The sequence below is a fragment of the Taurulus bubalis genome (genome assembly GCF_910589615.1).
Source record: "Taurulus bubalis genome assembly, chromosome: 5".
In the NCBI taxonomy this organism is placed as follows: Eukaryota; Metazoa; Chordata; class Actinopteri; order Perciformes; family Cottidae; genus Taurulus; species Taurulus bubalis.
This window is the reverse complement of record NC_136593.1, coordinates 9,753,668-9,897,846: the sequence shown is the minus strand read 5'-3', so window position 1 is coordinate 9,897,846 and position 144,179 is coordinate 9,753,668. Positions and strand designations below refer to the sequence as shown.

The 144,179-nt window shown below is 40.9% G+C and overlaps 10 protein-coding genes across 10 annotated transcripts; 7 read left to right on the top strand and 3 right to left on the bottom strand.

Moving 5' to 3' along the window:
• Nucleotides 1–14,063: 14,063 nt before the first annotated feature.
• On the top strand, nt 14,064–16,699 carry slc32a1 (solute carrier family 32 member 1; the record flags this gene model as incomplete). The annotated part of the gene is made up of 2 exons (XM_079219017.1): nt 14,064–14,456; nt 15,512–16,699. The coding sequence occupies 2 exons, from the start codon at nt 14,064–14,066 to the stop codon at nt 16,697–16,699; spliced, it is 1,581 nt and encodes a 526-aa protein (XP_079075143.1).
• A 2,698-nt stretch (nt 16,700–19,397) lies between these two features.
• aurka (aurora kinase A) lies at nt 19,398–23,736 on the bottom strand (the record flags this gene model as incomplete). The annotated part of the gene is given in 8 exon segments (XM_079218104.1): nt 19,398–20,033; nt 20,181–20,355; nt 20,611–20,759; nt 20,978–21,116; nt 22,643–22,868; nt 22,871–22,882; nt 23,039–23,375; nt 23,674–23,736. Coding segments are annotated over 8 exon segments (1,284 nt in total). The 3' UTR covers nt 19,398–19,850.
• Nucleotides 23,737–25,424: 1,688 nt separating this feature from the next.
• prelid3b (PRELI domain containing 3) lies at nt 25,425–31,228 on the bottom strand. Its single transcript, XM_079217647.1, has 6 exons — nt 31,175–31,228; nt 29,624–29,792; nt 28,066–28,155; nt 27,608–27,678; nt 27,412–27,514; nt 25,425–26,844 (listed from the first exon to the last, which is right to left on the bottom strand). Exons 1-6 carry the CDS (start codon nt 31,204–31,206, stop codon nt 26,728–26,730), a joined length of 582 nt encoding a protein of 193 aa, XP_079073773.1. The 5' UTR covers nt 31,207–31,228; the 3' UTR covers nt 25,425–26,727.
• Nucleotides 31,229–32,692: 1,464 nt separating this feature from the next.
• Nucleotides 32,693–35,853, bottom strand: tubb1 (tubulin, beta 1 class VI). Its single transcript, XM_079217923.1, has 4 exons — nt 35,764–35,853; nt 34,951–35,059; nt 34,689–34,799; nt 32,693–34,234 (listed from the first exon to the last, which is right to left on the bottom strand). Exons 1-4 carry the CDS (start codon nt 35,818–35,820, stop codon nt 33,090–33,092), a joined length of 1,422 nt encoding a protein of 473 aa, XP_079074049.1. The 5' UTR covers nt 35,821–35,853; the 3' UTR covers nt 32,693–33,089.
• A 5,220-nt stretch (nt 35,854–41,073) lies between these two features.
• Nucleotides 41,074–65,648, top strand: LOC306736885 (guanine nucleotide-binding protein G(s) subunit alpha-like; the record flags this gene model as incomplete). Its single annotated transcript, XM_079218570.1, has 12 exons — nt 41,074–41,212; nt 42,608–42,680; nt 46,537–46,591; nt 46,868–46,987; nt 50,624–50,721; nt 61,335–61,389; nt 62,077–62,150; nt 62,366–62,424; nt 62,658–62,778; nt 63,539–63,669; nt 63,983–64,050; nt 64,728–65,648. The coding sequence occupies 12 exons, from the start codon at nt 41,074–41,076 to the stop codon at nt 64,872–64,874; spliced, it is 1,140 nt and encodes a 379-aa protein (XP_079074696.1). The 3' UTR covers nt 64,875–65,648.
• Nucleotides 65,649–70,031: 4,383 nt separating this feature from the next.
• On the top strand, nt 70,032–83,245 carry ipo9 (importin 9; the record flags this gene model as incomplete). The annotated part of the gene is given in 24 exon segments (XM_079218684.1): nt 70,032–70,191; nt 72,405–72,466; nt 72,598–72,684; nt 72,841–73,042; nt 73,480–73,568; nt 73,820–73,906; nt 74,039–74,158; nt 74,304–74,435; nt 75,256–75,298; nt 75,397–75,548; nt 75,659–75,757; nt 76,258–76,364; nt 76,499–76,638; nt 76,867–77,029; nt 77,836–78,062; nt 78,368–78,516; nt 78,692–78,820; nt 79,108–79,383; nt 79,483–79,649; nt 80,440–80,573; nt 80,726–80,845; nt 81,229–81,351; nt 81,456–81,535; nt 82,440–83,245. Coding segments are annotated over 24 exon segments (3,159 nt in total). The 3' UTR covers nt 82,551–83,245.
• Nucleotides 83,246–86,518: 3,273 nt separating this feature from the next.
• Nucleotides 86,519–92,291, top strand: shisa4 (shisa family member 4; the record flags this gene model as incomplete). Its single annotated transcript, XM_079217926.1, has 5 exons — nt 86,519–86,597; nt 88,382–88,559; nt 90,996–91,132; nt 91,221–91,412; nt 92,251–92,291. The coding sequence occupies 5 exons, from the start codon at nt 86,519–86,521 to the stop codon at nt 92,289–92,291; spliced, it is 627 nt and encodes a 208-aa protein (XP_079074052.1).
• Nucleotides 92,292–95,788: 3,497 nt separating this feature from the next.
• On the top strand, nt 95,789–98,991 carry lmod1b (leiomodin 1b (smooth muscle); the record flags this gene model as incomplete). The annotated part of the gene is made up of 3 exons (XM_079217806.1): nt 95,789–96,076; nt 97,097–98,827; nt 98,908–98,991. 3 exons carry the CDS (start codon nt 95,789–95,791, stop codon nt 98,932–98,934), a joined length of 2,046 nt encoding a protein of 681 aa, XP_079073932.1. The 3' UTR covers nt 98,935–98,991.
• A 3,520-nt stretch (nt 98,992–102,511) lies between these two features.
• On the top strand, nt 102,512–107,426 carry timm17a (translocase of inner mitochondrial membrane 17 homolog A (yeast)). The gene is made up of 6 exons (XM_079219010.1): nt 102,512–102,558; nt 103,780–103,879; nt 104,330–104,393; nt 104,593–104,721; nt 105,649–105,759; nt 106,529–107,426. Exons 1-6 carry the CDS (start codon nt 102,533–102,535, stop codon nt 106,603–106,605), a joined length of 507 nt encoding a protein of 168 aa, XP_079075136.1. The 5' UTR covers nt 102,512–102,532; the 3' UTR covers nt 106,606–107,426.
• Nucleotides 107,427–108,974: 1,548 nt separating this feature from the next.
• Nucleotides 108,975–129,012, top strand: LOC306736730 (ras-related protein Rap-1A-like). The gene is made up of 8 exons (XM_079218392.1): nt 108,975–109,002; nt 115,401–115,489; nt 116,214–116,282; nt 116,592–116,648; nt 117,335–117,475; nt 121,771–121,914; nt 122,285–122,418; nt 128,053–129,012. The coding sequence occupies exons 2-7, from the start codon at nt 115,433–115,435 to the stop codon at nt 122,372–122,374; spliced, it is 558 nt and encodes a 185-aa protein (XP_079074518.1). The 5' UTR covers nt 108,975–109,002; nt 115,401–115,432; the 3' UTR covers nt 122,375–122,418; nt 128,053–129,012.
• The last annotated feature ends 15,167 nt before the right edge of the window (nt 129,013–144,179 follow it).

The following is a 144,179-nucleotide window of genomic DNA, read 5'->3' as shown; positions in this document are numbered from 1 at the left end:
AATGCTTGAATTGAAAATGTTATAATGCTGTAAGTGCTAATTCAGAGAGCGTATGTGTGATCCTGTGTTATTTCAAAGCATTCCCACAAATTCAAGCCAGAGCAAAACCTTAAACCTTCAATGAATTTTAAAATAATTTGATTTGAATCAGTGTTTTTTCCTTGATGTTTGCAGCAAAGGACAGGCAGTCGGTACAGATTACAGCCTGGATCATTTTTGTCCCCCTTTCTTGTCTGGGCCAAAGCAAAGTGTTTTTGTTCATCCTCCCAGTGTGCCATTTTACACAAACCACTGCTCCCCTGCGACATTTATATCAAGCTGAGCTGCACTGCCTCAGGGTCAAAATTGTCCTTTTTGTAATTGCAAGAGCAAACGGTTGTTTTTAAGCGCCACGCTTCTCTCAGCATCCCCTAAAACCGCCTCTGAATACACAGCCGTTCAAAACCGTCTCAAAGTAGTTTTGCATGGTGAACATTTTTTGTCAGAAGCTCATTTGAAGACCAAATAAATGTGTGAAAAACCAAACAATCCAAAAAAATGGACACTTTTTGAGCCAGTGTGCAACTTAATCTGTGACATGATCATCTTCTCCTCCAAAAACTGCCTATTATTTACAGCTGCTGTTCAGCAAATTCAAAATGAGGCATTCAAATGGATCTGGGCCTTTTCACTGTTCAGAAAGCACCAGCTGTAGGAGACAGCATTGACAGAGAGTGGAGGAAAGGGAAAAAAGAAGAGAAGGAGAGAGAGAGAGAGAGAGAGAGAGAGAGAGAGAGAGAGAGAGAGAGAGAGAGAGAGAGAGAGAGAGAGGGTAGGGGGGGGGGCTATTAATCTCTCCTTCATTCACCACTCCACAATGAATTGCAGCTGTGGCTGCAGATAAATACTGAGCTTTTTTCCCCTTCTTTCTTCTCGGGTGATTATCTGCAGTCAGGTGCCTGGGTGGAGGTATGATCACAACAGAGCAGAGAGAGAGAGGACACAGCCAGGGAGGGGAAGAAGAAGAGGACGAAGACAGGAAGAGGAGAGGAGAGGGCAAGCGGGGATCAAAGAAAGGATGAAGTTTAAACAAGAGAATGATGGAAGAAGAAAGGATGGAGGAGAGGACAGAGGAGATGTGAAGGAGACAGAGTTAGAAGAGACAGACACAAAAGGCAGAATTGTTAATGACTTTAGATGGTCGCGAGGATACCTGAAAGAGAAACATGATGAAAAATGAAAAAGTGAAGGGATCCACCAAGTTACTACAATTCATTGGGCAGGAGCCCAAGACAAATTTCCCTGCGGGACAATAAAGTATATCTTATCTTATCTTATCACATTTCTCTAAAGACACACATATCAACCTCATGGTGGCGCGAGAGGAAAAGTCAGAGGGTCATGAAAGTCATTTCATCCTCTGGGGACTGTGAATGTCTGGAGAAAATGTCACAGTGACCCGTCCATCAGTGAGATATTTCAGGCTGGACGCATCAACCCCATGTAGATGATACTCTTAGCATGGCTAAAAACAAGGAGCAAGAAAATAGAAACAAAAACTGTCTGGAAATACAAACCGCATTGCCGCTGGGAGATACCACTGCACTCAGGGGGGAGGGGGAGCACATTACAGGAGAATACAGAGATCAGTGAGATCGAAATGCAATAAGGCAGCAGAGAGAGTGAGAACTGGATTGTGCGAGAAGAGAAGAGGTGCAGATATGGAGGTGTTTAATATTGTTTGCTGTTTATCTCAACCAAACACAACCGCACAATAGAGATGTTATCTCGCCCACCAAAAGGGGGAGAAACATTTCAGATCACGGTGGAAAGTGATAAGGTACATTCAAGATTGAATTAGGGAGAGGTGTGATCTAATAGCTTGACTTCTGTTGCAGCAGATATGACCAGAAGGATAATTTACTTATTTTTAAAAACAGGCTGAACTGACTGGATGCTAGAGGAATATTCTGAAGAGTGAATAAAGAGGATTATAAAGAGGAATGCTGTTTTGGAGGCAGCAGAGTATCTATACAACTTGGGTACATTTTGTATTAAAAGTAACCATTTTCTCAAGTGGGTCTGTCCTTCCAAGAAGAAATTACATCCGTCGCTTCAGCAAATCCCCCAAAATTACTTATGTTCACGTGATGAAGCCCTCTAGCGGATGTAAGAATCATGATTGTAGTCTGTTGGAAGCAAAGGAAGTTGTGTGATGTTGGTATACAACCACAAAGTCTACAGAGAGAGGAAGTCTAGATGGATGAATGTGTCAACGTAACATTGACCTTTAACACAGAATCAATTACCTTTGGTGTCATTAAACAATTGCTGCCTTCAAACAGGTTTTGTGTTTACCATGTTAATGAAAGGAGTCCGCGCGAGCGTCCGCCTCTTGTGGTATTCATAACTTCACAAGTGCATAATCTCAGCATTGTAACTCAGGCAAGAAACATTGTAACTCAGGCAAAAAGGCCAACATCCTCTCTTTCTCTGGTAAAAAAAAAAAAAAGTCCCTTCCTGGCCTGACATTGACACACCTTCTACCTTTATTCCTTCACCTAAACATCTATTTTCAAAATACAGAGATGCCTTCCTTCTCTGCAAATTGGTTTTCATATCATGCTGGTATTAACTAAAACAAATGGCTTCTTGGAAGTTAGGAAATGATTGCTTGTTGAAGGTAGCTGGTCGTAATGTAGTAAAGGTATGCACATTTTAGTTAATGGGCTAAAATGTGCAAACCCACTATGGTCCTTCAGGTTTTATTGAATTCAGCCCTCCACACTCTTGTGATAATTAAACATAATCCTGTTTCCAGCATTAACACATTCAAGTGGACATGTGGGTGCATGCAGTGCTTTACCTGCTCAGCTTTGGGAACACAGTGTCCACTGGAGACCAAAACAAGAGGCTGTGGTCAGACAGCAGAGATGCTGCTGATTTGTGTTTCTGTCAAACGCCCAAAGATAGAGGGAGGGAAGAAAAATGAGCGTGGAAATGGAGCCGTCCTGCTTTGCATATCAGAGGTTGCAGTTCATTTGAGCCAGCCTCTTTCTCCACATATCTATCATTTACCCACGGTCATTTCATAGTGGCAGCAGAATAACATGTTTACAGTCAATGGTAAGTATGGACAATGTTGGTATAATAATCTGGGGAACATAAGGCCTTTATTTTACAAGGTAAAGCCAGTAAATCAAGACAATTTAAGTCACTATATAACAAATAATGCAAGATTCTTTTTCTCAAGTTAAATGTAGCATCAGTTATGGCTATTTCCTCTAGAGATATATACACAAATACACCAACTAAAAATGTAAAGAAGAATTGGGCTGCCATTACTTCTGTCTAACAAAAGGGGCAATGTGCCAACATGTTTACTCAAACAAAACTTAATGTAATGTAACTAACATTATCAATAAATGATGAAGAAGTTATTTTCTAAGACAGTTGTCTGAGATGTTTTATGTTGCTGAGAAATCTACTGAAACGAGCTAGAAGAGACGAAGGTTTTCTCGTTTGAACTTTGAATGAATGTGAAATTAAAATGACATAATGTATTAGCTTTTGGTTGCTGGTGTAGAAAAGATTGAATTGTATAAAATAGGTTTACATTTATTCTCATTAACTGTTCAGTTAATAGTGCAATAAACCCAATACAGAGCGACGCCACAGATGAAGATTAGGAGATAGCAGTTTGGTCAAACTTTGCTCATTCATGCCCTTGTGTTAGTTTTTAAATATATATAAACAAAACTCATGACTGTAAATCGTATTTTTAATGGACCCAGTGGTAAAGGCAAACTGTTTCCCCCTATGGTTCGGAGCATGTGCATAGACATTACGCATTTAAGAGACTCTTCTGAGATGTAGAAAACCCTGAATATCCGTGTGCTTCCTGTCTGGCAGCGCACCCTCTGCAGCCATGCATGTGTTCCTCAATGTACTTCTTAAACAGTACAAGAGGGAGATCAGAAAGCAATCAGTGTTGAGTTGTAGACACCCAGGGAGAGAGCCCGAGGGCCGGTGTTGAGAGGAGTGAGAGAAGTTGAGTTTATTGACTGGTTTGTATGAGATGTGTGACTGGAGTTGCCCTCGGGGAAGCAGCTCGCTAACACAACAGGCTCGATGACCTCCAGTCGGTCAATGGAAGTGAATGAACGTTGCATTTGAGAGAATGCCAGAAACATGTGAGAGATATATTGCACATTATTCTGTAATGTTTTGATAATATTAATAAAGGCCCTAAACACTTATTTTCTGAATTAGCATAATTAATACGTGTAATGGTTTCCTTTTCACTGAGCAATAGATGTAATTTCAACATTGCCTCTATGCTTTAGCTCTGATAAAGACCAGGATTTATTGGCAATGTATAACTTGATTTTAGACCATTTTTAGATGATTTAAAAACATCATTAAATATATTTTAAAAATGAAATCCTGTAAATATTTAACATAAGCACTTCACCTGCTACTTTAATGTTTTTATCATAAAAAACAGATTGAGATGTAAAAACAGTTTTTCATGGCCTTATAATTGTGTAAAATAATATACGTTTGGTTCCATCAAAAGAACAAAAAAAATATTGTTTGTGCAAAAATGTACAGATGTTTTCTAAACCTTTAGATGCATTTAAGGAAGCTGGCAAAAGTTTAAGCCATGAAATAATGGCAGATGAAAACACAAGGTGTATACAATAAATTATATTAAATGACTGAAAATCAAAGAATAGAATAAGTAGAATATAAGTAGAAGTAGAATATTTACATTTGGTGGAAATTGTGCAGAATTAATATTTCACCGGTTGCAATCGTACAGCTTCAATAAACACACTGTAGAATATGTATATGTGATACTGTCAGCGAGAGCGGAATACGATTTTTTTAATCTATAGACACTGTTTGGAATATACTTTTATTTTCTAAAACAATACACATTTGGTGTGTTAATGAGTATTTATAGCACCAAGAGGTGTGTGGGATGAACTTAAAATAAACTAGTGCACATGTTGTTTGCAGTGAAGGTAAAGTATCACCCAGTGCAACACTGTGGGTCATTGATGTGTTTGTACGCGTTTTTTTGGACAACAATGGAGGTCTATCTCACAGAGTAACAAGACTTGATCCCACTTGTTAGACGGATCAATTATTTTTGGTTTTGGTCTTTACATGGGATTTGTTGAAGATAAGAAGAAGAAGAAAAGACTATGAGAGATTGATTGAGAACACAGTCGTTCATGTCAATTTACTGGGTTCATCCTTCTATTTTCAAAGTCAGAAGGGAGTTGGGTCTAGAAGAAGTCTTGCAGGTACGAGTGGCTCATGTCAAACTAAAGATTGGAGCAATAGAGCATGAATGTCTGTTCCACAGCTGCATTGACCAGCTGTCTAAATATAGAGCCGATCACTGGCCTGGTGTTGCAGAACGATTATAGCTCTTGAAAGACAAAAACACCTTTTGTAGTCAGGCTTCTGTATTTGTGCAGCGTCTGGCACATCAGCCCAGAAATCAATAGTAACATCTATTCTCCTGGTGTGTGTTGTACATTTTTGTGTTCCTGTGTGCGCGTGTATATGTGGGTCCTGTGGCTGAGCTCATGATAAGTGCTGGAGTATTTTTTTTCTAGCTGCTCTTGATTGTGCTGCTGACAATAGCAGTTAATGACAGCCCAGAGTGGCTGCGCTGCTCGACTGTTGGGGGATGGGAGGACGTGGAGGGAAAAACCCATTTTCAAAAGAATACATGGTTTTTATTCATAAACCTGTATGCAACATGGCCAACGATTGCCTTTATTAAGCTCCGAGCACTCTCCACGAGCGCTGTGAGTTTCAATTAAATCAAAGCTGTTTGAAGGCCTGCCGACATCACAGGGACGGAACAAAAAGCTTTCAGCAGGTTGTGAATGCAGTCAATTGCAAATAAGATGTGCATTTCAATGAATCATTCAGGCTGGAAGGGGAGAGGAAATAGATGGGTTATACTAATAAAAACACAGGGATGCGTTAGAATAAACAAAGCATCAGTGCTAATTTGAAAAAGGGGGTTCCCTGTTATCAGCTTTTGATCTAGGATCTAGTTCAAAGAAATAAAACAATTTATGCTCCTCGAAAGAAACACTTGTTAGGCAAGTGAAATGTTTTTTAGAAACATGAAGGGAACTGAATACAAGCAACTCAAGGAGATTACATATGGGCTTTTTAAGGAATGATATATCCTCAATTTGATTTGGCTGATATATTTCTAAACATGAGTAAAAGCTGTGAGATTTTTCCTGATATAAAGTTTTGTCTGGGTGATTTGAATGAGGTTTTATAATGATCTTTGTGTTAAGCTGTTCCTGTGTGACATGGAAGATGAATGTAGACTTCAGTGGCTACATGGGGTTTGATTTATCTATATTTTGTTAAAGAAACAGTTTGACATTTATAAATATGCATATTCACTTTGTTGGCAAGAGCTAGATGGATACCACTCTCTCATGTTTGTCTAGCTTAGCATCAAGACTGGAAACAGGAGGAACCAGGCAGCAGGTACTTCAGTTGTTGTTGTTAGTTTTTTAATGAGATGTAGTTACATTTGGACAGAAACAGTCTAGTTGGTTCCCCATTTCCAGTCTTTATGCTAAGCTAAGCTAACTGTCAGCTGGTTGTAGCTTCATATTCTTCGCACAGACATGAGAATGGTATCAATCTTCACACCTCACTCTCAATAATAAAGCAAATAAGAGGACTTCTCACTTAAGTAAAGGTAGAAATACCACACTGTGAACATACTCTCTCAGTTTGGCTCATTAAGTTCATGTACAGAAGTATTATTGTCAAAATGTATTTAAAGTATCAGAAGTAAAACAGTTAATTATTCAGAATGGCGTCTTTCAAGGAGGTATGTTATTAAAGAATATTATATTATTTTGCACCAACTATAACCAATTTTAAATATGTTGTATACTATGTAGTACTGCATCATGTTAGTGGACTAGTTATCTCTATTATTTATTTAGGAAAGCCTACTTGAGTAAATGTACTTATTTACTTTTGCTGCAAATATATCTATACCTGTTTTTCTTGCTTTGCTTAATATTTTCATGTGGGCTGGGAACCTTTGATACAAAGGTATTAACTCATTGAGATGTAAAGTTCATTCTGGTCCATAAAACAGAGATGACTAAAAGGTAATACTAGTTTGTTGATGCATGAAGTCTTAGAGTGAAATATAAAATATATGGATTGAAAACTCCACACGATGCTGCTACACTTCAACACAGGTAGCTCATCATCACCGTGTGTCATTGTGACGGTGTCAAGTGCTGCAGGATGAAGCTCTGTGAACCTCTCAGCTCTCTCTGTCAAAGTGCAGTCGGCTTCAAACGTGAGGGAATCCCTGTGAGAGCGGACAAGATGTCGCTGCTCTCATGACATAAAACTTTAATGAGAACAAAACTATTACACTTCAGTTAACAAGCCACTGAGGTCTGCTCCTTTATTGACTTGGCTCTGGGCGACAAGACCACACACACACAGTCACAACATAGGCACGCACTTAACAGATTTGGGCATATGCAGACACACACTATTGTACTTGGAGTGAGACTACCACACACACACACACACACACACACACACACACACACACACACACACACACACACACACACACACACACACACACACACACACACACACACACACACACACACACACACACACATCAATACTCCCAACGACAGGAGTTCTCACTATAGCAGTAGATTAGGTGCAATAGATATTGATGGTTTTCCAAAACTTTAAGTCCTGATCAATACAGAAGAGTCTTCCTTGCTCTACTACTCACTCTGACAAAATAATAACAACTGAAAATATGAACATTTTAAGTGATTTAAATAAGTAATTTAAAACCATAATTAGCTCTGTTATTCCACAGTTCATTATATTTGCCTTGAGGCAATTGTCAGATGTGCACAGCATGATAACCTACATCATGTGCAGAATTTAAACATGAATAATAATTTTTTTTTTTTAAAAACACGTATGTACAGGTCCATGTTTGCTGAAGGCTTGAGATTTATTTATTTATTTTACAGGCAGTGTGTGAAAAATCGATGGCATAGCTTTGTGCCAGCCTCTGGCGATGCAGGTCCCCGCGGACTAGCTCAGTTTATTGTGCTCAAAAAAAGGCAATTACAATGTTAATGTGTCGCAGCAGGAGAGTGAACCCGGGAAGCACGACGTCAAAAGGTTGATGGAGAGCGCGAAGTCACCGTGGGTTAACAGCAAAACGGTGTCTGGGGAGCGTTTGATATCAAAAACAGAGGAATAAACTCAACTATATACACTTTATTCTCTTTATTTGGTTAATGCAAATCACTTACCTGTTGTTCTTATCGTAATCTTGAATAAATAAATAGATAGATAGATAGATAGATAGATAGATAGATAGATAGATAGATAGATAGATAGATAGATAGATAGATAGATAGATAGATAGATAGATAGATAGATAGATAGATAGATAGATAGATAGATAGATGTATAAGAATGTATCATGCCATTTGTCACTATTGCTCTCAGACAGACGCCATCATGCAGGACTGATACAAACCCCTCTCTGGGAAAGTCTCTCGGGAGCCCATAATAAGCCATTAAACAGGCGCATTAGGAGTAATGAAAAGGCTCTTAGTGGTTTACCACTGCGGGCCACCTGGATGTTTCTCTCTGCGGAAGTGGGCGGCGGCTGTGATTGCCTGACGGCTCGGGTGCAGCTCCGCAGCGAGGGGAGGAAAAACATTGGAGATAAATAGGATGATGTTTTGATGTGTAATAAGATGTTTTCAGTTATAATTTCCATGCAGTCTGTCGTGGTCTTAGTATGTGTATACAACTGTCATGCAGATATATCTGAAAATAAGCGGTATGTAAACACCGTTTTATGCTGAAAATATACGATGTAAATCGGAAAACTGATGTGGACCTCCACCATGAAATGCCAGTACATTGTTGTGCATTTGACATTGACACTTTTCATTATAGAAATGTTATGTATTTGCACTTTATTAGTATTATCTGTATTAACTTTATATGGTGGACAGGAGAGAAAGGTTTTTTCAACTCCTCTGTTTGGTACATGTTGAGGAATTGACAGTAAAGCTGACTTTGACTTTCGTGTGTGTGTGTGTGTGTGTGTGTGTGTGTGTGTGTGTGTGTGTGTGTGTGTGTGTGTGTGTGTGTGTGTGTGTGTGTGTGTGTGTGTGTGATATGCGTGTTTGTCTGCTGTTTTGGTGTTTGTCTTATTTGTGTCAGATATCTCAAGATGAGCGGCAGAGACATAAATGGAGGTTTACTGCAGCATCATATGAATACGGACCGTATCCTTACACAATAAAAGCGAGACAAGGTGGGGTGTAGTTTCCAGAATCACAACTAGAAGCTCTACACACACTCACATTAAACCCACTTGAGTTTAGTAATTCATGAACACATATCTCAACATGTTGAAGCCATGAGGAGAGCCATCCTCTCCTCTGTTCTCTAAACATGTTTAATCTAATGGCATTACAAACTAAAGCCTGAGAGCCTCTTTGTGCTGAGACCAAACTGCTGTCTCCAAGGTCAAGAATGAACCTCAAAACCCAAATGTGGTTCAGGGTGGATTTCCCCTGTAAAAGCTGGACAGAAATAAACGCTGTCCGTGGTGCTGAAATCTGGACTCCATCATGAATAAGCTCCGACATGTTTTCCTCTTTCTCACTGCTTTCAAAACGATTTGCACAAAACTGTTCGCGCTGGCAACACACACTCTAGTCGATAACACAGACAGCGGGATACCTGCGATTGTGATGCAAATGTTAATGGACTCTGAGGTCCTCTGATTAGCCTGATGTGGGCTAATTCCCCTCCTCTACGGTCCCCAGAGAGCCAGAGTGCCTTTTCTCTGTCCCTTATTAATTGTGGAGTGTTGGGTGGTATTTTTCTGCCTCGCCGGTCTGGCAGACAGACGCAGCAGCCAGGCAATCATGGGTTCAATGACAGGTGATGTCGCACTATATAGGTGCACTCTTCAGTTTCCAGATTTTTTTGTATCTTTCATTATTTTTTCTATTCTTTTGACAAAAATCATTTTTGCAATATCACAGTATTCGCACCTCTTTCTCTCCCTCAAAGAGTCTCTTATCTTGGCGCAATCTGGGTCGTGCGTCAAACAATTCATGTAACACACACACACATAAACACACGCCCGCGCGCACACACACCCTCTCGCTCTCTCGTACACGACTCGTCATTACCTTGTCTCCCTGAAACATTTAATGGATGGGGTAATGATAGCCCTACGTAATTGCATTCAACACCATGGAAACATAAAACCCAGTGAGTTTACCCTGCGTTTTGCAGTGAAATATCCTAAATGTAATATGTTGCACCAGCTTAAAACAATATCAAAAGGTCAACAGTATGGATTAGTATATTTTCTGGAATATGTGTACGTTTATTATTTTAATTTGACTTGGTTTACTGAATGTTAATCCCTAAAACCAGGTGCTAGTCCTTCCAGGTCTTTATGCAATGCTCTTTCCAGGAGAAATTATCCCCCATAATAGCGAAAATTAGAATTTTATTTGTCTGTTTCGAGGGAAAGGTGGGGGGTTGGGTTGGTGCCGGCGGAGGGGGCTGCAGGGAGGGGTTACATGAAGGCGGAGAACCTTGTGCCAGCTCACCCATGTGTGTAATGTGAAAAAGGAGAGCCGGGGGGTGGAGATGAGGAGGAGGAGGAGGAGGAGGAGGAGGAGGGAAAGCGTGTGTGGGGGGTGGGTACACTGGAGGACACGTTGAGATCACAATGACATTTTGGATTTGACTTTCTATCACCAAGAAAGAAGAATGGGAAAAAAATGAAAAACAAGCAGCACCGGTGGATATCGAACATGCGGGTCAAACACAAAGCAGCGCAAACTCGGACAGCACAGATAAAGAGCTTTGATTAGTCCTATCAGTATCGACAGAGACGAGGACCCTCCTGGGACGTGGCACCCTGACCCTCTGATGACTCCCGGGATGGGTGATAAACTGAGAAAATCACTTTCCCTCTTCTAGACGGATCACCGCGCGGCGCAGAGATCAGAGACACACAACAGAGCTGCTTACAGGAAGTGACTGCGATCAAACGTGCGAGATCCTTTCGACCTAAACAAACTGAAAGTAGGGCTTATTGTCATATTTGTGTGTGTGAGGAAGTGCTGAAACCTCCAAACATGTCAAATCCACGAGACACTTTCCCTATAGTAAAATAGGGCGAAAGTTGCATTTTGCAGAGGCCTCAGATGAGCACTTGAAGAAGCTCGTTGTCGTCGTGCGAGAGTGCGCGCGCACGTGTGGGATTCCTCGTATCAGAATAAGCCTAAACCACATTGTAAACTGAATCTAAATACATTTATTCTAATAATTATCATTAGTATTATCCGTACAGCAGGTCGTGAGAGCTGTAACCTGCTGGCTGCTGGTGTCAGGCTGCTCTTTTCATCTGGCAGCACACTCCATCAGACAGCGCAGATCAGAGGAGGGCTGCAGCCCGCTGATAACAGCCTCTGTCATTAACTCTTTCATTCAGGGCTGAAGGAAAGCAGCCATTTTCGTTTCCACAACTGAAAACCACAACAACGAAACACACACACACATAACGCGCTCAGCAGGAGCGAGACAAGTGCGAGCGATTTATGTGTGTTTTAGGATTCAGACCCTGCATGTCGCTTAAATCAGGCTGGAGGTGTGAGAGAGATGCTCAGGCCTGATACGACTCGGCCTGCTCTCCCTCTTCTGAAGCTGCGAGTGAAATCATCGTGATGCAGGCTATATAGTTTCATACTGGATTTAGCTGTCCTCAAATTGGTGAGAAGGAAAACGAAGAATAAAACAAACAATTCTCCTTTTATCGCCTTTGTCTGTGCTTTCACTGAACAAATCTTAGTTTGCACCAAAGGGGTTAATTATTCTACTTTAAGAGGATTTGTATCATAATTAAAATAATATATTACATTCACAATCCAGACAGGCTTATCCCTATTTTGTCCTTTAAATCTCTGCATACATTCACAATAGGCCTTTTTATTTTTATACCTATGACAACAATAATAGCAGACTTTTGTTCCTGTTGTCACATGATGATCACCAATTGGAAATGTCAGTTTACTCTTCTATTATTCCGCTGCATCATGCTCTTATCAAGTTACAGCCTATTCAAGGAAACCAGATTCAGAGCTTTTAATATAGGTCATATTATTGTTTCTTTCTCGCATGCAAAGCAAATAACCTGAATATACACATAGCAACAGACCGGGTTACAGTATATTTGCTCCATGTTAGTTCAGACTGTCTGGAGCAAGGCCGCTGCTTTGTATCATGTGATGAACTCTGATACTGCAGCCTGAGGAGACCCTGAACATGAGATACAAAGTAATAGTGACAAGACTGTGTCAACAAACTGTTTGCAGCACTTTGGGCTCTGGTCTTTAAATCACGTATTAATGGGAACTCATTAAATCGTTGTATTGCTTGAATGTAGAATGTGTCCACAAGACAGTTACAATGAGAAAGCAAAAAAAAAAAAAAAAAAGATTAGAAGGGTATGACGAGTGTTTCTTGAATCTTTGAGATTATTCCTCAAAAACGCTAAATTTGTAAAAGCTGTGGAAATTAATTACTGTATTCGTTAGATTGCCAAACAGGCTGAACCCTCGACTTCCAAAGAAGATTAAATGTAGTTTCACAGCATTTCGCAATATCATTTTAATTAACAAATAGTGTTTACACAAACACACACACACACACACACACACACACACACACACACACTTTTTTTCTCAACGGCATGGCTCAGATCACATCATCACAGACATAAGTGAGTGAATGAATGAATGAAAGCGCGTGCTGGATACGTCAGCCTGAACATATAATCCATGGAATAACAGTCTGTCTTTACGTTTCAATTTATTAAATGCAAATAAATAGTAACAACGTTTAAAGGCTATATTTAAACATGTGCAGTCTCGGGTTTTATATCTTACCATCATTTAGCAAACACAAAATGCACAAAAATATATATTTTTTCCCCTCACGCAACACCGTTTTTAAACCCGATCCATGAAATCCAAGAAACCACATGGGTTACTATTGTGACGCTCCACGTCCTCCCCTCGTGAAAAAAAATAATGAATACAAAAGATTCCTTTTCAAATAAATAAAAAAAATCCTAAATATTTCTATGTTGTTTTTTGTTTTTATTAAATCATGTCCAAAGAGTTTGGGTTTTCGTCAAATTCCAGCCTCCTTTTATATGCGTAAAGTTATGCGGGATTTGAGGCCCCCGGAATGTCATTGGATGTCAGGATGAGGTATTATAGATTATGGGTTGGGGAAGGGGTGGTGGGGGTACTGCAAGCACCTCCCCTAGAAATGCAGCAAATCTCTCTCGTTTTCTCCTGGTGGGGCACTGGGAGGGCTGGAGACGTGCTTTGCATTGGCAGGCTGATGAGGACACGTGTCTCCTCCCTGCCTCCCCCCCCCCCCCCCCCCCCCCCCCCCCCGCCCCCCCGGGCTCCACGGTACCGCATTGGCATCAGTAAAGGCACCTGAAAACCGACAACCATCTCCTGGAAACGCTGCCTGCCGCCTTATAACCTATAAGAAAAGGATATCATAGGCCCTGCAGAAACCTGTGGCTCGCCTTTCTTCGTGCGTAAAGCTTTTGCGCACACCGCCGAACTGCCTCAGAGACTCGAAAGGTGCGCTACTCGTCGAGCATCAGAGCGCAGTGCCAGGATGCAGAAACGGAACAGCGACGTCTGAAGGTGACATGAACCTGGGGATAATTACGACCAGCAGGCGTACACTGAACAAGAAGTGGAGATAACAACTGAAAACCGTCGGTGTCTTAAAACTAAACTTGCGCTTTTTTTCCTCCTCGTGGCTTTATATCTAATGCAGAGAATCAAGAGCTGTCATCCAAAGTAGCCTCTCATTTTTACCGACTGGAGGAGAAAACACCCACCAATTAAGCTGCAGAAAGTTGCGATTCGGGAAAGGAGCAAAAAATGGCGACGTTAATCAGAAGCAAGCTTTCTAATAAACTGTCAAATGCAGCCACCACCGTCTCCAACAAATCCCAGGCGAAGGTGAGCGGGATGTTCGCCCGGATGGGGTTCCAGGCCGCCACCAACGAGGAGGCGGTGGGCTTCGTTGCCTGCGATGACCTGGACTACGACCACCGGCAAGGCATGCAGATGGACATTTTGACAACCGAGGAGATGGGAGGTGAGGGGAGCGGAGACGGAGGCGGACTGTCCGGGGACAGCCACTACCAGAGGGACGGCACCGGCGCGCCGCGCTCGGCCTCAAAAGACGGAGATCTGGCCAACGAGTTGACTGAAGTCAAACCAAAAATCACCGCGTGGGAGGCGGGCTGGAACGTCACGAATGCAATCCAGGTAAAGCCGCGCACTTCGCGGGGTTATAAACCGGCAGTCCCGGTGCTTGGTCCTAATTAGCCGAGTCTCATCCGGAGCTGCTGTGAAATTTGAGATAAACGCAAAAGGTTGATTACAATATTCATGTTGAAAACACCGGGTTATGTCCTTTTTAATTGAAGCAACTTCGCAAGTAGCTGTTTTTTTTTTTAATAATGCCTTAAAAAAATACTTTTCTCTTAACAATGACAGCCTGCTTTTGTATTGTGATATATGTTTCATTGGAGCAGAGCAGAGATTTCAGAAGAGCGAAGGTGTTACAATGCGCTGAAAAAAGGGAGGTAGTTGATGCCCTGTGCCCACCCTCCCCTTCATCCTCCTCCTCCTCCTCCCCCTCCCCTCAACACACACATTCTTTGTCTGTATAGTGATGCCCAGTCACCGATGCACGCCTCTGATAACCGCTTAACTAATCCTCCGCGCTGTCAATGAATACATGTATATGTAAAGAAACGCATAACGGGTGTAGACTTCGATATCTTAAGCCTATTTCCTCTCCATCTTTTTGGATTGTTTTGGGGCTTTTTAAAGGCACGTTATTAATTGGGTTCAGATGTCTGGACAGACATATGCCTAATTTTAAGCAATTCAATGTAATGAGCCCCATTTATTCCAAAGGTGTCTTGGCACAAAAAAAGCAGCAAAATAGAGATGTTTCTTTTTTTGCGGAACTATTATGTTAAAGTGCGAGGATTTACTCGAGAGTGCAGCACATGCGCGCTCTGCGACAAAAGTCTCTGGCCGCGATCCTTTTTCATGTCTGTGTGGTCACGGCGGTCACCCTGACGTCACAGCGTGTCTCCTCCAGTTGGTGGTGACGTCGGATGCGCTCAAAGCAAAGTGGAAAACCCTCCACATCTAAATGGGAGGGACATCATTGAGGAGTCAGACCAGAGACAAGGCCCGAGTCATGAGATTTGTCTAATTGAAATAAAATACGTTGTGTTCAGAAAAGTATAACTGATTCATATTTGAACCCTTCACAATGTGTGTGCCCTTCTGTTTCATGTTCATAGGGGATGTTCGTTCTTGGGTTGCCCTACGCCATCCTGCACGGAGGATACCTCGGACTTTTTCTCATTATCTTCGCCGCCGTGGTGTGCTGCTACACGGGGAAAATCCTCATTGCCTGTCTGTACGAGGAGAACGAAGACGGACAGCTCGTCCGTGTGCGGGAATCCTACGTGGACATTGCCAACGCCTGCTGCGCGCCCAGATTCCCGGCTTTAGGTGGCCACATCGTGAATGTAGCCCAAATCATCGAGCTCGTGATGACTTGCATCCTGTATGTGGTGGTCAGCGGTAACCTCATGTATAACAGCTTCCCCAACATGCCCATTTCCCAGAAGTCGTGGGCCATCATCGCCACCGCCGCTCTCCTCCCCTGCGCCTTCCTCAAGAACCTGAAAGCCGTCTCCAAGTTCAGCTTGCTGTGCACGATGGCCCACTTTGTCATCAACATCCTGGTCATCGCCTACTGCCTCTCCAGAGCCAGGGACTGGGCCTGGGACAAGGTCAAGTTCTACATCGATGTCAAGAAGTTCCCGATCTCCATTGGGATTATCGTGTTTAGCTACACCTCGCAGATCTTCCTGCCTTCTCTGGAGGGGAACATGTCGAAACCGAGCGAGTTCCACTGCATGATGAACTGGACTCACATCGCTGCCTGCATCCTCAAGGGCCTGTTCGCCCTCGTGGCCTACCTGACCTGGGCTGATACAACCAAGGAGGTCATCACAGACAACCTGCCGTCAACCATCAGAGCTGTCGTCAACCTCTTTCTTGTGGCCAAAGCCTTGCTGTCGTTTCCGCTGCCGTTTTTCGCTGCCGTCGAGGTATTTGAGAAATCCTTTTTCAATGAGGCAGAAGGTAAGGCGTTTCCAGACTGCTATGGAGGCGATGGACGCCTAAAATCCTGGGGACTCAGTCTCCGATGCCTCCTTGTTGTGTTCACCTTGCTCATGGCGATCTACGTGCCACATTTCGCCCTCCTCATGGGTCTCACTGGCAGCCTGACAGGCGCAGGCCTGTGCTTTCTGCTTCCCAGTCTCTTCCACCTCAGGCTTTTATGGAGAAAGCTGCTATGGCACCAGGTGTTCTTTGACGTCGCCATATTTGTAATAGGAGGTATATGCAGCATATCTGGGTTCATCCACTCTACTGAAGGTCTGATAGAGGCTTACCAAGAGAACATACAAGAGTAGATGCATTGCTGGAACTAGATGTAAATTGCTAATCGCCATTTAGTGAAGAAGAAAAAAAAAGAAGAAACACTCCTTCTCGATATAAGCGCAGCCCCTTTGCTTAATTCATGCGTAAAAAGCGCGCTCACAACACACGCGGACATTTCCGCGTTCATACAGTCTTGCATCAGTTCAGAAAAAAAAGCGCGCGCGCACCCACACCCACACAGAATTAGAGTCCGTGGCCGTGAGGGAATCCAATGCATCCACAACACACTATATGGACAAGTACATGTTGTATAAATATGAGAACAAACGTACATATACATATTTTCCAGTGGAGTGAACGTTTACAACATTGACCTTAATAAGCAAAATTGCATAAAGAGCAGTTTGTCTCCTCGTCGCTCGTGTGGTGATTCCCCCACACGAGACTTCACTTCATAACGCTAGAGTTTGTGATGGACGGACTTTCGACAGCATAATGTGATTTAAGTTTATTTAAAAAGAAGAAACACAAAAAAAACGTTAAGAAATGCCACTTTCTCGTATAGGTACATCTGCAATATGATTATGGGCAGTGAATGTGGTGTTAAATCAAGAAAAAGCCTGTGGACACGCGCAAGCCGGAAGAATAACACAATGGCAATAACCAGCAGTAAAACACTCGAATGAGTAAATGTGTTAAAGAATAGCGAAGCTTCGTTAGAAATGAGGAAATTGGACCTTCCCCCGAGCAGTTTAAAAATACTGGAAATGTAAAATATCAAAGTACAAAGCAGCTATACAAACTATGCATTGAATGTATGACATTTTAGACACACAAACATAATAATGAAACTGGGAAGTGGAAATGAAAAATCCTCCAAATTTCGATTATTCTGCGTGAAACTGTTAACAGTGTTGCTTTGATATTTTATTTCTCCAATATTTGACATTTATTTTGAGCTTTTCAAATCGGGAATAACGCAATTCACCAGACCTGAGATACACATTCAAGCGCCATACACCCTGGCCCAGATCTCAGCTAGATGGGGACCCCAAATGAAAAACCTGCACACTCAATTTACCATAATGTTTGTGTCATTGCATTTGAAAACACACGGCCTATCCGGAATTTATTTGGAAGAGTCCGGTCTCGAAAATTCGGTGTTTAAAAATGAAAAAGAAAAGAAAAAGAGACCAATAAAGAGGAAAATGTGCATACAGACATTTTTCATTCTGTGCAATCCAATAGGTCCTGTTGAAGTGTTATAAAACAGTATGTGTAGTGTGTTATTGTGGTTTCAAAAAGATGGAATGTATATCTCAAAGTCGTTATCATATATCGTGAAATTAATATTAAAGAATAAAGAAATAAGTGAAATTATATTGTAAAAATGTGTGTGGTTTTATGTAAAACGAAAAAACGTTCAGAACATGTATTTTTTTCTCTATAATAAAAGACAGAAAATGGAGAAAATAGTCGCATTCATATGTTTTTTTAATCGAAATTGAAGCTAATCGACACCGTGTGAGGCCTGCTGCTTAAAGGAAACATATTCACGTGTGTCTGTTTGTGAGAGAGTGGGCGGGGTCGATACAGGCATATTCCGTCTACACAAAATCCTCTACAAATCAAAAAGCATGCTTTTTTTTGTTCTTTTTTTACGTCGGGCCTTGCAGCCCTGCGTGCTCAAGTGAAACGAATCTCGACAGATTTTCTGCTGCAGGCATGCGTCATGCAGGCCTTATGCTCGACCTGTTCAACTCCACTGGGATTCTTCTGCGCAGACAACATCTGGACGAACCGCTTATTCACTGAGTGGGCTGATGTCCAGCTGTTGAAGCATCAAGCTACCTGGTGCACACGAATGCGCAGGATGGTGTGCGCGCACCGACACGAATGGCTTAAAAAGGGACAGTTCACATGCAACGAAGCTGCAGGGAGAGGAAGAAGTGAAGAAATATGTCTAATCCCTCAGATTAGCAGCTGGGGAGCACAAGCAGAAACCTCTGTAAACATCTCACGGAAAGTTGTTCATAATTTGGTCAACAAAAAAAAAAGCCTATCTGAAATATATCAGCCGTTTTCCTGAGGACATGCATTACCAGTTTTTTCTAGAACCAGACACAAAAAAAAATGTAACCGAATGAATTTAAAAGCACAACAATAAATAACTACGTAAAAGTAAAACTCAACTAAATTAAGTAACTCAAAGAATACTTCCAATAATACAAATTTCCTTTTGTAACTTCTCACTTTTATAAACATTGTTGTGCCTCGGGCGCCCCCTAGTGCTCAGACAGAACAATGACAGCAGCAGGGCCATCAGCCCCGTGAGAGCATATAGTCCTTTTAACTTTTATCCATCAAAAGAACATTACACAACGCCAATGGTCCATTTTGGGTAATAAGTTTACCTCATTATTTGATCGACTGATAATTATGCAAATCATAAGTGTACCATGAGGACCATGGTATAAATTTATACGTTGCGATTTAAAATCAATTTTCTTTTTGGTCATCTTTAGAACAATCTTCAGGTCTTTCAATTCATCCAATTATAAACAAAAGCCAAAATAATGTTGCAGTTAAATATTTTATTGTAGCAGATATTGAACCCAGAACAGGTTTATGAACAGTGTCAGTAGAATTAATACCCAAAATCTGTAACGATTTCCAATCCAAATCTAGTGGTATGCTGGCGCCCTCTGCTGGCCACGTGCGCCTGGAGGAGCTTAATTAAAGAAAAGAGGCTCTAGTGATGAATGATTGAACATCAGTGCAAAGTACTTAAGACAGCAAGAGCTTGAACTGCACAGAAAAGTTCAACGTTTCTAGGTTTCACTGAAAGACAGTTTAATTCCAAAGTGACATCTTTTATTTCAAGTAATAGCATTTTAGAAAAATTCCATGAAATTCATAATTACACAAACTGAAATATTTACAGGCAAGAGGATGCCATTGGCGAAACAAGGAAAAGGATAATAAGAAAAAAACACAAGTGGCTCAAGATGCCTGCAGGTAAAAACCGCCACACAAAGTTATGTCAGTCAATATAGGAGCACAAGCAGATTCTGATAGAGCTGCACACAGGTGTTCATGTTCCACACCGTTGTGCAGCCGTGGTGGGCTCTACTGCGCACTACTGCGCCCTCACGTGAACAGACCTCAGGTGTGCACAAAGTCTCACTGGTCGAGCTCTTCGTTGGTGAGGGTTAGGGGTTTCTTTGTGGCTGTCTCGACCACCCAGGGGTGGGACAGGACTCCCTGGATGGGCAGTCTGTGCATTGGGTTGTGCTTCAGCAGCTTCGCAACCAAGTCTTTGGCTCCAGCACTGATATTGGCCGGTGCGGGGAAAGTGTACTCCACCTAGATGACAAAGAGACAACCAGCACACAGATTTAAAAAAGATAAACCGTAGAGCAAGGCCTGCAAACTCGAGGGGGATGAGAAGGGTTCTGAAACTACGGCGCTAATATATGTTAATTGTTGGAGCGTCTAGCTGTCTGGCCTTACCCTCGATATCTTGCGATAGGTCTCCTCGTGACTTTTTGTTTCAAAGGGCGGTTTTCCAACCAGGAACTCGTAGCAAAGGACGCCCAGGCTCCACAGATCCACCTTTTCGTCGTGAGTCTTCCCCTCAATCATCTCGGGAGGCAAGTAGTCCAGCGTGCCACAGAGTGTGGATCTCCTGAATAGAGAGACATTTATGAAGTTAGTTTGAAAGCTAGTGATGTACAGGGGAAAAACAATTAGTTAACAAAGAAAGAAAACAAGCAATTCCTGACCTCAGACAGTGAAACCAAACAAGTGAATCACAAATGTAACTCAAAACATTATCCTTAGTCATAACTTAACACTCAGAATCCATTTATTTTCCATTGTATTTAACAGATTCACTAAAAACTCTACATCAAAAAATTTTAAAACAAAAGCGTGTGCATACCTGGAGGAGGGAGTGTGAACAGACCAGCCAAAGTCTGCGATCTTTAGCTCCCCGTTGGCCCCCAGTAACAGGTTCTCTGGTTTTATGTCCCTGTGGATCACCTTCTTGGAGTGGCAGTAGTTGAGTGCATCTGCCAGCTCCATGATGTACTACAACAGCACATAAAGCTTGTTAGTACAACATGCATCACATTTGTTTTTTGACAGTATCCTCTTAATTCTTAAACACTAAACAAACAGTTTTTTGGAGTTTGTATACACCTTATATAGACTTTAATAATGACTTACACTGAATACAAATCTACATGCGTATTCGCTGGTGATGTCTAAGTACACATTTTACAAAAAGGTCTTAAATGGCCACTTACTGTGGCACTTCTGGCCTCAGGGAAACACCCACAGCGCTGCAGCTCACTGTACAGTTCACCCTTGGGTGCAAACTCCAGGATGAGATAGACACGTGACGAATCATGGAAGTAACCGTAGAGGCGCAGGATATTCGGGTGCCTGCAGAACGGCAAAGCAGAGGAGCAGTCAGAGACATGTTGTTGAAAAGCCCAATAAAAAAAAATTAAAGTAAAATGACCAACACATCAGTTGCTGCTGCTTTAGAGAGGCGGTCTACAGGCAGACTTCACGGCAAGGTTTTTTTGTGTATTTTTCCCAAAATGCAACCCCTCTTGGCAAATCTTTCAAACAAAGACCGGCATGGGCATATCAGGTTTTAATAAAAAAATAAAAAGCGTGAACCTGCGTGTCTATGAATTACCCAGTTACAAAATACTTTAAACACTAAACACATTTCAGTGGGTTTTCCTGGCAAAGGCACACAAGGACGGCTTAACAGCACAAGATCGTGTTCTCACTTTGAAGTGCCAGTCTTTATAGAACACCTCCGTCATCCAGGGGGCTGGCAGAGACTTTTTTCTAGTGTATTGCATACACACCAAACACGCAATATATAAGTATATATAAATATATTTAAGTATAAGAAGGTATTCCAGTTTTGCTTAGTATGCTCTCTTCACTCTTTTTAAAAGATGAGTTAGAAGACCTACAGAATCAAGGTTCGTCTTGCCAGTGTTCTACTACTTTAACACTTTATAATAAATCACCTCTGGCCAGATCCTCCTTCAATTGAGTCAATATTAATAACCCTTGCACCGCTTTCGTCGTTTAGTTAGTCACTGCACATACTTTTATTTCACTGTATACACACACACACACTTCATATACTTAGCATTATCTTTATTCTTACATTTAATTTGCGCTGCCATTAGGGCTGTGCGGTATACCGGTTTCAGGTTTCCATACGTGGATGCATATCCGCAAGAACAGCAGGCAGCAACATTTATTTTTTTACAGTTTGATACCGGGTGCAGTGGAGCTACTTAGCTGTCAGGGTAACTTGGTTCACTCATGGTTCAAAATTACACGGCCAAATTGCATGCTGGGAAGTTGGGCGGCGAACAGCTGTTTGTGTGGCATATCTTCCGGTCTGTCTTTTCCTGTTTTTTGTGTGTGCGAACTCTACCCAGCATGCAATTCGGCTCTGTAATTTTATAACAAGTGTGAACCATGACTGAACCCAGTTACACTGACAGGTAAGTAGCTCCACTGCGCTCCCAGTATTAAACTGTAAAAAGTAAATGTTGCTGGCTGCTGTTGTGGCTATGGACGATATACCGTGAAACCGCCAGAATCTTACAAAATACCGTGATATGAATTTTTGGCCATAACGCCCAGCCCAAGCTGCTATATTATAGTATTGTATATATTGAGTATTTCATACTTAATATTGTTATGTCTCCTATGTAACTTTGCTTGCTGCTGCCACAAACAAATTTCCCTCTGGGAAATCAATCAAGTATATATCTAGCCAGCTATTCAGAAATCAGGTCGATAAAAAAAGAGAACCAGACCCCTCTGAAATGTAATAATTATGACCATTGTATCAAGTTGCCTTTGGTCATCGCCACTACAGTTAGGATTCATATTTGGCGCAATAGTGCATAATTTGAACCACACATTACCTGAGGTGAGACTGGATCTCCACTTCCCTCCTCAGCTGGTGCTCCACCCCGGCCTTCTCCAGCTGCTTCTTGAAGAGCACCTTCAGAGCCAAGATGAACTTACTTTGCCGCTCTCTGGCCAGGTAGACGTTGCCAAATTTACCCTTTCCTAAAGGACGGCCGATGTCAAAATTTTCCAGGCTCCACCGCTTGCTGTGTGAGCAGAAACATGCAGAGTTACTAACAGTAACAATGTGTCATCTATATGAAAAGAGCACAAAAGTACAATTAATCACACTTACTTTGATGCAGAGGGGGTTGACTCAATCTTTGGAGGTTTGTCTGTCAACAAAAAATATTTTAGCATAAATAAAAAAACTCCCAATGTATTAGTTTGTCTGTCTGTATTATGCTTACTCTGTGGCTTCTCCACGTTCGCAGGTTCTGAGGGTGGTTTGGCCGGCTCCAGGTTCACCTTGGGGACATTCGTCTTTGGTTGGATTTGTTGAGAAACACGTTTGGGCTGCGCCGCGCGGTTTCCATTCTGAGTCGCAGGGGTCACATTCTGACCAGTGGAGTACACGGACTTGATGGCAACCGAGACATGAGATGCTGACTTCTGGTGAGTCATAGGCCGCTGCACGCGCTGAGGTCCATTCGACACACCTAGAACCCGCTGGTGTGGAGTTGGTGTCACCACAGCCATACGAGACTGCTGAGACACAGGAATCCGCTTTGGGCCATCACCGCTTGACTGCAAGCAAAGAAAATCCCCAAATACTGAATAAACAGTTAAGCATCTTTTCTGGTTGTGCTCTTATATTGACTTGAATTCCTTTCAGCCATGTTTGGGATTCTGACTGTGTGTGCATGTCTGCTCAGAAGCTGTGTGTCTGGTGTTTACATCTTAAACTGGAATAGTGGGCACAGAATGTGTGAGGCCGCTGCAAAGCGAAAGTTGAACGCTCAACACAATGATGAAGGTCCGAAAAGTAAGCGCACAACCGGTGAGAGTGATTTTAGATTAGTTGTATGGCAACATTGTGCATTACCTTCACATCAGGCCTTTGAAGTTTCATGTCCTTTGTCAGCTTGAGTCTGGCAGAAGAGTCCATATTCTGAGAAAAGGTAAAGTGGAGCAATTTAAACGTGGTAGACATTCTAGGTCAATTTACTTGCATGTGGTTCATTCAGTTTTAGTCGTCGCGAGACGAACGTACATCACGTTACAGACGAGAACGTTAAGCTTGAGCTAACGGTAGCTTTTTGCTAACCACAGCACTCAACCCAACTCTACTGATACGCAATTTAAAGTGTTACTTACCTAAATGTCGTATTGCACAATGACTTGGAGCAACTGAGCGGTAATTAATCCAGACTTCAAACCCAGAGCAACGTTAGCTCTCGAGCACGGAGCAGTAACGTCGCCGCTAGCTAGCAGGGACGTCGGATCGACCACATTAATATTTAGCGCCACGCTACCGCAGTACAGCTCCTCTTAAAAGACAATTCGGTGTCGTAAGAATGTTAATGCTGATTCTTACGGATCACACCAAACTATAAACATTCGCGGATTCAACTTCAAAATGTTGCTCGCTCGCACGCTTCCCCAACACAGCGCTTCGCTCGTTTGACTTCAGTTTCAAACGTCCCTCTGTTCAAAACCTTTAAATGCAGCACAGCCACCGATTGGCGGAGAGAATGCCCGGTGCTCGCTCGTCATTGGCTGATTTTAAAGGATGTAGCATGACGTCAGAGGGAGTACTCCCAAACAGCAGAGGGCAGCAGCGGACAAATCAAACCTACATTAAACCAACTACTACACCCTTTATGAACGACAAACATCTATTCGGATCATAGATCCTTTACTTTAGTAGAAGTAGCAATACCCCAAAATACCAAACAGGGAATTTGTTTTTTACCACGATACAGACATATTTATTTAATGCCGAATGATAGGGAGGTTTAGCTATTTCGACATGTTATTTGTTCAATAGACAAAGTGTTATGGTCTTGAACCCAAATATGTTCTTATCAAGTTACTCGTCTTTTTGTCAGGGCAATATTGTGGGTTACAACATAATTGACAAAAGCAACAAAAAAAAATGCACTCAACAGCCCTTCCATCTCCGAAGACATACTTCTCTACATAAAGGAAAACATAGGACACAGATCATACAGTATATTACTTTATTTTCAATTACTAACTTTTCTCAGTCAGTAACTTTAAAAAGAAAAAACAACAGCATATATTTCACGTTGGCCCGAGCTTTTCTACAAGATGACATTACATAAAATCTTCTTCTTTTTTTACACTAATTTACGCTAATTCTCAATATGAAATCGGAAGTCTAGCATTTGGCCAAAGTGTGGCAGCATAACTCTTCTTTTTTTTTATTGTGAGTGAGTGACCAACGTTAGAAGAATGCCGTTGATCTGGTCCACACCTGCTGTAGGTGTTTCAGTGTGTAGCCTCTGATAATATAGAGAAGCAGAAGCACAAATATACCTTCACACCCGAAGGTAACAATTACTTTTGGAATGCAGTCATTGACTGAACCTCCCAAAGGCAATCTATTTTCACACAGACCCTTTTGCGACTTGAATATGTATATAAATGAGATAAATGTCCACTATGTTAGATATATGATAACTTATATTGAATTCTAACTCAAGAAGAGAGGATTTATCTTTCTGAACAAATTTGACTTGCATGTCAACACCATACAGGCCCTTTTATTTTAGGACCTAATTTTAGGAATTACTGGCAAAAATGTTTTCATGAAACATATATATGTATATTTGTTTACCATGTTTTATTTTATTATCACATTCTGCAGTTGGTGAGCCCGTTTCTTTTAACAGGAACCCAGACAAAATGAATAAATTGCAATTTCAAAATAAGCATGTGATATCACATTTCTCAATGTTCAACACAATTTGCAACTCACTACTTCTCTAAATAAATATTCCTGTTACAGGACAAACAAAGAAAGTGTTTATAATAGAGACAACATATTTCAGTATCATCACACTACTGTCTTTCATATAAAGAAAGACCATCTCAAATACAGTTTGTCTGTCAAACAAACATTCACAGATCGTCACATGTGTATAGCAGCTTTTCATTGTTAACATGTATTATTTCGTGAGTGCAAATACAAGTCAATGTAAATGTCTCAGCTCTCACACTGTTATAACAGAGGAACAGTATATTAATAACACTGTTTGAGTTCAGCAAACATATCCTAATGAAGCTAAAAAAACATTTTACTGTTGTGTTTAGTCCCCGGACATCTTTCTGATGTATATCAAATTTATACTATCACAGCATTTGAGAAGGTGTTCTACATTTCTTCAAAAACATAAATATGGCAAATACCATGATCCCTTCATTTTACTTAAATAACACATAATAACAAAATACAGTCTATAATCAGGTGTGCGGTGTGTCTTTTCATTACTGAGGTCCTGCATGAAAACATTGTTGTAGATGGCTCTCTTGACGGTGAAACATTTCATTGACATATCACAGTTTTAACCAAACAATTTACTCACATACACTCAAAACCTCTTCCACATACCCTTGACATGCATTGCACTTGACTCCTGCCTCAACAAGGCATTGTTTTCTGCCAGTGTGTCTCAGTGACAGGAGCTTTTTCCTCCCAGTCGGCTCATCATAACCGCTTTTCTTTTAACTCTCTCTGTAAAAAAGAGAGTTCATGCCAAAGGACACTTCTGAGGTAAAAGTGCTGGACACAAAGAGGTGCGTCTGCTTTGGCGCTTTCCGTGTTTTCGGCTCATCCAGTGCCTCGGATACCTCTTTAAACCCACAGATAACAGTGGTGTTTAGAGTCTCTTATCACTGCGGCCCTGCCAGGCAGCATCCCCTAAAGACGCTCCACTGAATCCCTTTTATGTTGCCGTCTGATGTTTACACATATATATCTAATGTAGATAGTAAAAGATTATGAGATGGATGAATTGTACCCTAAAATAATACAAAAACTCCAGAGCACCGAAACAGCACCATCGGATCATAAAGGGAGGCTCGGTGTACTGGTGTGCAGTTTCTCTCAGATTCTGCTGAAGAGAAGCAGGTGTCATTTCTCAGTGACCGCAGCAGCCATCGGGACTCGCATGGTCCCACGTGCTGTCGCCGCCAGCTCCTCGATCTCTGCGTTCAGCCGCCTGATTACCCACTCCATGGCTTCACGGCCCTGATGAGGAACAAGCAAATCAATACAAAATGACTCCATGATGAGGGGAAATTAAGAGAATTACATCAAGCTGAAGAGATGGAAAGGACAAGAATGACCTGTTGCCATGAAAATACATTTCAGGATAGATTATGTGAAAGCATGCTCCTTAATCCCTTAATTTGTATTTAAATACTCAATAATAATATTAGTCATTACAATGTTTTTCCTGACTTTTTTGTGTGTTATTTTTTCTTGTGAAATATTGAATATTTTACATGTTTCGGGGCTTGTAAACATTTGAAAAGGATCATAAATTACAACTTCTGTGCACACTAAAGGGCAACATAGACATTGCTTCATTTCAAGAGATCACAACCGAATAAAGGTTGGGAACTACTGAAAAAAAGGACAGTTTTGTTATTTTGTAAGTAGTAAAACAAATAGTGCACATCAGTGCAGGAACCCAAATACTATTCAATCTAGATGAGTACTTTAACATTTGTCATTTTGGGAACTATCAGAAAAGGGTTTCACATGTGTTTTGGGTCCCACTTTAAAAAAAAGAGCCTTCTCGGGATATCTAACCTTTCCAGCGTTAGCAGAGATGGAGCTGGCCAATACTCCCTCCAAGTAACTGCTCAGGCTGACTCCTTTCACAGAGATGATCGCCTCCTGCGTCAATATAGTTCTAGAAATCAAAGAGGTGGAAAGAAAGTTTTGAATGCTTCAGAAATTCATGATTCATCAACATCTGAATGTAAAAGAAGAAAAAAAAACCTACTTCTCTTGGTCCTCAGGGTGTGGTTTGTATGTTAACTTTTCATCCACAGAAACCAGGTTTGTGAAAGTGATCTGCAGAGGAATAATATCACAAAAGACAAATGAATGTGAAGATAATTGTCTTGTGCAGTATCACAGCCCACAGCGAGAGTTTCACAGCAGCGTAAACAAACTTGAATTGTTGAAAGCTTGACAGAACATTGATCAGGCTGTCAACCTGTGGAACAACCAAGACTTCATTCCAGAGATATTTAACGCAATGGGCTCAGTGTGTTCAGACAAATGGGCGGCACGAAAGGTGCATCTAGAAGGGTGTTTTTGGTCGACACATCTTCTAAAAGACCGTGTTTTGTGAACAGATGAACAGGTTGCATAAGCAACACGACCACACTGACGGTGAAATCTCAATGTTAACCCGAGGGTGCCAGCAGAGGAGGGTGTCAAGTCATAAGTACTCACATTTGAGGATTGAAGTTCGAAGATTTTCTCTTTGGGATCCACAACCGAGTGCTCCTGAACGTACGTGTATGTTAGTGCGTTACCGATGATCTGAGGGCAAAGATAGAAACACACTTTATTACAAACTGAAATAAAATGTTTAGACAAAGAGAAGTTTTCTTGCTGATGTTAACCTCTGCAACGTGGAGACTTTTGTTCTACTTTTTTTAAATGGTGCCTTTAATTACTTATTTATTTATTTTTCCACACAGAACTTCATGCACCATATTCATCCACAAATCCTCTGTTGACTTTCCGGCTTAATCTACTTTCAAATTGCAATGTCATTTAAAAGAAAAATCTAAATTCACTAAAAGTTGCTTCATCAGTGGAAACACACCAGTGCCAGCAGAGATTGCAGTTGAATAATATGCAGTCAGTCTGAACTTGTCCTGCTCACGCGGAACCACTCCCTGAATTGAACAAATTAATGAATTTATCCTCCTTGTGACTTTAGTCTAAAATTGCATTATTCATTTATCTCTATTTCATTTTGACTTCAGGCATCTTTTAGGTGCAGTTTCACCCCAAAAAAGTTTATGAGCGTTATAAAAATAAAAATAAAGACATGAATCTGATGTGTCCTTCTATAAGAGGAGTTATTCAACAAGCTTGAGCAGTAATGCAATACAAGAGTTTTCTGTCATTTATCAAAAGTTTATCGTAGTTTATTTGAAGATTTATGGTCATATTTGTCAAGTTGAATAAACCTTTTAATCACTTATTATATATGTTAGTCGACAGTACAGAGGTAAACCGATGTAAAAGGAAGACGTCCTCATGATGCATCCAGTTTACACGCACACACTGTGGCTCAGGTGGTGATTTGCTTTGAGACAATCTGATTACGAGTTGCGTTAATATGCTATTCATCACTGGGACAGTCTGTAAGTCCTTGGATTTAAAGGGGCTATTCATAGATGTTGTCTCTGACAACAACCCCATCCCTGAAAAAGGTCAAAGCTAAACAACAGCAGCGGATTAGCCAGTGTTTACAGAGGCTAAAACATTATATTATCTTTTACAGCCTTGTCAATAGTGAATTCAGAAAGACACTGTGGGAAGTTCAAACGGCATGTTATAGAAATCACGAGGCCTCCGTCACGGCCTGTTATTCTAGTCATGACCTCTAGTTTTAGCCGAGTAGACAGAGATGGAAAGTTACCTCACATGGTGTCAAGGGTTTCACCTCAGCTATGAAAGACATGACGCTACCGCGTCCTGTACAACACGAGCCGTGGCACTTAGCCATGAACTCGCCGCTTGCCTCCATTCAGCAAACCAGGTCTTCTGCTGCCCCTTGGACAGGAATAGCCTCGCGGGTTAATGTCGTGCTCACAGCATAGAAAGCATTAACCTGCACCATCTCGGGTACGTAACCGACTTGGCCTGTAACCACGAGGACATACTTGCAGGTCAGGTCATGTGTTTCTCCATTCAGAGTCCCGCGTGTGCATTTTAAGTTTTTACGAGGCTGCAGCAGCAAAATATTTCATCCACAGCAGTTTTGAAAACTCACAGATTTCACGATGGATGGAAGACCCCACTCTGTGCCGAGCAGTCTTTTACTGTGGAGGCGTCCCTGTTTGTCGATGCTTCGGTCCAAAACATCCACTCCGATTACACTGGGGTTCATGGGGTTGGGATATTTCTGCATAGCAGCCTTGGTCACTGTCTCCCAAGGATGGCTGTTGAAGGAAAGCCAAACAATACTATTGAAGCATTGCAATAACAAAAAAAAAGCAAATACACACACTGACTAAATGACGATCTGATCTGGTTACTCTACTTATAAACATGTCTTTAGGAATAAAAGAGAAAACAAAAAATGATATTCAACTGAACTTACTTTTGATATTTTCATGATAAAACAAACTCAATATCCTACATTTTCAGTTTTTAACAAACAAATGACTTAAGTGCAATGTGCAACATGTAACTAAGATCTCTACGCAAGCACAATTTGGAAGTACATTGCACTTCGGTCTTGTTATTTTATAGTACTTGGAGCTATCTTCTCCACTACATTTCAGATGGAAATGTTGGAGGCTTTTGCTCCTTTACATTTAACATATACGCTCAACTTAAAAAACATCACACATTGTTATAAATTAAACTATCCGACAGTATATCGTTTTTAAATTTGACCAACTACAGCAGTAAAATGCTAATTACACAATAAAGCGTCAGTGGGAATAACCCATTAATAAAAGCATTTACCTGCACTGATTAGTTTTTCATTGGATACTGGTACATTCAGCTAATAATTCAGGCTACTTTTACTCAGGTGACATTTTCAATGCAGGACTTTACCTTGTGATAGAGTAGGCTATCTTTCAGCGCAGTATTGCTACTTTTAAAAGGATCTGAACCCTTTCATCACTGCTCATGCAACAATATTCTCCAATGAACCATCTGCAGAAGGCTCAATACCAGGTCAATATCTTTTCTTGGGGGCACTTTAATTTAGCCTGGTCCCACGTCTCATTATGTTCAAGTAAAGTGAACGAGGTGAAACTCATTGTTTAAATAGCACTGTAAAGTAAAGATGAATCTCACGAACTAACGTGAGGGTGGATGGTTAATACCACTGAGACGAAGTAACCCAGTGACGCAATCATGTAGGGGAAAGGTCGCGCGGAGGGGCCGGTCCTGACCGTCAGATGACGCGATCTGACAGCTTCCCCCCTCATGTCATGTATTCCCCATAGATGCGGTTCTACGTTCATTTTGTGAATGTAACGCCAAGCAATTGGCGCGCGCGTGTATGTGTGTGCATGCCGGTCTCGTTTAAAGAAAAAGCCAACGACTGCAGTTACACAGGGGAACATGTCGCAATGTATATTACGTTCCTGTTGTTAGCTTTTACTCCGAGCATTCTAGCCAGTAATACTTAGGTTATTCTACACCGCTTTTTTAATTGGAGGTTTCTGTAATAAACCATGCGTTAACCGGATTAAACACGAAGCCGGCTGACGTTACTTAACTGCCTGATTATGAACCTCTGACAGCCGGACCATGAACACATCGCCGGAATATATATATATTTTAAAAAGAAGCAGCTACTTACTTGAATATGTGCTCTGATGCCCAGATCCTCATTGTTTCACGTGAACTAGACAGATGCTGATGCCGGGGTCGTGGCGTGGGTAAGCCGGTTGCACTGACTGAAATCAGTGGAACGCGTTCAAAGACATCTGCAAGTCTCCTCCCACTGGAGCACACGCTCTCACGTGGGCTGGACGAGCTACGCACTTGCACCATTCAACATGCCGCATGAGTCAAGTGACTCGAGGAACAGCTGAATGAAATGTGTTATATATGTGCAACTCGACAATGGATAAACCAAATAAATATATCGTGGTTGTCGCTCCTCTTCATCTACAGCATGCAATGTATTTATTAGTAAGCGGTGTAACCTGCAGTATATGGGTTTATCGGCCATTTAATCTCGGGATGTTACACAATTCAGCTCTCCAGTGAAGGTTGAAAGTTCTCTGCAACCTTGAATGAATAAAGGAAAGCAAGATCAACACATAGTGGTCACATCGTGACGCTCGATTAAGGACATGTCTTAGGCAGTGCTCTACGATTTGCCACAGTGTGCTTTTAAAGTTGCGATGTTTCAAAGGTCATTTGGTTTGACCCTTTGCAGCTTCTTAACACCTGTACGAAGAGATCATTGTCGTTTCTATGAGAAAAATTGCAGAAATTCACCTTGATGACTTTCAAACTGCAGGACAAGTCGTGAATGTGAAAGGTATTGAGATAATTGACAGGATAGCAAAAGCAGAAAAAACTGCTACAAGTATGTGTGTTTATGACTGTCTTGACTTTTTTCAGGACAATCAAAATACTTTGGATCTGTGATGAGTGGTTGCACATGCTTAATTTTATGGGGTGACTTGGTCATGAAGGCATGAGTGCTGGTTTTTCCAATTATGCTGTTAACTATGGCCAGCAACAAGTCATTTCTTTAATCTAGGAATTTTAACTCAAATTATGGCTATCCATTACACTTGATACATCATTATTAAGCTGCTTCTCAGGTTTAAATACGTTGGTAAAAAGTATTACCATTTTGGTCCCATTTTGCTGCATATTAACCTGAACTATGCAGTAGTAAATGTGAAGGCTTCTTTCCCTTTTTGACCTCATTGCCTCCTTGTAACTTTAAGCAGATTGGCCTCTATAAAGTGATCCTGCTTTTGAGATCTTAACCCATATTCACTTGTGGGTTACATGCAGCGTTATCTCCTTTATCCCCATGAGTCTATGGGACTTTAGGGCAGTAGTGCAGACATCTCCACGTCATGTGTGCTTATCTCAAAGTGCACACACTCTGGCCAAGTTATGTGTAATCTCGATGTCCCAGACTCGAAACAGTTGGCGGAAACTGTGTGACAGCCTTGAACGGTGACGGTGTCACTGTGTGGTCAGAGTGGTGTCCATCACTGCAGCCAAGTTTGGTGATCCAGTTGCAGTTCAAGTGATACAACGGAAGGAGAAGGAAATGTATTTCTGTATTTCTTAGTAATCTAATGAATGTACCCTTAAATAAGAAATCCACAATATTTGGTGTTGCTGTTTTTATTTCCATCATAACTCAATACAACATTTACTTATTGGACAAAAAAATATTGGACAGTGTTTTCTTTCTTCATTTGTATGGCTGTGGATTATATAGAGCTGGCATAACATACACTTTTCCATATACTGTATATACAAACATTTTCATGATTTTCTAATTTTTACTATAAAAGAAAGAACTTCTAAAAAAAAAAGCATATATGTACATATACATAATAGACAATAAGCACTATTTTTTTTAAATGTCACAAGATCTTTTCTCAAGTAAAGGCTATATAAATCAACCATCGCATAAGTCAAACTACAAAATACAAATTCCTTTTCAGACTAGCCATCCCACATATGTTTTACACATCCTCCCAACAAAGTGTCAAACTTACACACCACTGTATGACCTACTCAACCACAGTGTCTTTGCTCGTTTCAGTAACTGTTTCCAGTTTAACTTCAACCCGAGACTCAACCTTTGTTGTCGCTGGCGATGAGGGTCCCTCCTCTTCTTCATCCTCTGCTTCCGAATCTAGATCAGTGGTGGCGTCCTGGTACTGCTGGTACTCCGACACCAGGTCGTGGAGGTTGCTCTCTGCCTCAGTGAACTCCATTTCATCCATACCTTCTCCGGTATACCAGTGGAGAAAAGCCTTCCGTCTGAACATCAAGGAGAACTGCTCGCCCACGCGGCGGAATATCTCCTGAATGGCCGTGTTGTTGCCGATGAAGGTAGAGGCTATTTTGAGGCCTCGGGGTGGGATGTCACACACGGCAACCTTGAAGTTATGGGGGATCCAGTCCACGAAGTACTGGCTGTTTTTCTGATGGATCGCAAGCATCTGCTCGTCCACCTCTTTGGTGGACATCTGTCCACGGAAAATGCCAGCCACGGTGAGGTAGCGCCCCCTCCTCGGGTCGCACGCTGTCATCATGTTTCGGGCATCAAACATCTGCTGGGTGAGCTCAGGCACCGTGAGGGCGCTATACTGCTGGCTGCCACGAGCCGTCAGGGGGGCAAAGCTTGACATGAAGAAGTGGAGGCGAGGGAAAGGCACCATGTTGACGGCCAGCTTCCTCAGGTCCGCGTTGAGCTGTCCCGGGAATCTCAGAGAGGTCGTGACCCCGCTCATGGTCATGCAGACCAAGTGGTTGAGGTCCCCGTACGTCGGCGTGGTCAGTTTCAGCGTGCGGAAGCAGATGTCGTAGAGGGCCTCGTTGTCGATGCAGAAGGTCTCGTCTGTGTTCTCCAGGAGTTGGTGGACTGACAGAGTGGCGTTGTAGGGCTCCACCACCGTGTCGGAGACTTTAGGGGAGGGCATGATGCTGAAGCTGTTCATGATGCGGTCAGGGTACTCCTCTTTGATCTTGTTGATGACGAGGGTTCCCATGCCAGAGCCGGTGCCACCCCCCAGTGAGTGGACCAGCTGAAAGCCCTGCAGGCAATCACAGCTTTCACTCTCGTTCCTCACCCTGTCAATCACCTGCTCCACCAGCTCCGCTCCCTCCGTGTAGTGGCCCTTCGCCCAGTTATTCCCAGCTCCTGAGTTCCCTGTAACACCAAAATAAATACAATAATCTCTCTTGCCAATTGAATTAGTGGAGGGAAAACATACAACATACTTTGGAGTTATGAAGACATAACAAATAAAAACACAAAGCACACATTGTGCCATTTCGCTATATGGACTTTTCTTTGGTTAAATACTCAAATGTTGGAGTATGATCTTCAGTTTGACTTATTCCATGTTTTTTTATAGGTTGAAATTATCCTCCGCTCTCTCTAATGTGTGAAACATTTTCAATACTATCGAATAAAAAACTGGTTGAAAATGCAGAATTTATTCATACACTGGGAGGCATTTCTATCCAAAGCACCAGATACGACTGTACCACAAGTGCTTATTGTGTCTTTTCCTTTTCCACATAATAGTAAAAAATGCCTTTTTTTTATATCCAAATAAAAGCAAGACAGTCTTGCAGGTTCCCCAGTATATTTGTCTCACCATGGATGAAGTTGTCTGGCCTAAAAAGGGCTCCGATGCGGCTTCCTCTCACACTGTCCATCGTGCCGGGCTCCAGGTCCACAAGCAAGGCCCTGGGGACATATTTACCACCTGCAAACAGAATGGAAATTAATGACTAATATTGTTAGAATGGGCATCCAAAGAACAATTTGTAGCTGATTTGTAAGCAACCACGCTTGTGGAATAAACTGAATAAGTGTCTGCAATTAAATGCACATTGTAGCCTGTATAGAGTAATCACCTTGCGCCTCATTGAAGTAGACGTTGACCCTCTCCAGTTGGAGGTCACTGTCTCCCTCATAGATGCCTGTTGCATTGATCCCATGTTCTTCACTGATCACTTCCCAAAACTAGAAAGAGAACGACAAAGAGGGAGATAAGATAATCATGTTAACAGATTGTGACAGTGTTTAGTGAAAGACACGTTAGTTTTACACCTTTCACCTCTAAGACTTTATATTGTTGTATATGCATTTAGGCACAAGTATTGTTTGATCTGCATGTGTCTCTTCAGTATGTGTGACTGCAAAATGTTAAATTGCATCTCGTTATTAATCTGTGGCTACTCATGATCTCGTTCTAACCTGATTAAGAATCTCTGCTACACGTGCTAAAATTATGAAGATGCTTAACAAAATAATAACTGCTTGATTCTTACACACATTCTCCAGTGTCAAACAGCACAACGTGTCCCTTTAGCTGTGACAAAAAAAAAGAAGGTCCCACCCATACCAGCCTCGCTTTTGGCCTTATCTTTTCCCTGAATGCTTCACAGGGCACACCCTCTGTCACTCAAAACTGTTGATGGCACCATCCAAATTTGTTACATAATTTAAACAAATATATTTTTCATAACTTTACCGTGTACAGCAGAGATTTGAATATGGTCAAAACAATATCAAAGAAGAATATATTTGTTTATATATTTATTAAATGTAATTGATCATGTTGAAAAATGTACCTTTTTTTCTGAGATAGCATAACAAAAGACAGGTAATTTTCTTACAAACAGTGACTTCTATCATCTACATTATCACTTAAATAATTGTATTACCTTTGAGCCGATCTGGTTGCCACATTGTCCAATTTGCAAATGTACAATTTCACGCATGATGATCGGGCTGCAGTACACAGAGCAGCTGAGGTGTCAAATAGGCTTCAGTCCTCGAACTAGTCTTTTATACACCACCCGAAATGATGTCATTAGTGATGTCAGGGAGTCACCCCCTCCTATGAGAGGGTTTGCCATACTTTTATACTCGGTATAAGTAGTTTAGGTTATCCTTGTGTCTTCCAACATGTCGCCTTATGTTTTCTTGTATATCTGTCTCTGTCAGTTTGTTTGCACATTGTATTGCATGTAAATGACATAATAAATGACTGATAATGAAGTTATTCAATTGCATTAAAATGTCATTATAAATGATGGAAAAGGCATTTGGTAATTCTTATTGTGTGAAGTTGTGCAAACATGAGATAATTTCTTAACATCTGTTGTTGATACACAATAAATTAATAGATAATCAAATGTTGCAGAGAAAAACAGTTGGTGCAACAACTAAAACAACTACATTATTTTGTATCTTGTATTTTTATTTTAAAACACATCTGTGAGCTGTACCAGCGACCAAAAGCAGGAAGGAAGTGAAGAGAGGATGAATGGAAGTAGTTTGTTTCTCTGGCCAGTGTCAGATAACACCCTTTTGATGAACTACAACAATATGATCATGCTGTGTGTGTACACACACACACACACACACACACACACACACACACACACACACACACACAAAAATATACCAGCAATGTTGTTCCTATATCTGAAAGTAAGAAATAGTTTGAAATGCAGAGAGATTTGATAAAAGATTGTAATATGAACATTTGATGCCTTTTCACAGCAGAACTTTGATATTGCATATTCACATACTACATCTGCGTAGGTGTAATAATAATGGGGTTAAAATGGGCAGCAGTTGGGAGGTGTGAGATGCTACCATCTACAGGACGATTACCAGCATAGCATGATATCGTTGGAGCAGTTATCGTTTTATAGATTGGCAAATTGATTTAATTTGTAAATTTAAGCATTTTCTGTTCAGAATCCATCCCACTTTTTCTCTTTTTAATCTTTTAGATCTTATATGTGAATAAAGCGGCTGATTGTCAATGTAATGCTTCAGCATGTGGCTGAAATTGTTGTATTTTAAATGAATATAAATGAGTTACAGATATGACAATTAGGCCTAACTTTCAAGCAACAATGTTGTTCTTTTACAGATAGGCGTTCCTCAAAAAATATATTTTTGTTATGTTACATTATCCTGCTGATGTTTTCATGTTTTTCTCATACTTCTTTTACTCCTTCACAGCTGTCTGTTAGGATTCATTAATGTTATGTTAATGGTTATTAATGCTAGTTAGTTCTATAGGAAGCCCTTGCCATGTATGAATGGGTGAATTAAATGTGTTAAAGCAACAGAAATGCACCATACAAGTAGAAGTTCTTTTACCATTTAGGAAGCCACAGCATTTCATTGATGACCTTTGTGTGTTTTGCCCTGAGTTTCTCTCCCTTTCCTTTGGACGTAATTCCTGTCTGTGTGTGTGTGTGTGTGTGTGTGTGTGTGTGTGTGTGTGTGTGTGTGTGTGTGTGTGTGTGTGTGTGTGTGTGTGTGTGTGTTCCATGCAGTGTGGGTGTAGGATACAGGGAGCTGTTTAAAAATCCAGATCAGCATTAGGTTAAGTTAAATTAGTTAAGCTGACCGAAACATCTGTATTTCATTCTAAAAACTTTGCGTTGGTCAATTTAAATAATACTGGGACTGTTTTAAATAGTCTTGCCATTGATTTTCAAAGGAGTTCATATAAACTATCTATTGTATATAATGCCATAGATTAGCAGGAATGAGACATCAAGATTTATCATAACCAAAGATAAGCGGCTGATAATGGAAGATATTGTTGGCATGTCAAATCTGAGTTTGAGCTACTTTCAACTTTTGTTAAATGTTGGAAATAAAGTGTATTTAATAAAGGATTTAAAACCAGAGATAGCTTAATATACAAAGGTGCATCTAATACTTTCGCTTTTAAACGTTCTAAAACTTAATTTGAAAGAAACAAATAAGACAGTTAAAATGCTGTTTGCTTAGCTTTTCCTGATGGCCTTTGTTGTTTTTTATAAAACATGTATTCATCTTATTTTATAGTTTTTCATCGTCATTGATGAATGCCTTTTTGGTGTTGATTCTCACTTTGCTTCAAAGAGGGCGCCTCTCCCCTTCTGTACCTCTGCTTCATGACGCTCCGGGCAATCATGTGATCCGACCCTGCTCCATTCCAGATGCATCAAGTGGCAGCAAGGAGGAAACAGGAAGTACTTTATTTTAACTTCAAACTAAACGTACACCTTGTTTTTGCCTTGATGAGAAATGGTATGAGTGACGGTTTTTTTTGGGATTGTTTGTGGATTTTTATTTATTTATGCATGGAAGTATAACTGTCATTGATGTAAGTGTTTCACAGTGACTGAGACTAAGAAAAAAATTGTTCATATTAAACTACGACTCTATGACAAAATGCATAGTGCTACTTAGGAGGAAACACCTCACAAAACGTTAATCATATGAGTTTGATTATAGAGAAGATTTGTGAGCATTGTAATTTTGTCTTACATCTTTTTATTTATACTTTCAGTTATTTTATTGTATTTTTCGGTTACTGTAAAGTTGTTGTTAAATGACACGATTGTGATGCATTCAAATTAAACTTGAATGTTATTGCCTTAATAGTATCAGTAGAAATGCATATTTAAAGTAACATTTAAAATTGAAATACATTATTTTTAAAACAAATAAAGTTCCTGTATTGGGGAACGCTCCATTTTATTACTCTTCAGGAAGCAGATCCTTTGAAGAAATACTTTAATGAAACCCTCTGCAGATTTTTGAGGTGAAATGTCTTTTGGTGGAACCAACAACTCAGTCATCTGAAACATTGCAAAGGACCCCAAGTAGATACTGTTTTTAGTCCGATGTGATGATTAAAAGTTTGGAAACCACTGGCTTTATTTTAAACATTTCATAATCGTATAATTTGTTTAAATATGAAATTGAAAAATGAAAAGCAACTGATAAATTGCAGTGGAGTACCACTGCCACGAGGGCCATGAATAAATCCCACAATGTGTCTGGAAAACAATTTGATAGTATATCAATTATAAAACTTCTGTAGGCTTAAGTGTTAATTTTTTTTTTTTTTAAATCAAGCTTGATATTCCTTTTAGTATATAAGAGTCTGAATTTAGTATGTTTCATTCTAACATGAGACATTCTGTATTTTGTATACAGTATGTGTTGTGATACGTTGTGAAGTTGTAGAGCCTTGCTCTTGCAGACTGCAAGAGCTACTGCAGACATATACATCCGCAGTGGGTCTCTGAGGTTTTCTAAATTAGGATGTGTTAGTTGTTCTTTGCACCAGACTCAAGACAAAGGGAGACTGTGCTTTTGCAGTTACAGCTTCTCTCTCCTATTGGACTTAAGATAGAAACTGTGGAGACTTTTAAAAAGCAGCTCATGACTAATTTGCTTAAACTTTCCTTTAAAAACATCAGTTTGATGTCTGAATTTCTAGTTTGTTGTTATTTTGTCATTCTTTTTTTTACGGTATTATACATATACACATTCTTATTGGTAGTAGTAGTATTCGCATTAGTATTAGTATCATCGTGGGCATGACGCGTCCATGGGGTTTTATCTTGAAAGTTCCAACCGGAAATTGAAATTCTCGTCACGCGAAGCTTGACCACAGTTCTTCGTTCCCAGGGTTCCGTGAGAGCCGTTTGCCCCACCCCACCTCTCCAGCGCTATCTATCTCAATGTACAATTCTCAGAGAAAAAAGGGGGTAAAAATATTTCAGAGTAACACCGCAAAGAAACGACTCTCACTTCCCCGACCGGCCCACCGGAGCAGACGCGGCCTCCCGGCGGTACAAACAAAATGCATGTCTCGCCGTTGGACCACTGATTGAAAACACCGCGGTATGTTCACGTACCATGCACATGTAGCCGTAATCTGCCACTCGGATTCAAGGGGAATACAAAAAGCTGAGAGACTTGACAGCGGGCTGTACCTGCGCCAAACGGGGAAATAACGGAGGATTTTTTTCTACCAGTATCGCCTGGATACCGCGCTCTATTCAAGGACATCCAAAAAGCCACACAAAAAAAACTGCCGTTGCTCGCGCCGACAAGCTTTCCGATGTGAGGAGAAACACAAATTAACGTTACAGAGAGAAAACGGACGGAGAAAGGGGCCTTTTTTCTTTTGGGGTCTGGTCAAACCCTCCGGAGAAAAAAAAAGAAGCGAGCACCAGCATCTGTTGAAGGGGAGAGGAAATCATTTTTGACATCGGCTAAAGACAGGATATTATTGATAAGGTTGCTAACATCAACGACTACAACTCCCCTCTACCCCCCGCCCCCCAAGAAACACGGGGTATAATGTGACGGGTTTGAAAGACCGAGAAAGAAGCCCCGGTGAAGCCTGATGATTCACATGCCGTCATTTTAAGAGGACATATTTATCTTAATTTTTCTTTTTTGTTTGTTTTGTTCACACCCGCCCTGGGATGTGGTTTGGCTAGTTGGATTGCAAACACCCACCTAGAAATAATAACCTGAAATATATATTTAAAGAGGGGGGTAAAAAAAAAAAAAGGTCGAGGGAAATAGGGTTGTAAGTGGAAACGAATCGAATGGCAGTGTGAGATATCTGCCGAAGATGGGCTCCGGAGGAGACATTTGTTAAGGAAATTAAACATAACGTGAAAAAAAAATACATATGTTACACAACCCAGCGTTTAAAGTGAAAATACATTGAAAGAAACAGAGACACCGACGTTCATTCATGAACATTGCAAAGCTGGAAATTCCACGTCCACTCTCTCGTATCAATGTTGATGACTTCATTGCGGATTTACAGTGAAAAACACAAGAATCAAGCGTCTGAGAGGGCGGCATCGTTGCTCTGGTCATTTTTTTTGTTGAGTGATCTCTTGTTGATACATTGTCAGTAAATAGACACATTATCCATCCATCCAAATTGTGCCAAAGCCTGGTGGAGCCCACCGTCGACTACCTAGCAGGTTTACATTTGGTTTCCTCTGGCAACATAAATGTCACCCATTTTGAGCCAGGTGTTCCTCTGCTGAGCCAGTCGAGGAATTTAGGATTGATTGACTTTTCTTCAGATCAATCCCATACCTCCTTCCTCCTCGCACACCTACCTACCTACCTGCCTGCTTACCCACCTAACAACCCACCCTACCTCCCCCTGAACCTATCACTGGGTTTTTGGGAAGATGGGCTGTCTTGGCAATAGTAAGACTGAAGACCAACGAAATGAGGAGAAGGCACAGAGGGAAGCCAACAAAAAGATAGAGAAGCAGCTCCAAAAGGACAAACAGATTTACCGTGCGACTCACCGGCTACTACTATTAGGTAGGTTTCTGTACAATTCTGTGTGTGTGCGTGTGCGTGTGCGTGTGTGAGTGATTAGGGCCCATTTTGTGCTGAATAGTTGCACCCTGCCAATAAATTACCAGTGCTTTTTTCTTTTCTTTTTAAACCTGTGGATACAAATGTAATAGCTACTGTATCAGATTGTACCTATGTTAAGAAAAGAACAAACAGGCTATAACAGTAAGGGATCAATATATATCAATATCAATGTCAGGATGTCACTACACCACCAGGTTTGACAGTGTCTTGACACAGGACAGTTGAAAAGCAGGCCTGTCTGCTGCATTCACGAGTCATTAGGGAGCGTGATTACAGACAGAAGGACAGCATTTGTGTGAAGGCAGCATGCAGAGGCTGGGAGGCCACACCAACAGGCGTTTGGCAAAGTGTGTGTGTGTGTGTGTGTGTGTGTGTATTCACCTTGAGTCAGTTGGCCTATAGGCTCCATGTTTGATGCCATGTTTCAGATATCGAGCTCACCTTTGCGTAATTGTCTTCACACCAGCTACTCTGGAAATGTATTTTCGAATCGGTCATTGAAAAAAATAATCTTACTATTTATAATTTGATGGGGCTATTTCTGGCATTATCATCCAGGCCTCTATGTCATGATACAGTCTGAACCCCAAGGCTAGTATCCTGCCAAGCCTCTCGTAGTGCGGAGAGCAAATTGGGATTACTATTAGGATTACTAGCTTCCCTCGAAAGACTGTCCTGGTCATGCTGATCTGAAATCGATCCTAGATTTGTACACTTAAACTCAGGCTCTACATTGCAGGCCTGTGGCCTAGCTCCTTGTGTCCAGGTAAGGAGATGTCATGGCCTGGCTTCTGACGTTCTAATGTGTTTTATCATTCCAGATTCATGGATAATTACATTTTCTTCATCCTTTAAAAGTATTTATCAGGGCTCAATTACATCTCACTTCTGAAAAAAAGAAAGAAAAAAGTTTTATTTTAAATACTTTTTGGGGGACTTTTCTCTTGTCTTTGCTACTTTCTAAATGAATTGAAAAGACTTCCAACAGTCAGTTTAGAGGAGAAATCTGTTTTTGGTTGATCTGCATTATGACATTATGAAGCAAGGGGCCTCAACGACACACTGTTTATTTGTGGGGGTTAAACGCCATAAAGGTTTGGGACTAGTTGGTTTTATCTTTAGCAATGTGTTGTATTTATAATCTTATTTAAAATCATAATCTGGAGAGTAACTACTTGTATACTAAGGCACCAAAATGCCTAAATCCTCACAGATCCAGTATTGAATGAGACAAGCTTTGAACCATCACCCACTAGTTTCATGGATCCTATTTTCCTTTTTTAAAGGAGCTTTGTTCAACTCTTAATGAACACTGGTTTTTCTGTCTTCTTTCAGGCGCCGGTGAATCTGGAAAAAGCACGATAGTCAAACAGATGCGAATACTGCACGTTAATGGCTTCAACGCAGAGTAAGTGTTGGTTACCTCCCTGTTTTGTTCTGTATTTCTGTTGTTCATCACACATTTCATAACTGAACCACCACAGACCGTTCTGGTGGTTTTATTTTCAGAATATAGGTGATAAACTGAACTTTAGGAGTGATTGGGTGACACTTACAGGATCAGATATGAACATATTTGTTGACCAAATACCTTGATATTGTGGTTTTGTGATGTTTTTTGGAGGACAACTGGTGCTTTTACAATATATCACATGCAAGGACTGGCCTTTTGTAATATTAGCGGCATGCAGGTTCGCTTCAGTCTGCTAGAACTGTGAAATGAGTTGGTTAGTTTGGAACTTTATTGTCAACAAGGTGGTGATTGACAAACAACAGGACAAAGCATCAAGAAAGAGCATGGCTACTGTTATAAATTATTGGGTAAAAAAAAAGTATCTCCAACTGTTTTGATATTCAATTACTCGTTTGGGTTATTTATCACCGTATATTAAATGTCTCTGGGGTTTCGGATTGTTTGTCAAACGCAGAACTTTTTATAAAGTTGTGTTAAGCTTTTTTTTCCACTATTTTGTGAGATTTTTATCGACAAAATAATTAATTTATCAATCGAGAGAATAATCAGAGGATTGATGGAAATAACACTACAACAATGATCCCATCCTCAACAATATTGTATCCCAATCTTCATGATATCCTCAACACTTAACTTATCCTTAACAACAAATTCATACGGCCAGGTCTAATACTAACCATAGTACTAACAATAACCAAGTATAAAAAAATCTAATTATTTGTGGAGCTTAAAAATTATAATGTAACTTTCCTTTTCAATCTTTTCCCTCTTATTTCGTAACGTGGCATTGACATATAATTTTACTTATTATTGGAAAGAAAACTCAAAAGGATCTTAATAACCTGGCTGGTAAACGCATATTTCTTTTTCCTGCATTCGTATTGGCATGGAGGGATAGACTCTTGTCATAGTTTAAAAAAAGAATCCAGTCTGAAGTCAAATGTTTTGGGTGTTTTTTTTGTCTTGTTTTGGAGTAAATAAAAAGTTTGCGTGACACAAGAAGAATGCTTTATCTGTTTGGGGTTTTCCTGGAAACTTTGCCCTGGGTGTTTCAAAGCCACCCTGCCTTGTGAATTTCCTAAAACTAAGTCCCAAATTGACGCAATGGAAACGATAGTGACATTTCTCTATTCTTGATCATTTGTTTCCTAGAAAGGGGTTTTGGGTTATAGGAGCATCATCATGTGCTTATTTTTGGGTTATGCCGAACAGTTGCTCCACACAGACGCTCTGGTGTCCACAGTCAAATCCTCAGTCGGCTGTCAGTCACCAGTCCCGGGGGGATTGAGGCTCTCTTTGGGCCCGGAAGGTTTCACCTGGCTGGGTTTCTCCCTCGAGCGCGGGGCGGGGTCAGTCAGCGCCAGGTGCTGGGAGGATCAGGTGGATGAGGAGAGGAGGAGACGATAGGGATTAACACAGGAAGGATGAGGGTGAGAGGAGCAGTGGTTTCTTTTCTGTTTTATAATCTTGTTGAGGTCCTCGTGGAGGAATGTAGTCTCTTATTCGTGGATTTGAATGAAATAAAGGAACGAAGAGCAGAGGCAAGCTCCCTGAAGCCACTCTTCAAGTTCAAACGTCTCCTTCCCCCGAGGAAACACTCAGATTAATGATGTTTCTTTGCCATTTTGTGAAGTAATTGAAAATTTAAAGTGGGATCACTTGTTCCTTTGACTTTGAGAATGCTCAGAACTAAACAAACACAAAGACAACTTCATCCCAGTTGCTAGAAACCAGAGAATCAAGGCCTTTTGTAATCTAAGAGCATCTCTTGTTTATTTTTATATATATATATATATATATATATATATATAGTGTAAATCGGGCCACAGGTAATAATTATTTTCATTATTGATAAATCTGCTAATCATTTTCTCAATTAATCATTTGGTTACAATGTCAAAAAGTTGCACAGAACCCAAGGTGACATCCTCCGATGTCTTGTTTTATCCGACCAGCAGTCCAAATCCCAAATCTTTTTTTCAGTTTACGATCATAAAAAGTGAAAAGAATCCAAAGATATTCACATTTGAGAAGCTGGAATCAGTGAGGTTTTGGCGATTAAATCAATTATTCATCAAAATTGTTGCCATTTAATTTTCTATCAGTCTACTTATTGATTAATCAACAACAGTTTATACCTTAACACTGCAGCAGTTTTATCACTTCAACAAGTATTTCCTTTATCTTATTATCAATTTATTCTACTCACTTTTAATGTCTGTTTCCATGTTACGGAACTTCTCTCTTGTATCCGGTAATAACGGCTAAAGCAGAGTATTAATGAATGTCATGTGTCACAATCCCAAAGAATAATATCTGACTGGAGTGTGGCTTTATTCAAATTAAGCAATGGTTTGGTTTTAAGGGTGGTATTAGCTGTGATCCAATTGTCTGTCCTGATAATGGGACTGAATTGTTATTCAGTTTCACACTATCTTTATTTTTCTGTTTGGGAAGGAAGGTTGTTTTGTTTTGGCTGAACCAATCACAAGCCTGTGACTCATCTGTCCCACTGACAGCGTTTCAACATGAAAGCTGTGCTGCCGTTAACGTTTTTCACGTCAAGAGAATAAATAATTAAGTGTAGGAGTGGCTTTTTGTGTAAGTTGAGTCAGTGAAGTGAGTGAATATCTGTAACCTTTTGGTCATTGTGATTATTGATAGTTCCTCTAAATTTTAAAATATCTTCTGAGAGCACCAAACGTCATCCCACCAAGATTGATATTGAGGTATCACCCAGTGATAATAATAGACAATTCAAACTGCTCACTAACAAACAGAGAACTGTCCTGAGGAAATATGAATACCATCTCAGGCTGAAAGCTTGTTGTCTCCGAAAAAATCCTTCGCCAGGGTTCAGTTTCGATTAGATAGACAACACATTCATCCATGCTTTTAATTTGAAATCCTTCTGCTCAACCTGAGTAATGTAGGCTGCTGTAACATCGACAAAATATAATGCACAATGCATTTAAATGTAATATGCATTGGTTAAGCTCTGCTTGGTGTTGCTCTGGTATACTGGGATATTTAGCTGGGGATCATTCAGAAGAAATCCCAGCATGCAGGGACCTGATTGTGTTAGCAGCTCTAAGGTTGTTTCATTTGGGTGATTTTAGTCCCAAATCTCACTTTCAATTGTGAAGCTTGCCTTTTGGCTGGTTTCTGAAAAGACACGCGTGACGTGAGACCTTTACTTCTGATATCGCCGAAGCCCTCAGATTGCATAAACTTAAGTGCCATGCTGTGTGTGTGTTTGTCTTTACAGCATCATGGTGGGTTAGTTAATATTGGATTCAGGAAAACACCTTAAATGTGCAGTAAAAGTTACTCAGTTACTTACTTAGTTCTGCTGTTAGTGTCAGCAAGTACACAACAGTCAGGAGTTTCACTTGGTCAGCAGAATAAAAGCATCTGTGCAACTGGAGCAGCCAAAGTACTGATGTCTGATAGAATTCACCTCCAGGCTGACAAAGACAAGTTTATGTTACACAGAAAATCAAAAACCTATTGGGACGCCGACATAAGAAACAACGCATTATTGACCTTATTTTGGAATAATCAAGCCGTTTTATTTTTTTAATACAAATATTTGTTTTGCCATGTATTTTATCCATGTTTGGGTTTACAGCTGATCATTTTTACAGCTTGTTTAGGATTTTTATTTTGATTAATATTTAAGTGGTGGATTATATTCATCGTTTAACCTTCCGGACTCTCTGTGATAATTCTGTATCCCTGTAAATGATGCTTTTGTGTACAAAAAATAACCCTTATTTGTTCTTCACAGGGAGAAAAAACAGAAAATTCACGATATTAAAAACAACATTAAAGAAGCCATAGAGGTAAGAGATTGATCTTTTGACCCATTTTCAATGATTTGTAACACTTTTCCTAGATTTAAATTATTTTTTAAGGCTTGATAAGGAAGTGTTAAATAGATTAAAACCTGGCGTTCTCAAAGTCATGGTAGATTTTTTTTATTTAAACTTAACCGCATATCTAATTGTTTTGAAAATATTGAGTAATGAACTTCTGGCAAAGCGTAACCTGAAAAATTAACATGTTGCACATTGAAATTAAGCTCTTTATGTTTTATGAAATTTGTTCCCTCCAACCAGACAATTGTGGCTGCCATGAACACGCTCACACCGCCATGCCAGATAGCCTGTCCTGCAAACCAATGCCGCATCGACTATGTCCTCAACCAAGTGATCCAGAAGGATTTTGAGTTTCCTTCGGTAAGTTGCACTTTACCTCCTCGAGATCTATTGACTCTGTGATTTCTGCACTATGTTTAAAAATTGTATTTGTACTAATAACCTCCTTCTAACGTCATCTGGAGGTCGATGTTGTATCATCAAAGCAATATCAAAATATCAAAGCATCTCATTGCCAGAGGCAGTATTTGGAAACAATTATGTATGGAACCTCACATGGCAGCCGTTATACATCTTTAAAGGTCCACCTGGTGTGTTCGCGCAGTGATTCAGCAATTAGCAGGTGTGCTTCCGCTTGGGAGGCTGTCAATTGAATGAGCTTCTCACCTGAGAGATCCGCACAGCTTATTAACACTAATTGTGTGTAATAACCCTCAATGTGTGTAGAGGGACCTGTCCTCCAGAAACACAGAGGCTCAGAGGGATTCCCCCCCGAGCTACAGTCTGTCAAAAATGGATAAACCAATTTTGATGAAATGGTTTGATTGAGCTGAAACAATCTGTCAAATAGTTGATTAGTTGATTGATAGCAGGTGATTGATTATTACCATTTAAGTAATTTTCAAGCAGAATTCTCAAAAAAATATGAAGCTTTGTTGCTTTTCTTGGTTTTATACCAATGTTTATATTTTTGAGTTTTTGACTGCTGGTCAAACAAAACAAGACTTTTTGTAAATGTCATATTCTGCATTTGGAAATTGGGATAAATTGATAGTGGAAATGTATGTTTAGTTTAATGTTTTTGCTATATTTCAGTATTTAAATAAAATTACATAACTAGTAGTCCAAATCCAAATATATCAAACTAATTTTAAAATCTAAACAAGTTTAAATGTTTTAAAACAAATACCTTGTCTTATTTACTGGGAAATGTGTGTAACATGCAAAGTACATCTAGATTATTTAATTTTATATGATGGTACAAAGGAAGTGCATTTGCAGATTTTTCCCAAATTTCAAGAGTGATCTGTAGCTTTAAGTTATCAGTGGAACAAACATTTAAAAAACAGTTGGGAAGTTGTCAAACTACGTACAATTATTAATCCAACTTTGAAGCTATGCAACTAGTAATTAAATAGCTATTTGTTAAATTGCATTTGATCTGTCTTCTAATATGGAACAATTGCATACAAAAGCAGAAGAACGCCGTGTCCTCACTGTTTTTTCCGGCACGAGAGCCTCAGTGTTCAAACTGGCCGTTGTTTCTAGCAGCAGTGAGTGTATTTGTGTGTAAGCAAAAGGAAGACTCCTGTCATTGTCTCTGTTACTTCGTGGTAAATGTATTATGTGAGTCTATTTCACATCACTAGACTTCAACTGAAAAGGGAAAAACAAGCACTCATGCTTCGATCTGATACGGAGGTTTTCATGTGGGGGGTTAAAGCAACGTTACAGCTGTTATTTTAAATGTTGAACTCGGCACGTTGATAGCCTGTTTCCTAAGGTGACGTTTCAGGAAGCGTCAGTTCCCCGAAGCAAAAGGTTCGGCTTTCAGCCCGTTGAAGTGAATATGTGGTTGTTCAGGAAAGAGATTACATAGAAAACTATTTAATAGGCTCAGCCTCTCCTCCATCTCCTCTACCCTCCTTCTCAGCCCGCTCCAACTCACCTGGCCTGAGGGCCTACTGGAAACCAGTTGGACTGGTTGACTCTGCCTTCAGCAGAGGAGGAAGAGCGGGAGGGGAAATAAGCACACGGCCTGGATTAAATCTCCAACTTCTTGATTTGATTTTGAGCCTCGTTTGTAATCAGTGATCCTTTTAACTATTATTCATAAAAAATAAATGTCCTAAACAATTTTAAATAATGAAATGGATCACGCCTTAATAAAGAAATGGTACCGAGGTTATTTGCCACGACCGATTGCTGCAATGCCCATAACTCCGGAGCGTCCTTGCTCTTAGTACAGTCAAGTTATTCAATTTTATTTACTGTAAATACTTAAAAATCACAAATTTACATTTCAGGTTTTTACAGTTTTCACAAAATACAGCACCCTCTGTTCTTAAAAATCTTCAATTTGCAACCAACAAAGCATGTTGTTGCTCATTAAAAGCACTTTAGCCCGTTTTTTTTTTTCCAGGATAATTTATTTGAGTCTGTTACTTACTAGTTTTAACTAGAATCTGACTGAAAAAAGAGCAAAGGACAACAAAGGGAACACAAATACGATTTTTATTTTGTTTCTAACAGTTAAACTTAACTTTTATGCAAAGCAATCTGTCTGCAATTTAACTCTGTTTACCTCTTGTACATTTTAGCCCAAATTACCTTTGAGATGAAAATGAATCAGTACTTGCTCATGTTTGACAGTTTTGTATTGTGGTGAGAAAACAACACTGCTGGTTTGAAACGGATCTCGTCTTATCGACCTCAGCCATCACATCTATTTTTTCCCAAAACGTATTCGGCAGTAACATGTCGGCCACTGCAAAACCTGCCTGCTCTCAGTGACATCACATGTCTTTTAAGGCCATACAGTGTGACTCTATGGCTCATAAAGGCGTATTTGTGCTTGGCCGCGTCGTAAGTGACCCGCTGCAGATCGCAGTGAAGAGATAGGCCCCTGTGTAGTGACAGCCGAGCCTTGTCTCCGTACAAAGCTCTCTCCGTTTCTCCATGAACTCGCTAAACTGTTCTGCTTCCTGCCTCGCTCATCTGCTGCTCCTCTCCAAGCCGGCCTTTTATTACAAACTAAGCCAGCGAGTATCACTGCCTCCTTCCATCTGTCCTTCAACGTTTTCACCCACCAAGACTTCGACGGGAAATACGGCCTCAAGCCAGCAACATGGATGTCGTCCAAAGAGACCAACTTGTTCCTACATTAGCATCTACCAATGTGTGAAGTCAGTGTAGTTTAGGTCTGACTATGAACAATGAATGATTTCTCCCCTCTTTTCTTTTATCCTCTTTAAGGTTGCAACTAACAATTATTTTCCTCATCAAATTATCTGCTTTATTGTTTTCTTTATACAGATTTTTCTCCATGAAATATCAGAAAGGCAAATGCCTGTTATGAGCTCCAACAGCTCAAGGTCACACATTCAGATATGTTTTTATTATACCAAAAGTACAAAAGACAAAAATATTCCATTTACTGTCCTGTAAGACAAATAAAAGTCCCAAATATTGACATTTAAGCAGGAAATGTTTGGCTTTTTTCTTGGAAAAAAAAAAGACAGAAGATTATCTATTTCTCAAAATAGTTGCTGATTTAAGTTTAGGTTGATCGACGATTAAACCCACAAGAAGATTTTAATTCTTCTCGCTCGGGGCTGTAGGCGAGTTGCTTAGTTAATTCGCAAACATTGTGTAAATAAGCAAAAAAGCATTTTTCTTTTTTTTTCAAGCAATTTACGTGACATTGTGCCAAGTGTTTTATTAGTTTCTGTAATGTCTGAGGTCCGGAACAGGGGGTCGACTCTGAAACAGCTCTTCTTCTTTTCTCATCTCTTCTCTGTAAAAACGACGGAGAAACAAAATATGAATAGTAAGAATTGCTAAATAGGATTTCTTGTTTTTACTGATACACACATATCAGCTTTTTTTTTTTAATATCATGTCTGTATTCAAGGGATCTTAAAACGAGAATCCGACTCGCAGTTATTTCTAGTTATGGTATGTTGTTGATCCAGACCCTTCTTTCTTTCTTTCCAGGAGTTTTATGACCATGCAAAGAGCCTCTGGCAGGAAGAGGGTGTGCGGGCCTGCTGGGAAAGGTCCAACGAATATCAACTCATCGACTGCGCACAGTAGTAAGGCCCCGTTCCTTTTTTCCACCTTCACACATACAATTAAACATGCATATATTTCTAAGCGCAGGCCGACTCTAAAACGGACTTCCTTTTTCTCTCTGTGACTCTTCAGCTCACACACACATCTAATCCCACTGTGGGGTTGTTTGGTCATTTCGGCATGTGCTTACTGTGAGGGCAAAGTGTCGAGCTTCATGAGGTGACAAGGAATGCTGCGCTACCTACTCGTGTGGGTCTGTTCCAGTGCGTTACAGCATGGAGAATAAGCTGCAGTGTCCACGTTCGTTGTAACGCACAAACACGTCATTGGACGGGCGACTATGACATTCAAGGCATTCATCTTGCACCTACATCAGGTCTTGATTGCAGATTGTTCTGCTATGTGTTGAGCAATGACAATGCACTGTAATGTGACGGTAATTAAATAATGTTTCTATTAGGTTGCAGTAACGTCGAGTCAGCAGTTCTGCCAAACAACTAAAGACACTGACCTGCTGGTGTGTCTGTCTTTGGTCGGTGACAGCGATTTGGTCCTAGCTATACTGACTCTTGTCAATTTCGGTGTTTTGTGTTTCAAAATGATTTGTCACAAAGGCCGAGGCGTGTTATTTATTCGTATTATACGTGTTTTATGTTACATCTTTAAAACAAACTATTAGCGATAGCTATTAAATAAATGTAGTGGAATACAATTTGAATACAAATGTGCCAGAGTTATTAAGTAGGAGTAAATGGAAACACTCAGACAGACATCCAGGTACTTGTCCTTTACCTGTGTCCTCGTCACTTAATTAAGCTGCATGCATGACATGTGTTCAGTCGCTTAAGTGTGCGGTACTGCATGTTGTTTTTTGGTGTCACTAGAGGCTCTCAGGTAAATGATCCACACAAAACCCTCCTACCTTCCTTTTGAAATGTGATTGTGGAGAGAGAGCGAAGGACAGAACGATTGAAAAGAAAAACAATTATAGATACAGATTGAAATAGAAAGAGGGCTTCCCTGCATTGCAGGATCTCTCCTTCTCCTCCTCTCCTTCTCCTCCTCCTCTCCGTCTCCTCTCCTCTCCCAGCAGCCCCAGTGTTATGGATCAGATGCTGGGCTGGGTGGCCAGACCGGAAGTGCTCCCCTCCCCCCTCTGTGTGCTTATGTAAACGGAGAAGCAGAGAAAGAGAGAGGGGAGAGCTATTTTTAACCCTGGCAGGCGGCAGAAGGAGAAAGAATGAGCGAGTGTGTTTGGAGAGGGACAACTTCAGCATTATTGATGAAGGTTGTTTGCATTAAATCAAAATGTCAACCTTGGATCAGTGTGGGAAAAGTCAGGACCAACCTGTACACCCCCGCTTTACAAAAACAACAACAAAACAACACAAATGATATCATCTGATTCATGATAAAAAATAAAAAGGAAAAAGAAGTTGACGGGCAGTGATGCTTAGCTGTCTCTGTCCGATGAGAAGAAAGTCGCTGAAGGTGGCTGTGTTTTTGCTCTGTCATGCTCCTCCTATATGATGTGTTTTTGATGTTTTTTAATCAACGCTTCCTGACACTTTATATGGTCACAAAGTTTGTTTGCAAGGATGTTGTCATCCTTGATTACATGTGGACGTTCAGCTGTAGTCATTTTGCAGATAAATTCCAAACAATGTCCCCGAACAGGACGGAGGCAGTTTGTTTTGCCTCAGGAGATGAGGCCTGTTTGTCAGGTTTCTGCTGCTTCGTCCATCCTGAGATCATATAAATATTCCCTCTGATCGTAAATCTCTTCATTTCTGAAAGTCGTACTGCTAGTTCCAACTTCCTGGACTCTTGTTGTCACCCTGAGGTTGCCAGGCAACCAGCGGAGGGCTTCAGGAAGTCACAGCATCCGACCAAAATCTAGTCTGGCACATAACCTTCCATAAAATACAAAACTAACCCTTGTTTTGTTAATTAAAGAATGAGACAAACGGGATATGATGTGTTAATTTGTGAGCTATGCTAACCAGCTGCTAGCTGTTGCTCCACATTCTCTGTACATTCATGTGTGCAGATCATCCTGTTTGCCTGTGAGATGCTCTTGACAATATAAAGACAAAGTATTTGTTTGATATGCAGCGCATCCGTTTGATATTCAAGGTGCCAGAGAATTTTTCTCATTTGATAATATGAAGAAGAACTTCTTGTCATGATTTGGTGGCCTCATTAGCATATTTAATGGCCTTCTAGTAGATAACTGGTCAGCCTTACTTGGATTTATTAAGACTTAAGGCTATATTCAGTAATTTTATAACAAAATGTATAGTGCCTCAAGGTATACAGTATCACTAAACTCTATTGCCCAACTGTACTGATGATTAATCATGAAGAAATGTATGAAGCAAAATTGCCAAACATTCATTGGTTCCAGCTTCTCAAATAGGATAATTTGCTGTGTTTGTTTTGTTTGGACCCAAACCCCAAATACATAAATCAAGTAAATAAAACAGTGCTAAAAAATAAGTGCTATTAATCAATCTATATTGTTCTGGTGCGAGTAGCTGACTGTTGGAAATATAAAGATGTCTGTCTTCTCTCGAATAAAATGGAACTCGGTGCTTGTGGTGTTCAAAGCACCAAAAATACATTTGGGAAAAAAACTCAATGTCTCTTCTCAGAAATCATGACCCAGTTACTTCAGATAATCCACAGACTTGGTGGTGAACAGTTTCATAGGAGCTATTGACAACCTTATCACTTTTGAGAAAAAAAGATTTGAGAGCAATTTTCTCGTTTGTAAGTAAAAATGTATAAACTGAGAATACATTATTTGTTAGTTTTGCTTCTGAAACTAGAATTGTTGGCTGCAAAAAAAATGCTCTCAAAAAATATATATAAAAAAAAAAAAAGAAAACCTACCAGTTGCGTTTGGACGTAGTGGGAGCACTTTTTTATTGGGGGCATAGGTTTTTGATTTACAGCCAAAAATTCTAGTTTCACAAACAAAACTAACAAATAATTTGTTCTCAATTAATATATGTTTACTCACAAACGTGAAATTTGCTCTTTTTTTGTTTGCATAATAAGGACACAAATATACCTTCATACAGAGGGAGGTGTGAATCCACTCCACGGAGCGAGATGTAAACAATCTAGATTGATAAACAGCTCCACGGGCGCCAAGTGATTGTTTAAAGTGGGGGTGCATAATTAGTGGCAGACATGTGGAGGTGTGGAAGGGAACTTTTTCAGTTCATGAACACATGTTAGTGCCATTTCTCGCAATGTAGAGTCTTCAATCATGACCGGTGAAGCTGCTCTTTCACTATGAAGATCCGTTTATATTGCACTCTATATTACAGTGTTTCCCACTGGGTTGTGTGAGACGGTGGTGGACGGACCTTGAACGGTCTCGGGTAGTCGGGGTCATGATTCCCCGTGAGAAGATTATGTACATACTGTATTAAAGTTAACTGTATCAATCTGGTGCACTTCTCGAGCAAAATAAAGAGATTTTGATCTCTGTAGAATATTGTGCTCTAGAAAACTTTTAAGAAAGAAAGATTTGACACGGCAAAAAAAAGTTTTGGGAGTTTCGGCCGATACAGAGTTATGATCCGATTGTGTTTATTCAATTAGCCGTTTGACTGGGATCATTCTGTCATGTGTGAGGCAATATCAGGCCTGACTTAAACATGGCTGACCTCATTTTGTAAGCGAACACTTTCATTAGGTAGTTGGTAAGTTGGTTGGTTGGTTGGTTAGTTGCTTTCCTGACTCAGCTCTTCTACTCTTACTTGGTTTAAGTCACTGCATCTCCCGAACGGGACAACGGTCGTTTTTCATCCCAACAATGTTGAAACAGAGCAGGTTTATTGGTAACGAGAGCAGCAAGTTAGTGGATGGAAGTTAGTTAATTGTCACCGATAGCGATCCAGCGGTTTTAGTCTGACTCTGACCGATATGAGCATCTTTATTGGTGCATCGCTATTGTATGATCAACAAGTAGTGATGCAAAAACATACGTTTGCCCCATTGCTCAGTCGTTTGAGAATACAGGTAGAGGAAAGATATGTAGTTTATTTGTTTTGGGGTGAATTGTCGCTTTAAAGACCTCAACATGGGCTCTGGAAACAATGTATAATCTGCTCTATTTTGTGTCATTTTAGTCAATGGTTATTTGACAATACAAATAACCATTAGTTTTTGGTTGGGAACTAACTCAACATTAGGAAATGAGCTGTGGCTTTTCTCTGAAGATTTAAGACTTTTAAACCAACTTTATCAGAATTAGTAGATTAATGCATAAAGGAGGCAGAAATGCCACTAACCAGGTGTTTATAGAAGTTTGAGAATTGTGTATCTTGTAGGAGAGGAACGTGACTGAACGTTCCCATATGTTCAATAACTGTGTCTGTTTGTGTCGCTGGCTGGGATACCAGCAATTATCCATCAATTCTCTACAATCTTATCCCAGCGATAATATACCGCCATGTGCCGACGTCCCCCTGATTCACTTCTCCGGCCTCGTCCCTCTTCTTTCTCCCCACTTTCTTCTTCCTCCTATTCTCTCTCTCACTCGCTCTTGCTCTCTCTCTCTCTCTCTCTCTCTCTCCCTCTTTGTGTGTGTGTGTGAAGTGTAGTTGTGTTTCTGCAGAGACAGAAAATGGCTTGGATTGAGTCTCTGACTCATCGCAAGGATGTATGGAGTGGGGGGGGGGGAAGAGTATTAGAGATGGGCCAAGAAAAACAGATTATTTTTTGTTTTTGTCGGGGGGGTTGTAGTTTCTATATTTAGTGTGGTGTGATTCTGAGTATGTTTAGATGTGTTTAAAGCAGCAGATGTTAAACGTGCTGTCATGTGAGTCTGGTTCGCTTCTGAAGTGTTAAAGGTGAGCGAGACGTCTTCTCCTGAATGTATTCAGTGAGGTTGCCGCTCTCCTTGTTCAGCTGCTGTTTAACAGGCCAATGTTCCCAGTATGCCAGTATAGCTTTTCTGTTCTTTTTCTCTTTTTCTTTGCTCTTGTGCGTGTGTGTTTTTTTTTTTTTGTTGTTGTTGAATATTTAGTTTCATAATATCAGTCTGTCTGTCTCTTTGTATCTCTCCGTTTTATTCAGTTGTCCTTTCTTTCCAACATTTGTCTTAGTAAAGTAATATTTTTTTTAATTTGTCTTTTTTCCTTCTTTAGATATATTCTTCCCTTCTCGTTTCCTAACTTGTTTCTTTTTGTTTGTTTTCTGATCTGTTTGTTGGGTTCTTTCTTTCTTTCCGTCTCTTTTTGTTTCTTTTTCATATGTTCGTCTTTCTTTCTGACTTTTCTTTCACTAAGTATATTTCTCACTTTTAATTTGTTTTTTTCCCTTCCTTTTGTTAACTTCTTTAATTAGTCATTTTTGTTCTTTGTTTTTTTTGTTTGTTCTTTGTTCCTTGTTTTTCTTGCACTTCTACCTTCTCTCTCTTTCTCTCTCTCTAACCCACTTCATTCTCTGCATTTCTCTCTCTGTTTGTCTTTGTTCTCTCCCCCTCTTCTATCAGTCTTTCTTTCCCTTCTCTCTCTTCTACCCGTCATTCTTTATTTCCTTCTTCTTCTCCTCTTTCCCCGTCTGTCTGTCTCTCTCTGTCTCCCTCTTTCTGGCCTCACTCCAGTCGCACAAGATTTGGAGCCGATTGTCTATTTATAGCGCCTGTGGTTCTGTCGCCATGACAACCAAGCTGGAGGCCAGGGCGCCAGGGAGCTATTTTTGGAGCAGCGCTCTAATGTCAGACACAGCCTCCTCTCTCTCTCTCTTTCTCTCTTACTGGATGTGTGTTTGATTAGGGATCGGCTGGTGAAGCCTTTGGTTTGGTCGGCTCGCCATGTGAAGCGTTAACGTACAAAGAAACAGAAAAGCCCCAGAAGGCATCGCTCTGCTCGGTGGGCCGTGCGAGATCTTTCCCCCCTTTTTTGATGAAGCGCCGAGACCATTTTCTGATTTATATGAATTGGTGTTTCAGAGACTTGTGAAGCTTCAGGTTTCTATTGTGAAGAGTCTGATTTCAGTGTAAAATGTTATTGAAGTGTTTGCACAGCTTAAAACGAATATTTGCTTTGAATTTCCAAGCTGTGCAATTTAGCTTGAATACTTCATGATAACGAAAAGTTTGATGAACTTCTTAATGAGAAAGATTTAGTTTAAGTACATTTTTTCTGTTTTGGCACTTAATGTCTTAACACGGGTTATATGAAATGTATGTATTATGTGCCCATATTTGAACTCCATATTAAGTATACTTTTACATAATTATTAGTCACATTATTAAACAATGTAGTTGTTTATTTGTGACTCATCACAGATATATCTAAAGAGAGTCTGTATTTTCTGTTGCTATTTTTTTTTTAACCCTCCTACCTGTTGCTAAGTTTTATGTTTGTTACGTTTAATAATTGCACTTTTTATGCTCAGCTTTTTAGACAATTTTATTTTCAGTTTGAGAGAAGTATTACATTTGCTTTCTTCGCTAATGAACAAGCCTTAATTTGAGATGATTTTAGCTTCTTCTTTTTTCAATGGACATGAATTGAATATGAAAATAAGTTGCTCGTTGAACTTTTTAAAATCTGGGAGACACGTGGAATTTGGCAGCTGTGTAAAGAGGCACTTGTTAGGTGTGTGTGCGTGTGCGTGCGTGTGCGTGTGCATGCGTGCCAGCCAAACAACCGAGTTTCTCAGATGCAGGGCAAATGTTCCCAGATGTTCTTTGTATGTATCATAACAAACGCTGTCAAAAAAACTCTTGATATATTCACATGAGGTGAATATTAAATTACGAAATCAGTACCTTTCATGTTATCTTATTCATTAAGCTAATAATTCAGCCCATTTCCAGTGCAGCTGTGTGCGTGGAGGCCAGACGAGTCAGCGCTGTTGTGCGGCTCAGAGTAGCCTAATCCTGTGTAGAGCCAAAGATGTATACTAGCTCATCATCTGGGTTATCCTTTGTTTTAATACTGCCACTTTAACAAGATGAATTCATGCATTATGGGATGGAGGGTTATCAGCTTTGTTGTACGCTGCTGTTGATGCCTCTGAAATCCTTCCTGCATGAAAAGAATCTCTGTTTTGATTGAGTGTCGATTGTTGAGGAAAAACATTATCAATGTCAAAGCCATTTGGATTTTGAGTGTCCGAAGGCTGTATAGTTTAAACATGTTGCTTGTGGGAGTACGAGAAATCATTTGAGAACTGTCTATTTAAGGAAGAAGCTTTAGATATTAAATTAATAAAAAGTACATTTTGTTGCCTCTTAAATTTTGAAAATGATATGTCAGAATTGTGAATTACGTTTATTTAAAACATCTAATCTAAACTGGTGTTTTATTTAATTAAAGTGTCCCGGATCATCTAAAGAAATAAAACATAAAAATAAAATAATACAGATATAAGTACATAGATAATGTGTTCATTTTGGTTTGCCCTACATTAAACCCAACACAATTGTTGAACCTGCAAAAAACAGTGTCTGTATAAAGTGAAAAGCACGCGAAAAAGATAAGAATATACATTATCTTTTCTTGTAAATACTGGAGTTATTTTCACTCACCAGACAAGAGTCCTGTGTGTGTATATCCAGAGTTTAACTCGGCCTGTCTGCCACCCCAGAATAACCCTGGCAGGTTACACCGCAGACCTCTCTGTTACTGGGGCAGCCACTATTATTTAGTTCAACTTACTAGGCATGGTTATTATTGGCGCTGCTCCTATTAATAGGGGAGAACTGCTAAAAATTGAGCAGTGTGTTTGCCCTGGGCGTGTCGCCACCTCAGACCAGAGCTGTAGATAAACAGGAGTTTGGCCTCTGCAGATGTCGATGGCAGCCATGTTAAGTCATCATTAAAGCTTTTAAGATTTCGCTATATTCAGGTTATTTATCTGTTTGGGAGCTGGATGAAGTTTGCGGGGTCTGGGGTGCATCCGGGAGGGCAGGAAGAGGCTGAAGAGTGGTCCACCGAGGACTCTGCGGTGTGGGAACAGCTGAGCCACTCGGCCTCTGCAGAGAGCCGATGGTACCAGACTGCTCGGCTGCTTAATTGCCTCTGTGTGTGTTTTTATATGAATATCTGTCGGTGTGCATTTGTGCAGAAATATGCACGTGGGCGTCTCTTTGTTTCCCCAAACTGTTTGTCCTCTTCTGTTTCTCTTTCAGTCTCATACTGACGCTTTCTTCTTCCTGACTCGGTGTCTTTTTATGTTTTCCTTCGTCCAGCGCTGTAGCTTCCGCAGACCCGGCCCCCTGTTCCTCTCAGTGTTACCTGCAGCCCTCCTGTCACATTTCACCCCGGCCTGCCACATTCCTAGTTATCTCAGAGGGGGTTGCATACCTTTTGGTCCTGAGAGGCAGCTACGAGCAAGCGTCTGGGCAGACGATCAATCACAGCAGACGGCCGTGCAAGAATCAAACGGGGTGGGAGAGTCGTACTTTTGTCTACTTTAGCAGGCTTACAGGAAATTAAGCGCTGCCCTGACGCATCGTGTCTCGTTGTCAGCTTAGTCTTCAGCTGACCATGTAAACATTCCTGTCCTGTGTCCTTTTCTGTGCACATTGTCGCAACATTCATTTTTTTTCTGATATTGATACGGGTGGTCTGTATTTCAACTGAGGTGACACACCTCTGCTGTAAGACATTGCAGGAAACCTTTCTTTAAAAATAAAGCAGTGTATTGCATGCAGCTCCATTGCTACTGTTTGCATAATATCTACCTGTTGTGAACCAAAGAGTGCTTGACCCTTTTTATATGTTTTTTGAGGCCTGAATATGTTTGATATCTAGAAATTCACAAGCAAATATTAAAGGCAATTGAAAAAATAGTGTTTTGCAAAAGTACGATGTTGCTTTCTGCTTTCCTATTATTTTAATTGTGTTGCAACCCAAAGAGAGTTTGTTTGCTCTGGTTGTTGTTTGCTCTGGTTGTTTAACAAGTGCTTCTTAAATTTACCAATCAGAGAAGGGAATTGTTAACTCTGTAAAGCAAGTAAATAAATAAGTGTCAAATATATTTTCACTTGACTGTCTACTGGAGATTATGTTCTTGTTTCTCTCCAAACTGACTCGAGATAGCACTCTTTTGATCATGGTACTACTGAAAATGTAGGCAGGCAGGTAGTTTACATATAACAATAATACATTTTTTATGATTAATGCTATATGTCTTAATGCTGTATTTTGCAAATGTGTTATCTAATTGTATTGTAGTTTTGGGTTCAAATGGAAAAAGTTGGGCACTGCAAGCAAACTTAATTCAGGGTCTTTGCCGGTGCTTTTCTCTGTAAACGTAAAAAAAAAAAAAATGTAAACGGGAGGCAATCAATGATCGAACAATTCTAGCGACTTAAATGCAACCGGATGATATTAGGTCTATAAGACTATTCATGAATGCCTTGTGGGTGCTTCTGTAGAGGATTCTTTCCCTGCTGACGTGTTGCTTCACCCTTCAGAGGATTGTTGTGGGGAAAGCAGCAGTGCTCGTGTCTGATCGATGCAGGCTTGTGGGAAACGTATGAGTGTTGCCGCTTAAGCTCAAAGATAATCACCAAATACCGCTCAGTGCAGCCTCAGCTCAGCCCACTCCTCTTTCCATCTTCCTGCATCACGTTTCTTCTGTACATCTGAGCGTTCTGTCAGGACAACAAGGACATTTAAAACTCTGTCTCACTTCTCACATTTTGTCCATGAGGAGGGATGTTTAGTCAGTTGTATTAACACAGACGCTTCTTCCTCAGCGTGGGATACATGAAAGGAATGTTGTTGAATTTCCTTGACAGATGCTCGTGTGAAAGTATCTTTCTTTTGGCTTGTTTTGAGTGCTGACTTGTAGCCGCAGACACCTCCAGCAGGTGACCCTGATACAGTCATGGTGAAAGCATCAGGGCAGCTCACTCACTTTGAAAAGCAGCAGTTATGTAGGGCAGTTCATCGGAACAATTAACATTCATTTGGGTAGGCGCTCTGCGAATCTGATGCCACCGTAGGCCTGCATTCCCGCCCACGGCCATGCGCGCGCACACACACACACACACACACACACACACACACACACACACACACACACACACACACACACACACACACACACACACACACACACACACACACACACACACACACACACACACACACACACACACACACACACACACACACACACACACACACACACACACACACACACACACACACACACACACACACACCTCTCCTCCTGTGCAAGTATTACTACAGCAGCTCCATTGACTAGGCTCCTCTGGTCTGACAGAGCAAACGGCTGCTGGTGACTCAGACTGATCTCACAGTGAATTAAAAAAAATGCCCCCTGGTGGCCGCTCATGGACTGCCGTCCTCCATCTTTCTTTTGCTCGCACTAATGCACTGGGATGTTCCGGTGTGTGTGTGTGTGTGTTGGGAAGGCTATACTGTTCTCACTATGTACATTAACACAGCATAATAAGTTAGTCTGTATGGTAGGATTTAAAACAAATACCCTTTGTGGTTGTATCCACAAGTGATAAATGTATTACAAAGTTGCATTCGGCCAGTGGAAATATTGATATGTTTTATTATATTATTATGTGCCCAACAGCGGAGATCTAACCGGCTGTGTTTTTCTGTCCCTTTTGCAGCTTCCTAGACCGGATCGATGTGGTCAGGCAGAACGACTACACACCCACTGATCAGGTGAGACACACAAACCCTTGCAGTGTCATATTAAAGCACTCTCTGCCTGCATCTGTGCTCTGTAGTGCTAAAAAAGTCAGTCAATTAATAATGTACTTGATTTACAGAAAATTAAACGTCAACCATAAATTATTGTTTCATTAATTTATCAAGAAAAAGTTTTCCACATAAGACATTTATTTGACATGGCACAGCACGAAGAGCACAGATGTAGTACAATTAATGATGGCTGAACTCTATTTAGCTGCTTCAGTTTCATTTTCCGAATATTGATCATGTTGGTTCACGGTCACACTGGGACAAGTATCAATAATCAGAAAATGTCTTAATGTCTGTGTCCTAAATCACTACCTCACTCACTCACTACTCATATAACAGACACTAAGTAGTTTACTTTATGGCGAGAAGTTAAACAAGACTTCAACGTCCTCTTGTGTCACGACTGACAAACAGTCGCACATCTGTGATAATACGAGGGGCGGGCATTGCTAGCAGGAATAATTGCTATAATTTAAAAGAGTACGTACAAGTAATAGAGTACAAGTCTCGTCCGAAATACCTTGTTATCCCCTCTTTGGACAATCTTATGCCCATGTTCCTGACATCTCTCCTCTACATATCCTCTGCCTGTATCCTTTCCTGTATTTATCATGAAATATCTAACGCTGTTCTGTGTCTGTTCTTCAGGACCTGTTGAGGTGCAGAGTACTGACTTCTGGGATCTTTGAGACACGATTTCAAATAGACAAAGTCAATTTCCAGTGAGTTACTGCCAAGTTAATTTATGTCATTGTCGGGTGGGAAAGTATTGGCTATAAAAGGAGATGTGTGATTGAATAATAAACCTTGTGAATTGTTTATTCCCCACTTTTTAAAAAACTTTTATTTGATTGAGAATAATACATCGCTGTCATGTGATTCCCGTTTCACTTTCTTTACAATGCAAACTAAACTTTAAACTTCCTCTGTCTCACAGTATGTTCGATGTTGGAGGTCAGAGGGATGAACGTCGAAAATGGATCCAGTGTTTTAACGGTAGGATTTTTGCAGCTTGAACTGCTTTATTGTAGTGGTGAAACTATTTATAAATTACTTAAAGGTAATCAATGACTCGTTCTTTTTTTAATTTTTTTTATTTGTGTCTAGTTTTACCAGATTCATGTCTTTGTGTGTTTCTAAATCTGAAGCTAATCAGGAGTGTCGGGTAGTTGAACTCGTCCTGTTGTGTGTTAATCGTAGCCTTTGATGTTTTGGTGTGTGTGACACAGATGTGACAGCCATCATCTTTGTGGTGGCGAGTAGCAGCTACAACATGGTGATCAGAGAAGACAATCAGACCAACAGACTACAGGAAGCCCTCAACCTTTTCAAGAACATTTGGAACAACAGGTGCGAATCGTAGAAACTAATACTGTGATGGAGAAATAATTACTTTTGACAGACAGTTTGTTTTTTATGGGGTAGTTGATGCTAGTTTTTTACACACTTTTGGTGGTTAGTGGATTTTCTGATGTCAATATGAAGACGAGCATGTGGCACTCCCACACAGCAGGTGATGAGCAACGCTGAAGTCTTCATACACACTGCCACCGTTAAGATATTGTTCTGGTAATGTAGTACCAGGACAGTATTTATTAGTCAACCTGTACAAAAGTAGTAAGTTATACTGTTTACTGCATCTCAAAAAAATGTCAGTGCAGTTTCTGCTTTCAGACACTAATAAAGAAATGCATTTTTATATTAAAACTGAAACGCCTCTTATTGGTGTTAGAAGTGTCATGGGACATGTGTTTTTGGCCATACCGTGCCTTTTTTATATCATCTTTTTCCTCTATTCCTCTTTTTAAACCATTTTAATTATATGTTGTGTTTTTGTAACATAGTAAAGAGTATTTAATACCTTGTTGTCTTGAAACTGGATCCATTCTTTTTCTCTACAACTGAGATCTTCTCATGGCAGTTCCTGCCCATTGGAGCATATGGAGCATGTTTATGGCGGGAGCTCTTGTCCTTCAGCCAGAGCCTATTGAAACACAATGCCACTGTAATAGTGGGGACTCTCCAGCAACGGACCTGTCATGTTTGTTGGGTCCCAAACAAAAGTCCAAAGAAATCTGGCACTGAACTGTGTCTTCATTTCCCTCCTCAGGTGGCTACGGACCATTTCGGTAATCCTCTTCCTGAACAAACAGGACCTGCTTGCTGAGAAGGTGTTGGCAGGGAAATCCAAAATTGAGGACTATTTCCCGGAGTTTGCACGCTACACTACACCTGATGATGGTGAGAGGTTGACGCGGATATAATAAATAACACACATTTTTCTGTGCTTATAACTGACACATTCAAATGTGCCACGTTGCGTCAGAATACAACAATCTAGTTAAAAATACGCTCAGTATTAAACAACGCATAGTTCCAATAAGTATAATATAATAGCTGACTGCTCTACAAAAACAGATGCGGTTTCATGAAGTAATCACCATCCTTGCTAGCTTTACCAGTTGTAGCTCCTGTTGAGCAGGAAGAACAATGTGTTTTAATGACATAGTGCAAAAATTACTTTATTGTGACCAGATTTCTTCCTCTTCAACAGCAATACCAGAGCCAGGTGAGGATCCCCGAGTCACGAGGGCAAAATACTTCATTCGGGATGAGTTTCTGGTATGTACAAAGCTCCAGTTTGACCATTTTCATCATTTATGTTTCATATTATCTTTATCATTTTACCAGTTTGGTTCACAGAACAGTGTAGGTAACATAAGGTAAAGACCAAATCTGACAGTTTGCTGTTGAGTTGTATTCGTTTCATCCTCGTTTTAACATGATTTACGTGGATGCGGTTCTACTCTATTCTATTCCTCTGTTTGACTTTTTCAAAAAAGGATTTTCTCCTTACTTTTCAGGTAAGATGAGTTGGAAGACAAACATTTTTTTAAATCAGAGTTGACAATGGAAGAGAAGATGTTAGGTCTACTGTCTGCATCGTTTCCAAAACTATATGAAACGTGTTGTTTCCAAGAAATCTAATTTAATCTCTTTATCAATATGTTTTCCATTATTCATATATACCGTCTTCCATCCACAACGGAGTCATTTTATCCATATTTTACTTCATAATGTGTTTCATTTTTAAGTAAATTTCCATCTACTATATCACTGATTGATAAAACTGTATAACTCAGATTCATGAACTGAATGTTATTTTGACCGAAGCAGCAACAACGGCAGTTGGACAGAAAGTCCAATGTAAAAAAGATATCAGTTTTATACAAACAGTTCTTCGGTTCTCCTCGGACGTGCCTAACACTAACCTCGCTGTACTTTTGTGTCTTCTTCAGAGGATCAGTACAGCCAGCGGGGACGGGCGGCATTACTGTTACCCCCACTTCACCTGCGCGGTGGACACAGAAAACATCCGCCGCGTCTTCAGTGACTGTCGCGACATCATACAGAGGATGCACCTACGGCAGTACGAGCTCTTGTGATGGGCAGCGGCGTCCGGCTTACTTATCGACCTACCAACCTACTTATCACTCCCCCCCACACACACACACACACACACACACACACTTCATCCAACTTCACCAAACAGCCGAGCCCTCCCCGCCATCCTGTTACAACTCTACTTCTCCCGGTTCAGAAAATCAGAACAGTGGAAAGACTTTTTTTTTCTTTTTCTTTTTTCAAGGAAACACAGTTAACGATACACCAATGTTTTCATCAACCATCAGCCAGGACTGACTGCTGTACTCGGCTACATTTTGAGCCAGGAAAGAGGGTCAAGACTGGAATCCCTCAGTGCAGACTATCCCTCCTTTCAGCTCTCTGTCTCTCGCTCAGATATATTCACACACACACTACAGCCATTCAGAGCGCTTAGATCGGTTTTAATGTCTCATATCACACACACACACATACACACACACACGGACCCTGTTTAAAACTAAGTCCTCCTGCTTGGAACAGTTGTTAGAGGCTGAATTAAATCATGTATTCTGAGAGAGGAGTTTATTCACTGTGCGCTGAAGACTGACGTCTTAGGAGTGGGCGGAGAAGAAGCGAACAATGGACATGGAGGGTGGCAAACTGATACCGAGGAGAGCTGTGAGCCTTTTTATTGCCCGAACAGACGGACTAATGGACTAACGGCTGCCGGTGGATGTAAGCGTGACTCGATCATAAGACCACGCGGCTCACATGACCTGCTCTTCAAGAAACCAATTGAGGAGGGACAGCAATTTCTGGAATGAAAAAATAAATAAAAAATACCATACAATGCATAAATTCATGCATACCAGTGAACTTCATGCAGTGCAAAAAATTCAAGCTAAACACATATATATATATATATATATATATATATATATATATATATATATATATATATATATATATATATATATATATATATATTTCTTCTGTAATAACACAAATCAACTTTAAGGTTTTTGTTAGTTTTTACCCCATGTTGTGTGTGTGATCTGCCTCTGTGCACCCCCCTACCCACACACACACATACATATACATATATATATATATATATATATATATATATATATATATATATATATATATACACACACACACACACACCCTTGCCGCCCCTGTCCCTGCTGCTATTTGACAACTACTCAACATATGGAAAATAAGGTTTTATTTAATGAGGAAAACACAACACAAAAATGAAAGCATGAAGGAAAAGAAATGAGTTATCACAACTGGATGCATTTTTACCTGGAACACACACACACACACTCACGTTCCAGCCCTCCTCAGTCCCCCACCCCCTCTCTTTCCACACGACGTCCTCCCCCTCACCTTTCGTCTAACTCTCTCACCTCTCCCAGTCCCACTTCCTGTCCACCTCCTGGCTTTAAGTACGTCTGTCTTTATTTTACTGCTGGACTATTATTCTTGTACAGACTGTAAAATGTATTATTTTGTACAACTTTATTGAAGAAGAAAAAAAATAACTTGTAGAAGATCCCTGTGCCTTGATCACGACTGTACGTGTAAAAAAAAATGAGCTAATATGTAAGTTATGTTTCACTGCGCTGTACAGCTGGACGGGTCGGTCCCACCTCGTCCGTGCTGACTCACCCCTCCGCTGGAGGCGTGGGGGAGGGGTATCGGATCGGGCGGAGGCCTTTCGTCTGTGGCTTTAAGTACGTCTGTCTGCTTAGTTCCCCCCCACACACACATTTGTTTGTCCCTTGATTTATTTGTTTTGCTTTGACTCGCCTCTGGTTTATATACTAGGATTTTGGGGGGGGAATTATGATGAAAAAAAAAAAAGATAATAAGACACACCACCTTAATGCTGTGTAGTAAAAGAGACTGAACCCTAACGCGATTTAATATATATAAAATATATTTCAGATTTTATATTTTATATATATGTACTGTACACTTATATCTATCTCCCTTGTGAGCTGTCCCCCAGGTTTCCTTTTGCTTTCTGTCAGTTACCTCTGCATACATTTTCAGAAGGTGGCGTTTCTGGGTGCAATGGGATGGGTATTAATTTGTTTTTTGTTTTTTTTATTTTAGCTTTAACTCTTTTTGAAGAAGAGGGAAATCCAGTTGCAAAACATTGCTTGTTTCTACATAAACCAAATTATTTATGCTTAAACAAGAAGAATCGGTTGTATTAGTGTTTGGTTCATTCTTAGGCTGAGAATATTCAATCCTCTACATCACAAGGCATACAGCAGCCAGTTTATTAGGTTCACTCATTTAAAGCACCATCCTTAAGTAAATCCTTTCTTCTTGTCCTGTGAGAGGTGTTTCTTGTATTTTGAGTCCCTTAATATCAGTGAGTATATATTAGACACACCTCTCAGTAAAACAATGCAATTGTTAATAATTATGTTTCTTTATTTCGCACTTATCAAAACCAGAGATTCCTAAGTGCTTTACAAGGTTAAAAAAAGGAAAATACACACAAAGACATAAATGCAATGTGAGAAAATGTGATCTATTCATAGAAGCGAATATGTTACATACTGTACATTCACAAACCTGCATAAACAAATAAATACACATGCAAAGTAATTCAATAAGGTCATTAAGAAACCTTTCGATAAAAAATACATTTCCAGAAGTGGTATGAAAGAGGATCAACATTACCATAAACTGTAGCCTCCAAAATGACAATACGGTTGGGTTAAGATCTCTTCAAACAATTTCAACAAATGCTGAACATTGAACCAATAATGAAATTCGGATTTATTGACTATTGTATCAGACGGTACATGTTTGAGCTAGGTGTGCCTAATAAACTGGCTCCTGAGAGTAAACTAATCCCTGTTTCTGACACCCATCAGTGTTAAAGGAATATTGCGTTTGTTAAAGTCACATCCTGCACAACTCACTTTCCTCAACACAACGGATATACTTTAGTCCAGAAGCATTTGGGGCTGAAATCCTCCCGTTTTCTAAACTCATAACTTTGATGAGGATTTCTTGTCAAAGATTCAAGAAAGATGTCCCCACCATGACCTTGATATGCTGATGACTTTGGGGCCTTATTTCTTAAGTCTCACAGAGTTGGATTGTTTAGAATAATACACTTATCATTCACTATACTTTGGAAGACAACACTTGAGTGAGTATTGAAGGGCTACTATGACACCACCAGTTTAGGACATAATCAGAAAAATGGCTAAAAAAAGTTTTTCAGCCATTACCACTTTACATGATGCATGATGAGGTTGTAGTCCAGCTTTACATCCAACCACATATCCCAAAATACACAGACTGCTTTCCTGGAACATGTTACTGATGTAACATTCAGTATATCATTATTTTATTTCTGAGACCCCAGTATTTCTTCTCCGGCTTCATCCTTCACGATCCACACTAGTGATATTGTGTCTTTATTTTTATATCAACACCTCCTCGCCTGTTCTCCAGACAGGCTGCAGCAATACGAGCTAGGGCTTAATTTTAGCTCAAAAAGAAGAAACCACATCTGACTTGTTACTCCTATTTTGGAACCAAGTGGTTTCAGTATTTGTTGGTTTTCCATGCGTAAAGTTTTCCTGAACAGTTTGTACAAATACTTAAATTAGATGTTTCAAATTGACATTTAGCTCTGAGGAAAAACTCTTGAGACACACATGAGCATAAATATCAGGGCACGAGTTTTTAGATGCAGTTTAATCTACAATGAATTCACTGGTATTGCTCATTTGATGGCGTGTTTAATGAATAGCAACAAGTCTTATTACAGCCAGGCCCTTACTTGCACCACCGATTGCTTATGACACACTGTGTTTTGCAAATGGAGTAATGTTATGTGATGTATTATTCAAAAGCCATCCCAATATGGCATTAGGATTGACTCACAAACTCCTGGATGAAGAAATTGACCGACTGAGAAGAAGATTCCTCGGGAGAGTAAACTGTAAGAAATGAAACTAGAATGTATTTGCAGTACACAGAAAATATCCAGAGAGGTCTTACGAATCGTGGAGGTGCAAGTGGAAGCGACGCGTGTCGCATGCTTGTCTCACTCTCGTTGAAACCTGGCTGATCCACCATCGGTATACATGTTGGAGCAACAGGACTATGAGGTGATGCTGGTGACTCCTCCTCCAGTAATAAGACCCACTGACACCTCCAGAGTCACAGTGGAAGCAGGCTGACAGCTACGCCTCACAGAGAATTGCACTATTGTTTCACAGTGGTTTAAAATTATTCTCGTCTATGTGAAGAATGGAAAAGTATATTTACAGAAGTGGAAGCCCATATTAAAGTTCAGGTGAGACTACACCTGTTCACATAAGATGCTGGGAGGTTTTTAATCCTTTGCAGCTGACAATGGGCTTGTTGCAACGAGTTAACCTGCATTGTTTTGCAATACCCCATCTCTATCGGAATAATTGGGTGGACACTTTCAGCTAAAGTCGTGAAAGTGATGTCGAAGGCTATATAAATTAGGACTTTTCTGTTGATTCAAACTTTCAAACATATTACATGGCTAAAATAATGTGGACACCTGAACATTATGTGATTTCTGAACCTCACATTCCCAAACCATGGCCATGATGATACAATATGGAAAGGCTTTCCACAAGATGTTGACGCTGTTCGGTGATGTGAGGCCTGCTTCTCTTCATCCCAAATGTGTTGGATGGAGTGGAGGTCAGGGCTCTGAAGGCAAGGCAGGTTCTTACACACCAAACTATTTGTTGTGAACCTCACTCTGTGTTCAGGGGCATTGTCATGTCTAAATATTAATGGGTATTCCCCCAAACTGCTGTCACACAGTTGGAATCACACGGTTGTCTAAAATACCAGTATGTGTGTGTGGTAGCCTTGAGATTTCCCTTCATGGGAATTTGGGGTTTTGAAACCATGACAAATATATATCTGTAATTGACGATGATACGTCGTTTCCCCCCCGCGCCACTAGAGGGAGTCCGAGTTTAAAAACAAAGACAGGTCCAAAAACAAAACACGTGGGCCGAACCGGACGACACTCGGCGCTTCCTCCCGTGAAGCCCCGCCTCCCCGTTTCCATCATGCATTGGCGCGCTTCGCATCCGTCGCTGTGGCTCTCTGCTCCTCCCCGGGTGGCGGTGTCGGTGTTAGTGGTGGACTGACTCGGTCGCAGGCTGCGGGTGAAAACACAAGGGATGAGTGCGGCGGGTGGTGCTCGATCCGGTTCGGCCGCCGGCCCGGTACAGCAGGGACTGAAAGAGGCTCTCATCGAGACGCTGACGGCCATCCTGTCCCCGGTTCAAGAAGTGCGCGCCGCCGCGGAGGAGCAGATCAAAGTGCTGGAAGTGACAGAGGGTGAGTGGTGGTAGCCGGTTTCTAACCGCCAGTTTGAGGGGGTTAACGGCTGCTAGCTCCCCGGTGCTCGCGCTCATTAACGGCCCCGGGGGGGTGGGGGTGCTCTTTTCAGAGACGAGCCGCACGCGGACAGCTGTCTGCTGCTTTTATCGGCGCTAACTTTGTGCTCCGCCGAGAAAGAGCTAACAGTCAAAATGTTAGCCGTGGAACTAACTTAGTGCCTCGGCTCCCCGAAAAGGCCATATTTACAGAAAGTTAGTGATGACCGCGGTGGCTCAAAACCTTGTTCAAACTGACAGCCAACCGTGTCACAACTGTATCCGTTAACTTTAGCTGGTAACGTTAAGTCAGTTACATTAAGCACATGGAAGAGGGGTGGGGGCTGTGAGGAGTCGGCCTCAGTAGAGCAGCAACAGGGTGGACTACGGTTAATTTAACGTCCAGTTAGCATGACGTTATCTCACGTTATCTCACGTTATGTCACAGTTCTGAAGCTCGGGCGACACGAACCTTTCCTGGTCGCGAGCGCGTTGGAAATCGATAACGTGATTATGACAGCTCACCTTTTAGTCACCTGAACCAACCGTCTATACTTATTCATATCGACCAGCGTGTGTGGTGAGATGCAAACGGACTTCTAAATGTCTCTAGAAGTCTTTATTCCATGGTCTATATGGCAACCACAGAACGCCCTGTGACAGATTGTCCCGCGAAGACGTTTCCCGTGGATCCCGCATCATCAGCATCATCACCATACGTGAGAGAGGGAAAGACAACAACTACTGTCCCAGAGTCCATGCATAGATAAGGTTCATAATACTATGAAGTAATATTTGTTCATAGAAATCTGCCCAAAATAAGTTTTCTTGCTTCTCCTATTCCCAGTTGTGTTGATATGAGTTAAAATAAATGTTTCCACCTGTATACATCCATCTTTAGAATTATGTATCCATTGAAACTAGAATATATAGCAATACAAGCATAGTGGCACTTTGTCTCAAGTTTATAACTATTTTATAACAGTGAACGTGTCATGGAGGTTAACTAAAAGCACTGAAAACATCTAAAATGCTCATTAAAGGTCTCAAAATAAAGTTTAGGAGTTTACAAAGAACATGAACTTGACAATACACGCAACTGTCACAATTGGTGACAGTTGCGTGTATTGTGAAAATAAGACCAATGCATTTTATTTTGATGTAGCTCTCAATTGGGACACATGGATACAGTACCCAGTGGCTAGACTTGCCATTGTCCCGCGATCCTCGTGCCCCAGTGAAAGGCTAATTGTGAACACTGTCTGTCTGCTACACTGCAGCGTCGCAGCAAGGCCGACCCTTTCCGCTGGCCCCTCTCTCTCTCTCTCTCTCTCTAAGGCAGGCGCTCTGTAGTTTGTCAGCACTAACATTGTCTTCTGGCGCCTGATGTCACTCTTAGTAAAACCCAGTGAGTGAGAGCTGGATCAGAGCTGAGGTTGATGCTGATCCCGAACTGTATTTATCACACATACACTCTGCATTCCTGTCATGCCAGGTTCAAACCCGTGTACTCCGTTGTGCGTTAAAGCTCAGCAGTTGTTGCAATGTCGTTAGCCTTGGAACCACATCGTATCAATGTTGTCATTTATTGTAGTACACAGGCTCACAACGACACATCAAAACATTTGTCATATTTAGGTCCAGCTAAGTCTGACAGTATGCTTTGGATTTCTTGTGTCGTATTTCTTATTTTTAACATGGCATCACAGAGTGGCTTTTTGTCATCATGCTGCAGCAGCTATTTTGTGTTTTAGAAGCGCTATCGAGTTACAATTCTGGATAAAAGGAAAAAACACATGCTTTAACAGGAAAAGTCTCTTTTTAATGTCAAAGTGAAAACAAATGATAAACAACCACAACACCAGAACATATATAAAACACAAAATATTTAAATCATTACGTTTTGGCATCTTCAGTAACAATTATAGCCGCGAGTCTGTGTGGATCAATTTGGCTCATGGCACTGGAGAGGTTTGTTTGAAAGACTAATTTCTCTTGTTTATCAGCGCCGTCGTTAAAACCACTGATTCTGTGTTGTGACAAACACTTGATATGATTCCTTCCAGTCGCTTCCTTAGTCTGCCTGCTCTTATCGTATAATCTATGTTCTGAGCGCTCTTGTTTTTACATTAATGAGTTAATTCTTTTGTCTTTGCTGATATGTTGATATTGTAGAGTTTGGCGTCCATCTGGCAGAACTCACAGTTGATCCTCAGGGAGCGCTCGCAATCCGTCAGGTGAGTGTACAAAAGTAAACATTGACAAAGGATGTCCAGCCCACACGTGCATGTACAACAAAGCTATTGATCATGGTGTGCGTCTGATTGTGCAATTTAACAGATGTCCGTCTTGTTGCCTGTGTTTGCAGTTGGCATCAGTTATCCTGAAGCAGTATGTGGAAACTCACTGGTGTTCCCAGTCAGAGAAATTCAGGCCTCCTGAAACTACGGATCAGGTAAACCATTCTTCATCCTGAATACATTTCTTTGTCTGCTCCGGGCAGACGTTTTATTCTTTTGGAAAAGATTTCGCAAACAATTTTAATTTGATTCCAGAGGGCTTCTTTCTTTTTTAAGCCAGATGTTGTTAAAGTCCTGTTGTCCCCCTCCAGGCTAAAGCCGCCATCAGGGAGCTGCTACCAAGTGGTTTGCGGGAGGTGATCAGCAAAGTTCGCTCCAGCGTTGCGTACGCCGTGTCAGCCATCGCCCACTGGGACTGGCCTGAGGCCTGGCCACAGCTGTTCACCCTGCTGATGGAGATGCTGGTCAGCGGAGACGTCAATGCTGTGCACGGGGCCATGAGGGTCCTCACAGGTATGTTATAAGATGCACATGAACGCACCAAAACAGTACATGTACATCCTCTAAAACATGAGATTATAAGTTATTTTTTCTAAATGCAGAGGCAGTGTTATTATTTAATACTCCAGCTCAGAGCAATTAGAGTTAATTCAAACTGTATTTTCCTCTATCTGTTGGTATTGGATGCTGATGCTGTGTTTATACAAAAAAAAGGTTTCAACGTTTAAAACTTGTAATGCCTAAAAACTGTTTTGTTTATATCTCCGACTTGTGATTTCAAACAGTCATGTTGTTTACCAACACATTTATTTTGCCAACCTTCACTATTTGTCTCCACATATTTTGTTATGGTAGAAATGTTCCTTTTGACAAATACTAACTTGAGAAAAAACAAGCAGGCTTTAAATGTCTTTTTGTTTATCTAACAACCTGTTGTGTGTTAAATCCAGAGTTTACTCGGGAGGTGACCGATACACAGATGCCGCTGGTGGCTCCAGTCATCTTACCTGAAATGTACAAGATCTTCACCATGGCTGAGGTATGACGAAAAACCTTTATCTCGACTGGTTTTCTGGTGTGTTACAATGTACTTTTGCACAACAGTGTTTCAAAAAGGGTCAAATTATTCTTCAGGTATTTTTTTCTTTTTCTGGATGCACACATTTTGTCAACAACCAGTGGGAGCTGTACAATTCTATGTAACTGATAATATCCCTAATAGTTCTGCACCGTGTTTGTGTAATATGAAGTTTTGGCACCCTTTTTTCATAACTTATATAACTGTTACAGGTGTACAGTATTCGTACGCGATCCAGAGCAGTGGAGATATTCACCACCTGTGCCAACCTCATCTGTGCTATTGAAGAGCTTGAGAAGGTGAGTCATGTGAATAATTGCATAATAGATTTAGTTCGTACATTTTTATGCCACATACCTTGAGATGCATGACTAAGTTGTCAATATCCTGTTTGTAATGTTACTGTTCCTCTTCTCTCTGTGTGTTGGTAGGGTGCAGCCAAAGCGTTGATCTTCCCCGTGGTGCAGCAGTTCACAGAAGCGTTTGTGCAGGCTCTGCAGATGCCCGATGGAGTCTCGTCTGACAGCGGCCTCAAGATGGAAGTCCTCAAGGTGAGAGACACTACAGACCAAAGAGTCCTCAAGTAGTTGTTTGGCATCAGCTTCAAATGTCTCCAATCATTTTTGTTGACAATTAATTAGCAGTTAAAGTCACATCATTTTTTTGAAATGAGTATTACTTTTTCTTCTCTACCAGGCGGTAACGGCGTTGGTGAGGAACTTCCCCAAACCCATGGTGTCATCCATGCAGCAGATATTACCCATTGTGTGGAATACACTGACTGAAAGTGCAGCTTTATATCCTTTACAATGCCAAATTATGGGCAGCTGTAGCTCAGGGGGATGAGTGGTCGTCCCACAACCACATGTCGAAGTGTCCCTGAGCAAAACACCCAACCCCCAACCGCTCCCCGGGCGCCCCCCAGGGCTGCCCACCGCCCCCCATCCAGGGATGGGTCAAATGCAGAGAAGAATTTCCCCAAGGGGATTAATAAAGGATACTTTCTACTTTTTAAACTGCAGAGTAGCTAATCATTTCTTGCTAAAACATTGTTTAGGTGAAAATAGAAATAAACACGATATATAACTAGCGGTTTTACTTCTTTTTGAAGACAGTTTGGAGTTTGTGGTCTTTTGGTTGCAGAACATCCTCTTTAAACCACCTCAATACAGCAGCTCATTCTGTTTCATGGAACTTCCCTGCTTGGTCAGCAAGATTGAAAGTGACTGTGACTCAGTGGTTAGCGTATCCGTCTTTCATTCAGAGGATCGGTGGTTCGAGCCCCGGCTGCGCTAGTCCATGTTGATGTGTCCTTGAGCAGGACACGTAACCCCTAATTGCTTCCCGTAGCTGTGTCTACGATGTATTGCGCATAAGTCACTTTGGATAAAAGTGTCAGCTAAAAAATGAAATGTAATAAAAGAGTTTCTTGTTGACAAAAATAATATATATATTTTGTTTTTGCAAAGATGGTTAGTTTTACTTCTGAAATAAATGTTGTGTTTTCAGATTTAAATCTGTGAACCGAATGGAAAAAATGCTGTAATACGACTATTAACAATAAATAAAAACTAAACGTTCAGGAGGTTGAAACGGTTTCTGTAGTGGAGTATTCCTTAACCATATGTTCACTTATGTGAGAACAGAAGTCAACTACACAGAAGAAGTGGATGACCCCGTAGACTCGGATGGTGAGCGGCGTGCTTTCACCGCCAGCATGCAACATTGATTTGAAAAATGCAGCATTCAAAGCACCGTTTCAATCTTCTCATTGGCTCCTTTTTTGCAGGTGAGGTTTTGGGTTTTGAGAATCTGGTGTTCAGCATCTTTGAGTTTGTCCACACGCTGCTGGAGAACAACAAGTTCAAGAGCACAGTGAAGAAAGCTCTGCCCGAACTCATCTACTACGTCATCCTGTACATGCAGATTACAGAGGACCAGGTGAGGTGTACTGATGGATGATCGCATGAGGTTAAATTGCTGTTGAGTCCGTAGGTGCAGAGATGGAAGTATGAGCTGTAAAAAATATTAAAAAAAACTTGTTTCCTCAGATCAAAGCGTGGACAGCCAACCCCCAGCAGTTTGTAGAGGACGAGGATGATGACACCTTCTCTTACTCTGTTAGGATCTCTGCTCAGGACCTGCTGCTGGTGAGATAACAACCTTCAACTCTTATTGTAAATTAACAACAAATCTTTAAAGCCCAAATACAAAATAAGTTACATAGTCAATAATACTATTTTCTATTTCTGCCAATAGATGATCCTAATTGCTCACACATCCCACTTGTTGGTTTTCTGTATGTCAGTCACTATTTATGTTAAACAAGTTCCAGTCTCGTCTAAAACTTTTCATTGTTTCCACACAGTCCTGGAGAAATATGCCTTCTTGCTCTCTTTTTTTCCCCTCCTACACTTACATTTTCCACAAACAACTCGAGGCCTCTGGTGAACCACGTTGGCTTAGTCCGTTGAAAAACGACGCATGAACAAGGATTCTTCTCTGCAGTGTTCAGTCATAGAAACACGGAGCAGTGCTCTCGCATGTAGAACACGGGTCTTAAATGTCCAGCATTTCTAAGTTTGCAGTTGTTTCATTGCCATTCTTTGCACATTGGCTAACTTCACGGGCCTCTGACCTCTGTTTGCAGGCTGTTGCTGCAGAGTTTCAGAATGAGAGCGCTGCAGCGCTGGCAGCGGCAGCGACCAGACACCTCCAGGAGGCAGAGCAGGCCAAAAACAGTGGCAATGAGCACTGGTGAGGAGAAACTCAACTCTTTTCTGACTCTGACTACGGCACAGTGTCTGGTCTTAAAACCTCGTTGAATTTGTCGTAATTTCACCTGTGCTTTTTAAGTCAGAAGTCATGTTTTTTTGTTTATTTTCAATTAGGTGGAAGATCCATGAGGCCTGCATGTTGGCCCTTGGTTCTGTCAAAACCATCATCACGGAGAACGTGAAGAACGGTCGTATTCAGTTTGACATGCATGGTTTCCTGGCCAGCGTTATCCTCGCTGACCTCAACCTACCAGGTGAGTCCCAAACTGACAACGCGGCACAAAGAACACCCCTAAATCGATCTCCCACATAACTTTCTGAAGTGTATGTGATCGATATAGTTTATTGCTCCGTTCTCCTCACAATGAACAACAATGTAAATAATTAGTTATTGAATAAATATTCCAGCATATTAAGTTCTCTTTTACTTCTCTTGTGTTGTTCTTCACTGCCTTCTCTTGTTTTTCTTGTCTCTTGACCAGCGGCGTCTCCGTTCCTCCTCGGCCGGGCTCTGTGGGCGGCCAGTCGCTTCACAGCAGCCATGTCTCCTGAACTCATCCAGCAGTTCCTTCAGGCCACCGTCAGCGGCCTCCACGACAGCCAGCCGCCCTCTGTCCGCATTTCCGGGGTCAGGGCCATCTGGGGGTGAGCAAGTTGTGTTTTTAACTGTGCTGACTGTGCTCACAAACGGAAGATGTATGCGATGTTTGTGATTTAACACGGTGAGCAATGAACAACTTCATCTGAAAGACAGAAACCACAGAACGAACATCAAGACACCTGGATCTTCTCATTGTTCATGCTCAAAGTGCTAAAAACCTACAAGCTACATTAGTTCAAAAGCTTTGTGGAAGAGTTCGCTGACAATAAAGCTGAACACATTTTAGTATCTTTAAAAACTTTTTGAAATGATCCAGACTAGACAGTTGTTTTCTCTGATATAGGAAACGTTATGGCAATAGTTTCATATTATTCTTGCTGAAAAAAATGAACAAATACAAATGTAGGGGAGAAGATGCTATTCATGTCTGTATGGTAAATATGATGCTACAGCCTGTTAGCTTAACATGAAGACTCATGTAATGAGCTAGCCTGGCTCGGTCTTGATGTGAAGACACGTTGGGTTTTGCATGCATTCAACAGACCACATGTTTCATGCTAGTTACTGAGCCTTAAAGATGCCAGTGGACGAATGTTCCTACATTTGGAATGAGCCAACTAGCTGTTTACAGACTTTAAGCTAAGCTAACCCACGGCTGGCTTTAGCTTTTAATTTACCATGCGTATATCAAAGTGGCATTGATCTTCTCATTTAATTCTCAACTGGAAAGGGAACAAATGCATTTCCCAAAATGTCTTCGGCTTAAAATAAACTGTGTAGATGTGTTCAATGTTGTTTTTGGTTTTGCATCTCTGCATACTGCCTGTTCATCATTACTGTCTTTCTCCAGGTATTGTGATCAGCTGAAGCTGTCAGAGAGCACCCACGTCCTTCAGCCCTTCCTCCCCAGCATCCTTGAGGGACTGGTCCAACTGGCTGCCCAGTTCAGCTCCGAGGTGCTCACCCTCGTCATGGAGACTCTATGCATCGTCTGCACCGTCGACACGGTTTTCACCACCAACGCCGAGAACAAAATCTGCCCCCTCACCATTGCTATTTTCCTTAAATATAACAATGGTACTGCTATAGCTCCTCTGACCACGTCCTCTATGAGACTTATACTACTTTCTCACCTGACTCTGTATTTCAACTTCCTTTTATGTTTTGTTTTCTTCTCCTAATTCCTCCTTTTACAGGTTAAATGGAATATTGAAAATGTCTTCATTCTTTGACATGGATATTTGGGATTCAGTTTCCCTTTGCAAAGTGTGGCACCATTTTCCGACTTTCTAGAAAAGACGTACACATGTTGAATTAAGCAACACATAGATTGTATTTGCCTTTGATCTTCTCTTAGGCCCTGTCTCTTCTCTCCTCCACAGACCCTGTTGTGGCATCCCTGGCTCAGGACATCTTTAAGGAGCTGGCACAGATCGAAGGCTGCCAGGGCCCCATGCAGATGCGTCTCATCCCCACGCTGGTCAGCATCATGCAGGCTCCCGCCGACAAGATCCCCGCAGGACTCTGTGCTGTAAGTAGCTAGTGGCACAGTCAGTTTGTTCATCTAAAACTTCCCTTTATCTAGATATGGCACCTCTTAAATTTTTCAGGATCAAACATGAAATAATCAGTTCTGCTTTGCATTGTAATAATGGAGTGGTTTCTGGAGAGTAACGAAACCATTTTTTGCCACCTCTGCACGACAGACGTCTATCGACATCCTGACCACAGTCGTCCGAAACACCAAACCCCCTCTCTCAGAGATGCTGGTGTGCCAGGCATTCCCTGTGGTGGCACAGTGCAGTTTACGCACTGATGACAACACGATAATGCAGGTAAACCCAACAACGTTTTTGCATCTCATTCTGACTCGCGCACCAGTCGCGTCTGGAGGAGAAAAGGAATGTTTTCCAGGAAATGTCGCAAGCTACTTTCAGTAACAATATCACTTTTTATTTTCAAGATTCAGATTAATCCTAATCCCACATTCCTCTTTTGTGTAGAAAATATATTAAAAAAAACATATCGAATTGGTGCCAATTTAAAAACTGTAGTATGTGGCAATGCCACTCTCCTCTCGCTCTCCTTTTCTGCTCTTTCACCACTTTCCTCCCCTCTCCAGAACGGAGGCGAGTGTCTGCGGGCGTACGTCTCCGTCGCCCTGGAGCAGATTGCTCAGTGGAGGGACGAGCAGGGGAACAGCGGCGTCTGGTACGTCATGCAAGTGGTCAACCAGCTGTTGGACCCCCGGACCTCCGAGTTCACAGCTGCCTTCGTGGGCAGGTTGGTGTCCACACTGATCTCTCGGGCGGGAACCCAGCTCGGGGAACAGCTGGACCAGATCCTCCGAGCGATTCTGAGCAAGATGCAGCAAGCTGAGACTCTGAGTGTCATGCAGGTAGGGAAGGGGAGCTGGTGTGTGGCCGTTACTTCACAGACTGAACCATCAAGCCTGTTCCGGATGTGTGTGATAACCTGGTCTTTAATCTCTCTTTAGTCTCTGATCATGGTGTTTGCCCACCTGGTTCACTCCCAGCTGGAGCCTCTGTTGGAGTTCTTGTGCAGCCTGCCCGGCCCGACGGGGAAACCTGCGCTGGAGTTCGTCATGACGGAGTGGATGAGCAGGCAGCACCTGTTCTACGGACAGTACGAGGGTAAAGTCAGGTCAGACATTTTCATTCATCATTTATACTTTTAAAACTGTACTGGGTTTACATTTTAAAATGTAAACCCAGAGAGAAAAAAATATATATATATTCATATTAATATATATAATATTCAATTTTTTTTATATATATATTTATAGCGCGTTAACGGGCCCAGCCCTTATATATATATATATATATATATATATATATATATATATATATATATATATATATATATATATATATATATATATATATATATATATATATATATATATATATATATATATATATATATCATAGCGTTAACGCTATAAATGCGTTAACGCCAACAATGATTTTATCATGCGTTAACTGCATTATGTTTTTTTTGCTTTGGGAGGGGCTTAACACTACCTGCACTTTAAATCTCTACCAGATGGCGTAGTTCACACCTGGGCAATTTAGTCCGGCCCGCGTGAAGTCAATCACAAAAGAAAAATAAATAAATAGGATGCACGCCATAAATGCAATACAACGGCACTGCTTTTACTTTGAAGGCGATTTATGTATGTGTGTGTGTGCGCGTGCTCAGCGAGCAGCGGGTGCTGCCGCGAGCCCCTCCGCCGTCCCAAAGCTCTCACAGGCGGTCCACTCCCAGCTGCAGTCTCCGCATCCAGATTGAAAATTAATCGCGCCCTCTGGAGTCGGGGGTCATTTTCTCGATTTTATGTAATTTCTTCAATTCACCTTTTTAAAGGCACTTGCATATGATAGATACCCACAGTTCTGAAACTTTTGTCATTTTTTTCCTTCTCTCTCTTCAGCACGGTGGCTCTCTGTAAACTGCTGCAGCACGGTCTCAACACTGACGACAAACGTCTCCAGGACATCGTGGTGAAGGGAGAAGAGATCTACAGCCCTGAAGACGGCATCCGCACACGCTCCAAATCTGCCAAGAGTAAGGCAGCAAATGGACCCAGAGGATAGTTGAATATGTACATCTCATTACATCCACCCAGCGATATCAGGAGATGTGCCACAGGACGGTGCGAACCGTTGACAATGAGCTCTGTTACTTCGTGCTCTTCAATGTTTATTTCTTTTCCACAGACCCAGAGAGGTGGACCAACATTCCTTTGCTTGTGAAGATCTTTAAGTTGATCATCAATGAGCTGTCGACGGTAGTGGAGGCGAACGCCAGCCGGACGAACGCCGCCGACTGGAGTCATGGTGAATACAAATAATGCAGATGCTTTTAGTTGGGACCTCCAAAACAAAGGATCAGTGTTTCACCTAGTGAAGCTTTAATGGGACTTTTAACAAACACGAGGGGAATCTTTCTGCTGTAGGAAACGGATTCAACTGTTTTGTGCTGGATTCAGTGCAGGGCCTCCACTGTGGTGACATTTGACCCATTCTGAAGATTTAGGAGCAAAGTTTTTCTAGGTATCAATGAAGTGTGACGTTCACTGTCAGCTTTAGCTACAAAACCGTTGCAGTGGTTTTTAACATATTTGGCTGGTGAAACTCACTGGAAGATTGCCAAGTATTTGTTGCCTGTGAACTAAAGAATACAACTGCAGACATTTTTTGCAACCAGCTGTTTGTCTCAGATTCCAGCGGTATGTGGGAGGAAGAAGAAGACGGGGGTGGTGGTGGTGATGACGACGACGACGACGAGGATGACGGCCTCCCAGGGCAGCTGCTTTCTGATCTCATCTCCTCAAAGAAATACGGTACCAGTATCTCTCCAGTGCCTCAATTCCACTTCTTGCTCTTACTATTGTCGTAGAACTTTGTTTCGGGCCACTAAGTTTCCTGCTGTGTTTCTGTCTTACAGATGATGATTATTACGAGGATGATGATGATGAGGATGATGTCGATGCCTTGAAAGACCCCATATATCAGATTGATCTGCAGGTACACTAACTCTAAACTTTTAGTTGCACATGTCTCTTTTTCAAAATGTAGCAGCTGGGGGTTAATGCATTGGGAGACGAGTCATTCAGCTCGAGGATCTCGATTTGTGTTCTTCGCAATGGCTGTTATGGTGAAAACTATATCTGTATATTTAATTTCATGTTAAGATATGTTGTGATGTTGTCCATTTTCTGGAAAATTAGTTCAGAAACTGTCTACGGGTGGAAGTAACTATATGTGGAATCAGTCCTGCTCACTGTATTTGCAGCATTGCCCACAGTGGGCTCATACAACTGATATTAAAGAGTCACCACGGTAGAAACTGTATGACAAAATCTCTGATGGTAGATAAATGTATGTCGTCATATTGCCCGACCACATCGTGTATAATGCTCACTACAGGAGACAGCTATTCAAAAGCTGGTTTCTTGTACATGCATTGGTTTTGATGTTCTAGTTGATCATCAGACACCGCAGTGGACGTTAGTGCGCCATCCCATACACTGCCTCCAACTGGCCAGCCGTTGTAACTGCCACATAAATCTCTCAAAACCAAGATGGCTGAGGTATTTTTTGCATACAGCAAAGTGAGATACTATGTATTGGGACAAATTAAATCAAATAGTAGTTGCACAGATTGAGCAGCTCAGGGATATCTTTCCAATCTATCTATAGTAGTTGACCCTGGTAGGTTAATTAAAAAAATGTGGTAACAACTAAGGAGTAATACAAATTTTAAAATTTCCAACAATTGATTTTATATGTACGGGGTGTGGTTTTGTTCCCAGAGTGTCAAATCAGATCGGGCTTTAGGGTAAAACGGTGCCGCCGGATGAAGCACATAATTGTTTACGACTACTGATGAACAATCGTAACCCGCACTGTACCTCCTGTCTTTTCCCAGGCATACCTGACGGACTTCCTGACGCAGTTCGCCCAGCAGCCATGTTATAGTATGTTCTCAGGCCACCTCAACACAGTCGAGAGACAAACCCTGCAGTCCATAGGCCTCTAGCCCCGCCGTGTGCCACTCCAACACGTCTTCTTCCATCTAAACTCTCCCACTGGCCCATCAACTATGCGCTCATGATGAATTTACAACAGGGCGAAGAAAGAGGAGAAAAGGTCCTCCACCATCCTGGTAGAGGAAGGAAACCGGGTTAAAAGAGATGGACGCGTACCCATAACTCCCCTGTTTCTACGTTCTCGTGATGGGATTAAGGACTTTGCAGATGTTAAAGCGAGAAGGATGAAGAGGTGAGAGAGAGACTGCCTCTGACAGTTCTTGAAGAAGGTCAGAGGACTCACCGTTTTTAAAGTAATTGCAGACCGGACGAGAGGATTGAGTAGGAAGGTCGAGGCTCCACAGTGGGACAGGTGAACCATGAAATGTGAACGGACTATTTTGCCATGTCCTATTTGTAATTTAGCCTGTTATTTTTGTGTTTCTGTATAAACAGAGTAAAAAGACAACATGGAAAACACTTCCGAGAGACTTTACATTGATTTGAAGGAAAGTCAAACAAAAAAAACCTCCTGATCTCTGGGGGAAGGAGAGAAACATTGGCGGCCTTATATTCCAGAAAAACAGTGACTGTTTCTGACAGGAAATTAAAAGCTCTTTGGCCGGCTGTCATGTCTCGGGGTCCGGTGGGTATGTTGGAAAATTCAGTGTTGCCATGGTGACTCACAGCATTGTCATTTCCTTGTAAACCCATTGAAATTTGAGATTTCTAAATAAAAGTCCCGAAGGGACAACCTTTTCAGATTGATTTTGAGATTCCTCTCTTGTCTCCCCGAGCTGTGAATGTGAATTATAATAATAATAATAAAGTATGCAGGTTCTATTAAAGGGACCACTTGAAGTGTTTGTTTTATGGGAATATTTGTTTGCAGAAAGAAACCAAACAAAAAATGCATATAGCTGCATTATACACTGGATAAGGCCTTCTACAAATATACCCAAAATAATTCCTCCCTTCAGGTGGAAGTTGCCAAAATAACGTGAGTGTATTACATTTCATGAAACTATTGAGAATGGGCCTTTTACAGAAGTCTTTTACAGACTTTTGAGAACGCATTTTGACAAGTGACTGGCATAATTAATGAAACCTATGATGGCTGAGTTTCATTTAAGTGTGTGTGTGTGTGTGTGTGTGTGTGTGTGTGCGTGTGTGTGTGTGTGCGTGTGTGTGCGCGCGCGCGTGTGTGCGCGCGCGCTCCCTCCCTCCTGCCAGGACTTACTGGGACACTTGATTACAACAGAGTTAATGTTATTAACGCCTGTGTGCTCAAGGTGCATTCAATGCTACTCGTAAACATGAGTAACTTTTAAACTTAGAGCAAGGGAGGGATTTTCTAACTGACAGGCTAGTAAAACTAGTTACCGAAAGTATATACGAAGTGTTAATCGCCAAATGTACTACATGTGAGCAGCTTTTTTTGATGTGATGATTTTAAATACTTAATTCAAAGTCAACTTTATTGTTAATTCTGCCATATGAACAATACATGCAGTGTATCAAAATGCTATTCTCTTAGACCAGTGGTTCCCAAATGGTGATACATGAGTTTTTTTTTTTAATATGTTTTAAAATGAGCAACCATTAAAAATCCTTTGAAAATTGTTATTTTATAAATATTCAATAAAATATAAGTGTAAGTTTATAAACTGAATTGTATATATTAAATCAGACACTGATGGCACAGTGCTGTGTGTTACATATTTTTTCTCAACCAAAAATGCTTTACACTGGTCCTGGGAAACATTTTCACAGAAAAAAGGTTGAGAACCACTGTCTTAAACCACTGTGTTTGTAAAAGTATCAAAAGAAAACAAGGGAAATAGGATTTTAACCAGATAGTATTTAAGTTAGGCTGGAGTTTGGATACAATAGCAAGGCACATAACCAATACAGTGCAAATAGAAAATGTCTTTGTTCAGTGTAGGTGTGTGTTTATATGTGTATGTGTGTGTGCACGAGTATATGTTTGTAGACAGACAGTTATTATGGCAGGTGCTGTGTGGCTGTCTGGGCTGGGTGAGTTACAGTCCACACTTTTTGGAGGCAGAGGGGAGAGAATTCATCATCCTGACAGCCTGATGTATCAAGCTGTTGCCCATGCTGCTGGTGGAGCAGGCTCAGAGGCTCCTGTGGTATTTTCTCCCAGATGGCAGGAGACTGTCAAAGCTGTTATAATGTTAAATCTGCAAAGACCTTCAAATTGAAAAGGATGTGTCTGACTGTTACTAAATCCTAAAGAGACATTACCTTAAGTGCAAACTGAATATTTCAACCTCTAATCTAATTTAATTTAGTGTGTGAAATGTGTGTCTGCATCTTTAAACAATGCAAAATCAATAGAATGAATATATGTACAATGGATATGTGTATGAACTACATTTAGAGGCTAAAGAAGCTTTTTAACAACTAAGTTTTATCAGGAAAAGCAAGACATGGTTCAGAGTGTGAACACAAGAAACACGCAAATGCTAGATTTAAATATGCTGTGTGCTTTATTAAAAGAAATGAATGCCATTGAAGAATTGGCATTGAACAAAGCATGTGATCTTGACCAAATAACATCAGAACATCTGAGGCATGCTGGCAACAGAATTTCAGTGTTACTTGGTATGTGTTTTTCTGGATTGTTAATGCGTGGCGTACTTCCTGACTATGCTGACTGTTTTGCACAAAAAAAAGATTCATGTGGCATTTAATGATGCTTTCAGTATCTTACTCAAGCTTCCCAGATGGACAAGTGCAAGTAATTTGTTTGTGACTCGTACTGTTCCCACTTTCCATGCTGTGTTGAGGAATTTTATATACAAATTTAAATGTTGATTAAATGACTCAGAAAATGTAATTAATTAATTAAAAGCCTTAACTGAGCCAACACAGTGATATGAGGTATTCTTCTTGTTTCTGGAAACATTGGAACAAGTGTCTATGTTTTTAACCATGAGGGACTTTTTAACTGCAATGATTATACCTGTGTCCTTTATTGTATTGTATATATTGTTGTTGTATTTGTGCTTGTTGCTATATGGACTCCTGAGTCTGAAATAAAAGATATATATATATATATATATATATATATATATATATATATATATATATATATATATATATATATGTATATATATATATATATATATATATATATATATATATATATATATATATATATATATATGTATATATATATATATATATATATATATATATATATATATATATATATATATAATAGCCTATTTATCTCTGAATTTTAGTGGAGTTGCAAAACATAGCGTCGCAGAGTTACTACAATTGACACTGTGCAAGTATATGTATACATACAATGTTCAGATACTTCTACTTTACTTGAGTTTTCCATTTTTTTGTCACTTTACACTTAAACTCCATCACAGTTCAGAGGGTAATAGTGTACTTTTGTACTCCAATACATGTATTTTGAACTGGCTCCACATGATAAACTATAACATCAAAATGCTATTTTTTTATAGTATTATTTAATGATAAAATACAGAAAAATACAATACTCTAAAATAACATTTTGAAAGGAGCCTTAGTTGATTATTTAGCAACTTAAATTGCATTTTCCTAATCTTTTTTTATTTTTTATTCAGGACTTGTAATTGTATTTTGGTACTATGGTATTTCTACTTTTACTTGAGTAAATAATCTGAGTCGGCATACTTATTGCACCTAATGTACTGTGGTCGACTATGGAATGCTTTCTTTGCTCTAGATAGTGTTTTCCCCCCGACGTTTCAGGCAGTACGTGAAGGCAACATCCTTCTCGTCCCGGGCGGCGTCACAGCCGCGATGTGTCATTTCGACGGATATAATGCCGCTCGTCTCCTATGCCGCTATCGAACCCGTATAACGCCTGTGAACGACCGTTAGTCCGGTTATTCTCCTGCATTCACGGCGCTTCTTGAAAATATCGCTTGCTCGGCTTCAAATAAGGACGAGGATGCTCTTTCCAGCGGGCAACATGTCCCTCGTCGCGCTGACTTTGGCGCTGCTCGCCGTCGTCCTCTGCACCGCTCCGGGTAAGATTATGGATCTCCATCCAGGCCGCGCGTCGCTAGCTAACAGTTTGACCCGAACGACAGAGCCCCGCTAACGGCTGTTCAGCCGGCATTGGCTGTTATTGTTCCCGCCGTTACGACGTGTTCTCCTGCTGCTGTCCGACTGTTTCACGCTTTCTTGTCCTCGATGTTTATTCTGAGGCCTGGACAGCTGTTTACTAACCCGCTCACTGTTTAGAGTTCCACCGTATTCATGCTGGCAGCTATTTACTGGTGTTAAGTTCAATATTAATGTCGTTTTTTAAAGAATCACTTTACGAAAATGACTTTATTTCCCAACAGTTTGGCTCCACAACGCAGTTTATGTAATCCTCATGTCAATCTGTCAAACTTTATTTGTATTGCACTTTTTATCAAGGTTATTTTAATTAATAGTGATTAATAGTATGTGTCTGGTAAATTGGTAATAAGTAATTAATAAAAAAAATGGAGATTAATGCAAAAAAAGAAAATATATTATATTATTAATATCAAGCATATCTTTTAAAATATTGCTTTTTTATGGATATTATAGGCCATAATCATATGATAATACTTGTTATAGATATTATAGGCCAAGTTGTTGTTTTCCTACAATTGTTTTGGACATATGTACAACAATATTACAATTATATCACATCAATACTTTTGTTGATATTTTTGCTTTAACTGTTATTCAACAAGTTAGAAAGCAAACAGTAGTGTTAAGACTTGCCACATACAGTATTGTAAACAACCATACAATACTAATACTTTGTAATATCAGGTAGCAGAATAAGTATTCTCAAAGGTTATCTCAAAGGTCATCATCCCAAATTAGTCCAAACCGTTTCAGGAGCCAGGTTTCTATAGATCTTGGCTCAACAATCTCCTACAGACGTTCTCTATTAGATCACTTTAATACACTCACAGAAGTCCAACCAGAGCAGCTGTCTGATGATAAATATGTTGTTTGATTTTCAGTCTCTTTCCAGACATGAGAAAACAAGTGTAAAATATACAGGACAGCGTCACTTTTAGCAGGTCGCTTTTGTGATTAGGCTGTAATTTGCGGTGCCTTAAATTCTATGTTGTGGGGTAACGTGGAACTAGCAGCTCCTTCAACTCGCTTTAGGACCCACTACGTATTTATTCTCATGACAGGCAGTCTGCCGGATGTTTCTGTGTCCGTCCGTGTGTGAGCTTTAGTCTCCCCAGAGACCGCAGAACTGTGACATCACAGATGTGTTTTTATTTATTTATTTCTTATGGGTTCTCAAATGTGAGAGTTTTGTTCATCTAGCCTCATCTTACATCATAGTCAATTTTACATTTTGGACTGTATTTATTGGTTTACTGTTAGTAATGTTTTCATAAACAAAATGATAAGTTAGTTCATTAAAAATAAATATCAACTAATTGATAATGAGAATAAGCCCTGGAATTAATAAATTAACCTCTTTTTTATTTCAGACATGCAAGTCTTTTAAATCCTATCCTTTCTTGAGCCCTAATCAGTTATCATCCTCTGCCACAGTGAGCTGTTGAATAATGCATTGTGGCTCCAGAATCTGTAAGTGAACAGTCAAGAATTACACTCGCTTAGAAGAAGTGCCACTAAACAGAAACAACAGCACATCGGTCAAACTGAGGAAGTGTAAGGAGGGAAATCCATATTCTTTTAGAGGACAAACTGAAGTTTGACCTGCTGCCTCATGGTTTTGTTTCGGATCCTCTTCCCCGTGGCGTCATCCCGCCTCACACTTTGTAATGTATCTGTTTTGCAGTCGACGCGAACGAGGACTGTCTGTGGTACGTGGATAAAAACGGCACCTGGCACAACGGCTTCGACTGCCCTCTCATCACGTTCTGCTGTGGGAACTGCCACCGACGCTACTGCTGCCTGGACGCCTTCAAGATGATCACAGAGAGGGAGCAGAAGCGCTGCATGCTCTTCCAGTTCAGGTTGGGGAAGCAACAGCAGGGGTTTGATTTAATGACCTATTGATTCATTCATAAACACCAGGAGACAGTGTTTGAGACATTAGATGCAGGATCACATTTCCTTCTTTTTCTGAAGGCAGACCAATTCTTTAAAACCCCGCTAGAAGAGATTTGTGGCCAGTCTGCACAATGAGATGCGTCCTTAAATATCTATGAACATAAATCCATCAATATAAAGTACACTTTATGCACATTGTACTTCCATGTAGGGCTGTGTGGTATACCAGTCTCAGTTTTCCATACGGTATGAATTTTTCATATACCATCATACCAGTCGCCACGGTTTGGCAGGCAACAACATTTAATGTTCACAGCTTGAAGCTGAAGGAGCAGCGGACTGAGCTACTTATGTCTCATGTTAACTCACTTGACTCATGGTGTGCAAGAAATGACATCGCCAAAAGGCATGCTGGGTAAATGACACCGCCCACACAGGAAGACTTTTCTTGTGCAGGAAGAAGTCTTTTCCTGTGCAGCAAAGTGGGCGGGCTTTACCCATCATGCATTTTGGCGATGTCATTTCTTGCACACCCTGAGTCAACTTCTATCCGTGAGACGTAAGTAGCTCAGACCGCTGTACACATATCTGCGACTGTAAACATTAAATGCCGAATAATGACAATAGTTGTTACGGCCGTGCATGCGCCACTAGTATCAAGGGGTTCCCCTGGGTCCTAAATCCCTCCAGGTTTAGCTCCCTATGTACCATCAAAACAGCTGCTGGCCAGTTAAGAGCGAGTTGTGAATAGTGGTGGCGGTTCTTTTCGGCGTCAATAAATTAATGTGATTATTTGGAGAAAAAAATACCGTGATATACCGTGAAACCGCCAGAATCTACAAAATACCGTGATATGAATTTTTGGCCATACCGCCCAGCCCTACTTTCATGTAGTTATGCTATATAGTGTAAAGACTATGACAACACAATTCATTGGAAAAGGACGATAAAGAATCTGTCGACCTATACTGACAAATTAAAGAGTGAAAACAGTGCTACAAAGCAAGAGGCATATGTTACATAATTGTAAATGATTACATAGACTTGTCCTTCATATAATTTTTAAGAAATGCCTATTTCTGACGTCATCCATTGGTTTGTGGAAGTTTTGACGTCTCAAGTTTGGCATTTTGGTCGTCGCTATTTTGGCTTTTGGCTGTTGCAGTCTGACATGAGAGGGTGGAGTTAACTACAACCCAACACTGATTAGGTCATTTGTAGGTGATCAAAAAGGTTACAGTTGTGTATTATGAACTGCAAACACAGTGTGAAAGGGTTTGAGTTCAAAGACGAAAACTCGGACCGGACAGCGCTGTGGTTGCAACCTGTCAATCACAAGAGCCCCGCCCTAAAGTATACCCCGCTATATCGTCTATTTTACTCTAAACGGGACTACATTTACGAATTGAACATGATGCTGTATTGAAGCTAATAAATCAAGTATTGTATTACTACGTAAGTATCAAGTAAGGACTTGAATAGATTAATGGTATGGAAAAGCACCCCCCAAAAACTACATTATGGTAAATGGACCCGTACTTGTATAGCGCTTTTCTAGTCTTCCAACCACTCAAAGCGCTTGAAGACTACATGACGTCATTCACCCATTCACACACTTTATGGTTAAGTGTCTTGCTCGAGGACACATTGTCATGGGCTAGCGGCAATCGAACCGCCAATCCTCTGATTGAAGGACGACCCTGCTGACCACTGAGCCACAGTCGCCCGTTATTGTGGACAAGAGGATTTAAGTGGGAAGGAAAATTGACATTGTACAAACATATACAGAAAATAAGGTCCACCATCACCCTGCATTCTGCCAGTAAATTCTGCGCAAAAAAAACTCCATTCTTAAACGCCGTGTTCTCATGTCCCAGCGGCCGAATTAGACTTAATGACCTTGCTTCGGTCCTCGCAGTGTAATATGTTCTCATTAGTCGTTCTATCACATCATTATATCTCCTGTGAGGGCTCGTGATAATGCCGGACGTAGCAAGCTCGTACCTGAGAGACTGAAATGTGGCGCTGGAAAGCATCCATCTCCATCCGGTAGCGAGCAGACAACCTGCAGCTTATTAAGCCCAGTGGGAGATCAGATCAGCGGGCGGCGGCGGCGGCTGCGCTGAAATGGAGGGCTTTGTTGCTTCAGTGGGCCTATGAGGTGATGGAATCTGGTGGAGACACAGAGAGACAGAGAGACGCGACGTGTGCGTCACTAACTCGGGTGTTACAGGGTCAGTCTGTGGTAATGATTGTGTCTGAAACAAAAGCTTCACATCGCAGCCGTCTCCGCTTTAATCCTCGACCTGTATTTAGCGAGATAGGGGGGGGACAACGTGAAACCAAAGTAAGCAAGGAAATGCTTTGTACCTTAAGCCCTCCTTTGTGTCTCCTCTTAGCCCCACCACTTTGGCTGGCATCGCCTCCTCCATCCTCCTGTTTGTGGCGATCATTGCGACCATGGTCTGCTGCTTCATGTGCTCCTGCTGTTACCTTTACCAGAGAAGGCAGCAGAGGGGCCGGACCCCTTACGATGGTGAGACCTCGTCTCTTTATATGTTCTTGTGCAGACGCCTATGAGGTGACAGTTTCCTTCACAGCTTTCTGAACTTCTTGGCCCACAGCCCAGCATATCCCCATGGCCAGTTACCCAGTGGAGCCCATGTATGATGCTTATGGAAAACCGCTGGGACCATCTGAGTATCTACATGCAGGTTATCCGATGGCGCCCCACTACCCTGGCATGCCTCCCCATTACCCGATGATGCAGCCTGGACATTATCCACCACACCTGATGGATCCCATATACAGCCAGGGTAAGAGGAGCATCAGCTATTATGTTGATTAAAAGTAATCAACCTACTTTTGGGAAAGTGAAGTGGCTCTTATTCTTATGCACAGTGGGGAATAATGCTCCTTGTGTTTATAGCCCTGCAACAGCAGACTGCTAGATGTTGATTTTGTTTGTTTTTTAGGTCCTTTGATTGAGATACTTGAACAATCACTGGACAGATGTCCATAAAATACATTGAGGCTGTTTGGGTGACATCCTGATCTTTCTTGTAGCACCAACACCAGGTCAAGATTTTCAGGAGAAATATAAAAAAAACTAGTAATTTATTCATGTTCTTCAGAGGTTGAGCGCTCTCTATTTGGGACCGCACCCTCTAGCACCACCAAGAGTTAAAAACAGTCAACTTTAATGCGTGATGTCTGATATCTGATTTAAAAGGGAGATCGCCTACCAAGAACATGAACCCTTTTAATTCTAACGAGTCCATGTTCTCTCCAATACTGCTGTCACAAATTTTACATTTGAGGCTCCAGGTATGGCAATGTTTATTTATGTAGCACTGTATCATACACCAAGGTCATTCAAGGTGCTTTACAAGAAAAACAACAAGAAAGATGGAAGTAATAAATAAGATAATTAAAAGTACAGGCAAGTTTAAAACCAAATTAATAATAAAAATCCGATAAACTGTATTAATTAACTGCTAGCACACACCCCTTTTGTCCATAGCTCAACAACTCTTTTAGAAGAAAGATCCTGCTGAATTTGGTCATTATTTAGTAAACAATTATTTAGTTTCTCTCATAGTAATTCATGAAGTTCTGACTGTATTTTATGTTTCTACCCCTCTTATTTTTCAGCCCCTCCACCTTACTCCCCACCTCAGTATCCTGGTCATTGATGGGCTTGTCTACACACACGCGCACACACACACACACACACACACACACACACACACACACACACACACACACACACACACACACACACACACACACACAGACACACACACTAGCACTAACACAGTGGGAAACAACAGCAGCTGAGAGAAAGGACTGTATCAAAAGGAGAAGGCAGCAACTCTCTCACTCTCAAACACACACTCAAATAATCGCTACAGCTCGACTAGCGGGAGGCACTTTAAGGTTTTTATCTCTGTTTATTTCCAAGGTTGTCGTACTTTTCTGGAGTATTCACTTAAGTCAAATTCTGTTCCTCAACCCGACGCCCGATTGCTCCCGGCAGGTTTCGCGGAGGCCACCGCACCATCACCAAAGTGAGGAAGTATCTGTCTGGCGTCTCGACTCTGTGCTGCCACTTGTGCTCTGGCACACTCACCTCAACGACAGGGTCATTACCTAACAGCGGAGGGGTCAAAAGGCATTTACAAAAATAAATGATAATGCACTCCCTTTAAAAGGGAAAAATGCTTTACTTCCTCACTTTTGCTAAATTTGAATAAATTGATAACTGCCTTAGGCTACATTCCAGGTGACACACTCTCCACACTCTCCAAATATGATTACATGATGTCTTTATTTCTGCATATGATGGGGTTTTTTCGTAACGTGGTAGAGGCATGTTTAAATAAGGTGACATCATGGCTCAAAGGCAGTGAGTGCCATACTGTCTTACATTTGCAGATGGCCTAAAGGTTTTATTTTGCGTAAGATGCTTTTAGTCATCAGTTAGTTTCAACTTTGTCTCTTCTTTTTTTTGCATCTGACAGGACTAATTTGTTCATGGTAGTATATTAGCTGCACCATTCTAATGTGACGTCTTGACATCAGCATGCTACCCCAGTCAAAGTTATCTGTTCTCTCGTGCTTCTTTTCTGGTTTTAAATTAATTAGAAATCTTTAGATTAAACACATGATGGCAGGTAGGATGTTTTCCAGTGAAAGTCATGTTAAATGTTTATTTTGTGTAACATATCAGGTCTGGGGAGTTGCAGGTCTTACTGCTTGGTTAAAACAAAGTGTCCCGCCTTACAATAATTAACCGAGATGGAGAAAAAAAAAAAGAGATTAACTATTTAAATACTTATTTTGTAAATCTGTTCTTCAGCTGAATATTTTATGATATTGTAACAAGTTATTTTAAACATAAGGTATGGTTATTGTAACATAAATGATGACGTTTTAGCATTTTTGGCATCTTTCCATTTGGTATTTATTATTATTATTGTTGAGGTTTACCTTTTACTGTGAATGGGTTCTCACCTTTTGGACTAGCTACAAAGCCAAAAAGCACTACTGTTGAAAAAGTTGATTTATTCTTTAAAGTCATAGTTTGACATTTTGGGAAATATATTTTTCTATCTTTACTGAGAGTCGCACAAGTGGATCGATACCATTCTCAAAGACGGCAGTGAATCAATCTTCTCATCTGGAGTTGCTCGACAAGAAAGAAGATAGATGTGTTTCCCAAAATGTCAAACTGTTACTTCAATTTTACATTTACAGATTTGGGCTCCAGTGAGGTCAGGGCCTGTAACCTGTAATTATTCTGGAATTGAGTCTGGTTTAGCATCTTGGACAGCCCTGGGCCCTTTGTAAGATGTATAAACAGTAAAACACGGCATCTCAAGCACGCTTTGAACAGTCAGCTGTCTGATGATTATCTTTATTTGGGTGAAATGTCATGGTAAAAAAAAGAAAACACGTATGCTGATTGATCAGAGAAGCCTGGGCTTTTCCTTGAGACTCACTGCTGTATCTTGTCTCTAAAAAAAAAAGTACTATTACCGCTAGTTTACAGCATAAATTGTTTCCTCCGAAGGCGACGTCCATTTGTACAGATTTGTTGAGCCTTCGTAAAGGACACTGAGAACACTGGACTTTTCTTTGTAAGATGCTTTCATATGTAGTTTGACATAACTTTGCTCAATGATGTTTCTGTTTATTTGTTGTTCTAAACCAACTCCATGAGTGTGTTTAATGGAACGGACATCAGTTGGTAAAATAACTTATCTGGATATATGGCTTTTTGTCTATTGTCATATGGATATGGGATGATATTGTAATATAAAGTGACTGAAAAAGGGTTTTATTTCTATTAACATAAAATTTAACTTTGGAATGTAAAAAAAACACATCTGTCTGCTGTGTCTTTTTGCTTTCAAGAAAAACGATTCATAACATTTAAATAGAGGTGAGTAAGTATGTGTTCACATAATTTTGACCACTAGATGTCAATAATAACCTCAGAACAATTATATATATATATATATATCTTCATCTTTGGCAGAAGTGATTCATTTCATCTTCATCACAAGCAAGATCTAATCCAAATGAAATGTGTTCCCCTAAAACACTGATTGCATCAGCAAATTATCATTTGCATATTTGTATAGTTTGTATGTATCTTACACATTTTATATTTTGAAAATGTACACAGCCCACCTACACACAGGGCAATATACATTTTAATATTTTAATACATTTTGAATGGTATATTTCTTGTTCTTATTCAGATTTTTACCCATATTAAAAAAATATCTTATTTTAATTAATTAATTTGGTTTTAATGATCAATATGTTTTTAAAAATCTTATTTAGTTTTTTCTTCTCAAATCATCTTAACTGTATGTACTTTTAAAGAAATGTGGATACTTTCAGGTAGTGATATGTTTTTAATAATTTAATAATAATTACCTTTAAGTACAGCCTCAGGACAACCTGTATTTCGCTGCATATATTTAATAACCACGTGAATCTCACACATAATTTATCTGTTTCACCCTAAATCATTGGCCTGCTGGTGTTGCATTAAGCTCCTGTGAAAACAAAACTGTATTTTTAACTCACACTTTTCTCTCAAAATGTTAGGAATGTGTTGACTCAAGATACAATGGAAAAAGTTCCTAACTGATGTTCTCACCGATGCAAAAAAAAACCTAACGTGAAACTCTCACCGGTTACAATCAGATTCATTACTAAAGATTAAATATGAGGCACTGGTTTCAATATAAACAAACTGTGTCATAGGAAGTCTGCGTAACTCTGCTCTGGCATCTCTGTAAACTTCAGCCCTTCCCATTACCTTTAAAGGAGTGTGCACCCTGAACTAAATATGGACATGCACTTTCACAGGATTTTAAAGAATGTCCCAGCCTCACAGTCCACTTTGATGATGCGAGGCTCTTGCAGTTCATCACTGGTACCCCTCACTGCAAGACTGAGAGTCGAGCCTCTTTGCACCAGGATTGATGCCTCTGGTGGCTTTTTGGCGAGCGGGACGCCAGCTTTGACCTATGGGAATACTTCTCAACATCGGAGAGAGATTACCTAATAATCAGATTTGAAATACAGGGATTTACTGTACTACCACCATCCACACCTCCAAACAAACCAAATTTCTCTCCAGCCTTTTACCCAAGATTTTGTTTTAGCAACCATGTCCAGGAGAAAGGTGAGAGGCCTGACCCGTACGGGCCGCCAGGTCAGCGAAGACCCAGACCTGGACAACCTGCTGTCCACTCTCTCCCCCGAGGAGGTGGAGGAGCTGGAGAAGGACATGATGAAAGTGCCAGACATCAAGCCAGAGGACGGGAAGATTGTCGTCCAAGGGGAGAGCCAAGCTGCGCAGCAACCTACGAGCAACAACGTCCGGGACGCCAAACAGGACAGCAGGCGCGAGAGTGACCGCAAAGGGAAGCTCAGCGAGAGGGAACAGTCCTTTGAGGTTTGTGAACGCTAAAAGACTCATTACTCTTTTAAGATGTTTGTATTTGAGACGTTTGTTAATCAAAATGACCTGCACATTTGGATGCGTTTATCAAATCGAACCACAATGTTGACACTTATGAGTGATAGATTACAGCATTGTGGAACATCCACTGTCCCTGAGGAACTCTAATGATAGCTCTTGTGTGCTCGGTTTCATTTTGCCTGAAGCAAAGCACCAACTGGACCCCAAGTCATCAGATCAAAAATAGTTTAAGCGTTGGCTTCTATTCCCCTCTGATTTTACATTCTTAATCATCCTCACACAAGAGGAGAGCCGGCATCAGTGTTTCTTTTATTCCGATGCCATTTCTCTAAAAGAGCCCTGCTTCGTTGAGTGTCAGGAAGCCGGGTTTCTTGCAATTTGTGTGTTTAAAGGAGAGGCACTTCAGTCGGCAGAGCGGAGGCCCTGCGGAGCTTCTTAATCCCGGCCTGATGGAATTCCTTGGTTGATTGCTCCTACGCTCACTGCCTTTTAAGGATACATCTGCCAGAGCCACGGCCCCAGACAGCAAAACAGATGGAGACTCACAAATCAAACACTTTGCAAGCTACTCGCTGCAAATGTATCACTGCACTATACAAAAAAGAAAAAAAGGCTGCTTGTCCTTTTGCTGACTGTCAACACACCCTGCCATATTGTGTCAGGGAGAGTGTGTGTTTACAGTGAGCAGATAAACGAGGAGCTGTTTGACAGTAAAAGGAATACAGTATTTGTATGGATACTAGGTGTTACATCATACAATAAATGCCATGCAATATGTACCGTATGTCTGCAAGACCAAGTTCTGCACTGTATAGCCAATAGACTATTTTACTTATGACACAGATGTCTTGACCAACTGTGATTTATTTTGGTCTACATCCTTAGTCACACTCCATTTTGGACCTCCTGTTTGATTTTGATAATATCATATATTTAACTGCTTTACTTTATGACATAACACTGTTCATACTCCTCATATTTGTATTTCTGCAGGGTGAGACAAAGAAGGAGAGTCGGAAGCAGGAATATCTGAGGAAAATGGGCCTGAGTCAAGAGGGGAACGAAGACGTGACAGCAGGCACACAAAGACAAACTAGTGTCTCAAGTGAAAGAGATACTAAGGTCGACAACAGAAACAGCAAAGGCCCAGAAAGTTTGAAAGAGGAGCGAAGTCGGCTTTCGAGTAGATACTCGAAGCAAGAGGGTGACGTGAAAGAGGAGACTAAAGAGAAACACGAGGACAAGATGAGAGACAGAAGAGAAAGCAGAGAGAGCACAAGTAGCAAAACAAAGGACATGATCTTGAAGTTACAGGAAAAAAAAGATGACGGCAAAGAGAAGAAAGACGACTGCAGGAGAAGAGATGAGAGCAAAACCAAAGACATTATCTCGAAGCTACGAGAAAAGCATGAGAATGACACGCCCAAGGAAAAAGAGAGAAAATCTGAGAGTTTCAGGACACAAGGACTTGTCTCCAAAATGTTGGAAAAGCAGAGCAAAGTACAAGAAAGCCCGGCCCCGCCGAGTAAAACAGAGGAGAAGAAGCCTAAAGCAGAGGAGAAAAAAGCTGACGACAAAAACAAGCCGGATGCCAAACTTGAGCGCCAGCCATCAGAGAGGGGTGAAGTGCAGGTGAAACACGACAAGGCCGAGAAAAGAACAGATAGAGAGGAGCTGGTTAACCACAGTGACCACGTGAAGGAGAAGGAGAAGAAGATCAGCACGGAGAAGAAAGTAGAGGAGAAAAAGGAAAAAGAGGAGAGCAATGGAAAAGAAACTGAGAAACTTGGCAACTGTGTGGCCAAAAACAGCCCGAACAGCAAGGCGAAAGAGGAAGAGGAGGAGGACGAAGACTCCAGCATGTTTGATGAGCTGATGGAGCAGGTTCGCAGCAACGACCCCACCCTCACGGAGCTCAATGTCAACAACTCAGAGGTCATCAAGACGAAAACACTCATGGAGTTTGCAGAGGCGTTGCACAAGAACACCCACGTGAAGAAGGTTGCTTTGGCTAACTGCCGGGCGGACGACCATGTGGCGTATGCCATCGCGGGCACGCTACGCAACAACAAGACCATCACCAGCATCAACGTGGACTCCAACCATCTCACTGGTAAGGGCATCCTGGCTCTGATCCAGGCGCTGCCACACAACTGCGCGCTGACCGAGCTTCGCTTTCAAAACCAGCGTCACATCTGTGGCGGGAAGACCGAGATGGAGATGACCAAGATCCTGAAAGAGAACACCACCCTGCTCAAACTGGGCTACCACTTTGAGTTGGCTGGACCCAGAATGACGACGACAAACATACTGAGTCGCAACATGGACCGACAGAGGCAGAAGCGCCTGCAGGAGCAGAAGCAGGCCCAGGCCAACGGGGAGAAGAAGGGGGCACTGGAGGTACCCAAGGCGGGTGGTGGAGGGTCTCTGAGAAACTCGCCCAGAGCTTCCCCCAAACCTTCTCCTATACCGTCACCTGTGCCATCACCAAAGCTGACTCCTAAGAGAAGAGGTGGAGGTTCGGCTCCACCACCTCCTCCGCCTCCTCCTGGGTGTGGACCTCCCCCTCCTCCGCCTCCCATGCTGGATGTGGACTCCCTGAGGAACTCCCTGACCCCGGTGTCGCAGAGGAAACTGGATGGAAAAAGCCTGGGCGGTTCTATGAACACAAGGGACCAACTGCTTGACTCGATCAGAGGAAACGATAAGAAACAACTCAAGAAGGTATGTAAAGATAGGTTTATGGATTGGTTAGCTCCGCCGTGTTATATCCTCACATACTTACATTTTATTTCCCCCCACAGGTGCCAGTGCCAAAGTGGTTGCAGTAATATTTCCTGTTGGAATATGAAGTGAAAAAGAGAAAGAGGGAGAAACGACATTTCGCCACAGTTTTTTTTTATGGAGTTAATCTCTAGATTCCCCAGGATGCAGTCGAGAAAAACTGTGCTGTGGGACGGATGGAGAAGGTGAGACATGAGATGCCCATCGACACAATGAGTTCTCCCCTCAAACACTGGACCAAAAGGACTCTGTGGAGAATGAGTGATGCAGGGCTCTCTATTAGCCGACTACAAAGAGTGCCATGAGTGTTGTGGTTGTTGTTGTTGTCTTCAATACATATTGACGCTTTGCTGGTTATTTGCACTAGATAATATAAAGCTGGGAGTGTGCGATGAGCTTATTGATAAGATATTCAAATTACTCTTTATAAAATTCTAATATACAAAAAGTTTATCAGCGATATAGTGGACATTAATTTGACCATTTATTTATTTGTGGAGAGAGAATCCACCTCATATTTGTACGTTGTTAATCTGTTCAAACTGGGAATCCTGAAATGGCGTAAATATCAGGGAATTAACAAACATGGCGGGCTGACTTAAGAAAATCTGGGTAAGAAAAAAGAAAGGGGTCACGGTGGTCTTTGATTGTGTGTCTCATTGCCAAATCTCATGACATCTCAGGCAGGATTTAATGGATTGAAAAGCAGCCCAGTGGAATCCTGGTGCATGACAAAAGAGTTTTAGCATGGAAATAATTACATAATGCATTTTTATCAGGAAGTGCAAATGGCTGTCCTTCAGTATCTGATGTTATATGTTGTACAGAATCATCGTAGCATGGGTGTTTGAATACCTTCTATAACGTAATGTCTTAACCTTAGGGGGGATTTATGAAACCATTACTGGCTTATATCAACCCTCCTGCTGATTTATGCCTTTATGTACTTTTAAGTGAATGCCATTTCAAAAGGAATGTAATGGTGATCATAATTCATTGGGGCACTTATGTTCACTGTGTAATGGAAGAGTATCTGTCATATCTGATTACACATGCCTTTCTTACAGAGCCTGTATGCCTTCAATAAAATATTCTGTATGTTTGCAATGAAAAGTCACAAGTTTAATGTTATGCCTGGCTGATAAGGATAATATGAACAGTATGTGTAAAGTACAATACAACTGACATTTATAATATTTTCCAGCATTAGAAATCAAAGTATGTATCTATTAATATATACAATATATACTGTAATGGGCTGTCATTTATTTCAGTTGGTTTATAGGCTCTATAAAATCATACACTCAAGTATTTCCATTTTCACTGTCACTTCTAGCTGTTGCAAGGAAGATATGTGCACAGTATAGACAAAGCCATATATAGATATGTATCCATTGTCAACAACTAACCTGCAGCATACATAATTTAAAGGAATCCTGTAATACTGCATGTGAACCCTGACAACTGAGTAAGTTTATTTGAAGAATCTCTCCATCATTACAATACACACCCATTTGCACGCCTGTGCTTCTGCAACCAGAAAACCAGAACATTTCTCCACGTTACACGTTTAAAGCAGTAGAGAAACAGTAGGAGCTGTGTAGCATCTACCCTCCAGCTGGGGAGGCAGCCATCAAACTGAGAACAGCATCGTCAGAAGCAGGCCAGTTTATGTCTCCCTATCCCTGCCTCAGCCTCTGCATCCATGAAATGCCTATATTTGGGCATTTCTCAATAGAAGCTTGCTCTGCTATTCATTCCTTTCTCGTTCCTAATAATGGGCTGCAGGCCAGCGGTCTGTCTCTCGGCTGGAGCTGCTCCCCTGACCAACAGCGCTGTTCTTAGACGGAGGAAAATTGATGTACAGGAGATCTAAGGAGAACCTGGGGACCAAGTACATACAGAAAGTAACTCAGTGAACATTCTTTTATATGTTTGGTGTATATCAGGTTAACTGTAGTTTAGTCTCAGGAAGACTGTTATATAAGGGTCCTTCCACACTGTAGCATGGCTGATTAACCTGCTAGAAATTCAATCTGATTTAAAACAAATGAATCAAAGAATATGCACCATGTAAGCGCAGTATTATTGTAGCTCCGTCACTGCGAGCTAAACACTCAACAAAGTTACGACAAAGTCACAACTATTTTCTGTCCTGGCTCCTCAGTGGTGGAATGAGCTCCCCGTTGACATCAGGACAGCAGAACGTCTCTACATCTTCCGCCGCAAACTACGACTATACCTTGAATAAAGAAAGCAGCACCGTAGTAGAACTTTAGTAGCACTTAAATGACACTTACTGATAGCATTTTGTAGTTTAACTTTCTTGAAGGAATCATACTTTCTTGATTCTTGTTGTTCTGAGTTTGTACTCACGGTTGAATGCACTTATTGTAAGTAGCTTTGGATAAAAGCATCAGCTAAATGTAATGTAATGTATTAGATAATATAATAAAGGTCTTAAAACAAAAATGTTGACAAATGAACAAAAATCACATAATAAAACAGGATGCAACTATGGCGCCATATTTTGTTCTCAAAAGTAACAACAAAGCATTTTGAATTTACTACCTTTCATTTGACAGGCCTCTTCTGCCAATGGTGGCTAAGGCTCATGGGTATTGTAGTATTTAGACCTGTCCGTCATGCCAACATGATTGGCAAAAAAAAAAAATCATCTCTCAGAAACTAAACTGAAATAATTAGCCATAACATACAATCCGTTTTTGTTACATAATCCGGGAGAGTCCTGTGCTTCTATGAATTAAGTAACATCTGCTTTATTGTGGAATACTAAATGAGAAAAAACGTCCCACTTCTGAACTTTATTGTCACACAGTGAAAGTGAAGCTTTTGTGGCCGACATTCTTCTAATAATTCATCTTAACTGCTTGTGTGTGTTTTTTCTGTAGTCTGATGTGTGATGCTGTTGCTTCTGTTGACAATATGTATTAAGTCATCTTCCTCTGCAGTACCACAGATATCTGGCATACTTCTCCATGTGCCAACCGCTGACTAAAGCTGACTAAAGCTGACTAAAGAAGATGTGCTTCTTTTTCTTGCTACTATTACTAGTATTGCTAAATCATTTATCAGTATCAGAATCAGAACCAGAATTAACTTTATTGGCCATGTGTGTGTACACGTACATGGAATTTGACTCCGGTTACACATTGCTCTCGTCGTACATATGTACATAAAAATTAACAAGACATTAAAGACAACCGAGTAGAACACATAAACTAAGCATCAACATTAACAGTTAACTAGTATGTACAATATAAATATAAATTGAATAATATATATGAACATAAGAACAATGACGATGGACAATGAATTTGGGATTTTAGTGCAGAAAGGTGATACGGGTGACTAGGCTACGGAATCTCTGAAGTCTCAACAAATATTCCTTTTCTACTGCTAAATAAAACTGAGGATAACAAAGCAACAATCTAAAATGTGGATTCCCTTAACCAGATAAATAACCTGTTTCCATAATGTTTACATCTCGCTCAAGCGAACCTGTTTTGCGTGAAAGTGGCGCTTTGCCGAGAACACACAAAACGCCCCTTTAAGGCATCACGTTGCGTGGCGACGTCACACTGACGACACGCGTAACGTCAGAGGGAACAGCGAAAGAACAAGATGGAGGAGTATGCCAGAGAACCATGGTGAGTTTTAAAAACGGATAAAATAGCCCTTTTTACCTTCTACTTTACCAAGTCCTCTCTATGAAGCAACTCCCACGTTCAGTGTTTACACTCATCGTTATGGTACAACACGTGGTACGACACGAAACGGCTCTAATCTGGCTAGCTACCTGTCGTTAGCACAGATGCTAACGCCACATAGAAACATAACGGCGCTGTGTGCTAGCATCAGACCGTCGATGTTACATCACGTTGTTAGTGACCTTGTCGGTTTACTGACTCACATGTTATTACATATAACGTTAGTTCATTGACTCCGGCCACTGAGTGTACGAGGAGATGTATGATCTACAGGGAAGCTGTGAATATTCCATAAGTGCAGTTGATCTCTTAACGAAGTTGCTTTAGTGTATTGCTAAACTAGATTAGCTAGCTGCCTGTGAGCTATCCTTATCTGTTGGGGGCAGACTAGGTTTACGCAACAGCTACTGAAGGAGACTTGTCCAATGTATCTTGAAACGCAGGAACTTAATTTAATCGTATCGATGTGGATTTATTCATGTTGCCAGTGTTAAATATGAGTGACACGTGTGTACCCACGGTCTGGTACCCAACCGGTCCAGGACTTGTGTCGAGGTTAATTAGCTCCAGACCAGGTGGCACATCGTGTAATAACCATGCAATACGGGCCTTTTCTAGAATTCTTATCTTTGCATTGCTTTTTTTAAAGTGTGGTAGCTTTTGAAATGAATGAAAATAAACCTTTTTCATTTGACTTTCCTTAAAAAAAACACACTAACATTTAAGGTCAGAAAGAGCAATTTAAATGATACTAATCTAACTAATCTTGTCCTGCTTAAGTGGAGATGCTGTTAATCTAAGTAAATAGTGATGACAGATATCTAAGTAATTATAGAGATTTACAGAATGCATATTATCTTTTTTTCTTCTTCTTGACATGCAGTTTGTATGAAATGTGATAATATTGTGTTTTAAAGATGTCATTGTCCAAATTAAACAAGGTCAGTAAACATTTAGGATAAGCTTTATTTTATTTGCAAATTAACAATATTAAGAAGGTGCTTGTACACTTACCCTCTGCCTCCAATCCATACTCATGAGGCATATCAAGATTAAACCTGCAGATTTATGAGATCATGATAATGGGATGTGTAAATGCAACTTCATACTCTGCACTGTGCATGACAATGACCTTGGCTAATGACTGACCTGTGCTTTTAGCCCCTGGAGGATCGTGGACGACTGTGGGGGAGCCTTCACCATGGGAGCTATTGGAGGAGGAATATTTCAGGCAGTTAAAGGCTTCAGAAATTCCCCCTCAGTAAGTTGAGTCATGTAGTTTAACACTGTTCTTAACTATATTGTCTCTATCAAATACAACAGTTATGACCTCCTCATACAGATCATACTACATTCGCGATAGTTTGTTCAGAACGCCACACTGTTTTGTTACTGTCAGACGATTATTGGCACAGCCAATTCTCAGAAGATCTGTCATTGTGTTAGCGGTGATGTTTTATGATATCATTGACATGATTTTTACAGTGCACTAAATAAAAAAACAAGTGCATTAAAGTCTAATTTAATTGAAGCAATGGCATTACAGTTTAAAAATTACTTATTGAGAAGGCATCTGTTTTTCCTTTCTAAGCTATAGTATGCTTTCAGCAATTTCAGGGACACTACATCCAATTTTTCATCAAAAATGCAGATATCTTGAACTGACAATGAATTTCCATTGATCTGTGTTTTGTGTTGCTCTCGCTTGTAGGGGATGAACCACAGACTGAAAGGTAGCATGACTGCCATCAAGACCAGAGGCCCACAACTTGGAGGTGAGAAAAACTGCTGAATGTAAATATGATCTGCCTGAAAGTGAAGAACCCTATATTTATTATCAAATATTAATTAATTCTACTTTGAAAAACACGGGCTGTTGTCAACTTAGTATGTCATGTTGATCTTTGTTTAAGTCTGCTGCTGTTTGCCCAACTGTTTCTTATTGACCCTGAGTGAATCTGTTTTGGGTTGCAGGAAGCTTTGCAGTATGGGGAGGCCTCTTCTCCATGATTGACTGTGGTTTAGTAAAAGTACGAGGGAAGGAGGATCCCTGGAACTCAATTACGAGTGGGGCCATGACGGGAGCTATCCTTGCTGCAAGAAGTGAGTAAGCTTGGGAGAAGCTGGCTGTTATGAGTTCAGCTGATGGCACATACATGCAAAAGGCAAACAGTGAGGTTGCTGTTGTAGACTGAATACAGTTTAAAATCAAACCTCCTGCAAGTGTCCAAAGAGGCATCTGTAAGACTATTCAATGTCTGGCTACAGTGAAGAAAAGAGTAGATATATGTTTGCTTTAGGGTTTGGTGATATGTTAAAAGTCCAACCAGCCACCGTTAGCCACAGCCGTCTTTTGCTAATAATGCAAGTCGTTTTCTCATTTCTGCCACTTGTTTTAATCCAATAAACAAACAATAAAAATGTGCAGGTACTGTACTAATGATAAAGCAACCTATTTTTCTGTCAATATTTTACAGACTAATTTTGTGCAAGGTGTCACAACTGGATGTGGTCCTTTTTGGCAACACTAACAACAAAAATGAATCTGCTTGTTTGAAGTATTTATATGGAAAATATGAAGATTAATCTCATTTAATAAAAGTTCTCTAGTATTGAGACTGTGCTGCATGTGAGGTATTATATGTTCATATTAATTCATTTTGAGCAAGTTCTAATTGGACCCCACACACTTAATGTCTACTCGCACAGGTGTTTTCACTTTGTCTGATTAAACCTTTTCTCAGGAGTGATCTGTGCACTCCTGCATCTTTTTCCACTGTGCTGTTCACTTTGTTGCTCTTACTGGGGCAGGAAAACATGGACTTTGGTGACCTTGTGTATTTCCCAGCAAGGCTCCGCCTAACTCAAATCTGAACAGTGGTGTTGAAATGGACATTTTTTTTCTCTATTTCTTAAAACTTTGTGTGTTTTTAATACAAAAGTTGATCATTAAAAGTAATCCTCTCAAATACTCTACGTCTTATGTGGAAACTACGTTAGTGTTTTAATATATTACCGTTTCCTCTGTAGATGGACCAGTAGCCATGTTCGGCTCTGCAGCTATGGGAGGAATCCTGCTGGCATTGATAGAGGGCGCTGGAATCTTGCTCACTAGATTTGCCTCTTCACAGTTCCCAACTGGTGAGTAATACTTCTGGACTTTAATTTTTGTCTCATTGAATAATTTATGACGTAAAGGGTATTGCATAGACGGAGAACATAGTTTTGATGATTTTGTGTACAAATAAATGTATACAAATTTAGTTATACATCACCCTCCTTTACATCAGATACTAAAATGTGATGTAAGTCAGCAAGGTGTAAACACTTAAGGAGTTGTGAAAGATGACCTCTGCTGTGTCAAAGAAAAAGTACCGGCTGCAACTGCAATTTCACCTCGGTTTACCCTTCACTTGCCAAGTTTATCTCTATTGACTGTGGAGATGCATTAGTCACCTCTCCACCTGCTAGCATGCTTTACATAAAAAAAAACAGCATCCAATCCCATTGCAAACATAAATAGCAGGTGCTTTATGTGTATACACACACACACACCCACATCACACATACATCACACATGTTTTTCTACAGCGAGTAAAATCCTGGTTCTAAGCTTGATCACCTGATAGTTTCAGATTCTAATATAATAACTTACATTTTAATAGGATATTGTTTTTTGCACTTGGTATACAAAAGTCTTTGTTTACTATATATGTTTATGTTTTCTGATCTTTTGTTTTCACCACCACCTATAATGTACTAGTATTGTATAGCTGGACAACTAGTATTAGTATGTCCTATGGAATTGGGGCACAGCTCAGATGTTAATGTTGTTATTTAAGGATATTGCCCTCTTAGTTAACTGCCAACAGCTGTTCTCATTCTCAAGTGTACCTTTTCTTTCTCTCAGGACCCCAGTTTGCTGAGGAACCCGCCCCTGCACCCATGCCCTCCTCTTCCTTTGGAGACTACAGACAATACCAGTGAGAGGACTCCCTCACTTCTTATCCACTAGACCTTTTTGAATTTTTTGCTGAAGTTACAAAGAAGAAATGGAGACGTAAAATACCACACATCAGCGAATAGCAACTGCACCCAACTTTGTGGACCGTGTCAGAGAAGTGAAGGACGGAGTACATCTTCATTTTCCTCCTTTTTAAGAGTCATGTACAGATCTGCCTTGTGCCATTATCCGCCTTGTCATGTGCATCTGTTTCCCCTAACATGGGTTAAATACAAACACGTGGTGAGACTGGAGACGAGGTGTGTTTTTCTGTTTTGTTCATCTACATTAAGTACTGCATGTAGCCCAACATGTGGGAGCTCCAGGCCGACGAGCTTCGGGACAGTGTTGAATCGAGCAAAAACGCGGCACACAAAGAAAGTAATGAATTATAAGTATGGTATGCTTCTGTGTATATACAGTAAAGGCTTTCTACTTGTATTCACTTAAAGTTTCATTTGCCTTTTTAAATATGTCACCTGCTTGGGCTGGCCACGTCCATTTGACTGGAATTTGTTTATTTAATTTTAATCGGAGTTATGAAGGCCAACCAGTCACAATGCTATTCCTGGGATAATGGGATTTGTTTTAAATTGAGTTATTTATTTTAGATGGAGGGTTTTACCAGAGGGTTGTATTTTATGTTGCAGTGCTTTTACATCCAACACAAAGGTTTGGGAAATGCCGGTAATGACAAAGGGTGGCCGAGGCAGTAGAAATGAATGGAGAAACTCAAGCAAGGGATTGATGCATACTGTATGACAACTGTACGATAGATTATAGTATGGTACAATAAAGAAATAAGTTGTTACCTGTGTTTGGTTTAATCTTATGAATACAGTGATGCCATTAGTTCTCGTCTGGCTCATGAGAAGTGTAGATAATGAACGTCAAACCTATAAGTGTAATGTGCTTTTGCTGCAGTCCCCCATGATCCATGCAGCCTGGGCAGGACTGCTCATTCACCACTAGAGGGCAGTCCTCGCAAACATTCAGGCCAGTACTGCTCTTTCTTTGCTTGGTCAAATGTGTGTAACTGGCTCTTTTTAGGATGTGTTTACAAAAACCACATAAGGGAGCACTTTCCTCTCACATTCCTGCATGTTTGAGTCACTCTCTCACACACACCTGTTACCTGTTTGAAGCCCCCTCTGTGTAGTGAAGGGTGAAGGACACTGGAGGCATGAGGCGATGGGGAAAGGACGGTTGATGTAACTTTAACGTCACCAGCATGATATGTGAGGTCAGGGATCCAAGAAAGAACTGTACTCTTGAGACTTAAGCAAAGGCCAAGTCACACAACAAGATCTGACTCCAAATCATTCAAGTCTTGAGTTTTAACCAGAACAAATAACAATACAAGACTTTGTACATCTTAGATATTAAGTGGTTTATTTGTGTATTATGTATTTTGGCTATAAGTAATTGTTTAATGTACAGTGTCAGAAAAAGCGCACACCCTAGTTTACCAATGACAATATCATCTTGACATTCTAAGGGCTGTTAAGTGCTTGTTTTGTCAAACCAACTCTCTAAAATCTCCCTAAATATTCAGTATGTTGTCCGAGAAGACTTTGAGGACCAGAAGATAAAACATTGTTTTAAGAACTGAAGCATCTTTGTCCCTTTCACCTAAAAAAGAAGAAGCATTTGATTATCAAGTCAATTCATTTTCCATGAAACGACTATCTGATTAATATACTTGTCTTTTCATGTCTAATTTGGCCAATCATTTTGGAAATGGTCAAACAGTGTGAATAGTCTGAAACCTGAAATTGACAATATGCTTATGACTTGCTCAAGGGCTTGACTTGGAGTTGCCTCGAAGTACTACACACTTTTTTTATATATTTAAAACAAATTGTGCCCAACCAATTAACTAATACATGTTGAAAAGGGGTGTATGTGAACAACCTGAAATTGCCTAGAAAGTTGCTTGTGACTTGTGACTTGTCCTCAAGGACTTAAGACTTGATTTTGACAAAACAAATACTTTAAACAGTTCTCATGGAGTTTGTCGTCTTAAACATCATGGGGCAAATACAATAATGATTCGTGATATCACTTTACACACACAAATACGTCATAATGTAGTATTTCAAAAGGAGGGAGGTAACTCATCCTTCAAGAATGTGTATAATGATAAAATAAAACACCTGAAAGAAATGTGTTTGCAAACAAATACTAGTCAGTGAGTATTTCTACTGACACTCATCATTACCGTGCAGTCCCGTTATCATGCAAATGATGCGGGACGAGTGGCCCATGTGTCATGCCCTTTTAAGAAAAATGAGAAATAGTCGGGAGTGACGTCTGCTGCGCACAGAGGCCGGAGGCAAACTGACACTTGCGGAGCGGCGAAAGACAGCGAGCGAGAAACGGTGAGTGGCAACGCCGAACTTTACTACCCGCTAAACGCGGTACAATAAGTCGTTTGGTGGGAGCACGTCGCGTCGACACACGCGGGATAATAAACAGATACGGCCGGCTGCACGGCTCGTGTTGTACGTGTCGGGGAAACGTTAAGAATTGTCCGCGCAAGTACAAAACGAGAGAGTGAGTGTATGTGTGTGTGCACTCCCATTTTAGTCAAGGCCGGGCGGAAGGGCAGGTAACGTTAGCAGTCGGTCTTTCCCGAGCTATTTCGCCGTGTTGTGGGCTGCTTTGAAACCTGCCAAGCCCGGTGGACGTTTGAGCCACGGATGCGCTTGATGGCGGCGTGTTTCCGACCAACCTAGCCGTGTTTTGGGGCGTCTGCCGATGGGAGGAATGTGTCGCCTAGCTTGAAAGCTCGCGAGCTAACGAGCTGCAGCTCGCGAGCTGCTGAAGTGTCGGCGGCCCGTTGGAAGCTAGTTAGCGGCGGTCTGCTAACGAGCTTTGGTAACCGGATTTAGTGCCGTTGCTGGTGTGAAACTAGATTTGGTTGCGACCAGATGCTGCTCTCGGTTCACCTGGATTATATATCACGTTATTTGGGTGTTTATCTGTAAACTGGTTTATGGTTTGCGCGGCATTTTGATTGATGTTGTGGAAGCTAAGGGTGTGATAATCGTGCATCGACTGAGCGTTAGTCGCTGCTTGGTGGCCACAGCCACAGATTGCAGGGATTTAGCCGGACGGAGTGATCAGCATATGCTGCTGCCGTAAGCAAATTAGGTAGATTCACAGTGAGATAACCCAGGAGCTCAAAGGACTTTCTCTTGCCTGGGGGCCAAGCTTTATGCCAGCCTGTTGCAGGGTATTTCTGCTGGTGTGAAACGGGATTGGTGTGTACTCCATCCTCCTCTAAACTATAAACACACAGCGCCTCTGCTTTATTAATAACAGAATATCACAGTTTTCCAAGTCAAGTAGAGGTTTCTGCAATACGTCTAACTGTCTTGAGACATCTGCCTCATCCTGGAGATCCCCTAATCTCTCCATAGCCCAGGTTTGATGATGAGATCCAGGCTATAAAACTCACTTCCTCCCCCTCTCTTAGCAAGCCTTCTGTCTGGACTCTCGAACAGGAACAGAGACTGGAAGGAGCTATTTTAGTTGGTAGCTACTCCTTTTCCATTCTATCAGCATGAAGCCTTCTTGCGCTCTGGAAAGAGGATGTGGTTACAGGTCAGAGCCCCAGCGACACAGATGTATTCTGCTGATGGTGTTTGTCAGTTACAAATCTTTGTCATAATTAAGTCACTGCAAAGTTTTGTGTACCTGGCTGCAGTTTTGTTCTGACTCAGATGGCATCCAGGGTTGTAGTAGACCTAAAGAGATGTAAGAACTATGCAATTAAAGCTTCAGATAAGTTTGTGCAGGAAGTTTGACACTGTCTTTGGTGAGATTGACAAATGTTAAAATTCCCTTTTTTAAAGGTTAACATCCGAAGTGTCTTCATTAATCATAGGTGTTATTTATCACACATGTAGGTCAGCTTGAATAAAATAAAACATTCTGTGAAAAACATATATATTTTTTAAGCTCAGGGGCAACGTTTCATTTTACAGTCTCGTAAATTCCTAATTTACTAGGAAGTTTCCTAGAAAGAACCATGTAATGTGGCACTAATTATAGGGTAAATTAGAGGCAGGGCTGGTATTCTTTTAATTACTTCTAATTCACTGCTAAGCTAGCTCGTATTTTTGTTAGGTCAGCTGAAAATGCGCACAAATTTGCAATTTTGACTACGGGCAATCATGCAGTTTAGCATATGAAAATTAATGCTCCTAATAAGAAATTCAGTAATGTATTTTAATTCAAATGAATACTTTTCAACTTTCATTGAAGGGGCGCTGTACTTTTAGGGAAATTCCTCAGGATTTCAACATCTGTTTTTAAACTCAACACAACTTACTTAACAGACCCTTTTTCTACCCCTATGATTAGCACTATTTAACATAGTTCTTTCCAAGACATTTTCAAGACACTATTAAGATATAAGTAAATAGGTTAGCTGTAAAATGAAGCGCACTGCCTTCTTTACGCCTTAAGTCCTTTCCTTGAGAGTGTATCTGCTTTCAGTAGTTTCTGGGTTATTCCCTTTTGAGTTAGAGGGTTTCTCTATGCTAAGCTCGGTGTGAACAAGTGATTTGAACTGTGGTTGTGGTGGAGGTAATGAGTAACCAGGAGCGCATCAATAAAAAAAAACACTCCGTCAGAACAACTATTATCTCACCCTGTTTTTTTTCTAACCTTAAACCTTAAGAGGATATATTTGTTTTCCGGTGTAGTGCCTGTAATTGTCATGTGGGTTAACAAGCAAGAAAATAAGAACATGACACATGTCGGTATCATGCTGCTAGCCTAACCAACGGATGTGTGCATTTTCACCATCCGCACGGAGTTGAAGATAGAGGGCAGCTGCCAATCATACCGCCCTGCTGAGTCAGGCGCTTTGACAGCTTCATTGCGGTCGGATTAGCCTCACTACACCAGGAAACTTACCGTCCTGCATTTTGTAGTTGAGCTGTGAAGCCTTCTGCTATCTAATTTAAGTTTTCTCGAGTTTGAGACGTAGTTTATCCAGGCACATTCGCTGCATATTCTTGCTAGCAGCGGCACCTCGTCCAATTTCCAGCCCTAGATGGATGCATACTTTTGGCTGTAGAGGGTGAGTGATGCAGTGATGTCATGGTGGAGCATGTTTTCTGTGGCATGTGGCTATCCCTCGCTCCTTATTTGCTGGGGTTACTACGAGAGCAGAGGAACAGCAGCAGCATGTTTGTTTTGTTGGGGATGACAGTGTGTAGCTGAGGGCAATGGAAAGAGAGGTTTGATGTTTAAAGGCAGATGTCCTTAAATGGCTGTGTGTGTGTTTGCGTGTGTCGTGAGTGTATAGGCAGGCGGTTGAGAAAGTTTGTAGAAAAGGTGTTAAAGCAAAAGCATTATTTCGGTCTTTTGTAAAAAATGCTAGTTCAGTGTGAGAAGCTCAAAAGAGACGGAGCTCAAAAGACACGGGTGTTGTTCACTCATTGAACTAGAAGCAGGGTTTGTTTTAGCGTTGATTAGTAATATCGTTTGAGTTGGGCAGAGTGGCATTTGTGTCTTGGCAGGCTTCAAGTGCAACCACTTTGCCATTCTCCAGAACATGAATCAGAGCACTCTTGCTAAGAAATGTTGTCCCTCATTCTTGCTCAAGCTCGGTAACATACTTACAGTCTTGCCTTTTCAAGTGGTTTAACGCTCAATGGAGTATTTTTTTTTTTGATTGGCTTTAGTCGTATGTGAAAGTAGAGCTTCGTCAGCTTCCCAGCACATTACCTGCTAATCTACATACAGGGGATGCCAGTTATGTAAAAGATAGTACAAGGTTCATTTATTGTCATTGTGCAACAGTGTTGTGCAACCAAATGCAGTTAGTAGTCCCATTTTGCTCCATAAGACTTTTAGACATAACAACTTTTATTCCAATTTTCGTTTGACTTTTTCTTAAATTTCTTTTTTATAAAGGTGTGTTCATCGTAGGTGAACTGAACAGCATACCATTATAGGAGGAAGCAAAACCCCTTTTTGATTTGTTTCCTCATAGCATTTTTGTATGGAGGCACCCAGCCTCCTGAAATAAAGAGTGTCTGCCTCCTCTAACACCAGAGAAGTAGAAGTCCTCTATAACGACATCTGAAGTAGTCGCATAATAATCTAATCAACGGATGACGTCAGGAACCCGCTCTGTGACAGTATCTGTCTTAGCTGGGGTCAGTTCATACAGGAACCATGACGTGTGGATAGCTGAAATGTGAGGCATAGTCTAAATCCAACGTTTGTTTGTATGACATTGTATGTGACACTGTGCATGCACTTGACTCTAGTTGAGTGTTTACATGAGTGAAGCAAGGACTGTTTGCAATAACACTCGTGCAGTCCTGGTCTTTTTCTTTTTCCTTCTGATGGCTCCTCCCTAATCGTGCAAGGAGAACTTCTCTTTGTGTGTAGAGGATTACGGAGTATGAATTATTCACAGTCCAGGCTTCATATCCCACATGGTCACTGCTTGTGTTTGAAGTTGGAGGTCCTTGGTTCCTTTGTCCACCCCTCTGAGTATTTTGACAGTGTACGCTATAAAGTACAGTGTAGGAGGGGGATCAGCTGCTTCTCAGAATGGCTGCAGATTTAGTTATTTAATGGTTTGCAAAAAGGGTTGATTATCGAGCGAGGCTATACTTTCTCCCTTGAGACCTGATTTTAACTTGAAGACACTTACTGATTTTATTTGCACAGCCTTGATGCCAACGTGCTGCACGTTTCAACCTGTGACATACGTTCTATACCAGGGGTGTCAAACATACGGCCCGCGGGCCGGATCCGGCCCCCCAGGGGGTCCAGTCTGGCCCGCGGGATAATTGTTAAAATTGCAGAAAAAAAGAAAGAAAGCTGAGCTGGGTCTCGAACCACTGACACACAGCACAGTGGGCGGGCTTTACCCATCATGCCTTTTGGCGATGTCATGTCTTGCACACCCTGAGTCAACGTAAGTAGCTCAGACCGCTTTACACGTATCTGTGACTGTAAACATTAAATGTTGCTGCCGGCTGAAGAATGACAATAGTCGTTACGGCCGCGCATGCGCCACTAGTATCGAAGTATTCCCCTGGGTCCTAAATCCCTCCAGGTTAGCACCCTATGTACCAATCAAAACAGCTGCTGGCCAGTTGCGAGCGAGTGGTGAATAACGATGGCGGTGACGGTCCTTTTCGACGTCAATAAATTAATGTGTTTATTTGGAAAAAAAATGCCGTGATATACCGTGAAACCGCCAGAATCTTACAAAATACCGTGATATGAATTTTTGACCCAGAGTCAGAATTCATTAGACCACTGACATTACTATAAATATTGCTCAACTGCGAGGGAATCTGCAGAGGAGAGCCCAGGCAGGTAAACAGTGGGCTGATGTCTGAATTTTTGGTCTTTATGTTTCTAGTTTATTGTAAAAATACCTTTTTTAAAATAGGGTTTATCATCCAAAAACCTTCACCAATGATTTAAACAGAGAAATATTGTCATTATGTATGCGTTAATATGCTGTGATTTTACTGGTCCGGCCCACTTGAGATCAAATTGGGCAGCATGCGGCCCCTTCACTAACATGAGTTTGACACCCCTGTTCTATACTCTGGTTTGGGGGTCGAGGCCTTGCTGGCCCTTTTGATGTGCAGTTGAAGAAACCCGTGTCTGGGCACAGACGCGGCTCCATCTTTTATCAATAACATGGCAGCCTAAATGTTTTCCAGTTAGGCACAAGGACGGTGATTGCCATTTACTGTAGCTCCTATAATGATGGTGTCACCTTCCCTGAGTCTACATTGTGATTTAGTATTGCAGTCTAATTGTAATTTTCAGTGCAGGAACAGGTGCTGAAAATGGAGAGATGTTACATTTTTCACATGTATTGATGTAGGGTTTCAACAAAAATATTTTCATTGTAGATAAGTCCAATAAATATTTTCTCGAGTAATCATTTGGTCAATATAAAGTCATAAAATGGCCTCTTCAGATGTCTTCATCGGTCGTGGCAGTACATAAACCAACGATCTTTAGTTAACAGTCGTAGAAAGAAGGAACCCTGACATTGTTTCCATTTGAGAGTTTTGGCATTTATTTTCTTAAAGACCAGAAAGTTGGCAAAAAATCAGAAATCCCCCTTTTCCCCTTAGTGCAGTAGTCCCTCTGAAGCCCTACACATAGTGACCCAGTTGGCTAACCCAGCTGACTTCACGCCACAATGTGTGCCAATGATTCAAAACCTCTGCATCCCTTTTTTAAAGGGGGATTTCAGAGTTTCTTCCCCGTTGCTTTTTCCCTTCTCCTCAGCTGTTTTCAGTCATTGGTCAAAAACTGACTATAGTTTGCTGTTTTTACAATACCAAGAATGAGTGGGTGAATAAAACATCTGACAGCAGGGTGTGCTTTGTTGTGTGAATGCCAGATGATTGTGTCATTAGGATATCTGCCATATCCATGTATCATCATCTCCACTTCAATTCCCCCTACACTCATACACACCACAGCTGGTTTGTGTTAGAGCGGGGTCACATACTCCTCACCTTCTCCACCCTGAAGCAGCTCCACTTATGGGTGTTCCCTCCATTGTTGTGCTGCTTCTTCTCCATAACCTCCAGGAATGACTAGAATCCTTCCTTTCTGGAGTGGAAAAACTTGAGACCAGCCTGGACAATTACTTTGTTTTGCTTCAAAAGTTAGATCTTGTTTTTTTTGATTAGTTTTTTTTCATCTACTTTTGCACCTTGCTCATTTTGTCTCTTCCATTTCGCCTTTCTCCATTTGTCCAGTGCAGACTGTTGGGCTGTCCGGTGAAGCAAACCCGCCATGCGTGAATACAAGCTAGTGGTGTTAGGCTCTGGAGGTGTGGGCAAGTCTGCTCTGGTAAGTATTCACTCCTGAATCCCTCCTCCCACTCACACACGCACACTCTTCTGCTGTGTGTTTCCTTAACACATTGTCACACCGTCATTTTAACTGCAGGAACAAAATATTTAGCTTCAAAGCTTTTGGAGGAAAAATAATTGAAGGCCTTTATCACAGAGAACCAAAACAGACAAAACTGTCCGTTTCCTCATTTTGTAAGTCTTTGACTTTTGTCATTGGTTATAAAAATGGAAATGGAAATTTTTTTATGAAGAACAAACACAAAATCCTGAACTTTTATGCCTCTGCTTGTCGTTTCAAGATCGTGAGGAGATTATAAATGTCTGACATGTTGCATGCCCTGCTTAGCTAACCTCGACCAGGTGTCGGAGTTAATACCGCAAACTGGCAGGCTGACATGTTTTTACCGTAAGACATTATCGGGTGAACCCCTGATTCAAACCTACCATAAGCACAGTGCTTAATGTAGGGCAGTCATAATTTGGACCTCTTTTTATTTGAATTTGTATATCACATGTGTCTATAAGATGAATCAGACTTTTTCTAGAGTCCTGGCTGGTCTGACTGGCAACACCATGAACATCCTCTTCAGTGTCCTGCCGAGTTGTTGTGGTAACACAGCAAGGACACATGGCACTTTTGCCGCTCTGGATGTTTTGTTGTTGTTGCCGGGGAGGTCACATCGATCTGACGTTGGCTTGCTCTGTGTCTTCTCTTACAGACAGTTCAGTTTGTACAGGGAATCTTTGTGGAAAAATATGACCCTACAATAGAAGACTCGTACAGAAAGGTAAGTGTCCCTTGAGGGGGGGTTGAGGGGTGGATAGGAATGAGATGATTGTTAGCAGCTGCTTTGTAGGTTCACGTCATGTAATTGTGCTCTTGTTTTTTTTCTCATCGAACTCCCTTCATCTCTATTTTTCTGCCTCTGCTGTTTTTTATTCTTTTCTTTTGCCTTTACATGCGTCATTGTCTTTTGCTTCTATATCATCATTATCTGTGTTGGATTTCATTACATGTAGGATTAGCATAGATTTGGAATGTGATGTGCCCATTGAAATACAGCATTATGTTATCTGTTGCCTTTTTTCTCTTACAGCAAGTGGAGGTAGATGGGCAGCAATGTATGCTTGAAATTCTCGACACAGCAGGCACAGTAAGTGAACTCTATACCCCTGAATCCTCTGTTGATACCCTATTACTGTGAATAAGGACCCCAGAATCCCTGACTTTCTTCTAGGTCCAATATGAGGCTTAAATTTGTGGTTTTGTGAGAAATTAATTCAGACCTACTGGATGGATTCCCATGATATTTGGTGCAGACATTCCTGTTTCTGTTAAGGGATCAGTTGTAACAGAATCCTGAGGATTTCATTGAGCATCGTCATACGTTAAAAACTTTGGTCAACTAAACAGCAGCATGTTGACATTTAGCATTTAGCTCAACACTAAAGACCGCCTCACTCAAAGACTTGTTCATGTAAGAAGCGCTATTTCTTTTGTCCAGCACAAGCATGCTAGAAGAGTGTGTATGTTAATGATACAGAAGCAACATACAGTACATGTTCATGCTTGTTTCCAGTGGAAAAACCAAGGGTGCTGATAGATCACCTACAATGCACAATGGCGTGACTGTGTGCGGAGGAAAGACTTGACAGAGATGCAGCACTTCCACTGCATAATATCTGTCACGATGTACTGAATCTCAGAAACAGTCGCAACATTGTGATTTCCTGTTATGTTGGACTTTTACCATTAATGTTCAAGGGTTTATATAATGCCAGAGAACATATGACAGAGCTCATGGCCTGTCTTTCCTCTTCCTTTTTTCCCGCCGTGTAGGAGCAGTTCACAGCGATGAGGGACTTGTACATGAAGAACGGCCAAGGCTTCGCCCTGGTATACTCCATCACAGCACAGTCCACCTTCAACGACCTCCAGGACCTGAGAGAACAGATTCTACGAGTAAAAGACACAGAGGATGTAAGTATACAGTATGCACTGCTTGCATGCAAGTTTACATCGACTCGTCCATATTTTCAGAGAACCTCTTCTCATTTAGTTTTTATTTTGTATTGTGGTTGAATGTGTTGTAGAAACAGAGTGGAAAACGGTACAGATATGTTACAAGCTCCCCACTCCTGTGTTCTCAGCCGCCTACATTGTTCGACATCTGATTGCACTGTTGCTATGGTTACCATTTAACACTGTAATCACGAGATCTTATACCGGTATTTATACATTTTGCATTACCTCGACATAATGCGCATGGTGTCATTTCTGTGTTGTCTCTGTAGTGAAAACAATGAGAAAGCACTTACCGATACTAGTGTTTGTGCGTAGCCTAGCATAACATTATTGTCATGCAGGTCCCTCTGTGACTTGATCACTTCATCTGTGTTTAACATGGACACAGAGCCAAAGCCCCCACTAAGCTAAGAGTCCAGTAAAAGAAGGGGATTGTCATTTTTTTTCCCTCACAAGTGGAGCTTCATCCCTTAATCTTGCTTTTTACACCCGTATGATGTGGTTTTCCGCTTCAAGTCTGCCTCTCAGCTCGGATCTGTAACAGAAGATATAAAGAGGATGTGTCATGTCATTATTTTCCTGGTGTGCTGTTAGTTCGAAGCACATTTCTGTTTCACTCGCTTGCTTTTGAATTGTGAGGCTGTAAAGGGAGTAAGCCCTTCGTCCCCTTTCTGGTTGGGCAGATAGTGCGTCAGCAGGATTTCAGATGCCCTTTTTTGGTGATCTCTGCAGGGAATGAATGTTACTATAACCCTCTCTCACTCTTTCCTTTCTTCGCTCTCTCCCTCTCAACCATCTCTGCAGCCTGGTGCTGAAGTTTTACACCACTCTTTTCTGGTCGACCTTTTCCAGCTCCCCTTCCTCTATATCTAGTCCAGTATACTCTTGTTGCTCTCTGTTCCCCCTCTTCGCTATGGCCTTCCTCGTGGTCTGGCACTCTGTGCGGGTGATTGGACTGTCAGCGATGATGTGCAAGGAAAGCATCAGCCCATCAAAAACACACTGGATTGTGAGGCTGTGGTACATCATTAGAGACTATGTGGTTAGGGAACTGAGGTTAGCCTCAGGCTAACAGATGGATTGTAGGATCAGCGGCTCCTCGACTTGCAAGAAAACGGTTGAAGTCCTTTTCTTCTCTGTATTTCCCCAGTTTATGCTTATCTGTGTAGGACAAGCCATTCTGTCGGCTATCGGTCCACTAGTGATTTATCCCTTCACCTATGATGACCGTGACATCTGTTTATCTTTCCTTGCCCCTTGCAGGAGTACACGACCAAGGGAAATGCTTAACATGTTTTTCTTTCTTCTCCCCCCTACCCCCCATCCAAGAGGACCGTTTTCCTACTTTGAGAAAGCTTTCATGGTATTGCTAAAGTAGACATTCTAGTTGCTGCTGCAGCTGTTCTCATTCTCCGCTCTTCCACGCACCATTTACTGCAAAGATGGCGAAATGTACAGACACACTTTATATTGCCAAGCTCAATTAACAAGCCTTCTAATGACCGTACGTTGATCACAGTAGGGCCACATTCCATCTCGGTAAAGAAGTCATTAAGAGGGAAGAATAAAGTGAATGAGCAGTCACCAGTCTATGAAAAGCTCACTTCCCTTACTTCCTTCCACAGTTCTTATGTAAGAGAGGTCTTGTAACTTCTCCGGGCCATCTCCGTCTCTGCTTGTGTGACTCTGATGGTACTAATGTCTGACTCCATTCTTGTGACTCACCGCTCCATTGCAACGACTGGCTCTATTCGTTTAAGCTCCTCTATACTCTCCTGTTCTGGGTTCCCCACAATTCTATCATGCCATTGTGGGCGGGACAGGACCTGTCTGTAGCATGTTAACAGCGTCTGAACAGAGTCTCTGTGGCCTGCGTGGATTCTTCGAGTAGGTTAATGCTGCCTCGTGTGCTGCTGACACTGAACATTTTTTCTTCCCTGCATAACTCCATCCTACCAGCCCCTCTCTCCATCCTTTTCATCCCAGCTTGGCTCAAAGTTTGTGTTAGGAGGGCATACCGCTGGTTCTCCCAGGACCCCTGGGAGAAATGTCGTTCAGCAGTTCAGTGCGAGAGCTTGTTTGGATATCAAACATCAAGCAGCAACCTCCACAGGGTTAATCTAAACATTGCAGTTTCCTGTCGTCTGTCCCACAGCCCAGGGAGAGCGAGAGGGGGAGAGAAATGAAAGAGGGATCCTGGAATATACTCTGCCTTCAAAAGTAATACATTTTCTGGAGGAGCGTGGCCATACCGCTGCCAAACGACCTCTGAACAGTAGATTTGGGAGAAGGTCTCAAGTTTTAACAAGTTGGCACATGTCAGGGTATTACCATGTTTCTTACAAATATCCATTATTCCAGATCCACAAGATGCATTTGGGTGCAGTTTCTGAACCAGGAGAAGGGAGCGAGGCAGGATTTCCCAGGCATTGATTTATTTGTTGTCATCCCCACCACAAATAGATTTCCTCCACTGATATATTATTGGCGCCTGAGTGCTGCCTGCAACATTTTCCACCAGTTGATTATGTCTCTAGCTTGTTAAGCTGCACCACACCACAAACACAAATATCCTGTGAACCCTACAACATGCTGAACTCTTCCTCAAACTTGAGCCTGGAGCCTTACTCTGTTGTAGTATAGTTTTACAGTAAAGACAAGTTCAAGCACTGAATGAATGCAATCCACACACACACACACGGTCTCGCACTATCGTGTAATTCCAGAGAGCAGCCGGAGCGTGGAATCCAGCTGAAATGTTGGAAAACATTCAGGAAGGAAAGCGATGTTATCCCGGCTGGGCGGGGCTGCCATCACTTCCTCCGGGCCAGCGTGCTCCCTAGATAGACGGTCAGGAAACAGCAGGCAGGATGAGACCCATCCCGACACCCTGACTGCCTCAGCTGTGACAGTTAGGGCTGAAGTTTTGCCCCGATTATTCTCTCTTCCTCAGAGTTTTTGTTATTTCGACCTTGGTTAACACATCTGATTTGAGGCACTAAAGAAGAAGTGTTGGGTATTTGGAAGATTCCAAAACCAGATGTACTTAATGTCAGTAGTTATTTTCTCCGTGGTGGGGTTCTCAGTTGCCCCGTTTTTCTATAAAGAAACTAAACCAACAAACTGCATTAATTGCCAGTTTATATTGATTTTTGTAATCTCTTTTGTCACTGTTGTGGAACCTAAATGAATTTCTTTCCTGCCTTCCCACGGGGATGGATTGATTTCCTTGATTGTCTTTGACCCTTTAATCCAGGCTTTGCATTTAAGTGAATAGACTACTTAGCTGTTAATAAACATGTCTCCACTCTTTTACTTCGAGGATGCACATGAGTTGAGCTTTTGTTAACAAATATTGTGCTTCTATAAATCTCACTACCTCCCAGTTCCAATGTCCACCCTTAGCTCTGCACCCTCACAGACTTTCATGTCACCACCAGTGTAGTGTGCCCAGTAAAAATGTGAGACAGGCTGTGCCTATTGGGTTAGAATTTTTCTTTCAAGGGAATAAATGCATTCATCAAACATACTGTATGGAGATGAATGGCATCTCCATCACATATTGCACTTTGTCTTTCATATACCACCTCTTTCCATCCAGTTAATATCCAGGCTTTATGAAGTATTCTTGGCATTTCATTTAAATTTTTTTTTTTTTTTCTTTTTCCGATGCACAACTTAAATGCACTCTGAATGCAAACCATCATCCCTATGCATTCGCAAATTTAGAATCCTTTTCTTCAAAGAAAGAAGAATGTGTTCAAAGTTATTTTCGAAACGGTATGATTTTTGGAATGTACTGAAACTTCAGTGTCGTGTTTGCACTATTGTCACCTTGCCATAACACATTGGTACCTTGCCATGACTCTCACTGTCCCCCTCTTCATCACCCATTTCACTTTCTGCTCAAACCCTAATTTGTAATTCTCCTCTTTTACTAAATGTTCCTCACTACTTGCTCCCTCTTTTCTCCTCTTCCTTTATTTATTATTATGGGCTTACTTGTGAACCCTTGGGCGTACCACTCATTCCACCACATTCTTCATAGCTTCAAAGCTGTAGTTTTTCATCTTTTTAGGCACAATTTATTTATCTTAAATATTTTAGAAGAGAGAGTGCTACATTTTGGTTGCATGTATGAAGGAAAGTTTATTTTCTCTTTACGACTTAAAATCACAAACTTGCCTCCAAAGGTATTCATCTTTTTTTTTTCCTCCTTTTTTTTTCTTCTCTTCCCTCCTTGTCCTCAGGTGCCGATGATCCTGGTGGGGAACAAGTGCGACTTGGAGGATGAGCGTGTGGTGGGGAAGGAGCAGGGCCAGAACCTGGCCAGACAGTGGAACCACTGTGCCTTTTTAGAGTCCTCTGCTAAGTCAAAGATCAACGTCCTCGATGTGAGTACACACCGAAACAAACCACTGGTGACCCTCATGTTTTAAACAACTAGTCTTCAAAAGACCAGCCACAATATTACATTCATCTCTCAGGGAAGTATTTAAATGCTGACCTGATTGTAAAAGGGACCTCATCTGAATTTTCTTTTGGGTTTACAAAGTTGAAGGTGGTATTGAGCTCAACTGTATCATACGTGCTACACCCCTTCAACTTAATGTGTGTAAACGTCTGCATCAATGCATATAGTGACGAGGCTTTGCTTGAATGTCCCACAGTGTGTAAGAATGCTCCTTGTATGAATGAGATTTTTTCACTGCATTAAATCACATTTGATCACTGACAATTTTCTTTTTGTTACGTCAATCCTAGATCTTCTACGACCTGGTCAGACAGATAAATAGGAAAACGCCAGTGGAAAAGAAGAAGGCGAAAAAGAAATCCAACTGTGTCCTGCTTTAAAGACCCCCCCCACCCCCCCAGCCCCTGCAGCAGCTCTGAGCCAGGTGTGTGTCTAAAAGCAGCTAGCCTATTCATGAAGGTCATGATGCATAGGCAGGCTGTCAGGTTAATTAGTGTTACATAATAATGTTGATCGTTCTATGTTGTCTTAGATGAGGCTGCTTACATCAGTGGTAGTTAATCATTCATCACAGTCTATTATGGGTATGTTTGCCTGCAGTGAAGTCAAATGAATCTGTATAGCCTGATATTGCATTGTGTCATCAGTGGTTACTGTCCCTTCTTAGGCTCTCCGTAGCTGCTTTTTTGTCGCAGGTTTTGACTGCAGGAACCAGGGTCTAAATTAAGTTCCGGCGACATTTAACTCTCCAAAAAGGCCCTTGTCAGGGGGGTAGTACCTTCTGAAAGTACAGGAACTTTCAGGAGGGATTCACAGGGATGATTATCACTGATTGGTCAAACGCACACAGCGTTTAGGACGAGCGGAGACTATTTATTTGTTTGATAAATTAAAGGAAAATTGGGCGTTGCTGTCCGATTCCTAATTATTTTATAAAAATAAAAGACAGATTGTTCGAGCAAGCCAGGAAGGCAAGTGGTAGAAGAGGCATTGGCCGTCGTCTAAAACGCAGATAAAAACTCTTAACACTCAAAAGATTATTTACTGTGGAGACTGAAACTCTTATTTTTGTTTTTTCTCCTCTGCATTTCATTCCTCACATCCAGTGTGCATCAGTAAATACTACGCAGCAGTTAATGTTTTTTCTGATGAAATGGGTGGCACATTGAATTGTAGGCTACAGAGTTTTCCCCCACTGCAACAACCAGCAGCCTTCGCCTTATGGTCTGTTGCTTTTTCATACGTCAGTGCACCAATATGCCTAATCTTCGCTGGTCTTTAGTTGTTGTCTGGTAACGCAGACGACAACTGGCTGAAGGAACCAGATAGTTCCTTACAAGGTAGTCCCGAGACTAAAGTTGCCAGGAACGTCTTGGAAATGCGGCTTAAGAAGGACTTGAGCAGATAAGGAAAATTGGTAAAACATTGTGGGGTGCAATCCAGAGAGTGCCCCCTCCATGCGGAGCGACGGATAGTTCAAGCGATAAACCTTGACCAAAATCTGATCTGTTTAATTTCAAGTTTATTCCCAATGATCTGACCTCATTAACACTCAACCTGGATTCATCAAACTGGACACAGTATTTGTTAAAAGTGTTTCTTTGTGTGTAGTTACTTAAGTGCAATTTGTTGGTGTTGGACAGTGTAATCCATGTCTATTCTGGGATAAACATGTCATATTTGTTCATAGAGGGACTATGCCATGTGACAGATCAGATGTCTTTTTTATAACTTGTATGTGTGGGACATATCTGGTCACTTTCTAAAAATGGCTGCAGTGGTCATCCTGCCACATCGAAAAGCATTTCTTTGATGCTGATTAGTTACAGATCCAGTTAATGTTTCGGGCCATGCTAACATCCCGTGAGTCAGCCTTCAAAAGTGTGAAGTGCTTTCATTAGCAAGTTTGTACATCGTCGTTCCTGTTGAAATGGATGAGTCACTGTGTGATGGCTGGATTTATACATGGACCTCAGCAGACTGCAACAGCTGGTAAAGTTTGAGGAAATTCAAATCTGTCATCAGATTGTTTCCCAGGAAAATGTAGAGTCTCTTCTTCCCTTTTTTTTTTTTTTTTAAATATATAACAGTTTTGTCTGTTACTTGTAATGAGGAAGTCTGAAAAAAGACTCGCTCCATAAACGAGGCTGCTTATTCCCATCAAGCACTCTAAACGGATCTATTTTAGACTGTCCGTTACTGATATTTACTGTATGTGATCAAATAATGATACTAGGTGATGGATTGCAGCTTGACTGTACGTAGGAGCTACGATTGTTGCAGCCCTTTTTTGTGAACATTAGTGTAATTATAAGGACATTTTTCTACAATTGTCCTAAATATGCATTTTAATTTAGCTTAAGGTTGGCAGTTTAAACAAGACATTATTTCATTCAACGCCAACTTTTGTATTACATTTGAATGAGCTAAGAAACTGTTATGAATACATAAAAATGTGTGTATTTGCTTAGTGTTAACACGCAAAAACCTGGTATGAGTGGTGAGACATAATCTATGCAGGAGACACATTTTTACTGGTGTTCACATTAAGCAAAAACCCATTGTAGGTCAGGTCACTATGAGCTCCTGATAAGATTCAACCCCAGTTAACCCACCGCTCGCCAACTTGGAAAGTCTCGGTAAGAATGTTTCCACCCCGATCTGGAAAGTTTCCTTTGAAAGATGAGTTTAGGTTCAGCCAGTTGAGCAAATCTTGTGAGATCTCATGATGTGTATGCAGCCTCACATGGAGATTACAAAGCTGGGCCTCAGTATTTCCAAACTTTGTAGGTATAAGCCTAAAGGGGTCACTTGGAAAGAGCTGTTCCCCATGGCCACTCTCAAAGTCAGGGTGAAGAGCCGGGCAGTGTCTCCTCCAAGGCATTCAGGGTGTGGCCCCTGGATGTTGTATAGTAAAAGTTGTCTGCGGAATTCAAAAAAAGACCTTGACGGAATAGTTTAAGCTTTGCCTGCAAGGGGTGTGACTGTCGGATTGTCAGTGGGATACTGCAGATAGTACCTCATAGCAACGCTATGTGAAACTGCAGTGACATCATCTTCATCGGGACACTCGCTGGATCCTCATCGGCAACTAAACGTAGGAACGCCTTCACTTTTTCAGTTGTACGGCTTAGTTTCGCTTGTTGACATATACAAAATATGAAAAATCAATTCCATGTGGATAACATAAATTGCATCTCCTGACGGTAGTTTGGCTTTTTAAATATGACAGGTGTTTGTAAGATGTTACACTAGTGACGATTTCTATCGGATCAGCTCGCTTGGCACCTCGACCGAGGTGATACCAAAAAGAGAACCAGGTACTCTCTGCAACTTTTTCTAACGGAAAGCCAAAAACGCAGTTGAGTAGAGCCGTGCCAGACCATGCAGCGGAAATTCGGCATGCATTCTCGACACGTAGCTGTTGATTGTACAGGAGCTGTTTTCACCCACTGCTTTTGACTGAGCAGAGAGACTTTGCCCTTGAACTTTAGGACTTCAATACAATAAGTCATTTCTGTAGTTCAACCAGGCTGAAGTGTCCAAGATGACCATGTTTAGGGCTGCTGTCCAGTAGCTGACTTTTTTTTTGTTTTTAAATTTTGTATTTTACGAGTGAACAATTTATTTATTTACAAGGATTTCAGTATCACATTGTTGTAGTCACTGAATCATAATGACTATATTCTCTGCTGACTGTATCAAAACAATGACTCCCTTCTCCTGAGTTCTCTGTATTGTTTCTGGATCAGTTGCTGCTGCTGCTGCTGCTGCTGCTGCTGCTGCAGGAGAGCGATTATTCCCTCTGGTGTGATCACTTGATTCATCCCATAAAATGTAGCTTACGCATCCCTATAGCATACAGTGCACTTAATATCAGAACGGATGAGTAACAGATTCTTTATGAGAACTTGTGATCTTTGTGCGAATAAAACTTTGATATGACGGATAACATAGGATTAGTAAAACAGACGGTACCATTGTGCCAAGCCCAGACATCAGGGTCACTAAACCACCCACTGCGTTCCTCATCTGAATCCATCTGTGCTGGTCAGTTAGTGGTCCAGTGTGTGAGACTGGGGCCTCTGTCAGCCGACCCTCGGGCGGTGTCTGCCCCCCCCCCGTTCACACACTGGCCAGCCCAATGAACCAACACTAACAGGATTACAGCCCCACTGTTCCACTGTTCACAACACACAAGCTCATACACTGTAAGGGAGAGAGAGAGAGAGAGAGAGATGGGCTACAGTGCCAGCCTCGGACAGGACCGAGAGAGTGAGTTAATGGGACGTTTCACTTTGTACAACATGGGCATTTTCCAGTTTGCTGACCTCATGAGCTGTCGGTCTCTGATTTTAGCTGTCGCTGTATTCACTGGGACAGACTGACACGGAGCTGAAACGTGATACAATGGTATACTGATTCTTAAGGTTCAGACCATTCGTTTTTTTTTTTTTTGCATTTGTAGACTTTAAAACCTGGATTTTGTAGGACATGCTGGATATAGGGAGGTAAAAAGTAGCAGTTTGTGCTTTAAAGATCTCGATGTAGCTGTATATGAGCACATTATAGCAACAGGTGGCCTTTTTTCCCTTCGTGTTCTCTGCAGTGTTGAGTCGGATGTGCCGCATGTTGTTTAATCACCTCAATACGCAACTTTGCAATCAGAGTTTATAGACTTGGTAATTGTCTTTTGAACTTTGAAATCTCAAAGAGTTTAGTATGTAACAGTCAGACTACATGATAAGCTCTTTCTCAAGCAGGCTGTCAGAGGAAAAGCACAGGTGAAACTAATGACATTAGTTGTGGCTACATTTTATTCTAGTGCCCCAGAGGGTCGTGCCGGTGAGCTGCAGTAGCATGCATAATAGCATGGCCATGCACATTAGATTGGAATGCAGACATCTTTAATATTGTTAATAACATCTATGTCTGCTGTGGAAAAGCCTCTGCACCCTGAGGACCGTCAACAGTTCTCACTGTCCAGTTGGATGGTGGCATTGCCCGCCCTTCAAAGAGCCAGCTGGATATGCACTTGATGACTGTCTTGTTCTCTTAGGCTTTTTTTATTGTTAAAAACATTGGTTCAACCCAAAAGTAAAGCATTTCCATAAAAGTTTATAGACTAATATAAAGAATCCGTTTCATATTTATGCCTCCAGTCATTGTGTTTTCTGGTTGTCCATTCTCGTGATGTAAACTGAAACTTGACTGCTTGGCATACAACCTCGTGGCAGTAATTCTAGTTGTGTTGTTCATTGTCTTTCAGAATCACTGAAATTCTTGTATTTCACTGCTCAACAATTAGTGCACAATTTGATGTTGATGTGAATATTCAAGTCACTCTGAATATGTATACGTGCTGAACCATCATATCATTAACTATTTTCATGTTGTGCATATGTATTGTAGGTATGAGCACAGACCTTGTATCTTGTTATACACTTCTCATCCAAAATATGGGAGGAGCTTCCTAGAGCCCTCTTAAATAATGTGGATGCTGAGTGAGACCAAGTGTTGACAGTGGGGGACATTTATGTATGCACCGAATTCTTCCATCTGTAATTTGGTCATATGTCAATATGGTCTATTCTGAACATCTTTGGCACATCTGTCCTTCCTGGAAGAGGGGCCCCTCTGTAGCTCGTCCTTAGCTTTCTTTTATTTTTTTACCCGTTTAAAGGTTTTGTTATAGGGGAATATTTCCTTATCCGAATCAAGGATTTATGCACAGTGGGTTTGCAGATTAAGCCCCCTGAGACAGATTTGTAATATTGGTCTTAGTTTATTAAATTCACACTAATTATTATCTTGATAAATCAAGATTAATTAATGTGAATTTAATAAACTGTGTCTTTTTTTTTCCCTCAACATTTTACTGAGTAGCTTTATGTAAATAGTGGCCCTGATTTCTTTTCTTCTCCTACTTCCACTGCTGCTCCTCCTAGAATTGTGATGCCATTGACCGGCCACTAGAGGGCACTCACAGCTTGTAGATGTGATTTGGAAATCCTAGTCGGACTATGATTTGAGGACTAACCACTGTGCTTTCTTGCAGAAATGCTGTAATGAAGAACTGTTGCCCTGATTGGAACGTGCCAGCATTCCAACAGCCCCGCCCACCCACTCCCCTCCCTCCATCAGCCATAAACGGTGAATCAGCTGACTGAACTGCTCCTATCAAAGACGAGGATGATCTGCACCAGAGTGAGAGAGATGGAGAGAGTAAAAAGAGAAAGAAAAGACAGTAAGAGAGAGAAGACTCTGGTCTCTCGCCTCAGAGGAACTTCCTCTGTCTGTTTCAGTGTGAACCCTGAACGGACGGTCTCCATATTCTGCACCAACAAACACCACAAACTTATGATGATAAAAGCCTCCGAACGTTAAAAAAAAAAAAAAAAGGGTCCATGAGCCGCCTACATGGCCAGAGACAGCCCCCTCTTACTTTAATTTTTGACAGATTAACAAAAAGAATATAACAGCGTTAAAAGAAGGAAAACAAAGTTAAAAATTGGATTCAGTATCTTTTTTCATTATCAATATTGTATTTGAAAGACATGGAAGTTGACCTATTTTTTAGTTGTATGATTATAAATATTCTTCAAAAACAAGCATGAAAAAAATGCATCAGTTATTAAGTGTAGATGTTTTCAAGTGAAATCAAGTGGAAAAGTGAGAATTATTTTATAGCCATACACCTATTCTCCATGCCCGTCATGTCAGTGATGATAGATGAAGGTCTATAATATGTGTTATTATTTTTATTATATATTTTTTTCTTTGTTCGCCCTGTTGTTCATGGACTTTTCTTCTGCAAATATCTCTCTCTGATGTGACTTAATTTTATACTCAGTCACTGGGATTTCATAGCTCCCATAATATATTCTAATGCCATTTTTTTTTTGCATATTAATGCTTCAGAAAAATGGGTCTTTTATAGAAGAAATATGGGGAAAATAAGGATTGATTTCTATGTCTCTTGAAGCTGAAATATATTATACTAAACCAACTCTAATAATGCTTCTTGTGTTTTTCTGTCAATGATGTTCCAGCTTTTATGGATTATTAAAGTACATTTTAGTACATTTTCATTATATTGGTCAATGTATTTTTGTGAATTAAACTTTTATCCAAAGCAGATTTGACTTATTTGAGAAGAGTGAAATTAAAAGATGTTTTTATTTTTATTTAAGGGTTGGAAATGTATATGGAATCAAAATAGCAATTGCGTGGGGACACTTATGCTAGCTATTAAGTATTGTTTCTATACTGCAAGAGGACCATATTGTAACTCAAGTGTAAATGGTGGTCATTACGTTCAATGACCACTGGGTGTCAGTGTCTGAACAGACAGGTTTCACACAGTCAGAGGGAACTGATTCAAAGCCTTCATCACTACAGTTATATAATGGGACCATAAATTACAATGAAATGAGTGCTTCCTTTTCATAATAGTTCTTCACAAAAAAAGTTGAGATAGTGTTTTGCATATGAGATAGATAGATAATATAGCCTGCAAATTCCAGTGTTTCTGGTGTTCTGTACCCTGAGACCCCCACAGCCGGCATTCATGCTTCTCACCTGAAAGACCGGATTGGCGATAATCTTCTTTCACTGATTTCTAGCGCAAAGGAAAGCTGGGGGGATTTTATAGAAATCTAAATAGATGAAAGGTTGAAGGCTACATTGAATATGTTCTGTGATTTGTTTGGTGAAATAACAGCATAGTTTTCTTGACTATCAACTTGGAGAAATGGTTAAAGGCTCAACATTTTGTGAGGATTTTGATTTGATAACAGCTTAAACTGCAAGTTTATTCTACATGCTTTAACAGTTTTACATAATTACTTACAAAGTTTTCAAACTATGAGACCTTTTAAAAGAACTACTTTTGAACAAATGAAAAGTTAACTTTTAAGCAGATTTAGTTTACACCGATATATATGGTGTAGGGCTGCAACCAACAATTACTTTCATTCTCGATTTAATCTTCCAAATGTTTCCTCGATTAAAAGTTTGGCCGGTAAATTATGAGAAAATAGTCAAATAGTAAGAAGTCACAATTAATCTCAATCAACCCTTCTGTATGTTATATTCTGTCGGTGAGAACCTCAACCAGAAGTTTCTGTTTTGCCAGTAGTCAAAAAAAAAAAAAATGCTGCATCATCTAAGCTCCTTATGTCTCCAAGTGGGACGTGTCAGGCAGAGGAGGATGCTAAATGTCTGCTAGTGAGAACGGTGCAGAAGGGATTAGAACATATGACTCACTTCTTGTTCTTGTTTTTTTTTTTTTTTACTCTTATCACCTACACTGCAGCCTTGATCGGGCCCTTAATCCATTTAGTGGTTGAGGAGCGAGGTAATACCAAAACACTTTTGCATTCATTATCCTCTCTGTGAAATAATGCCTGCTGTCATCCTCCAGACTCGCTTTGAGCGTTCTTCAGCTTCTCCAGGTCCCCGTGGAAAAGTAGGAGGGCTCTTTGGTACCAGGTGGGCTCGAGTCAAGTCGAAGCGCTCCTTTATAAAATATCATCCTCACTAGTATGCAGCTATTGGAGCGTGTTCAAAACATGGTATAACACGCTTAATATTTTACATATCCTTAGTTTAAATTTGGGACAGTTTAATGCAACAGCAAAAGATAATATTTTAGTGTGCTTCACGCTTTGTAGCAACAGTCTCTACACCTGTTCAAACAAGACAACACCCTGATGAGCACAGGGAGGTTCATGAAGAAATGGTTCTGCTTTCAGAAGGGTTAAACTGTAACATCAAAGTTGCTCCCGATGGGTCGCTGGCATAGTAGTGTTCTGTGTCCCGTTAAAACCGCCACACCTGCTGTGTATCAGCTGTCGTTTTCTGAAGCCTCTATCTTGCTCTTGATGACGTTTTTAAAGTTTAACCAAAAGTTTGACACTTCAACAATACCTCTGTGCCATTTGGAGTCATTTTACTTTTATTGAGCAGGTTTTATGAACGGTGGATCTCCTGGTTTGACCCCCACACCATCACACACTGGGCAACATCAGTGTCCAACCTCACGGTCTTGTGGCTGCAGCCAGACCTACAGCCAGATCCCGAAATCTTGTGGTAAGCGCTCCTAGAAGAGTTGAGGTTATTATAGCAGTATATTAATGCCGATGATTTTTGGAATGAGACGTTCAACAATCACAACTATCAAAAATACTATAAATATCTCAACAACTATTGCACGGATTGCCATGCCAAGACGTTATTGTTCACCAGAGGATGAATCTTCTACTTTCTTTTGTTTTTGTGTATCTCGAAGTCTTCTGTCCTTTGGAGAACATCTAACGTTTCAGCTATAGCGCCATCATCTGGTCAAAAACTAATGACATTCCCATCAGCATCAGCTGTCCTGAGAGATGATAACTCATGCAAGGGATGTCACACTTTAAAGTGCACAGTGTCTTCTGCACACATCGACTACATAGTCTTAAGGGTGGTATGTATATATATATATATATATATATATATATATAAAAAAAGGGGTCTTTAAGCCACTGAATTACATCAACACAGTTTGAGGTCTTAATTGTACAATGGCAGCATAAAAACACTCTCAGAGATTGCAACAATAAATTTGAATTCTTAAAGAGGGCATTCCAAACAACAGCCATCTTTCATCCATCCAAGGTCCCTGAACCTATTATAAAATATTATATATCTTGTCTGTAATGTCATCCCCATATCCCCCCACACACACACACACACACACACACACACACACACACACACACACACACCCTCTCTTGCCTTCCCCTCGCCAGATCAATTAACAGATTAGTGGTTGTGTGGGATAGATTGAAGGCCTGAGCTCAGGATATCATCTGCGTCTAATGCATTTTCTGGAGAGGGAGTGAACATGAGCTTCACTGTCAGGGGACTATTGACAGTTTGGAGTGCACGGTGACGTTTGCCCTCCGAGGATTCATCATCTGCCATTTCCTGTCTGTAATTTATTTACTTTGATCATGTACACTGATGCTGTATTGATGTTCAGGTAATTGTCTAATATTCAATATATTTTAATGTCAGTTTTCTCCCGTCCTTGTTCCCAATGTATGTGTTTCACATGTAAAAGGCTGTGCAATGTATTTATTACATTTCCTTTCTTTTGTTCATTTTTCTCAATAATTTCTAGTGTTTCTCTATTCATTTCATCATTAATTTTGTTAACGTGGCTATACCATTACTAAATGTAATATTAATGGGGATTTAATTGGGCATTTATGTGCAAGATGGTACTACTTCTGGACTATATTTTGTTAATCAAATATACTGTATATCACATAATATCTTTGCTATATATGGGGCACAGACTAACCTGTCTGTTACAATATAACATGCTTTTCATATCATTTTTTTTTTTTCCCCCCATTGTTGAATGTATATTTGTTCTATTAACATGGATAGTCTGCCTGCCTGTAAATGCCGTTTGGTCATTAAAATGCAGGGCTTCAGTTCTTAATAAAAGTAGAACCTAATTGAAAAGGATGATATTCCCCCTCCTCCCTCTGGCATGAGGAATAAGAGGCAATTTGTTCCCAGCAAATTCCACCTGTATTTACACAGTCCGTCTGTGTCTTTGTTTACACTGACATATATAGTAGCACAGGTTTGTGGCTCGACTGTTTCGACAGCAGTGTGCCTCTTTAATCCTGACAGCCAGTGTACAAAGAGTTGGAGTCAGTCTAGTTCAGTGTTAATATTTTATTATGATATGAGCAACAGTTTTACTTGTTGTTCTTTTATATAGTAATGGATTTTAACAGCTGCAGTGTCAGTTATTGATATCATTGTCTCCATTTCATGCTTCGCACTTTATTGATCATTCCCAGCAGACTACAGTATTTAGTTCCAGATGACGTTGCACTCACAAGCGTATCTTACAGGTAAAAAAGTGACATTGATGTGGCTGATGGTGTTGAATCAAGCTCATCATGCTGGTGTGCAGCAGGGGTCTGTTCTTGGTCCATTACTGTTTAGATTACACTTTATAATTATTCTTCCTAACATGTTCCTATCAAAGTTTGTCTATATACAGACACAAAAAAGAGGACTTTCACCCAGGAGACCTGTGAGTAACCAAGAGTAAAGGTTGACTTGACATCCATACATCCCATGGTTTGCAGAAATGTGCGATGATAAGAATTTTCTTTCTTCTGATGGCGGGTTTGCCCATCTTCAGTCGGCTTTCCAGATATGATTTTGTGATTATGAATGCTGTTTTGTTTTTAGATCCTACTTGAAAAAGAGACATTGATCACTAATTAAATAATAGTTCATTACTTTTATTATTATTGTACTCTCTACTATGTTCATTTTGTCATGCCATTTGTCCAATGGCACGACACCTCTACTCTTTGAAATGCTGCACACTGCAAGCAGTTTCTTTTTGATACATGAAAGATCATAACGTATTTTACCCGGAAAAAAAGATTTATCCAGTAAGGCTTCCTGATTCATGGCATGTAGACTTTGTGATGACAAGAGCACATTGAAAAATCAATGCTAATGTGTTAAAAAACCTTAGTGGCAGCCGCTCTTCGAGGACCTTCCTGTCTGTGTCTGTTGGCTTGAGTTCCAGTCAATTACTCGTATCTGTGTTGAGATTGTGCTAATGCATCTCAGCCTCCGATAGGGAATGAAAAATGTCTCCCATCACCTCACCTTCAAGAAGTGTTTTCATTGCCATCATCAGACAAACAGATGCAGCTATTGTTTTGGGTGAACGCCACTTTTCAAATAACACTTTAAAAAGTGTATTTATGTTGAGATGTTGATTAACCAGGACACCGAAAAAGTATTCAGAATATCAACTTTTGGTTATGTAGCTTCCTAAGAAGAAGTAATAACTTTCTTTCAAGACTTGCTGTTTTTACAGTCAACAAACACACAGACTAAAATCCATCATGAAAGAGATGTAATCTCATACAATATAACCTTTATTCCTGCTGCCTTTAGAACAAAGCCTTTGGATTCATCTCAATAACTCACTCATATTATAACGTTTTTATCACGACCGCTTTCTTCCACCGAACTGGAACAAGTTAAGCCAAATATTTTGAGAAGCCTGAGTTCATTCTGGGACGCAAAAATAGAAGTTGGACAAAACAATCCCAACCCATGATCCGTGTACTTTCTTTTTCCGGAGCTTTTAACCATATCACACAATCTCAACCAGCTGATCCTTGGAGATGTGGATCTGTTTTGAATTGCGAGTTCCCATTGCACTTTTAGGAAACTATTACAGAGCGAGACTTGTAGGACTGATGAATGCCATGTGATTTAATATTTTATAGTATCATTAAAATGTGGTCGATTATTCAAAAATACAAGCATTTGTATGCACCAAGATGAAAATGACAGCACAAGACTGAAAATAAACGAACCACAAATGTCTGTGGTCTTGAACATTGAAGCCATAACAAGACTAAAGAGTCCGCAGCTGCGCTACCAACAGACCAGGAAACCGGCGTTGCTATCCATAGAGTTACAAAGCTGGCAGAACTAACAAGCACAAAGACATACGAACAACAATCACTTGCCACAAAAATGCTCTGCAGCTCATCAGACTCATGAAAATATGCAGCAAGAACTCTCCAAGTGCTTAAAAAAGAAGGCAGATCAATTCATACACTAATTAATAATGTGTATAATCAGGCTTAATTTCACACAAACAACATCAATCGCAGTAATAAGTACAGGAACAAGCATATGTGTGTGCAAATGTCTTTCTTCTTCATTAAATTAGAGCTCTTCATAACATAACAACATCACTAAGAACATGCTTGTACTGGAGGCATAGAAATGTCCCTCATGGGAATGCTCCACTGTGCTGTTATTACTGATGTTTCTTATGGGTTTTGAAAAGATTTGGGATTCAAATCATATCTTGCACATCCTAACATCATCTCATTGAGCCTCAGGATTTCATTATTGATTCATCCATTTTTGGATTTTTGCAACCTGATCTTCTCCTCGTTGTGTTTTTAATTCAATATCCCAACTTATTTTATTCAGGTAAAACCTCATCAGTTCTTTGTTTTGTTTTAAATGCAAATCATTCACGAGAGACTCATGTGTTTTCAATCCAGCTGCTAAGCATGTCTCCTCTGAAAATGTCAATAGCTCATTAGATCGGAGCTCTACCCTCTTGTTCTCATGGGCTTTTCCCCCTCCATCATTACCTCATTCTCCCTCCTCGTCACCAGCTCCCACATGTTACACAGCCAGTGTGTATGTGTGTGCGCATGTGTTGATGTATCTGTGTGCTGGTCATTAGAGAGGAGACGATGGGTGCAGGGGGTTTTGGTGATGTTTCAATATCAATTCTCTCCAAGGCTCCCTCTCTTTATACCCTGACCTTGCCCCTCCACCCTGTGGTACAGTAGCAGGTCATTGTAGAGATTCATGTTGGCGGAGGAGACTTAATGTTTCCTCTGTCACCACATTTATTTAGGCATTTAATCAGTAGTGTTTTCTTTTCTTCTTTCTTTTATGTATCATAATAAATACTCAATGGGATTAACTGGGCTCTGATCTTTTTTAATGATCTAATCTATGTATCTGTGTATAATGAATGTCTTCTCCTTTCTATAGTTCTATAGTTTCTATAGTTATGTCCTGGTGTATCACCAGGACATAACTATATTAATGTCATCTTTTTGTGTCAGTTTTTTCCCATGCTTTATGTCTTGCAGAACACGTGTATCTCCAGCCAGACACTTCAATAAATGAGCTTTGACCCCGAGGTGATCCTCAAAGACCGAAACACATTCTTCATGAGGCAGCTGCTGACATCTGGCCATTTGCAGACACAGAGTCTGAACATGGAGTCTGCCTGTCGGTACACATTTATACTTGCTTCCCTCCTGTTAGTCATATAGTCATGTATGGAAAACTCACCCATTAAACCTTCATAGTATTTTCACAAAACAGACTAGAAAATGAACACAGGCAATGTATGTTGCAGGAAAATTGATTGGACTGTAGGTTGAATCTCTGTGCCATTATCCACCTTGAATGTGAGTCAGGGCTGCAGAGCACTCTGCCATTGATTTAAACCCCTAACAAAGGAGCAGAGGGGACCTCATATTATTACACGGCTTTAAATTATAGAGGAACAGGAGCATTTTTCCTCATGGATGAAACCACATTAAGGGCATGTGTTCACTCTGGCAAATAGAGCTCTTGTCAGGTGATAAAAGCTCGTCCTCCTCCTCTCGGCAGCTCGCGGAGGAGAGGTTCACCCCCATGAGTGTGATGGCCACTTTCTGCATGCAGTCACGTTTGTGGGCCGACAACGAGGAGAAAAACGGATGGAACAATGGAAAATCAAGGGTGGGGGTTTGGGGGAGGGGAGGGGGGGTGATACAGCTTGGAGCATGAAATCAGAGCCACTGGAGAAGGCGACTCCCTCATTGAATCCTGCTCTTCTGTTCTGCTGACTTGGAGGTTTGTGGCTGTAATGAATATCTGGCCTGAGATTGTGGAGGCTTCCCTGGGCTGCTCTGTACTCAGCAGCAGCTCAACACAAGGTATAGACTCTATGACTGTGGATGGATGGTTGGATCTCTTTTTTTTGTCCTGCTCTAGTCCTTCATGAAATTCATTGCGTGTGTAATAGGGGATTTATTGTGCACTGACTGGGTTTCATAATCTTCTTTCAGTGCACAGTGGAGATAAATCAGCCCCCAGAAAATCATTTTGAGGTATAATTGCTTACACATCCACATCCTCACCTGGGGTTTGCCTTTTAGTTGCACTATGCCTTTGGTGAAATAAGAACAAAAACACCAGCAAATGGGAACTGTAATGAAATAATATTTTTTTACACTATGGGAAAATTGATTCAAGAGTGTTTGCCCTTCAGTTAATCTGCCATCATTAATACTGTAAGCTGTGTATGTGCTGTGCAAGAAAGCAAAGCTACAAGGTGAAGCAACAGTAACTAGTAATGGTGAGAATCTTCATGAATAGTCAATTTTGAGAAACAATAATCCACTACAATCCCCTATTGTTTCTGTAAAATTACGTTTATCACCATAATTCGAAAAAATAAAATGTAATTTGTTCCATTCCTGTATTATTTTTTAGGAGAAAGACAAGTGTGGTGCAGAGAACAACACATGAAATGTGGCACAGTAGAAAACAACTGCATTTAATAACAAGTGACATTAGAAAAAAAACAAAACAAAGGCATCTTTCTTGGCTTTCTTTTTTGTCAAAATCAAATTGAGGAAATTCCTTTGATATGAAATCCGTCATCGGACTCTTGTGCCCAGGAGGAAGAAGGTTTCGGCCAACTGGCTTCGCATCACAGAGCTCAGTATTCATCACAATTCCTACACACACACACACACACACACACACACACACACACACACACACACACAGAGGACCAACGAGAAATGACTGAACTGCAGACCGAGCTGCTTATTGGAGCATGATTACACACCAAAGGACCCACAGCTAAATATCACCCAGATGAAGAGCCATTTCCCCACGACAATGTCTAATTGAACGCAGCGCCCTACCTCTCAAAGGCTGTGCTGGGGCCTATTGAAATGGTGCAGGTTGATATTTCTTTCAAAGGAGACTCTCAAGAACTGAATATCCACAGCTGCTGCCAGCGTTAAGTGGCCTGAGTGGCCTTAATTTCCTTCAGTGGAACAAAGACTGGATAAAATGCTGCTGGATAGTCACTTAGGAGCAATGGAGTGGGAATGATTTTGATAAATGAACCTGCAGAGTCAGATTACAAGGATGCACATGCATGTGAAAAGCACCTACACAGTTTAAGTGCTGCAACGAAATTGCGTCCAAAATGACGATTCCCGTGTGTATTTGTTTCCTATGTGAATAGCTGACCAGGTTTAAAGCCATTGCCATTAGATAGAAAATACATTAAAGTAGATCAAATCCTAAATAAAGTAATCTGATCACGACTTAATGCCGGATTACTCTTCAGTGCTATTTCAACCCACAGTAGAAATCATCCCAGTTAGAATACGTTAAAATACGCTAGATTTTTGTGGGTTAAGAATTGCTTTGAAACTAGTAGTTCAATGCAATCATTGAACAATTTTGGACATTGTTCTGTACCATAGACGTGGATGAATTGAATGCAGTTATTTAAATGTGTAAAACCTTAATTTCAAGAAAATTTAATCTGTGTCTGGTATTCAGGCCAATACACTATTTAATTTGCTTGCGATTTTTGCCATAGTGAGATTTGTGACAACATTCCTGCAGGAGTCTCGGAGGAGGAGTCGGGTCTTCAGAGTCAGCTCACCTGGTTCAACTGCCTGCTCCAACTACTAGAGCTTGTGCAGTCCAGTCGGTTGGTTTGGGGTTGTTCTCTTTTTAGTTTGTATGATGTGTTTAGTCTTTTACTTAGATTTGGTCAAAAGGCAGACACAATTATTTTATGTGAAAAAAATCCTGTGTGATGCCGGTCCTTCGTGTATAGTGTAGAACTGTAGAAAAACTGGAAATCTCAACACCTGGAGAAGTGATTACTGGTCTGAGTAACTGGATACAATCAACAAAACATAACCTGCTCCATTAATTTGCAAATCTAAAATGAGTTTGTACCAAACTATAATAAAAAGGGCATCTTTGTTTGCAAAAGGCTTAATTTTCTCAAGGTCTAATACATCAGTAATGATGCTGCTTTCATTTAGGGAACGCATACAAGTGGACAAAGTAAAAGGAATACCTATGGAATTGAATATATTCTCCAATACAACAAGACCACCAGTCACTACATTTTAGAGATTACCAGAGCACACTTCTCTCTGACACAATACATATTCACCATGATAAGCCTCACAGTTAAGTAATTGTTGCAGGGCTATTGCACTGGTTTGCATAACACTGTTGATACTGTAATTGTGTCCCACTGTGCTGCGGTGGATCAGTTACTATTAGAGGCTCAGCCTTGATTTAAGAGCCCAGCATGTTGTCTGAGTGTTTGGACACGTTGCATCAAGGTGCAGCAAATCTGCTTCCACTGCAGCCAACCTGCCAACATCAGGCCGCTCTCTGTGTAATAACTCTAGAGACCCCTGCTGTGAAGTGTGTGTGTGTGTGTGTGTGTGTGTGTGTGTGTGTGTGTGTGTGTGTGTGTGTGTGTGTGTGTGTGTGTGTGTGTGTGCCTGTCTGGGTGTGTAGCAGATAAATGCTTGCAGTGTGCACTCATGCATACTGATGAGTGTGTGTTACGTTTAACAACTGCTCGATAGACAGATAGATAGATAGATAGACAGATAGATAGATAGATAGACAGATAGATAGATAGACAAATAGATACATACATACATACATACATACATACATACATACATATACATACATACATAGGATATATCCTCCTCGGTGGCTTGAAGGACGATCGGCTGATTTGAGCCTCTAGGGCTTCCTGTCAATCTGTCAATCTGTGTACCTCTGTGTACCTCTTTATAATGATGAGATGTGGTCTCTGTGTGGGCTGAAGGTACTTTAATACATTTACTCACTCTGGCAGGCAGACAGACATTGCCTGGCTCACATACACACACACACACACCTGTAGCCTACACACACAGACAAACAGTTGCATGTGGCATTTTTGCTCTGTCCTGTTTTATTGGTCTCGTTTTAGGATGGTCATGTTTTTGTGTCGATTTTGAAAAGCTTTAGGACTTTGAGCATGGAGATTAATTCTCGACCCTGGGGTAAACATAGCTGGGGTAAAAACTCTAAATATAAGCAGTAATGCATTTACATTTGTATCCCAATTTTGGATCAGAGAGTTCCTTGAGGTCCTTAGATATTGTGTAATTCCCCCCCCCTCAAAACCACAAATGTCAGCATGTTGTTTACGCCAGAGGAGAAGTCACGGGTCACCAAAGTCAGTGGGTTCATCCTCTGAGGAACACAAGTGTCTGAACAAAATGTCATGGCAATCCATCCAGTAGTTGCTGAGATATTTTAGACTGCTTTATGCATGGCTAAAGAAAATGATCATAACTAAGATACTGAATTCATATTATTTTTTAATCATTAATTATTAAAATGCAACGTCAAACCCCAAATTGCTCATTCATAACTCGTATCTGGTTTTGGTTTTTAAAAACACATGACTGCATTGCATTCAATCTGTGGAACTGTGAGCACATTTCTCCTGAAGCTGAGGACTCACTTAATAATTTAAAAGTGAAAGACAAACCCTGCTAAATGTTAGTGGGAATTTGGGAGCACATTGTAAATGCTGAGGGCAATTGTAAGAGGAAATGGCCATTTGCTGGTTCAGACAGCTGAGTTTTAATCTCAATGTTTAAGCATGAAGGAGCTGTGGCTCTTCTGGGGGAAATCTTTGACTGGTGTCTGTGTTCTCTGGTTTCCTTTTTTTTTCATGTTCACAAATGCAAATTGGCTGCAATGCGCATGAAAGAAGAAACTTGATTATTTTTTTGTGGCTTTAGTGGGCCTCATAAGCATATGAATGTTTCTCCGCCTTTCAGTGCGTGCACGTGTGTGTCTGCAGAAGATGCACTGATGTTTAAAACTATGTCATCTGGTAAAATCATCAGAGCACAGTGAAACGCCGCGGGGACCATTACCAACCACCAACTCATCACTTGAAAGAGAGCAGCGTCCCATCCAGTTCCTCCTTAAAAAGAAAACCCCTTGCCCGAATCACCACCTTCTTTTGGTATTTGCCTCGTTAAGGACGAATACAAGCGAACATGAAAGAGGTTGGGATGAAAAACAAAGATGTACACAGACCCCTCGTCATTTTCTCTGGGCCTCTGGGGTTTAAGTTTATGGCCCGAGTTCCTGCTTTGTAAATAAACACCAAACAGCCGCTGCTCTGCTTTTACTTCACCAAAGGGAATATTTCAGCGTGTGTGTTTAATGAATGTGAATCGGTGCTTGGGCATCTGCATGCGAGTGGAGTGGCGGTCTAATCAATGTTTTAGTTGACGTACGTGTCTATTAGTGTGCATGTCAGCATTTTTAGGGGTCGCTTTGTGTGTGTGGTTTCCTCACGACTTCCATTATGGAAGTCAATCCACAAACAGGCCCCCAAATAGATGCAGTGTATCCAGTCAGAGGACTTGTCATGTTTAACACACCCCGTGCATCCTTTTCAAAACAAGAAATGTTCATAGCAACAATTACATCTGTCAGTGTGCTGTTATAATTAGCATGTATGCTTTTGCTAAGTGATTTTTTTTTTGTCAGAAAATGAAAAAATTACACAACATTTTTGCAAGAGTTGTCTGCAACACAGGGAGCACTGATGGTGTAGAACAATGTGTGTCTGTCATTCATTTTGCAGTGTTATAGCTCAGCTGCAGCTGTGAGGAAGAAGACAGGGCCCATTTAATTCAGACAGAGAGGCTGAAGGAGCGTTGAGGGGGGAAGGGAGCAGCCACAGGGTTTTTATTTTTACACTCTGTCACATGTCCTCCCTGCACCTTGTGCTGCAATCGCCTTTCTCTCCTCCGGTGCTGCTGGAGACATAACGAGCACTGAAGACATCCCATCTTCCACCTGATCCAATACATGATACATGAATGGTATCAGACAGCTTTATCAATGATGACGCGGTTATTTAAAAAAACAAGAAAAGAAGAAAAAAACACAACAAGGCATAAAGAAGGATAAACAAAAGCATCAACGGTAAAAGATCAAGAGGACTTTTAGCACTCAGTCAACAGAGAGTAAGATCCGTTAGTAGAAACAAAAATACTACAGTATAAAAATAGATACACATTTTAAATTTTACCCAAGTACAAATACATCAATTGTATCAGTGCACTTACAGATAAAGTACTAATTCTGCAGAGTGATCCCTTTTTATGCAACACTTCATACACAATATTGTTTTGTATTACTGCCTTAATATATAAGCAGCATTTAAATGTTGTCGTTGGGAGCAATGTAACTATTTATTTTCATAAAATGATTAATCAATACCGCTACTACTACTACTACTACTACGACTGCTACTACTACTACTACTACTACTACTATTATTACTAGTACAGCTACAACTGCTAATAATAATAATAATAATAATAATAATAATAACAATAATCATATAAATGATAACATTAAAGCTTTACAAATTTGAACTAGGCTTACTTTACATAATGTTGGTTAATTCAATATTCATCAATTTATCATACGAGCTGATCTTGAGGTTGACAAAGGAAGGGGCCTGCATTGAAAGCACCTGTGTCTTTATATCTAAAGAAAACAATGTTAAAGTGATTACTTGACTCTGGGGGCAGATGATTTGAGGCATTGAGACCCAGGCGAGTCCGACATCAGCGACACAGTGGCGCTCTGTCTGCAGAAAACAAGCTGAACTGTGTTTTTTACATGCGGCCCTGAGGAGCAACTGGGTAATAAAAGCAGCAGGACAGTTCGTAACACCCCGAGCCCCCTGGGGACCGGCTGCCTCTACGACTCTCGCACACACACACACACATACACACACACACACACACACACACACACACACACACACACACACACACACACACACACACACACACACACACACACACACACATACACACACACACACACATACATATATACATGGGCTTGCAGTGGACACACATACATGCACACATGGTCATGGACTTGTCCATTTATGAGGACATACAGCCAGGGGCATAAAGTGCTCGCTCCTGCTTCACACAGAAGCAGCGGGGGTAATCTCAAGCCATGTCAGGCTTGAATATTTATATTTCGCTCACAAAAGGATGCAAAATCCTTCAAGTGATGTTTAGGGAAAAGGACACCTGCGAGGGATTTGAACTTGGACATCAAAGTGTTTGACCTCTCTAAGATTCCTCCGAGCTCCTGAGAAACAAAAATGCCTGCGAGGCGTTCTTACCCAATAATAAATGTGTTTCATGGAAGCCTGATGTTGCTTTTCTTCTTCTTCCGCTCCTTAGAGTCTTACTGCCGCATGCAATTTCCTCCTTCAAAATCTGACTTCTTTCTAATTTCCATATTTATCAAAATAAGTTATAAGAGGCATCTACGGCAATGCTAGTGGCTCTGTGAGGCCCAATGGTGCTTTGAGATAAATGCAACGCTGATGTTTAGCATGTTCAACATCTTAGCTAACACCAACTCTGTTTCATGTGAATGAGCACGAGAACTAGTTTAGGTGGGACTAGGCGGGACTAAAGGAAAACACTTGTGTGGTTGCTCTATGGGCCCCATTGATGCAGAGGATCGTCAAAAGACACAAGTAATTTTATCTGAAAATTATAATCGGAAGACAAACTGTTGGTGCTTCATGAACCATTCAGCAACTTTCATTTGGAATAAATGGGGCGCCACCTTCAGGGCTCCTTTTATACACCCAAGATATTTGGTAAAAACTGGAAAGCTTAAAACTCGGACCTGATGATGGGGCGAGGCGAAGAGTGAAAGGATAACAGGTACCCTGATAATAGGTATAGCAGTTACATTTTAAATTTCATGTTGTGATTTTAATTTCTTGTGGCACTGAGCATTAAGGTTGCTGCAACGTGGCTCTCTGCTGGTGGTAACCACACACACGCACACACACACACACACACACACACACACACACACACACACACACACACACACACACACACACACACACACACACACACACACACACACTTTTACATTTTACATATTTAATTAAATTCAGCTACAAGCAGAACACAAATGACTCAATTTCTTGTGCAAATAGGGCAGCATAAGCCTACAGGTTAGGAAAGTGGGCTTGTGACACAGATGTATATACCAACTGGCAAACACTGAGAGAGTGTATGAATGAGTAATGCTCTCCCATAGGGTATACTACTGTTGTGCCTTTGAGCAAGTCACACAACAGTAAAGCACTATGATGTCGCTGGGCAGCTTTCATTGGTGAATGTTTGTAACTGACCTTAATTTGTCCTGAGGTTTCATGCGATTTCTTTGTCTTTGCAGCTTGTGTGCCTCTGTGGTTCAATGAAGCTCATCTGACTCTTGTGATAGCTTGTGGCTGATGGATGAACTAATTCATTGGTTTGTTTGTAAATTATTTTAAATCACTGTCTTGATATCAGCTATAAAAAGAATGGACTCAAGTTTGAAATCCACATTTCTTTGAAAAACAAGTTT

Bases quoted from the DNA above. Each gene is read 5' to 3' on its own strand.
- prelid3b (XM_079217647.1), bottom strand. From the start codon at position 31,206: ATGAGGATCTGGGCATCAGAGCACATATTCAA. The intron at 28,156-29,623 runs GTGAGTTTTCAA...CTTTGCCCTCAG, and splicing joins TTCCATCCATCGTGAAATCT to ATCATCGGTAACGCACTAAC. The intron at 27,515-27,607 runs GTAGGTTTTTTT...TTTGATTTCTAG, and splicing joins CACCCTGAGGACCAAGAGAA to AACTATATTGACGCAGGAGG.
- tubb1 (XM_079217923.1), bottom strand. From the start codon at position 35,820: ATGCGTGAAATTGTACATTTGCAAATTGGACAATGTGGCAACCAGATC. The intron at 34,800-34,950 runs GTGATTACTCTA...TTCTGTTTGCAG, and splicing joins CTACTTCAATGAGGCGCAAG to GTGGTAAATATGTCCCCAGG. The intron at 34,235-34,688 runs GTGAGACAAATA...TTGGTGTTACAG, and splicing joins GCCAGACAACTTCATCCATG to GGAACTCAGGAGCTGGGAAT.
- timm17a (XM_079219010.1), top strand. From the start codon at position 102,533: ATGGAGGAGTATGCCAGAGAACCATG. The intron at 102,559-103,779 runs GTGAGTTTTAAA...CTGTGCTTTTAG, and splicing joins GAGTATGCCAGAGAACCATG to CCCCTGGAGGATCGTGGACG. The intron at 103,880-104,329 runs GTAAGTTGAGTC...TCTCGCTTGTAG, and splicing joins GCTTCAGAAATTCCCCCTCA to GGGATGAACCACAGACTGAA.
- LOC306736730 (XM_079218392.1), top strand. From the start codon at position 115,433: ATGCGTGAATACAAGCTAGTGGTGTTAGGCTCTGGAGGTGTGGGCAAG. The intron at 116,649-117,334 runs GTAAGTGAACTC...CCCGCCGTGTAG, and splicing joins TTCTCGACACAGCAGGCACA to GAGCAGTTCACAGCGATGAG. The intron at 121,915-122,284 runs GTGAGTACACAC...CGTCAATCCTAG, and splicing joins CAAAGATCAACGTCCTCGAT to ATCTTCTACGACCTGGTCAG.